Genomic DNA, 103,488 nt, shown 5'->3' with positions numbered 1-103,488 from the left:
AACAAAACCCCTGCCCTCAGAGAGCTGACACTCTAGTGGACATGGCTACACGTATACTGAATCACACACACCCTGCTGGGCCTACACGTTACACAGGGAGAATCAGACACACAAGTGCGGACGTGTCCTCACGAATGCATGCAGACAGGTGAACACATAGCCACACCCAGGGACCCCACCAGAGGCACATGCGTGGAGCAGACATGTACATATATGGGGTGTACACACACCATGGTCACGTGTGTGCACACAGACACACATGCGGCGGGAGGTCAGGAGTCCTGAGATCTAGCCACGTTTTAGTCTCTGCTGTCCTGGAAGATCTCGGGCCAGTGGCTGCCTTCTGCCCAGACACAGCGCATGCCAGACACATAGACATATACCTAAGGCCTTTTCCAGCTAGGGAAGCCTTGTGGCAGAGAGGACTATGGGCAGACAGGTGCTGGGTTCTGGTCCTTCTTCAGAGCTTTCCCAGTCTCTCCATAAGGAAGCACTGTTCAGTTCTAAGCACCTGCCCACCCTCTGGGTCAGAGTGTCCAGACAGGCCCCTACCCTGCTTCTATCCTGTTGGGGGATGGAATATTGCTCTACCTTCTTCCCTCATGTGGAGGAAGAAGGCCCATACCCTTCTTACAGAGGCAGGAGATACATCTGTTTACTCATTCACTCATGTATACGTTCAATCAGCAGATATCGATGGAGCCTCTACTGTGTGCTGGTACCAGGGCGAATCGTAAGATGGGCCGCACCCCCACCTCACAGGGGGCACAGCCCAGAGTTCACAACAACAAACATGTGAACTGATAAAAAACAAAATTTCCTGAAGCGACAAAGTGCTAAGAAGAAGCCAAAATAGGTTGATGTGATTAGCTTGGGGAGTGGGGGGGTGGGGGTGGGTGGGGTTGAGGAGATTTAGATAAGGAGCCTGAGGCCCAGAGAGGGACAGCTACTTACCTGGAGTCACACAGCAAGGCCAGAACAGATCCTAGACTCCTGCCCCCCAACTTGGGACCAGATCTGGGTTGTCCCCTCAGAACTGTGAACTGAAAGAAGGAGGAAGTTGAAGGAAAGATGGGCTTTGGGGTGGGGGATCCTAAATTGGGTCTCTGAGGCCAGGAGCTGCCAGGGCTGCCAGAAGGGGCCTGTGCTAGGCAGACAGTGATGTCAGGGGATTAGCCTAGGCCCTTTGAGTGGGTGCACTGAGGCGTAGGCCAGGCCAGGTAATGAAGGGGGAGGTGGCAGAGGAGGAGGGCAGGAGGGGAGGAGGGGAAGAGGGAGGCAGATACTCGATCTGGTGCTATTCACAGGTGGACAGTGGACGTGGGGCTGGGCCTCACTCGAGAAGGCAGGCTCACCCTCACCCGACCTTATCACGTCCTGCTTCTCTTGGGGGTTTCTCTCTCTGGACCCCTAGTTTCCCTTTGCAGCTGGAGGAACTGGCCCCCAGCCCAGGCCTGGCTTTGTCCCAAGGCGTCTGTCTTGGCAAAGGTCATCAGCTCTGCCACCCTGTCCGGCCCCACCTCACAGGCCATCTGTCTCCATCTCTGTTTTGGTCTCACCAAAATCTGCTGCCCGGGGATCCCCCCCAACTTAGGAGCCAGCAGACGTGGATGCGAGTCCTGCCTTTGTCCATTGCTAGTTGGGGCCAAACCCCCAACCTCTCTGAGCCTCAGTTTGTTTCCTCATCTGCAAACGGGGTAATAATTCCCACCACCTGGGCTCTCACTGACCCCACCCACCAAGTGCCTTGACCCCTGCTCCTCCCAGGCCTCCAAGGGTTACCCCAATGGCACATAAAGCCTCCAACCAATGGCAAAAGCCTTGATGCTTCACAACCCCATGTTTGGAGGCCAGTCCCCACAGGCCATACATATGCTCCCAAGAGATCTGTCCTGTCCTTTTCCCAGGACACTGAAGCATGACCCTAGTGTCACCCAGCAGGTCACATAATGAGACCTATTCAGAACTTCAAACCAGATCATCACCCTGACCCCAGTATTAAGCCCAACCCCATTTGTACCCCTACCTCTCCAGGCAAAGAGAACAGTAAGTACAAAGGCCCTCATGTGGGAGCAGGCATGACCGTTTTCAGGAACAATCAAGGCCAGCAGAGAGAGCAAAGAGACTGGTGGTTGGTGAGGTATGACAGGTTGGGGAGGAGCAAGAGTCACCTTGCCCTCTCCTGCCATCTCCACATCTCCCTTGACTCCTCAGTGCCCTCAGGACACAGTCCAAACTCTGCAGCCTGCCCTTTGAGGCCTGCAATCCCCTAGTCCCTGCTCAGCCTTGCAACTCACTTCTTGCTTTTTCCTACCTTCTCCCTCAGCTCTGCAACCTACTTATAGGCCTGCTCAACACCAGGCCTGCCTCATGTAATTCTCCCTATATAGAGAGCTCTCCTGCTCCCTCTTCACCAATACAATCTCATATTTTAAACTTTGACTTGGGTTTTACCTCCTCTGGGAAGCTTTCCCTGTCTCCTCTGCTCCCTCTGGGTTTCCACAGTCCCCGAGTTTCCCCTGTCCATTTACTGATCACCATATGTTGTGATTCTCAGTCTCCCAGTATCTCTCCCCAATGTAACAGGAGGCAGGGACTTGTCATCTCTGCAGCCCCAGCACCAGGCCATGTACAAAGGAGACACTTCAGTGAGTGTCAGGTGAAGGAAGACAAACATAATGGTTCCAGTTCCAAGGAGGCTGGTCTACTGAGAGGAGCACCTGATCTCTCGGAGCCCCCATGTCAGTGCCTCATCCTAATGGAGTGGCAGGATGGAGGGGTGTTGAGGGCTCTTGGAAGAGAGGCCCCCAGCACAGGGATCATCAGGGTGAAGAGCACAGCCCGTTCCATTCAAACCCCATGGTCCTCTGCTGTACTGTTCCAGAGCCCCAGCTGGTTAGCCATTGAGGCTGGGCACCTGTCCTCCCGGAGCAGCTCAGCCCGGCAGCTCAGCCTCATCGCCTCCAACATTTCTCCAGTGCTTCCTAGGGGTCTGGTGTTGTTTGAAGCCCTTGTATACACTACCTCATGCTTCCTTTATAGAACTGTCTTCCTCTTTCACAAATGAGGAGATTGAGGCACTGCCAGGTTAAGTGATCACCCCAGGGTCACATGGCTAGCAGTGAGCAGTGCTAGGATTTGAACCCAGGCTCCCGAGCCAGGGCTCTTTATTGTTATCATCACCTATAATCTCTGGGGCTTGACACTTTCCAGTTCATGAGCCTTTCCCACAGCCTCTGTTGCCCTGGGTTCCCTTCAGGGTTATCTGACAAGGGCTGGCATCCCCATTTTGCAGATGAGATCCAGGAAGGAATGACACAAGAAGGTGAGAAAGAAAAGAATCCCTTTTTTTTTTTTTTTTACCAGTCACTCTATACCTAGACATTATCTCATTTAATCTTGTAACAACCCTGGGAAATAGGTTTTATGGTTACTAATGAGGTTTAGAGAGGTTCAGTGACTTGCCAGGATCAGACAGAGAATGAACTGTAGAGACCTTGAACTCAGGTCAAGGTCTGACCCTGAACTCAGGTCAAGGACTGGCTCCAGTGTCTGGGCTAGTCCCTGCCATCCCCAGATGAATCTCCTTTGCTCTCTGCACCATATCTGCACCACCAACCGTCCCCATGCTGGTGGGACACCATGATGGCCAAGTGAGAGACACTGATCCATCAGTGACCTAACTGTATGTCCTAACCCAGTCCCACCCCAGTCGTTGGCAACATCTGCAATCCAGCCAAACTTTGCCTTTGCTTCCTGGACAGCCCTATGCTTGAGGAGGAGGGCCAGAGGAAGAGGTGTAACATGCGGTGTCTTAGCAAAGTCTGACTGGGGATTAGGATTAGGGTGTTGATTTAAAAACTGGGAGAGGGGCGCCTGGGTGGCGCAGTCGGTTAAGCGTCCGACTTCAGCCAGGTCACGATCTCGCGGTCCGTGAGTTCGAGCCCCACGTCGGGCTCTGGGCTGATGGCTCAGAGCCTGGAGCCTGCTTCGGATTCTGTGTCTCCCTCTCTCTCTGCCCCTCCCCCGTTCATGCTCTGTCTCTCTCTGTCCCCCCCAAAAAAAATAAATAAATGTTGAAAAAAAAATTAAAAAAAAAAAAAAAACTGGGAGAAAGTGGAGAGCCAAAAGGGCTGTCCTGTGTTCAGCAGTTGCATATTGAATCCTCTCTGTGTGAACTGAATTTCCCAAAGTGACACATAAACAGGGTCTGGTCAAATGAGCAGACTCTCCCAAATAAGAAAAACTTCCCCAAACTCTATTATATTAAACACTATGTGACAGAGATGTGGAACTGGACAAGTAGGTCAATGGAACAGAATAGAAAGACCAGGAATAGACCCATGTATACCTAGGAATACAGGCTATGATAAAAAATAAGGGAGGGGGCATCTGGGTGGCTCAGTCGGTTGAGGGTCCAACTTCAGCTCAGGTCATGATCTCACGATGCATGAGTTCGAGCTCGGCGTCAGGCTCACTGCTGTCAGCACAGAGCCCTCTTCGGATCCTCTGCCCTCTTCTCTCTCCGCCCGGCCCCCATTCGCACGCGCTCTCTCTCTCAAATAAATAACACATTAAAAACAAACAAACAAGTAAATAAATAAACTAATTAATTGAGGGAGGATAAGAATAAGCTATTAAAAGGCATTAGGATAGCTGGAGGAATGCAAACTGGTACAGTCGCTCTGGAAAACAGTGTGGAGGTTCCTCAAAAAATTAAAAATAGACCTACCCTATGACCCAGCAGTAGCACTGCTAGGAATTTACCCAAGGGATACAGGAGTACTGATGCATAGGGGCACTTGTACCCCAATGTTTATAGCAGCACTCTCAACAATAGCCAAATTGTGGAAAGAGCCTAAATGTCCATTAACTGACGAATGGATAAAGACATTGTGGTTTATATACACAATGGAGTACTACATGGCAATGAGAAAGAATGAAATATGGCCCTTTGTAGCAACGTGGATGGAACTGGAGAGTGTGATGCTAAGTGAAATAAGCCATACAGAGAAAGACAGATACCATATGTCTTCACTCTTATGTGGATCCTGAGAAACTTAACAGAAACCCATGGGGGAGGGGAAAGAAAAAAAAAAAAAAAGAGGCTCTTGAAAACTGAGAACAAACTGAGGGTTGATGGGGGGTGGGAGGGAGAGGAGGGTAGGTGATGGGCATTGAAGAGGGCATCTTTTGGGATGAGCACTGGGTATTGTATGGAAACCAATTTGACAATAAATTTCATATATTAAAAAAAAAAGGACAGGTGGAAAATTATACATGAACGTTTGGATGAGATCCTATAATGCATGCAGCTGGTGCATCCCTTTTACTAGCAGTGCACCTATCTCGTGGCTGATGTGACTCCTTGCTCCTAGTGACTCACAGCTGCTTCCTGCTCCACCTGATCCAGGGACCCATTTACAGCAAAGGAAGTGCTGTGGTGGACACACTGCCATTTGCCGTACCATCAAGAAGCTGCTGGCCTGTTAAGGTAATGGAACGGTCTCCGGAAGGTGCAGCTGAGATGCTGGCGTGGAGACCATACAGTATTATTATGTTTTAGAATGCAACATATGCCTTAAACCAATGGCTGTTTTATGGTGCTGTGCCCAAGAACATAGGTATATGAGTCTGGAAACCTAGGATTAGAAGCAGGAGTGGTCCTGTTTACCATTAGTCCCAGTAACCTCCTTGGGGAATTTGTGCTTCCAGCCCCCTAACTTTAGGTCCTATGGGTCTAGAGATCCCAATTCCCAGAGTGCGGAGGGACATTTCTGCAAGGGGACATGGCAAGAGTCCCGGTGAATTTTGAGCGACACCTGCCACCTGGTCACTTCTGTCTCCTTGTGCCAACAGACCAAGAGGCAAAGAAAGGACTTGCCAAAGGTCATCACCAGAAGGTAGGACAGCTGCTATGGAATAGGGGCAGGAGGAACATGTTTAGCACGCAGGCAATCAATCCATTGGGACATCACCAGATACCTGTCCTGAGTTTTATTTGTAAATGGGCAAGTACAATAGCCATGGCCTGACAGGGTATGATAACTAGGGACTCAACCCTTCTGGGATGATGGCCAAGGTCAACTTACCAGCAAGCTATTGAGACTAGCAGAAAGACTAGTCGAAGCCCAGGGTAGAAGGGAAGGGGAGAGCTAGGATAAGTGCGTGGCAGAGGAAGGAGATGATGACTATCAGGGGAGGAACTAATTCTCCTCTTCTAAGTTTACCCAGAAATTGTGACCAATCAGAATGCTAGAGAAGCTGTACCTGGATGGAGTGAACTTCAGGGGAAAAGCAAGTAGATCTGAGCAGTGCAAAGGTGAAGTGTCGTGCGTGCTGCTGCTGCCCCACCAGATCCCTTTATCAATAGTACACCCATCGCCCAGCTGCCCCCATCTCTGGAGAACTGCCCAGCACTCCTCCTCCTTAGCCAATGGCAGACTGGCACAGATGTGTGAAAGGCCTTACCTCCAGGTGGCACTAACCTATTAGTACAATGTGGGCTCCAGAGCTTTTTCTAGCATCAAACCAAAGCTAGTCAACAGCCAAGACCACATTCTTGCTCAGTTTTCCTCACTGCCCTAATCCTGATGACCTAATTTTTCTTCTGAGAACGTTGCCTATGTCACTTGGTCAAGAATCCCCATCTCAGGCTGTTTCTGGGGACCCTACAGCATTTCCCCTTCTAACACCATTAAGAATAAATAAATGATAAAGACTTATATGTGAAAGAGATCTCTGAAATTATGAAGCAAAAATATAGAATATTTTTAAGTCTTCAGTTTGAGCATTATATTTACAAGAGCCAAGACAAGGCAACAACCTAAGTATCCACGACAGATGAATGGAGAAAGAAAATATGGTTTGAGGGGAGCTGGGTGGCTCAGTTGGTTGAGCCTCCAACTCTTGATTTCAGCTCAGGTCCTGATCTCATGGTTCCCCTGTGTCGGGCTCTGTGCTGACAGTCTGACAGTGTGGAGCCTGCTTGGGATTCTCTCTCTCTGCCCCTCCCCCCCCCCACTCTCCTCTCTCAAAATAAATATATAAACTTAAAAAAAAAGAAAGTGTGGTGTGTGTGTACAACGGAATACTATTTAGCCATAAACAGGAAGGAAATCCTGATATTTCAGGATGGACTTTAAGGGCATTATGCTAAGTGAAATAAGTCAGGCCAAGAAAGATAAACACTGTATGATCTAATTTATTTGTGAAATCTCAAAAAACCAAACTCATAGAAAAAGAGATCAGATTTGTGTTGTGAGGTGGGGGTTGAGGGTGGAGAATTACGTGAAGATGGTCAAAAGGTATAAACTTCCAGTTATAAAATAAATAAGTACTGAAGATGTAATGTACAACATGATGACTATAGTTTACAGTGCTGTGTGATATATCTGAAAGTTGCTAAGAAAGTAAATTCTAAAAGTTCTCATCACGGTGGCGGGGGGAACATTTTTGTGTTACTGCATGAGGTGATGGATGTTAACTAAACTTATTGTGGTAATCATTTAAAAATATGTAGATAGGGGCGCCTGGGTGGCGCAGTCGGTTAAGCGTCCGACTTCAGCCAGGTCACGATCTCGCGGTCCGTGAGTTCGAGCCCCGCGTCAGGCTCTGGGCTGATGACTCAGAGCCTGGAGCCTGTTTCCGATTCTGTGTCTCTCTCTCTCTCTCTGCCCCTCCCCCGTTCATGCTCTGTCTCTCTCTGTCCCAAAAAAAAAAATAAATAAACGTTGAAAAAAAAATAAAAAAATAAAAATATGTAGATATATGACATATATATGTCAAGTCATTATGCTATACACTTTATTTTTTTTTATTATATGAAATTTATTGTCAAATTGGTTTCCATACAACACCCAGTGCTCATCCCAAAAGGTGCCCTCCTCAATACCCATCACCCACCCTCTCCTCCCTCCCACCCCCCATCAACCCTCAGTTTGTTCTCAGTTTTTATATGCTGTACACTTTAAACTTGTACAGTGTTCTATGTCAATTACATATTAAAACTGGAAGGGAAAAATAAAAGAAAACCTTGGGCTAAGAGAAAGCTTTCTTTTTAAAAGTATTTTTTAGGTTTATTTATTTATTTTGAGAGGGAAAGAGAGCACAAGTGGAGTAGGGACACACAGAGAGGGAGAGAGAATTCTAAGCAGGCTCCACACTATCAGACTGTAAGACTGTTAATTTCTTAAATCTTCAACACTTCATATGCAATTGAGCTGGTTTTCCCATACATAGTTTTTTTTTTTCAGTTTTTAATTTGAGAGAGAGAGAGAGAGAGAGAGAGAGAGAGAGAGAGGGAGAGAGAGAGAATCCTAAGCAGGCTCCAGGCTCAGTGTGGAGCCTGATGTGGGGCTCAATCCCATGACCCTGAGATCATGACCTGAGCCAAAATCAAGAGTCGAGCACTCAACTGACTGAGCCACCCAGGTGCCCCTTTCCTGCAAATAGTTCAAGTTGCCTTAGCATGCAGAAGGGACTTTTGTATGGCAAACTGAAAAACCAAGTTGGTTCTCCTGTGCAAGGATTTGAGTGTGTATGTGCTTATCAGTAACATTGAGTGTGTGAAAATATCCCAAGGCCCATTTCCCCCATTCTACCTACAACCTAATCCCTTTCTCGTGAAATAGGGCAAATCCATGAATCAAGAGAGTAGGAAAGGAAACATCTAGGTACAGCATTTTACAGAGTAAATACTGTAAGGATCATATCCTGCAGATGAGAAAACTCAGAGAGGTGAGGGCACACAATGCTCCACAGATAGTGTTAAAACCAAGCCTCTAAACCAACTCTATCTGATTCCAGACTTCAGTAGACAAATGAATCCCCTGGGATGCTCTTAGAAGTACATATTTTTGGTCCCCACTCAGAGATTCAGTAGGTTCCAAGGAGCCCAGGCATCTGCATTTTTAGTATGGGAGCTATTGCCACCCCATCTCCTGGGGGATTCTGGGTCCCACTTTGAGGGATACTGAATATTACATACAACTCTGTCTTCCAAACAGGACCAGGCCTGGCAAGGAAAAAACCACAAGAGGTAGGTGAACTGTTGTAGATTAAAGAGATTCAGGAGACATAACAACAGGATTAGTTATCTTTTGCCGCGTAACAAGTTTCCCCGGAAACTTGTAGTTTAAAATAACATTCATTATTTCCATTTCCATTTCTGTGGGCCAGAGGCTGAGACTCTCAGCAGCCTGCAAACATTGTCAGGGTGCAGTCATCTCGAGGGGCACAGGTATCTGCTTCCAAGTCCACTTATGCGGTGTTGGCAGGATTCAGTTCCTCAAGGGTTGTTGGTCTGAAGGCTTCAGTCCTTCCCCCGCTTGTAGCGGGAGGTTGTTCTCAGTTCTTGCCATGTGGACCTCTCCTTGCGGCAGTTCACAAGACATCTTGTTTTATCAGAGAAGCAGAGAAGAGTGCCAAGATGGAAATCACAGTCTTTTGTAGCCTTATCTCGAAAGTATGGTCCCATCACTTTTGCTGATTCTATTCATTGTACAGGCAAGTCACTAGGTCCAGCCTTTGTTAAGGGGAGGGGAAGGCCAGAAGGCAAGGATCATTTGCAGCCATGTCAGAAGCTCCCTATTTCAACAACCAAATGTATGAAGTTGGTTTGGGTTCTGATTTCACTAAGCCAACTGTACAGACACATTTATGAGATAATCCAGGAAATCTGAACATGGACTATGTATTAGATGATATTAATTAAGGAATTACCATTATTTATTTAGAAGTGACAAATGTCTGTGGTCATGCTAAAAAAAATTCCTTAGGTCTTAGAGACATACCCTGAAGAATATCATAAATGAAATGTTATGATGTCTGGGATTTGCTTTAAAATAATACAACAGGGGTTGGAGGAGGGGAGGAGTGGGGTTATAGTTGAAACTGGATTAGTTATATGTGGATAATGGTTACACGGATATGGGGGGGTTATTATACTGCTCCTACTCTTACATGTGTTTGAAATTTTCCACAATAGAGAGTTAAAAATCAAACTGAATGGGGAAGCTGGGCCCATTTCAGAAAGGGCATAGAAGCAGGAGGCCCAGTATCAGCTGGTGGGGAGGTATTACATTGGGGTTCAAAGTTCTCCACAGTTCATTACAAGGATGCAGTACTGTGCAGGAGGCCACAGTCTTGTCTTACAGATCCCAGAGGGTGGGGAGAACAAATCCCAAACCCTCATCTCTAGACATTCTGGATTAGGCCAGGAAATTTGCATCAAAGCTGCCTAGCATGGGGCTTGGCATACAAGAAGTATTTACTACCCATTTATTCAATCTAGTGGCAGTGGTAGTGATCTTCAACCAATGAGATGTGTACTTCAGAATTTTCTAGAAAATGTCATTTGATTCTTTACAATTGTGGTTCTTTACAAAGGTAATGTAGTCATTTGGGGACAGATAACTCATTTGGTTCAACACGCAAAAGGGCCGAAAAGGCATCTGTTCAGTGCAAAGGTTTTCTCCTACCTGTGCTCCCCAGCCACCCAGTTCCCCTCCCTGGAGGCAACCAAGGATACTTGTTTCTTCTGAATATTTTCAAGGACATTTTATGTATCTGTAATCAAATTTGTATGTTTGGATTTTGCCTTTGTAAAACAAACAGTAGCAAACCACACACGTTATTCTGCTCCTTGCTTTTTTCACTCAATATTTCTCAACTATTTGCAGTTGACATGGATAGAGCTGGAGAGTATAATGCTAACGGAAATAAGTCAGAGAAAGACAAATACTATATTATTTCACTGATATGTGGAATTTGAGAAACAAGACAAAGGGGAAAAAATAAGAGAGAGAGAGAGAGAGAGGCAAACCAAGAAACAGACTCTTAACTATAGAGAACAAACTGATGGTTACCAGAGGGGAGGTGCAGGAGGGAATGGGTGAAATAGGTGATGGAGATTAAGGAGGGCACCTGTCCTGATGAGCATTGGGTGATGTATGGAAGTGTTGAATCACTATATTGTATATCGGAAACTTATATAACACTGTATATTAACTGACTGGAATTAAAAAACTTAAAACTAAAAAACAATGTTGCTCAAAAATCATCTCATACTAGTTCTTTCTTTTAAACCACAATTTTATTTGTTTGTTCTACTTTTACAAGAAAGTGGAAGAAACTGAAATATGTCTGAAAAGGTTCCAAGTAATATTCTGAGTTCATTGCATAATTTAAACCCCTAACTTCTATATCCATTCTAAGCTAGAAGACTTGTCACAATTGTGTTCTTCTTCCCCCCCTCCCCCATTATAGTATAGTGGTTTGTTGTTGTTTATTGTGGTCAAATACATATATATGTATATATTTATTTATTATATATATTTATTATACACATATGTATAATACATATATACATAAATACATATATGTACTTATATATGTATTTATTATATGTGTATATATATAATACAATTTATCATTTTAAAAACTTTATTTATTTTGAGAGAGAGACATAGGAGGGGCAGAGAGAGACAGAGAGAGAGAGAGAGAGAGAGAAAATCCCAAGCAGTCTCCACACTGTCAGTGCAGAGTCCAATGTGGGGCTTGAACTCGTGAACCATGAAATCATGACCTAAGCTAAAACCAAAAGTCAGCCACTTAACCGACTGAGACACCCAAGTCCTCCACCATTTTATTCATTTTTAAGTGTACAGTTCAGTGGCATTAATTATATCCACATTCTTGTGGACCATCACCACCATCTATCTCCAGAACTTTTTAATATTCTGACTGAAACTCTGTACCCAGTAAACACTAACTTTCCATTCCATTTCCCCCAGGCCCTGGGTAACCACCATTCCACTTTGTCTCTATGAATTTGATCACTCCAGGTACCTCATATCAGTGGAATGATACTGTATTTGTTCTTTTTTTCTGGATTGTTTCACTTAGCATCCTGTTTTCAAGGTTCATCCATGTTTTAGTGTGTCAGAATTTTATTCCTTTTTAAGGTTGAAAAGTATCTCATTGTATATATATATATATACATATCATTGTGTATATATATACACACACACATATACACACACACATATGTATATGTATATGTATGTGTATATGTATATGTATATGTATATGTATTGCTGCAGGAACCCACTTAGTGCATAGATCCTGGCTCCTGAACGGAAGTGGACATCTGCAAAAAGAAATGTCATATATCTACATGATAAATTTGAAGAGGTTCAGGGAGAAATTTCTACTGGTAGTCCATGCTACCAGTAGAAACTCAGCTTACTATGGACATCAGATTCTCTGGGAACACTAGCAAGAGCTCTACTGAAGGTTTCTGTGGCCACGTGAAGCCACACCCATTGCCGAGCATTTCACTTCTGGGATCTTCACTAATCGGATCCAGACAGCCTTGGGGGAGCCTTGCTTTTTGTGATGATTGATCCCAGGGCTGACTATCATCCTCTCACAGAGGCATTTTCTTTTCACTTGTCCACTATAGTTCAGTATATATCAGACTCCTTCCTACTTCATATGGACGATGCCAAGCCATAAGACAATAAGAGTTTACTCAGCAGGTGTCTTGTGCTGGGTGCTTGCCCAGAAAATCCCCTATATGGTGACACTAACTTTCCCTAGGACCCTTAAGAAGCTGTATTTGTCATTAAGGTTGCTCACAAGTATGCCAGTTCTTCTCTTAGGCATGTGAAGAGATCTCTTCTCTGCCCCCTTTGAAGTTAGGTAAAGTTATGGACTGGTCAATACAACGTGAGCAGAAGTGTCACATGGAGTCACATACACATATCAAGATGGAGCTTGTTTCCTGAGTGACTAGAATGAGCAGACCCCACTAGACATGCAGAATGAGCAAGAAACAGACCATTTTTGTTATAAGCCACCAAACTTGGGTGTTACTTGTTACTACAACATAACCTAGCCTATCCTGGCCGATACAGAAGCTATGAATGTCTACAGAGATCCAGAAGAGATCCAGAAGGAAGACCAGCCGCTGCTAAAAAGGAACTTCGGGATAAATGGGCTGCTCCAGCTCCTGAATTCAGTGCGCTCATTCCAAGGTTGCAGATAGTTCTGAAGGCAGACGGGTGCCCTCCATTCCTTTTTAGCAGTTCCTCACTAGAGACTGAGTGGTCCGACCTGTTTCCAAAAGCGGTCTGTAGTCCTATAGCCTAGGACCTCGGAATGAAAAACACCACCACTGAGTGGTCTTAAGTCATCCTTGCAAAGTGTCTTATAGAAAATGCAAAAATAAGGTTGACAGAAAACAGCCATCATTTTTGTACAAATGAAAAGGGGCTCATGAGTGCCGTATTCCTTGAGTTTACGGATTTTTGAGGTCTGTCATCTTTTTTTTAAATTCTTTTAAAACATTTATTCATTTTTGAGAGTGAGAGAGATAGAGTATGAGTGGGGGAGAGGCAGAGAGAGAGGGAGACACAGAGTCAGAAGCAGGATCCAGACTCTGAGCTGTCAGTACAGAGCCCGATGCAGGGCTCAAACCCCCGGACCGCGAGACCATGACCTGAGTGACGCTAACCGACTGAGCCACCCAGGCACCCCTTGAGGTCTGTCATCTTTATATTTTAATGTCAACATGGTCGAATTGTAGTCTTTTCAACTCCTGTAAATGTTAACAATATCTGCTCATGGTAAAAATGTCAAACTGCAGAGTAGGGTGTAAAGTGAAAAGTAAAAGTCCTCCTATATGCAATCTCACTCTGCCACCCCCCCACCCCCACCCACCCAGCTGGGGGCACAGGCACAGAGCCTGGCACTGGGGTGTTATACATATAGTGTAAGAAATGGTCTTGACCCTCGATAGGCTCATTCTGGTTGTCTCAGTTAATGGAATGGGGCCAAGAATGCTTACATTCGAACTGAAGCAAGCTGGGAGGGGACTGTGTTGCACTGGTGAGTACATGTCTTATCCAAAGCGACAGCCTTTTGCTCAGGTCCAGTTGTTTCTTGTTCAAGGAACAGAGACTCAGTGTTACTAGATTTCAGGATTTCAAGTGAAAATGGAAATCCATTTTTGCAGGAGATACTTGTTGCTATGCCAAACTAAGCCCACATGTTTGGCTGGATTTGATCAGTTTGCAGATGTTGCAGTAGTCCTCAGGATGGGCTCTGGAGTCTGGGTTTGAATCCTGGTTCTACAACTCATCTATCTGGGCCCTAGTTTCCTCATCTATAAAAGGGGATTCTACTTCATTGGATTCTTCTGAGAATCAAGTAAGATGCTGAAAGCACTTAATAACACGTGAGGTGGACACCTCATAAAGCTTACAAAGTAGGGAAAGAGTCAATAAATGAACTTCATGTGGAAATTGCAGGAAGACTTCATTGGGACAGTGGCATTTAAACAGAAACCTGAAGAATGAATAGTTAATTGGGTAGAAAAGTGGGAAAGAAGGGGAAGGAAATAACAGGCAGTGGGAAAAACCCGTGAGAAAGCCCTGAACAATCATGTAAGCCAACGCTAAAGCAGTGAGGACATAGAGGAAACAGCCGTCTGGAAGCCAAGGATTTCCTGACAAAGTGGTAACTGGAAGGAGCTTCAGTTCAGCCTGAGGGAGTCCCTGCAAACTTAAGACTTCATACTACTCTGGCCACTGTTAACTTCCCGGACAGAAAAACCACACACACCAGGTCTTCTGCAGAGCCCTCTAACCCTCTTCTCTCAAACGGAGAAGAGGGCGGGCGGGGGTAGGGTTTGGCCTTGGGGTCAGAAGTGAGTAGTTTTCCGGCAGAGAAGGGAGATCAAGAGGGTAGGTAGGAAGGCACAAAGGTGGGAAGCAACCCTATTTGCTCTGGCGGCTGAGATGTTTAGAGGGATGCTTCCAAGGCTGGCTGGGCGGGATGCAGAACCTAGTTTCAGGCTGAGCAATCTGGCCGGCTGCAGGACCTCAGTCAAATGGAGAATGGGCGCCCCCTGGGAGCAGTGTTCGGTAGTGGACGCTGGAGAACCAAGATGAAGTGGGCGGGGAGAGGAGGGGGTGCGGCTCAAGATAGGGGGAGACTGCCTGCCACAGTTTTCTTCTCACAGGAACTGACCCCTTTCGGCATGATGGATTCCTGGGATCCCAGAAAAGCTGGGCAGGAAGGGACCTCGAAAAAGGAACTACCAACACGTGCCCCGTGTCAGGCCCTGAGCTGGGCACTTTCGTGAACATTGTCCTAGTATACCTGACTCTACTTGGAGATAGGTCTCCTTATCCCCATTTTTCAGATAAGAAAACCGAGGTTTGGTGATTTCCCAAGGAAGGGCGGGGATTTTGTATGACTCCAGAGCCTTTTCCCTGGAGTCCTCAAGACTTGGAAGATACCTATACCAGGATTTTTGGGAGAACAAGCATCGGGTGTGAGGCACCCAAGCTCTCCAAGAGACAACAGCATGATGGTACTTTCGGCGAGAACCACGCCTCCCTTGTCGCGACAATACTGATTACTGTTGCTTTCCTTTACAAGCCTTTACCATCAAATATGAAGTCCTTGCCATACGCGAGGACTGACATTATATATTACTTAGATCGCCCGACGTGTTTCTCCCTCACCTACATTGATCCCCACTGGTGACATAAATTCTCCCCCTCCACTAGCAAGACAAGGCGTGGGACTACATTTCCCGGCAGGTCGTTCAGAAAGAGGTGGTGGGGGAAGGAAGACGGAGACTCTCGCTTTCCGTAGGCTCGCAATTTGGCGTGTCCGCCGTGATGCACATTTCAACAGCCCACGTCCTTTCTCTGGAGAGCTAAGGAAGGGACTACGTCCCCCAGCAGGCACTGCCGCAGAGAGCGAGTGATAGGCAGCCATCATTACTGTAGTCAATTTTTCCCGTTTCCACAGGGAGCAGCCTTAGTGCGCGGACTACAAAACCCAGGTCGCCGTCTCCCCTTCCCCCCGGCCCGCATCTTTCTCGATTGTCCCCGCCCCTTTCCCCTTCCATTGTCTCGACCAAAGATAATGGAGCGGAGCTGGGAAGACTGCAACTCCCGTCAGGCTCTGCGCCACAGGGAGGGGGGATTTCGATATTACAGGCAGGCGAGGAGCCCAAGGTGGCAGAATGAGGCGACGGGGAGAGGCCAGGTAGCCTGCCATCTTTATGGTAGTCTCCTTATTCTCGCGGTTCCGCCATTCTTAAGGCACACTACAGGACTAAAAAACTACTACTCCCATCGCACCTCATAAGACCGACTGCTAGTCAGGTGTACGCCCCTCTTCCGCCATCTTGTTTGTAGTCCTCATTCCTTTTCACCTTTCCATTGTTCCTGACGAGTAGAAATGGCAGCGGGAAGGCAGCAGATGGACTGCGACTCCCGTCAGGTACCACACACGCGGAGGGTTGTGGACCGGAGGGCGTGTGAGTGCCTGGGAAGGAGGTCGGGTCGGGGGAGAAGGCCATCTTGTTTGTAGTCATCGTTCCCGCTCCTTCTCTATCCTCTGCAACGGGGAGCCTCGGGGCAACCGGACTATAACTCCCGGCATCCTCGGCTCCCGGCTTGGCACGCCCTCCGCCATCTTGTTTGTAGTCCCCGCTGGCCCCAGCGTCCCATTGTTCCCACGGTATCACCGGCGTCCACAGGACTACGATTTCCGTCGTGCCCTGCGCGTGTTCGCCCTGGAAAGTGGAGGTGGTGGGGAAAGGAGGGGGCAGGGGGCGGGGTTCCTCTGGGAGAAGGAGGGAGTAAAGAGGAGGAGGAGGAGGAGGGAAGGAGGAGGGAGGGGTGGGGGAAGAGAGGAGGAAGGAGGAAGGAGCTCTGGAGGGATGAGAGAGGCGGCCAGGGCCCCGGGCCGAAGCAGCGCGGGGCTGGGGGACCAGGGGGGCTGAGGCACCCCAATTGCCCCCTCCCCCTTTCCCTGCCCCCTTCCATCCTTTCCTTCCACCTTCCAGCTTAAGGAAGGGGATTTATTCAAATTTTATTTAAACCCCTATCTCCGGAGGGTCGCGCGCTGGGGGGAGGGGGCGAGGGCGGGGGCGCGCGCAGGCTGGGGGGGGGCGGGGCCGAAGCAGCTTCCTTCACCCCCCTCCGCTCGCCCCGTAGCCCTAGGGCAGGGGGCCGCAGTCTAGGGGCGGGCCCAGGGGAGGGGGGCAGGTTACAGGGACCCCCCCCTCCCCGGGAACCGGCGGTGGGCGGGGCTTGAACCCCGGAAACGGTGGGGGGGCCCAGGCCTGGTCCTGGACCCCTGGGCAGTGGGAGCCGGGAAGGGGCCAGTTAAAGGGCCGGGGGCACTGTGGAGAGGTGGGGTGGGGGGAGGGGAGCTGTGACTCAGACCCCGGACTGAGTGGGGCCCGGGCAGAAGCTGAGCACCCTGCGCCCGAGGAGCCCCCGTTGGCCTGGGGGGGCTGAGGGACTGAGCCCCCCAGAGCAGGACCTCCCCCTGGAAGGGCCGCGCCGCAGCCCGTGGGAGGGCCTCGCCCCTGGCGCCCCCCATCTGCACTCGCCGCCGTCCCGGCCTCCGCCGGAGGGAGGGGCCGAGCGCCCTCGGGGGGCCGTGGACCCCGGCGTTCTGAGCGTTCCGCGCCCCGCGCCGCCCGGCCCCCCCGCCGCCGATGGCCGCCGACCCGCCGGGAGCTGCCGAGAAGGGAGAGATGGCTCCCGGGACACGTGTGAGGTGGGTTCATGCGGCTCCTCCTCACCCCCAGACCTGGGCAGCTCCCACTCCCATTCATCCTCAGCCCGGCCTCTCTCTGCCTTCCCCGCCCCCAGCCTCGCCCTCTATTTGCTCCAAACTCCTCATCTCCAGCCCTCCTTCCTGTTACCTCTCAACCCTGGGGAACTGGCCTTCCTTCCTAGACCCTGCTTCCCCTTGCAGACCCCCATCCCTGCCTGCAGTCGCCGCCCTCCAGGCCCCTCCCCTGGAGCACTGGAGGGCCCCTTCCCCCCATGGATGGGTCTGGAAGTCCCTGGAAAGGGGGAAGCTGGGGTAAGACTCTGGCCACGAAGAGACCCTTCAGGCCTGCTGAGTCTGTATGGGATCTTGGAGGATCTGGTTTCCATGGGAAGGGGAGCCCAAGGGATTCTAGACAATTAGGAATGGAAAGCAGCCTGGGAAGCTTGGGGGTTGGGGGGGAAGACATGTAGGACTGAGCCCATCCTGAGTTCTGTGGAGATGTCAGGGTGGATTCTAGAATGCCAGGGAATCTGGGAAATTGCCCAGATTGACATGAGAGATCCAAGAGGAGGGTGTCTTGGGGCAGAGGGAGCTCTGTGGGGAGCAGAGGAGTTGAGATGTTGGACTGAGGAAGAGCTCTGAAGCAGCATTGGGGGGAGGGGTGTCTCAGGCCCTGGGCAGCAGAGTGAATCTTTAGGGATGGGGGAGGGAAGCATCCCATTGGATGTGTTGACAATGTATAGGTTTTGGAGGAAGAGAGATTGGGTGGTAGTTGTGTGTGTGAGACAGAGAAAGGAGGGAGGAAGAAAGGTCTGGAGCTTCTACCCAGGAATCTGTGGGTATTTTGGAGGTAAGTCTGGGAAATTTTAGGTTGGAGAATGCATGGGGTGTATTACATTTGGGTAAAAGAGGAAGAGTTGGGGCCTCTCTAAGGTAACTCCACAGAAAAGGAGCCCCTGGCTTTCCAGGGAGCTTTGGTGTGGGGATGTCAGTGCAGAGGCCCTAGTCCCTTCCTCATCTCTGGGCTAGGCAAGAGGACACTGAGGAAGTGTTAGAGGAAAGAGGAGTGAGGTCAGGAAGCCAGTTCTCAGACTCCCAGAGGAGCCAGGTGAGCGGCTTTGGAGAGAGAGGCCTTGAGTGGAGGGAGTGTTGTTCCCCCCCCACCCCCCACCCACCTCCCCTGCAGGAGGGATGACCTCCTTGTCTCTCCCTGGGTAAGAGGGCAAGCTCTGGTTGCCTAGGAAAGAGGGGATCTGCGGGAGTTTCTCAGGCCAGGGCCTCAGTGGGCTCACCTGACCTGCCACCATTTACCCATAGCCCTCGGCGTTGCTGACGCCCCCAATGTCGTCGAGCAGCCGGGGGCCGGGGGCCGGAGCGCGCCGACGCCGAACCCGCTGCCGCCGCTGCCGGGCCTGTGTGCGAACTGAGTGCGGGGACTGCCACTTCTGCCGAGACATGAAGAAGTTCGGGGGGCCCGGGCGCATGAAGCAGTCGTGCCTGCTCCGGCAGTGCACTGCCGTGAGTTCTGACCCCACCTCATCAAACACCCTTGGGGCTTTGGGTACCCTTCCCCAGCTGGCCCAAGGGCCTTTCTGGGGGTGGCTTCCTGGCGTGTACTGTAGAGTTGCTGTTTCTTCATGAATTTTTTCACTATTTTGTTTAAATGTCCACCAGGCCCATTTTCGCTCCAAGCTGGGGGCAATGTTAGGGAACCTAGGAGAATCTAACCTAGTGCCTGCTTTCATGCTTTTCCCAGCTTCAGAAGCACAGACCCATAGAGAGCTCACCCTGTCTTGGTCTTGTACCCCTCCCTAGAGGGATTTGTGTACAGAGGCCCACTTCCAGAGCCAGCCCCGGTGAACAGGTCTTAGCCTTCTTTGGCCTCTTCCTCACCTGCCAGAGTGGTCTTGAAATTGAGGCAGGCTTACCCTTTGCTTGACCTTGAACAAACACTTTGAACCTCAAGGTGTCTTTTCTGTGAAACGTTTTCTTTGCCGAGTGTAAAGATTAAACAGTGGCATGGATGTGAGTGTTCCTGCTACTGGGCCCAGCACACAGTAGGTATCTGGAGAATGTGAGTTTCTTCCTTTAAGGTTCCTGGGGCTCCAGAATGTGGCCCTTCTCCAGCAGCCTTAAGGAGCCAGCTGCATCCTGCGCCCCCTCCTGGAGGACCACCACCTCCTTTTCCTTCCAGCCACTTTTTGCTGCTTCTTTACCCCACAGCACTCCCTTCTCTCCCTTTGTACCCAAACCCTTGCCTCGCTTTCCTGTTTCTCCTTTCCCGACCTACTTTTTCCTTGGGCCTGTCTCCCGACCTTCAGCGTCCCTCAGATGACTACGTGTTACCACTGCCCTTCCCAAAGTCAAGTTGTCTCAGGGCTGCTCTTTTTCTCATGGGACTTTTTAGTGTTCCCAGGAGTCTTGCCAAAACCTGGTTCATTGTAGGCTCCAGAGCAACCCTTGGGCTGCCCATTGAGCAAACTCAGAATCATCCCAAGCTGTTGCCACGTCCTCTGCAGCTCTCTCTCGGTAGTATTGTCATATTTCCCATGGTTTCTCTTCTTCGGCAAAGCCAGCTACAATTTTCAGGGTCACACACACAGACCCTGACTCCAGCTGCAACATTTCCAACAGCGATAACAACTATGTATCCGGTGCCTCTCATGCATTATCTCATTCTTCCAATAGTCCCACAGAAGAAAAATGCTTAGCACCATTTTACAGATGGAGAAACAAAGAGATAGGGAGGTTAAGTCACTTGTTCAAGGTTACACTGCCAAAAAGGAACAAATTCAGGATTTGATCTCTTGGCCCGTGGGTTCTGAATTTCATCCAGCATTGGCCAGGCTCCCCAGACGGAAGGGTTTCTCCCCTGTTGCTTGCTTTCAGGGTCCCTAACACCCTCTCTTCCCCAACAGCCCGTGCTCCCACACACAGCTGTGTGCCTCTTATGTGGGGAGGCTGGGAAGGAGGACACAGTGGAGGGAGAGGAAGAGAAATTTGGTTTGAGCCTCATGGAGTGTACAATCTGCAATGAGATCGTCCACCCTGGCTGCCTGAAGGTGATGGCCCTGGGGGCCCTGGAGTCTGAAGGTGATGGCCCTGGGGAATGCTGCCTCTGGGTTTACTGGCACCCTACATCCACTCCCTGCCCTCTGCCTACAGATGGGGAAGGCTGAGGGTGTCATCAATGCGGAGATCCCTAACTGCTGGGAGTGCCCTCGATGCACCCAGGAAGGCCGGACCAGCAAGGTAAGGATAGGGGCTGGGCTAGGTGCTGGACTCTGGGTAGGCAGTAGGTCGGAGAGCTGGATAGAACCTCACCCTCAGCTTCCATCTCCCCAGGATTCAGGTGAGGGACCAGGCCGCCGCAGGGCTGACAACGGCGAGGAGGGCGCCAGCCTGGGGAGTGGATGGAAGCTGACGGAGGAGCCGCCGCTTCCACCACCCCCACCCAGGCGCAAGGGCCCCCTACCTGCTGGGCCCCCCCCAGAGGACGTGCCTGGGCCCCCCAAAAGAAAGGAGAGGGAGGCAGGGAATGAGCCCCCCACCCCAAGGAAAAAGGTGAGCCAGGGAGCATGCTCACTAGGTCTAGCACAAAGGATTCTGGGAGCAGTAGTCTTGTTCCTTGTTGGGGAGGGTGGGCCTGGGACCCTGTGCTCTGTGGGTTCCCCAAGGGGTTTTTGGGAGATGTAGTTCAGGAGGTATTGGGAGGAGGATGGAGCATGCTCAGTGGGGAGGAGAGGTACAGGTGAGGTGCAACTGGTACTGGGCAGGGAAGCTTTGGGAGCTCAGGGTGCTTCAGGTAGGAGGGAGAGAGCCTGCTCAACTTAGCTGCTACAGAGGAAGAAGGAGGGGCTGGGAAGGGCCTGAGGGGGAAGAAAGAGAAGATGAGAGCATGCTCAGTGAGCCAAGACACTGTTGGGGAGGTGAGCATGCTCAGAGTTCTTCCTGAGATGGGGGCTTCTGGGATTTGTAGTTTAAGAAGAGAGCATGGATCTTAGCTTTGTGGACAATGAGGGGCTAATGGGGTCTTTCCCTTTCCCCATATTTCCCTCTTACTCTGGTAGGTGAAAGGAGGCCGAGAGAGGCACCTGAAGAAGGTGGGTGGAGATGCCTGCCTCCTCCGAGGATCGGACCCAGGCGGCCCCGGCCTTCTGCCCCCCAGGGTTCTGAATCCAAGCCAGGCTTTCTCGTCCTGCCACCCTGGGCTCCCTCCCGAGAACTGGGAGGTGTGCCGGGGACCTCCTCCCTCCCCCTCCCACCTTTCCTTGCCCCACCCTCCACCCTGGAGACAGAGATCTGTCCCTTCCTGCTCACCTTGTCTGCCCCTGCCCCATTTGGCCACAATGGGCATCTGGACCCCTGGGAAGAGTGGAGGGGGTGAGGTGGGTTGGGGCCAGGCTTCAGAACTTTCCAAGAACCCTTGGGGTGTCATCTGATCCATTTGCATCATCTTTCCACATCTTAAAGGGAAAAAGAACTGAGTTCAGATCCCTGCCCACTGACTCCCTGTGTGGTCTTGGCAACTTGTCAGCTGTTCTGAACCTTGGTTTCCTCATGTGTGAAGGAGATGATACTGCCTACCCTACCCACCTATCTCACAGAACTGTTTACATCTAATGAAAGTAAATGAGTTTTGTGAACTGTGAAATGTATCTAGGGTTGTGGAAAAGGAGGCCCAGAAAGGTTAAAAGACTTGCCCAGGGTCACACAGCAAGGCTGAACTTCAGGTGTCACTTTGCCCTCACACACAAATGCAAGGGTCTGCCTGATTGTGTTCAAATCCTGCTTTTGCCATTTGTCATTTTGTAATCTGGGCTAGTCACTTAGTCTCTCAGAGCGTCCGTCTCCTCATGTCTAAGAAGAGTGGCCCAGGTTGCCATTCCATGCAAGCACTGTGAGAGTATGTTGAGTTAGCATGAGATGCTGTCACTCTCACATCCTTGAACAGATACTTGGAATCGTCTAGTCCAGCATTCTGTGTTGCAGGTGATGAGCCAGGGGTTTCCAAAGGCCACAGAGAGTTCGATAGCCAGGCCGATACACAAAACTACATCTCTAATTGTTCTCCATATTTCACTGCCTTTGGAAACTCATAAGCTGTTGAAACCCATAGGGCTTTTAATTCTTTGAATCAGTGCCTTCATGTGACAGATAAGGAGACCAAGGTCCAGAGGGACATGGCGTGGCTGAGGCTTCACATCGTTCGGGGGCATAGCCACGACTGGAACTCGGGACTGTCTCTTGGGCTGCTCATCCCCTGCTGACTCCTCAGGGGCAGGGAGGTGGGACAGTGCACCCCAGGCCCTAGAACAGCCTCCCCCTATCTCCTTGCAGAAACCAAAGCCACCTTTGGCCTCTGCTGAGGGCCCAGCAGTGCCGTCCCCATCGCCACAGAGGGAGAAGCTAGAACGTTTCAAGCGCATGTGCCAGCTGCTGGAGCGGGTGCCTGACACCTCCTCGTCCTCCTCAGACTCGGATTCTGACTCCGACTCTTCAGGCACATCGCTGAGTGAGGATGAGGCCCCTGGCGAGGCCCGGAATGGGCGACGGCCAGCCCGGGGCAGCTCGGGCGAGAAGGAGAACCGCGGGGGGCGGCGGGCTGTGCGCCCTGGCAGTGGGGGGCCCCTCCTCAGCTGGCCCCTGGGCCCTGCCCCACCGCCCCGGCCCCCACAGCTGGAGAGGCACGTGGTACGGCCCCCACCTCGAAGCCCTGAGCCCGACACGCTGCCTTTGGCTGCTGGATCCGACCACCCCCTGCCCCGTGCCGCCTGGCTTCGTGTCTTCCAGCACCTCGGGCCCCGAGAGCTGTGCATTTGCATGCGAGTCTGCCGGACTTGGAGCCGCTGGTGAGTGACCTGGACAGGCCTGGGTTCTCACTTGCTGTGTGACCTGCAACAGCAGGTTGTGATCTCTTTGGCTCCTGGTCTGTAATCTGTGCACATTTTAGTCTGATACTTTTGTATTTGCTGTATGCAGGCTGCTTTCCATTTGTGAGCTCGTTGAACTCTCATAACAACTTTGTGAGGTGGGTACTATTATTCCCTTTTATAGATGAAGCTGAGGTCAAGGTCATGGAGGGGACGTAGTAGAGCTAGGAATTTGAACCCAGGCCCTGTGGCTCCAGAATCTTTTCTTTTAATAACTGTCATTTACGAATGTTCAGTATGTGCCAAGCATAGTGCTGACTGCTGGACATGCGTCACCTGACTTGTTTTTCATGCAGTCTTTTTTCTGAGGACAGTCTCATTATAGGTCCTATTTACAAAGAAGAAAGGTCTTTGCTGAGGTGGCCCCTGCCCTCTCAGAGGCAGCCATTCTTGAGGCCCCTGGCTCCCTTGGTAATTTCTTTCTGCCCCGTAGCCACCACCAGCTCCCTTTGCCTATCCTCCCCTCATCTCCCCACTGCTTTCTCAGCCTTGTTTGTTCAGAAATGTCGGTCATCCTCCCAAGCCCCTGGTCTTCCTCTTTGATCCTGCCCCTGACAAAATCCTCCCCCAACCCCATCAAACTCCCACCGTACTCTGTTCCCTCTACAGAGCACATAGAGGTCTTTTGTCTGCTGATCAGTTTTCACTCAATGATTCATTTTCATGTTCATGTCCCTTGTTGGCATGGTACTTTGTCTGTTTTATCTGTATGTCCCCACCATGGGGCAAGGGCAGTGTAGGTGCCCGAGAAATAATTCATTAAATGAGAACATTCAGGCTCTTTCCCAGGCACTTACTGTAGACCAGGCACTGTTTTGGGCACTTGGCAAATTGTTGGCTGACTTGTTCCTCGTAATAGCAGCCCTGTGAAGGAATGAGGGACACCTGAAGTCACAGCGCAAGTTCGTGGCTGAACTCAAACTTCAGTCCTTTTCCTTTAGACTCTGGGGCATTAGTTCATGCCTCTGGTCCCTGTGGAGGCTGTAGAGCTAAGAAGATGGGAGTACAGGCTCTGGAAGCAAATTGCCTATGGTTGCATCGTATTCTTTCTCTGATAAGCTGATGCTGCTGGGCTTAATTTAGAAGTTAAGTTTCTTAACTTCTCTGTGCCACAGTTTTTTCTTCCATCTGTGAAGCCAGGAGAACCACAGCATTTACTTCATAGTGTCTTTGTAAGCTAATATACTTAAAGAATTGAGGATGCTACCTAGGAAATAGAAACTACTCCATGCCTTAACTGTAATCGTTATTATTCACTCAGTTGCGAATATTGACTGGAAGCACAGACTTTATATCCTCAGAACACAGGTCTGTGCCCTTGAAGAGTTCCCAGTCAACCCGCAACATAGAAGCAAATAGAGCAATTACTGGGGATCATCACCCCAGCTTGTGTAGTGATTGAGGAAATGTTTGCTGAGGCCTCCTCAAAGCCAACTCTGTGCTGGGCACGTGGGATCCAGAATTGAAGAGGACTTGATTTCTGCCTCAAGGAGAGACTTGCGACCGGAAATGGACGAAGCAGGGAGGCTGGACTGCACAGTGATTTCTAGCTGGGGTCCTGGAGTCTGGCCTTCGTGGGTGTCATCCACTGGGACTTCCGCACCTCCTGGATGTATGGCCAGGGGTGGATAGCGATACCTTTCATGGCCTGTTTTCTCATCTTTAGTCCAGGGTTCATACTCTTACCTTGTGGGGATTAAATGAAGTGGTCCTTGCAAAGCACTTAGCACACTACCTGAAAGGCACTAAACACTATATAAAATGGTGGCTTTTGATAAGGTCGAAGGCAGGGCAGAGCAGAGGTACAGTGGGACCAGTCAGGAGGCTCGGTCAGGCCCGGGCACAGAAGTAGGGGCAGGAGGGGTAGAGAGGAGGGACTTAGAAGACGGCTGTGCTCACCACTATACCACCAATGCTGGCAAGAGAGGAGGCACTTGGGCTGAGAACTTTTTAAGAAGCAGAATGGCTTGCACTCAGTGACTAAATGGCTATGAGAGCAGCAGGGTGACTCTTAGCTGAGTTTCTGGCCCACAAGTTTCTGGGTGGGCAACAGTGCCGTTCCCTAAGCTCAGGAATACCAGAGGAGGAGCAGGTTCCAGGGAAAGCAAAGTGCTCAGCTCTGACATATTTGGCCCAAAACTTCTGTGGTCCAGTCAGGAGCTAGCAAGACAGCAGATGGATGTACAGGTCTGATGTTTGAGAGAAAGATCCAAGTTTGGAAGTTTTCGTCCTATAGGTGGCAGCTTCCAGAAAGAGGACAGAAGACGGAATGTTAGTATTTGTGAATTAGACAAAGAGCAGCCAGAGACATGGAGGAGATGGTGGTGGTATCCTGAAGAAGAGAGATTGAGGAAGGAGTAAATGATAAAGTGTAGGATGTTGGTGAGAGGTGGTAAGAGACCAAGCACCAGAAATGGCAATTGGATTTGCTATGAGAGGCCTTGGTATCCTTGGCTGTGCTACAAAGAGTTAGGGGGACCAAAGCCAGGTCGCATGGAATCAAAGATGTCAGCTCCAAGGGAAGGACTTCATCTGTTTGCTTCTGTGTCCCTAGTTTCTAAGATGGTATCTGGCATACAGTAGGTTCTAAGACAGTACTTGTTTTTTTGTTAATGTTTATTTTTGAGAGAGACGTGAGTGGGAGAGGGACAGAGAGAGAGGGAGACACAGAATCCAAAGCAGGCTCCAGGCTCTGAGCTGAGAGCCCGATGCAGGGCTCAAACCCGTGAACTGCAAGATCATGACCTGAGCTGAAATCAAGAGTAGCATGCTTAAACGACTCAGCTACCCAGGCGCCCCTAAGATAGTACTTGTTGAATGGGCGAATGAATGAATGGAAGTGAGGAAATCAGGATGGTGTGTGGAAAGAGGTAGTGAGGGTGGAGCTAGAGAGGAATTTGTAGGTGGGAGAGCAGGAAGTTGTAGGCTTTCCTGTCTGGTGGCTTTTATCTTTTGGCACTGGGAGGCGAAGTCAATGTACCAAGAGCGAGGGGAGGGGGCAGCCAGAGGAAGTATGGTGGAGTTGTTGAGTCACAGGGGAGAGGGTTGGAACTTTGGAGGACATGGGCAGAGAGGGTGGCAAGGAAGGGACTAGAACACAGGGTCAGGACCAGTTGGGGGCTGGGAATAAAGGCCTGGAGATGGGTGGGTAGGAGGACAGTGGTGGCATCAGGGAGTCCAGATTGCTGAGAGGGAAGAACCAATTTGGGCTGGTAAATCTGCATCCCCAAAGGGCCTCTGCAAGACAGAGGTTTAGAACTAGAATTTCAGATTTGGGAGGTGGGCTTAATGGGGTGCTGACTCAGTCGGGGTGGCTGGGGTCTAGGAAGAAGTGAACGGGTTAGGGAACTCACACATCAAGCCCTGACGCCCCTAGATGAGTGCATGTGGTGCCTCTTAAGAGTTCTTCTTGCCTCTCACCTTAGGCGTCCTTCCCCAGCTTAGACAGAACATATCCATGGCTCCCTGCTGCCCTCACAACAGACTCCCACAATTCTGTTGGACGTTTGGACATGTACAGTACCTCACCGACGGCACGAAGTATTTCCCACACTTCCCCCGTACGGTCTGCCTTCATCTTTGCAGCAAACCTTTGAAGTACCACCTTTACTCTCTTATGGTTTGGAGAATGGAGGCCCAGAGAGGGTGACTCAAAGCATGGAGCTGGCAGAGCTGGGATTCAAATTCCTATCGAGCTCACACACTTTACCTCTAGGCTCTCGTGGGCATGACAGTCCAGCCTGGCATTCCAGCCTGCCTTGACACGGTGGGCCTCCCCTGGGCCTCCTCTGAGGTCTTCCCCCGGCCTCTAAACCAGTCACAGCTCAGGCTCTCAATCCAGACCAGCTTGGTTTAAAGCCTGGCTTTGCTGCCACTTGGTAACTCTGGGATCTTGAACAAGTTTCTTAATCTCTTTGCCTTAACTCTTAAAAAGGAGATGATAATAACAATATTTACCTCCTAGGGCTGTTGTTGTGAGGTTAAATGCCTTATCTATAGACAAGTACCTGGCACATAGTAAACTCTCAGTAAACACTAGTTGTTAGTACCATAGGCATCATCCTCACCTTCCTCATTATGGTGAGCTGATGAATTGCCCTTTGTTCCTGCTGCCTGAGTTTCTCAGAGTGCTCTGTTTTCTCTCTGTGTCCTAGGCCTGGACACTGGTTCTTCCCCCTCTGGAACATAACACCCACTTTCCTCCCCTCACTAGAATAACTGCTGTCTTCTTAAAGTCTCAAATCAGGCTGTCTCCCTGGGAGGCTCCTTGTCCAGTCCTCTCATTGACCCTTATTATATCCTTTGCTGCTTCAGTTACCATGGACTGGCCGTGTTTCCCCCATTTTCTGATAGCCCAGTGGAGGCTGGGCGCTTAGGATCAGTAGGGCAATCGGTGATTGTTGGCTGCCATTCTTAGGTTTAAACCCAGTGTCCTGGTCATTCAAGAGTAAAGGGACCAATTAGTTCAATCCCAGAAAAGTCCTGGGAGACTTCCTGGGAGAGGAGGCACTGGAGCTGTGTGTTGAAAGCTCTGGGTTGGTTGGCATTTCTGGCAGAAGCACAACATGTACCAATCTATGTTGGCTCCAGGCAGCCTTGTATGTCAATAGGCAGGCAGGTCGTTTGGCCTGGCTATCGCGAAGTGGGATACAGAAACAACTGGGGGGCCCATGTGTGCCTCCAGGGAGAAGGGTTCCCTTCTAGCTGTAGAAGATCCAGGAGAGCTTCAAGATGATAGTGGCAGTTGAGCTGAGATTCAAGACTGGGTTGGAGTGGGCAGGATTTCACTGAGTAGAAAAAGAAAAAGGGCAGGACCTAGGGGCAGAAGCTGCGTTGAGGATAGGTTGGGTTTTTTCCTTTTCTGTTTTATAATCGGAGAGATTTGCAAATGTTTATTGGTTGAGTGGAAGGAACCAGGAGAAGTAGAGGCTAGAATGCCAGAAGAGGGGGGGAAGTGGTAGGAAGCAGCAGGCGGGAGTGGAGTTGTTTGGATTGAAGCCTTCAGTGTCTGTGCCCCCAGTATTCCCTAAAATGTCATACAGGGCGCTGGCAGTTTCAAGTGGCACAAAAGCATGGCTTAATCCTTCTGTTAGTTTTGAAAAGGAAGTCTCTCCATTGGGTGCTATTGTGTCTTTAACACTTCTCAATACTTATCTCCCTGTTTAACAAAAATAGTCTTCAGGTGGTAGCCTAAAGCCACAGCAACACCTGCCTAGAACTTAATAGCCCTGGTCTGTTTTTATTGTACATGTTTCTAAGGTTAACATATGTATATGAAATAATACTGCCTTTAAGTGCGAAGTGGGGATCAATTTAAAGATAAATCCATGTTCTGCACAGAAGGGGATAGCAAATAACCGGACTTGGGAACCACTGCCCCAGCTCAGGGCTTCTTGCAGGGAAAGCCCTTCAGTATGAGGGGTGGGAGGCAGGGAAGACACAGCCTCCTGGGCCCTTCCCACGCCTGCTGCTTCTGACACAGTCCATCTAGCCCAGCGAGAATTTCCTGACATGCCTCTGAAAACTGGAAGAGAGTTTTCTAACTAAGTCTCAAGGAACTTTAGTGTGCCACAAAGTGTTTATAGGTGACCTGGGGAGAACACCGGAAGGGTTCCTGGTAAAATAAGTTTGGGAAGCCCTTCTCTGGTTTTGCTGCATGTTGGACTAGTCAAGGCTCTCAGAAATGCTGGGATCAGGAATTCAAATTCAGATCAGGATTTGAAACTGAATCCTGGGCCCTACCAGGCCTTCCATAAACACTGATTAAGTGAATAAATGAAAAGCTGAGATGAAATGTGTTGTGGGGGAGGGCCCAGTGGAAGCTTCAGGGAATTCACACTGGCTTTGCACCATTCCTTCATTCAACAAATGTGCAACAGATCACCTGGGTGCACCTGGCACAGTGCTGGGTACTGGCCCTACCAAAGGAGAAAAGCCAGACCTGCCCTCGTAGAGCCTCCATTCTAGTTGAAGAGACACAATGATCAAAGAGAACAGGGTTGTAGGTCAAGCCTCAGGCAGTTGGCCATCGGAATGGGGCAGATGTGGCTCAAAGGCAGAGATTAATAAAGGATATGGGAAATTCCCATGAGTCATCATAACTTAGCCAGGGAGAACTCCAGAAGTCCAAGGTGGGGTGGGGGTGGGGGTGGGTAGGGGCTGCTGACAGATCCCTATGGTGTTACATTAAATACACCATGTAGGGTGTTTGTGTCTTTGCTAAAATGCTTTATAAGCTGTAATGCCTAAAAACATACAGAAGCCCTGTGGGGCTGACTGAGTCTGGATCATTATCCTCATTTTATAAAGGGAGCATCTGAGGCTCAGGGAGAGGAATGGACTTGCTTGGGGTCTCACATCCAGTAGGTGATGAAATAGAACCCCAAACCCAGTGCTCTTGTCCTGAGGAGGGGAGCTTCCTGCCACCCCCTGCTGTCTTTGTGGGCCAGCCAGGACAGAGCTGTCTGTGGTGGACCCTTAAGTAGGGAGTTTTGTGGGCTCCCTGAGAGCTGAGAGCTCTGTCTCCCTCTTGTGGCTGACAGGTGCTATGACAAGCGTCTGTGGCCTCGAATGGACCTGAGCCGGCGAAAGTCACTGACCCCGCCCATGCTCAGTGGTGTGGTTCGTCGCCAGCCCCGAGCCCTGGACCTCAGCTGGACAGGTGTCTCCAAGAAGCAGCTCATGTGGCTTCTGAACCGACTGCAAGGTAGGGTTGGATGGCAAGGTAGGACAGTGAAGAGGGAGACGGTCCTGGGATGGAGCATCAGCTTCCTGACCTTCCCTCCAACCCCCCAGGCCTGCAGGAGCTGGTGCTCTCTGGCTGCTCCTGGCTCTCCGTCTCTGCCCTGGGCTCAGCCCCACTGCCGGCCCTGCGGCTCCTGGACCTTCGCTGGATTGAGGATGTTAAAGACTCCCAGCTGCGTGAGCTGCTGCTGCCTCCACCAGACACCAAACCAGGTGTGGCCCCTGTTGGCTCATTTGCAGAATGGGTTGGGCAAGGGGAGGGAGTGGGTATGAGGCCTTCAAGGTCTCTTCCAACTCATGCTGGATATTAAAAGATTTGAAGAAAGGACAAGCACAAGTTTGATTAGAAGGCCTTACTTGGCCATTGTTCATCTGCTGTGCGTTCCACCGTGTGATAGGAGCTGTAAGGGAACAGGGATGAAGAGGAAGTAGCCCCTGCCCTCTAGAGGGGAGATGGTTATGTGATGAAACACGGTATAAAACAGGAGGATGATGTAAGAATTCTGGAAGAAGCCAGGGGCATGGCTGATGGCAGATATGAGTGAAGTCACTGGGTGTGGTGGGCACTATTGGAGAGCCTCCAAAGGGAGCAGCGGCAATTGCCAGGGAAGAATGCAGGCCCAAAGAGCCAGAAATGGATTTTTCTATGAGATAGCCATGATTTTATTTTATTTTTTAAATGTCTGTTTATTTGGGGGGGAGGACAGAGAGAGAGGGAGAATCCCAAGCAGGCTGTTAGCAGGGAGCCTGACTTGGGGCTTGAACCCACAAACCGTGATATCATGACCTGATATCATGATGATATCATGATGACCTGAACTGAAATCAAGAGTTGGGCACTTAACTGATTGAGCCATCCAGGTGCCCTGATATATCCTTGATTTTAAACGATGGCAGTTAATTTAACATTCTTTTGCTTATTTTATATATTTTTAAATGTTTATTTTTGAGAGAGAGTGTGTGTGTGAGCAGGGGAGGGGCAGAGGGGAACAGAGGATCTGAAGCGGGTTGTGTGCTGACAGCCGTCGGCCCAATGCAGGGCTCAAACTCACAAACTCTGAGATCATGAGCTGAGGTGAAGTCTGATGCTCAGTCAACTGAGCCACCTAAAAGAATGTCCCTAACATTCTTTTAAAATTCATGTGTGGACCAGTAAATATATGGCTGAGCAGTAGATTTGGCCCTTATGCCCCCTTGCCCTGTAATAAAAGGATAAGGGTTTTCCTGAGAGGATGGAGCAGAAAGAGGGAGCCAAATGACTTGGAAGGTTGCATAGGGCTGGTGGTATCATCTCCTGAGTCAGGCCAGGTACTCTGGCGCTGGCCCTGTGTAGGGCCCTGGAGATCTCAAACTGAGTTGGTCCCATTCCCTACGCTGGTGGAACCCTAGTAATGCAGAAGAGAGAGAATCAGAAATGGAAAGTTATGGTGTGATAATGGTAGTGGCTATGGTCAGGGCAGGGGTGGGGAGCAGTGAGAGAATTCCTCCCTGAGTTGGTGCTATTTGAACTGGGTCCTGAAAGGGACAGGGTTGTCCCAGGGAGTGTGAAGCAGGAATAAACAGTTTCTTAGGGCACGAGGCCCATACTGACAGAGGGGGGTGCTGGGAGCTGAGGCTAGTCAGATGAACAGAGGCTGGTCACAACAGAGGTGTGGGTTAGGAGCACTGAGGCCCGGAGCTTCCTTGTCTAGCCAGGGGATGTGATGCTAACAACAGCTTCTCTGGCCCCCGCTAGTCTGTTCTCCACACTGATGCCAGGGGAACCATCCAGAAGGGCAAATCTGTCCATGTCTGCCCTGTGCTCTAAATTATTTCTCATAGCCCCTTGGTGCTCTCTGGATAAAGACTAATACTTTGTCGCTAAGGCATGGCATGGTCTGGCTCCCACTGACACAATACTATCCCTGCATTTCAGCCCCTCCAGCCCCAGGACCTTTGCCCAGTCTTCTTTGTCTAGAATGCTGTATCCTCCTTTGTCTAATTAACACCTAGTCATCCTTCAGGCTTCAGCATAAGTGCCACTTCCTCCTGGAAGCCCTCCAAGATCTGCGCCACCCCCCACCCCGCCCCGCACTGTGCACTAAGATCAGAGTTCCTTTAGAGCTTTGAGAGCAGGGGGGCCCTGGGTGGCTCAGTTGGTTGGGCATCCGACTTTGGCTCAGGTCATGTTTTCATGGCTTGTGAGTTTGAGCCCCGCATCAGGCTCTTGCTGACAACTCAGAGCCTGAGCCTGCTTTGGATTCTGTGTCTCCCTCCCTTCCCCCACGCGCTCTCTCTCTCTCTCTCTCTCTCAAAAATAAATAAACATTAAAAAAAAAAAAGTTTAGAGCTTTGAGAGCATCCACTCCCAGCTATCACTACATAGTTGTGAAGTGATTTGATGAAAACCCATTTCTTCTCTTAAGCTCCAGGAGGGCAGGGGCTGTGCTCACTCTAGCCCTTTGCTTTCACAGCTCACTTTTCAGCACCTTTCTCCCCACCCCCTTCCCCTTCACAGCAGTCTTGGAAGGGGGTAGACAAACATCTAGAAGTCTCTTACTATCTGGACAAGCCACCAGAGGCCCAGAGGGACTGAGTGACTACTGCAAGGCACACAGGCAGAGCTAGCCCAGAGAACTTCCCTGTTGCCCACTCTTACCAGCATTAGACTGAATCAGGAAAGTGGGGGTGAGGGTGGGCATTGGGAACTGTTTAGTCCATGAAGTGAGAAAGTGCTGTTTGGCTGGCACACTGACCCCAGCTCCTCCTGCCTGAACTACCTGAGGAGCTTCCAAGGATGAACCTTCCAGGTCCTTAAGACCTGTTACACCCACCTTTCTTTCTTTCTTTCTTTTTTTTTTTTTTTTTTTATAAATTTTTTCTTTTTGACGTTTATTTATTATTGAGAGACAGAGAGACACAGAGCATGAGCAGGGAAGGGGCAGAGAGAGGGGGAGACACAGAATCCAAAGCAGGCTCCAGGCTCTGAGCTGTCAGCACAGAGCCCGACGCAGGGCTCGAACTCACAAACTGCGAGATCATGACCTGAGCTGAAGTCGGACGCTTAACCGTCTAAGCCACCCAGGCGCCTCTACACCCACCTTTCTTATCTTGGCTCCCTGGCTCTGTGCAGCATTCCTGAAGCAAAATTTCAAGTTCTTCTATTTCCTTGCTTTCGTCCCGCTGTTCTCTGCCTGGCGTGTTCTTCTCTCACTTCTCTGCATGTTTAAATCCTTGGAAGCCCAGCTGAAATGCTGCCACCTCAGTGAAATCCTTGTAGATGCCTACTTCCCCTGCCCAAGCCAGGAGTGACCTCTCTTTCCTCTGCTTCCTCCTGATGGCTTTTAGCTGTGGCCCGAGATTGAAGGCATCTGTAGGTGTATCCCCTTTCTAGGCTCTCTACTCCTTAAAGGAAAAAACGAGGTAGAATCCAGTTTGCCAAGTCAAGTGTCCACAAAGGTGGCCTGGCAGATAACAGAAGGGTTGGGCTTGGTGAATGACTTTAGGGAATAGCATCTTGCAACCCAGCTCCCAGCTAATCATTTTCAGGTGAAAAAATAGCCCAGTGGTGCCAGATCTTATAATTTTTGAAGGAAAAGCTCCATCTAAATTTCTTTATGGAAATGTCCTTTTTGTAGCATTAGTCATTAATTTAAGAAAATTTTTAGCACTGGGGCACCTGGGTGGCTCAGTCGTTTAAGCATCCTACTCTTGATTTCAGCTTAGGTCATGATCTCGCAGTTTGTGGGTTCAAACCCTGCATGGGGCTCTGTGCTGACCATGCAGAGCCTGCTTGGGATTCGCTCTCCCCCTCTCTTTGCCCCTCCCCTGCTCTTGCTCTCTTAAAATAAATAAACTTAAAAGAAAAAGAAAGAAGAAAATTTTTAGCACTGTGCAGACTCCATAAAACACTTGTGAAGGCTAGTTTCATAAGCTTGCGACATCTGATTTAGTTTATCTGTGGGCTAGGCCGGTGCCTGGGAGGCAGATAGTGTTGTGGTATGTGGTCTGTTGTCCTACTCTGTTACTTCAGAGTCATGTGACTTCCGACAGATTGCTTAATGATTTTAACCTCAGAGTTCTCATCTGTAAGCAGGAGTGATAGTCACAGTCTCCCACAGCCGTGGTTCTTACAGTGCAGTCCAGACCAGCAGCATCAACACTACTAGAAAACTTGTTAGAAAAATAAACTCTAGGGGTGCCTGGGTGGCTCAGTCGGTTAAGTGTCTGACTTCGGCTCAGGCGGTGATCTCACTGTTCATGAGTTTCAGCCCCGCATCGGGCTCTCTGCTGTCAGCACAGAGCCCGCTTCAGATCCTCTGTCCCCTTCTCTCCCTGCCCCTCCTCCACTCACACTCTCTCTCTCTCAAAAATAAAAACATTTAATAATAATAATAAAATAGAAACTCTTGAGGCCCTACTATCTAAATTCTGGTGGCAGGGCCAGCAACCATTCTAGGCAGCCCTCCAGGGGACGCAGAAGAGTCACTGGCCTTGGGGCAGGCTGCCACTTAGCCCACCTTAGCTGGTGCCTGGCCCACACTGAGTGCTCAATTAATGCTGGCTAGTGTACCCTAGGCACTTAGTTTAAAAAGCAAAAAAAAAGTAATGCAGGAATGTGGTAGATACAATAAAAGAAAAGCAGGCCACATGCTTTGGGTGTAGAGATGAGGGGCATGAGTTCTTCTACCCTGGAGATGAAGAAGAGGCCTCTAAGCTCAGACCTAAAACCCTGGGACACCAGCCAGGCATAGGATTGAACTTCGGTGTCCACAGGCAGAGTCTCAGAGCAGGGTCACCTATGGAATTTGGCCCAGGTGTTTGGGAGCACAGGCGTGGAGTTAGGAACTGAGACAGGGATGAGACCTAATAGGAACTGGAATGTTGTAACCAAGGAGGTGCCTTCAGGGTTTTTGGTAGAGGAGCCTGTATTTGAGAACAGCTCTCTTTGGATGTGAGGAAGGAGAGGAGAGACTGGACTGGGTGAGGAGGCTGTGGCAGGAGTTCAGGCAGGAGTGGTGTTACCCCAGAGGGGTGTCTGGGGAATGGAGAAAAAGGGATTCAGCTGATGATGTTACTAATGGAAGGAGAGGGAAGTAGGAGGGGAGCCTGGGATGGCAGTTCCATCGGGGATGGCATTTGTTGGATGAGTGAATATATATTAAGCACCTATGTCCCAATTGTTAGGGATAGAGCAAGAACAAGACACAAACTCTTGCTTTGGTGGAACTTACATTCTAGTGGGAGGAGAGAAAAAAAGATGTCACATGTTAGAAAAGGGGAAAAAATAATGCAGGGAAAGGGGAGGAGTATGTGGAATGTTACCGAGTCAAATGGAGTAATCATGGAGGGTCTCACTAGGGAGGTGATGTGAGCAGTGAACAGATTAGATGAGGTCAGGTTGTGTGGGTGTTTGGGAGAAGAGCAGGTGGTGCAGGTGGAGGCTCTCTTATCTCGGAAGCAGTTTACGGATCGGTGAGGAATAGGTGTGGAGACACAGGTAGGCTAGATGCCTAGGTTTGGGCACAGGAGCGGCCAGGAGTGCTGATCTCTCACCTGCCTGCCCAGGGCAAACAGAGAGCCGTGGGCGGCTGCAGGGGGTAGCAGAGCTGCGCCTGGCGGGCCTGGAGCTGACAGATGCCTCCCTGCGGCTCCTCCTGCGCCACGCACCCCAGCTGAGCGCCCTGGACCTGAGCCACTGCGCCCACGTCGGAGATCCCAGTGTCCACCTACTCACAGCCCCCACTTCCCCACTCCGGGAGACCCTGGTGCACCTCAATCTTGCTGGTAAGCAATCTGTCTGTCCATCCTGCTAGTGTGTTTGTCCCCGAGACCGGTGGCCACCCTCTACTCACCTTCCTAGTCTCAGTTACCTCTACCCCACCCCTAGGTTGCCACCGCCTCACGGACCACTGCCTCCCGCTGTTCCGCCGCTGCCCGCGCCTCCGCCGCCTAGACCTGCGCTCCTGCCGCCAGCTCTCACCTGAAGCTTGTGCCCGGCTGGCAGCCGCTGGGCCCCCTGGCCCCTTCCGCTGCCCAGAGGAGAAGCTACTTCTCAAGGACAGCTAGTTGGGTGCCCCCCCACCCTCCCCCAGGACTCATCAGGAGCCTGGACCTCGGGCCTTCATTTTATCCCTGCCAGGAGGCCAGGTTACCCACCTCATGACTTGGGATTCCTGCCCAGGGACTCGAGCCAGCCTCCCCCCCCCCTTTCTGCCCCCTGCACTGATATCTCTGGGGGTCTCTCCTTCCCATCCCCTCTCCCTTCCACCTGCTTCATTGTCCATCCCCTGGGGGGAGTGGGTCAGAGGTACTGGGGGTTGCTGAGCCAAAGGGATGGTGGGAGGGGGGTAAGGTGCAAGTTTGAGGGAGGGAAATCGGGGAAAGGGTATCTGCACACAGGATACTGGGAGCCAGGGGGCTGGGGGAGGTGGAGGATGGGCTGGGGGAGGGGGGACAGAAAGCAGACCACCAAGGGTTCAGGGAACAAAGACCAGATACTTGGAGTTGGGGGGTGGGGGGGCCAAAAAGGGAAACCAGAGGAGTAATTGGGGATCCACATGTCAGAGGTGGGGGGGAATCGGGGAAACAGGGGAAAGCCAGGGCTGAGCGAGGGGTGGGGGCAAAGAGCAGGTGTGGGGGCAGTAGTACCCCCTCAGGGGGTCACACCCCTCTCCTAACTCCCTCCCCAGATTTCAGTTCCTTCCCCCACAAGCCCTGACTCCTTGAACGTCACTGACAATGGCAGCTATTGCGAGGAGTGGGGGCCCGCGGGGTTCAGCGCGGCCCAGGGGAGTGGTGAGGGGTACCCCAGCCCCCTGCCTGCCTCCCCACACAATACTTGAACATTCATCTGTACTGAAGTGTTACTTGAACCGGGGGAACCTCGGACCTGGGGGAGCCAGAGTGAGGGGACTGATCCGCTTGGACTGAGACTGAGACTGGACCAGTGGGCACCCTGCTTGGACTGCGCCACCCCCAGGCTCTCTCATGCTTTACTGTATTGAGCAGCTCCACCCTCCTGACCGGGGGTGGGGGAGGGGGTGGGGTGCCAGCCCAATAATGGGAAAGATGGGACTCCTCCAGCCTGGCTCTTCCCTCTCTTTCATCGTCATGGAAACTTGTATCCCATTTGCCCAGGGAACTGCCACTCCTGGTTGCCATGGAAATAGCAGCCAATGGACACCTCCCAAAGCCAGTGCTAAGGCTGGAAACGGCCCCTCTTAGTTGCCATGGGAACTTAGTAACAGACTCTTGGCCCTCCCCTGCCCCCCTCCAGGATGGGGGCGGGGTTTGAGGAGGCAGGGGGAGGAGTTGGGGCCAGGTCCCGCCCCTCAGCCCCGGCCTCCCGGGGCAGCCGGGTTGTACCATGTAGGGGAGGGGGGATCTATCCACATACCTCAGGTAACAGGGAGGTGCGAGGGTGGGGGGAGGGACTGGGCGGACCAAAGGCCGGAGGGGAGGGGGTTCTGGGTATGGCGAAAGGCTTGATAATGGGACCGCTTGGGGAGGGGGAGGAGGCAGCCCGGCGGGGGCAAATGGGGGTCCCAGCCGGGCTGGGCCCCTGGGCCCCGGGTCTGTACAATACGGTTTGCTATAAAACTCAAAATCTTCCAGCCAGTGCTGCCGCGTTCGTGTGTGTCTCTTCGGCGTTGGGGGGGGGGGGGGGTAGAGCTGGCCTGACTGGAATGCTCATGCTTTGGGCCTCCCGAAGGGGGCTGTTTGGATGGATCTGGGAGTTCTTCGCGTCCCCTAAGCTTCCCGGAACTGAGGATGCCGGACGTCCTGTGATCCCTAAAGGTGGATAGGTTTACCTTTCGCCAGCTCATCATTTAGGGGGGAGGGGATTGGAGGTCTGGACATCTAGGGGGTGTCCAGGTGTGCCTCAATGGTCCAGGGCTCGGGGACCCCCAAGTCACACGCTGGGGCTAGGCGTTTGCCTCGTCGGGGTTCCGGCACCTGGGCGATAGTGAAGTGGCCTTGGGTCGCGGGGTCCCTCGGGATCTCGGCCCACAGTCCCCCGGCTCCACCCCATCATGTGGCCGCTCCGACTCCGCCTCCGTCCTAGTTCCGGTTTCGGCCTCTCCTGTCCCGCTTCGGCCCCTAGGTCTCCCTGCAGACGCCTGCTCTTTCGGCTTCGCCTGGGCGCCTCTTCGTGGGAGCCCGCCGCCCGCATCCCCGCTAGCCCCGCCGTGGGATGGGGCCTTCTGCCAGCCGGGGCCTGCCCTCCTGGGGCCCCCAGGGCGACTCGGGGCCCCCGTGACCGCCCAGCCCGCCCAGTGCTGCAGCCCCCAGGATGAAGGGCGGCGAGGGGGACGCGGGCGAACAGGCCCCGCTGAACCCGGAGGCCGAGAGCCCCGCGGGCTCGGCCACGTACCGAGAGTTCGTGCACCGGGGCTACTTGGACCTCATGGGGGCCAGTCAGCACTCGCTGCGGGCGCTCAGCTGGCGCCGCCTCTACCTCAGCCGGGCCAAGCTCAAAGCCTCCAGCCGCACGTCTGCCCTGCTCTCGGGCTTCGCCATGGTGAGGGGAGGGAAGGGGCGCACAGGGTGGGGGTGAGGCACATGGGGGCATGGGGTCGTGGACGAAGTAAACGGGTACCCACGGGAGACGGGACAGAGGAAGGGGTTTTTAAGAGGTAAAGGAGTACAAACAAGGTCCCAAGGGACTACTCCAGTCCCTTTTTCTGAGTGTGTGTGTGTGTGTGTGTGTGTAAGTGTGTAAGAAGACCCCTAGCATAAACCGGGCCAGGAAGAGGATAAACAAGACCGAAAGGTGTCCTGAGGGGAGACAAATCACCAACGGGGATATATATGCAAGGATGGGGCAAAGAGGTCCCAAAGGAGCACGTCCCAGGCAGAAGTCTTTACTAGGTTACCATGAGAGATTCGAAGGCAAATCAGAGTTTGGTGGGAGCTATAAAAACAGGGCTGGGAGAGTCAAAGACAAAAAAATGAATAAACGTAGTCACCCAGCTGAAGGTGGCCCCATCCCAAAGAGGGTGGCCAGTTCCTAGCAATCATAAAGAGTGCTTGGTGTAACGCAGGACAGCTCTGAGCAGAGAGGATGCCTGTGAGGAAGCTGCTGGGGAAAGAAGCTGATTAGGAAGCTGATATGTGATTTCGGAACTGATAAACTGCAGGTGTGGGAGGATGATATCAGCCAACAGGCCCAGCGGAGGAAATGGGACTGAGGGAATCTCAGGGTCAGGAGGAGTCAGCAGACACAAACCCTGGCTCCTCCCAGCCTGTGGCCAGCTGTGTGACCCTGGACAGGCATCCTCCCCCTCGCAGTCCAGTGGGAAACTGAGATCATGGAGGGTGCGCTCTCTGTAGCTTGCAAGTACCCGCCCCAGGATGAGCTGATTCTTGTCATCAAACTCTAGATCCCAGCATGTCAGAACAAGACACGCATCAGAGATGGCTCAGCCTGTCTGTTAATTGGAGAGGCATGGAAGCCAAGGCCCAGAATGGGGCAGTGCCTCTGCCAAGAGCACTCAGCAGATGAAGGATACAGAATGAACTAGGGCCCAGGTTCACTGGACTCAGTTAGTCCAGAGTTTCCCCACCAACACGACAGGAAAAAGCAAGCAAGCTGGTGGGGAGTCTTCATAGGAACATACGGACATGGGGATAGAGGAGTCACAACACTAGGTGATTTGGGTTAGTCTCTGCTTCTTTCTCTTTACCATAGCCTATGTATTTGAATGATGAGAGGAAAAGTCTACCCTTAAGGGTCATCCGAGTTCTATCATTTTCTGTATAGGGACCCAGTGTCCATAGGCCAGTCCAGTTTTCCTGATGTGGGGTCAGCTAGAGACAGTGAAGTGGCTCTTTTTCTCCTGTACAGACTGTAGAGGGAAGGAAGCAACTTCCTGGACCTAGCTGAGAGAGGTCCCCCACCCCCATCCATCCCATGGTCCAGCCTGTTCCCAAGGGGACAATCTGGCCTGCTGCTGGACTTGCATGTTGCTGAGGTGACAGCTTAAGCACCAGGACCTTCTCTGCAGGATCAAAAGACCAGATGAGTAGGTTCTGGGGGCAGACTGGCCCCACTCTGGCCAGGGGAGAGCAAGACTGGGTCAGGCTCTGGGAGAAACCAGGACTAGGCCTGGCCCAGATCACTGTCAGTGGAAAACACCTGCTAACACTCACCATGGCCCAATTTCCCAAAATACTTAGCCTTGTCTTCCTACCACCACCTTCCAGGTTCTGTACCTTCTTTCTCTCAGCCCCAGAGCAATATAATGGATCCTGTAAGAACTAGGCATGGGGAAAGATCCAGATTCTGGTATCTGGGTAGCCTGGGTTAGAATAACAGACAAATTGTATTACACTGTCATGCAGTACCAGGCAATGTGCTTAGAGCTTTTACGTGTATCACGTTTATTATTCTATGAAGTAGGTACCACTACTATGGCCATTTTACAGATGCGAAAACAGGATCAGAGATGTTAAGACACCTGCCCAGGATCCCACAGCAAGTAAGTGGCAGAATTTGAACTTAGGTAGTCTGGCTCTAGAATCCAAATTTACACAAGCCTAGAACGGGATCACCAGCGCAAATGTTTGCAAAGGACAGGCAGTTTAATATGGACTCCAAGTTGGCTGGGTGGGGACTGTGGCTATCAGGAGACCCCATGACCTGTCCAAAGGGAGCAGGGGAGCAGTCATGACTCAATTCTAGCTGGTAGTTGCCATGCAGGAATGTGGGCCTAGTGTAACCAGATCTTCCAAATTTTCAAGAGGATCCAGAAATAGAGATATTTATATGAAATCTCTAGAGTTAAAAAAAAAAATTTTTTTTTAATGTTTATTTATTTTTGAGAGGCAGCATGATCAGGGGAGGGGCAGAGAGAGAGGGAGACACAGAATCTGAAGCAGGCTCCAGGCTCTGAGCTGTCAGCACAGAGCACAATGCAGGGCTCAAACTCAAGCCGTGAGGTCATGACCTGAGCCAAAGCTGGACGCCTAACTGACTGATCCATCCAGGTGCCCTGAAATCTCTAGAGTTTTAAAAGTTCAACCTAATTCCTTAAAAAACACAGTGTATGAGCCAAGCAAAACATGTGCAAAGCTGGCTTGGATTCATGGTATACCAATTTGCAGGCACTAGCCTTAGACTTTGGTGTTTTTTTGTTTTGTTTTTAATTTTTTTAATGTTTATTTTTTGAGAGGAAGAGAGAGAGTGCAAGTGGGGGAGATGCAGAGAGAGAGGGAGACACAGAATCTGAAGCAGGCTCCAGGCTCTGAGCTGTCAGCACAGACCCCGACACGAAGCTCGAATCCATGAGCCATGGGATCATGACCCAGTTAACCAACTGAGCCACCCAGGCACCCCAGACTTCAGTGTTAATAACACTATTGACAGTGTTAAGAACACTAGTGTTAATAACAGTTAATAATTAATAACAACACAATTAACTAGCACTTACTCTGTGCCTTATACCATTCTTATTACTTGGTGTACATTATCTCATTTAATTTTCACAACAACCCTGTAAGGCAGGTAGATATTATTATCAATCCCCACTTTCCAGATAAGGAAATTAAGGCGTAGAGCCATATGTCACTTGTCAGCTTGTAGAGCTGAGAGTGAACCCAGGTGGCCCAGCTCCAGAATCTGTTTTTTAACCCTTAGGTGATAACAAGGTAAGATTTCCAGAAATGTGTCACCCAGCTCTCTCAATAGCCAGGTGCAGAAACCAAAGCCAGTACAGGACAGAGCCTTACCGAGGCTACCAATTCATTCACTCAACAGAGACTAAGCACCTTCTTCCTGCCAGGCACTGTTCTAGGTCCTAGGGATACCTTGGTAATGTATACCAACAGGTAAAACAACCCTCTACTGCCAAAGAGGTTATAGGCACTCAATCCATCTCTGTCCCCACAGGTGGCCATGGTGGAGGTACAGCTGGAGAGCAACCACGAATACCCGCCAGGCCTGCTGGTGGCCTTTAGTGCCTGCACCACCGTGCTAGTGGCTGTGCACCTCTTTGCACTCATGGTCTCCACCTGTCTGCTGCCCCACATAGAAGCCGTTAGCAACATCCACAACCTCAACTCTGTCCACCAGTCTCCACACCAGCGACTCCACCGCTATGTGGAGCTGGCCTGGGGCTTCTCCACTGCCTTGGGCACCTTCCTTTTCCTCGCTGAAGTTGTTCTGGTTGGCTGGGTCAAGTTTGTGCCCATTGGGGCACCCTCGGGCACACCAGCCCCTTTGGTACCTGCCTCCCAGGTGCCTGGGACTCTGTCACCAGTGACCACCTCCCTTAGTCCAGCTTCCAAGCCATCCTTTACTTCTGTAGCCCCATCACAGGCTGAGCCATCTGAGGCCTGCCCACCCCGGCAAGCATGTGTTGGTGGAGGAGCCCATGGACCAGGCTGGCAAGCAGCTATGGCCTCCACAGCAATCATGGTACCTGTGGGGCTTGTATTCGTGGCCTTTGCCCTGCATTTCTATCGCTCCTTGGTGGCACATAAGACAGACCGCCATAAGCAAGAGTTAGAGGAGCTGAGTCGCTTGCAGGGGGAGCTGCAGGCTGTGTGAGGCTGATGTTAACCACTACTGTAAACACTGCCTCCCTCCGGTCTACAGGAGGACCCAGGTCCACAGACCCCATTCCTTGCCCCTGTCTGGAGCCACTCCTGTGGCCACTCCCAGGTAGAGACCAGACTCCTGCTTTCTGAGTCCTTTGGGGTGGGCCCCGGGGGCAGCTTTTACATTCCCAGGGATTCTCCTCGCTGTCAGTCTATCCCAGTCTGTCTATATCTGGGCTGGGAGGAACAGAGGAGGAAGTAGAAGGTCTTCAGTCCAAGTCTCATGTAGCTAGAGGGGAGGCAGGGAGACCCTGGTCAGACCTTTGGTGCTGACCCTTAACACCTTAACCCTGTACAGGATGTGGAAGTCAGAGGTTACACACCCACCCAGCTGCCTCAGAAGGTAGCTAACCCTTGCTTTATTTTTGTAGAATCTACTTTATGGTTGGCATTTTGGGAAAGCTTTTCCCCATCTCCAGATTTTGATGGGTTCCACATTTTTGCTTTAGTTGCTGAAGAGAAGGATTTGGGTGTTTCTAACCCAGACATAGGTCCACTCTTTCCTAGGAGGAGCCTCGCTATTTATGGAGGTTCAAGTGCCTGCCCCACTGCCCTAGACCCACACTTAAGCTTCTGCGTCTGGTTCTCACTCTCCTGGGCCAGGGCTGGAGATCTTTGGAGACTGAGGGCCTGTGTGCCCAACCTGACTCTCTAGTAAGGGTTTGGGGTGGGGAGGTTTTAAGGGAGAGGATCCAGTCACTAGCCCTTGGAATACAGAGCTATTCTCACACTGAATTTTTGATGCACCTTGTTTTGTATAATAAAATGTGTTTCACAGATGTCCCTGTAGCTGTGAATGGGGTGAAGAGGGGGCCTCCTTGGGATCAGGTGACTTACTCCTAAGAGCTAGGTGGAAGCAGGTGTACCTGGGCGGGGGGGGGGGGGGCGCGGAAGAATGGTTCCAGATATGATCCCCTTCTGGTGCTGGCAGGGACCAGTATCTTCGGATTTGGAGACTGAGTTATTCCAAGGCTAAAATTTTTGCACTCTTGTTCTTGGGTCTCCATCTCTTCCATTGATGATTTAGAGTTTCTAAAGTGTAAGTTTCTTTCTTGAGTGACTACTACATACTAGGAGCAAGGATATCTTATTTAACCCTCACAACGACCTCAAGAGACAAGTCTTCACCATTTCCATTTCAGAGATAAGGAAACAGGCCCGACAAAGTGGAGGATCTTGCCCAAAGCAATGAAAACTTGGACTACCTTTACCATAACATGGGAGATCTCCTTCTGTCTGATATAAGAAGCCAATCAATACCTTTCAACTGGGACAAGAGAAAGGAATCTGCTCTTATCACCAGTGCTTTCATATAAAAATTAGGCTTTCATTGGGGCGCCTGGGTGGCGCAGTCGGTTAAGCGTCCGACTTCAGCCAGGTCACGATCTCGCGGTCCGTGAGTTCGAGCCCCGCGTCGGGCTCTGGGCTGATGGCTCAGAGCCTGGAGCCTGTTTCCGATTCTGTGTCTCCCTCTCTCTCTGCCCCTCCCCCGTTCATGCTCTGTCTCTCTCTGTCCCAAAAAAAATAAATAAACGTTGAAAAAAAAAAAAAAATTTAAAAAAAAAAAAAAAAAAATTAGGCTTTCATGTAAGTCTAATTTTCCTCAAAAATGTAAGGGGCTCTAATCCTCGCTCCTCTATTCTTAGCATGAGACCTTGGTCCAGTCCCTCTTTTCTCTTTTCCTGTAACTTAAAATTGTGAATTTGTATGAACCAGGCCTCAGGGTCCTTTCCCGCACTGTTTTTGTTTTTGTTTTTTTTTCTTTTTTAATGTTTATTTATTTTTGAGAGATAGCTTGAGCAGGGAAGCGGCAGAGAGGGAGAGGGACAGAGGACCGAAAGGGGGCTCCACGCTGACAGCAGAAAGCCCTATGCAGGACTCGAACTCATGAAACGCAAGATCATGACCCGAGCGGAAGTCAGAAGCTTAACTGACTGAGCCACCCAGGCACCCCTCCTTTACTGTTCTGACTGCTATAACATTCCTGTGAGACAGGAATGAACATCCATTTTTCAGAGGAAGAATCTTAAATTTTGAGAGGTCAATGGCTTGCCCAAGGTCACACAGGGAGGAACGAATGTAGGCAGAGATGTCTGAAACCTAGAGCATCCTCAGCTCAAGCAGGGGGTCCTTCTGAGAGTGCGGTTACCCAGAAACCAGGATGTCCTGCGTCCAAGCGAAATAAAAGGGTACCCAGCCTCGGCGACGTTAGCGCCTGGGCTGGTGCTGCCCTCCAGCGGTGGGACCACGTAAGCATAGCCCCCCGCCCCGGCTCCAAGCTGAGGGCACTGGGAGCATGGTGCTCGGAGAATCGACCAGCCCAGCCTAGCTCCAGTAGGTACTAGTTTATTTTTCACCAGACCTGTTCTAAGACCTTTATGCCCCCCAAGACTTTTCACAGAACTTTGAGGCAGCCTCGAATTTAATTACGAATGGCGGCTCTATTATAGGTAAAATGCGGCACCTTCTGCAGGCCTCAGTCTCCCAATCTGTCAAATGGGCATCTGAAACAGCTGGGGCCCAAGGGGACAGCGAAAGGAAAACGTTCCCGGCATTGTGTGCGACACCAGGCAAACGGCCTGAGTCACCGCTGTTGGTTGTATTTTTCCATCTCCTAGGCGCCCCTCCCAGCCCGCACGGTTTCGGTGGGTCCTACAGGAAGCGCCCCCGCGACGCCGGGCTTTACACGCCCTGGCCACGCCCTCTGCGCGCCGCGCGTTGGCTCCGCCCACAGGAGGACCCGCAGATTCGCTAGGCCAGCTCTTCAGAATTACTTGGGCCTCTCTATACCAGGCTGGAAATTCTCATCGGCCTCCGAGACCAGCTTTGGGCTGTAGCCATTTCTCCGGGGTCGAAATTGGGCATTCCCCAAGCTCTGCTAGTAAGAAAGATCCGGGAAAAGTGGCCAACTCTGCCAACGGGGCTTGGCTAACCAGGCATTATTTTCTTGACTCCACCAAGGCGGGTGAAGGGAGGCGACAGCTGAGGCCAGGACCACAGGACCTGTGGCGAATCTGCAGCCTTTCAGGCCTTTGGCCGCACAAGGAAGGGGCAGGAAAGAAGAGCAAAGGAGCGCTCATCCCATCCACCGATTCGCCCCGCCCGCCTGACGAATCTGCGCCTGTTCAACGCGCCACTCAAATCTCCCCAGCTCTGGCTGGCCTCCTCCCCTCCGCCCCGCCCCCTTTTCCTCAGGGATTAGTCGCTGCTTTCGTCGCCGCCGATTCGTCAAGGACCCCAGGCCAGAGCAGCTGGGTAGTCGTGGTGAAGCCCACTCTCCGGGGAATGCGGCCAATCTCCAGGCTCCCTGGGCCGCAACTCTGGAGCCTTAAAGGGCGCCGGCCGAGGCGAAGCCGCTTTCCTCGGCCCCGTGGGTCTCCCGGCGGCACCCGTGGCGAAAGTGCGAATGTAGACGCTGTGCCCGCTGGGCCTCGCGCAGGTGGCGGTGGTGTTTGGTGCGCGCGCCGGGGAGGTGGTGGTGGGGGGGCGCCGCCGCCGCCACCGCTGCGGGGCCGGGTCTCGCGCTGCCGCCGCCGCCGCCGCCGCCGCCTCGCGCCGCTGAGGTGCCGCGCGGGGTGGGGGGAGGGGGAGCCGCTCGCCACGAGCGGGTGAGTGAGGCCTCGCCGCGCGTGCGCGGAGATGGGGGGGCAGAACGCGCCGGGGCGGGAGGAGAGGGCAGCGGCGCGCGTTCCCCCCCCCCCCCACCCCCCCGCCCGGATTCGGGGCCGAAGCCGGGTCTCGAGCTCGGTCTCGCGGTGTTTCCAACGCCCCGAAGAGGTGCCACCTCTTGGCCAGAGGATCGGGGCGCGGGGACGCAAGCGGGTGTGTGGGAGCGAGAGCCGGGCTTGGCCCGGGCCGCTGGCCGGTGAGGAGGCGGGAGGGGGCGGGGCCTGCCAGGGGGCGGGGGAGGGGTCTTGCTCTGAGGCCAAGTGGGGCGCGCGCTGAGCAGAGCGGGAAGGTAAGGGGGCGCGAGATGGGCCTGGGGGCCTGAGGGGAGAGTTGGGAGGTGGAGAGAGAATGGGGTGTTGTGAGAGAGGGTACTTGGGGGAGAATCTGGGGGAGCCACGGGTCATGGTGAGGTGTGGAAACTGGGGTGATGAGCGGACCTGAAGTCTGGGCTGGTCGGTGAGGGGCAGCAAGGGGGTCAGGCCTAAGCCCTGAACCCCCTTACCTATTCCTCTTTCCTGACAGTGTAAATGAGCAAAGATGGATCAGGAAGGTGGGGGAGATGGGCAGAAAGCCCCGAGCTTCCAGTGGCGGAACTACAAGCTCATCGTGGATCCTGCCTTGGACCCTGCCTTGCGCAGGCCTTCTCAAAAGGTGTACCGCTATGATGGAGTCCACTTCAGTGTCAACGTGAGTGCCCCAGGCCTTGTCATCTAGGGAACTCCAGGCCCCATTCTCCTCTGTTACCTCTGTTCAGCATCCTGAACTCCCATACCCATAGACTGCCTTTCTTAAAAGTGTGCAACCAGAACTCAGCTCTTTTGCATGTGAGTCTCCAAATGGGCTTCCTAGAACTCAACAGTTTCACCTTGAGCTGTCTTTCTGTTCCTGCTTTCATTCCTAGGACTCAAAATACATACCAGTCGAAGACCTCCAAGACCCCCGATGCCACGTCAGGTCCAAAAACAGAGACTTTTCCCTCCCAGTCCCTAAGTTTAAGGTATGTATCTGCTAGACCCTGGTGTGGTGGCCTTTGGGAGGTGTGGAGGATCCATCCTGGCAGTTTTTGTCTCAACATAACCTGATAAAAGTGGTTTTCCTATGAAAGGATCACAACCAAGTCTTAAAAGCTCGGAGGCTGTGAGACTGAGTTGTTCTGGAGAGGAGTTGTGTTTATCTTCTAGAAAGTTATAGGTTAGGTGTCTCAAGCAGGAGTGCTGACTTCTTGAAGGATGAAGTAAAGGCACATTTCTTTGCTGTACCTATCACTGTGTAGTCCGTGTCACAGCATGACAGTGCCCTGGTGTGATATGCCAGTTTCTCAACAATTAAGGGTAGCGACAAGGCCAGGAACGCCATCCTTGGAGTTCTCTGCTCTTCACCCCTCGTTTGGTGCCTTGATCCATCTTGTTTCCTCAAAGTATTTCTCTTTCCCTGTGTAGGCAGGATACTCATCAGGCCTTGGACTGGCTCTTGAAAACTGATGGGTCTTGGTTTTCTTCACTAATTCTTTATTCTTCTTTATTAAATAAATATTTGTAAGGTTGCCACTCCATTTTTTTCACTTTGTGTATTCTCCCTGGACAGTCTCTTTCACATACACGATTTGGATTGTTACTGAGACATGGTGATTTCTAAATTTCTGTTTCCAGCCAAGATCAGTCTCTTGAACTCCAGACTTTTATGCCTGGTAGAGGGACAGCTCCACCTGGAGGCCCCACAGACATCTCAAACTCAAGAGGTTGAAAAGAAGTTCTCTTTACTCCTTGATCCTGATTTCCTTTCCATTTCCCTTTTACTGATGAATGGTAATACCATGTACTTAGCTGCACAAACTAGGAACCTGGGAGTCATCCTATGATTGTCCTCTTTTTTATTACATAATCTATCACCAAGTCTTGCTGATTCTTTTCTAAACACATTTCCTTTTTATTTTAATTCTTTTGTTTCCATTGCTGATTTTCTAACACAATTTCTGTATTCATTTTATGGGGTTTCTTGCCTCCATTCTCTTTTCCCATTTCATGCTCCACCACAGATGGCTCCTGCCATTTGTATTTTTTATTTGGCTTTTACATTATTTTTGTTGTCCATATTTTTGTGCGTTGGCACATATGATTATAGATTTGGCTAAGCCTCATCTCCTGCCTTGATGCTGTATATCTGTGTTCTACTCTACTATACGTTTTGCAGTTTCTAGAAAATGCCAAGTTACTTTATAGTTTCATGTCTTAAGTCCTTGTCACCTCTTGAACTCTTGTTACCCAAAAAGTCAAATAGGAGTGACACCATCTTTGTGAATTCTTCCTTGCCGCCACTCGGAACAACACTTTTCTTCTCTGGGTTCCTAAACACCCTGTCTACGCTTTTGCGGACATTTGTGTCACAACAGTGACTACGTATATATGTCTTGTCTGCTTTCCTGAACAGGAATCTTTTTTTTTTTTCATCTTTGTATTTCTGTTGCCCAGTCCATGGTAAAAGCTGAACTACTAAATTATTTTCTACAATTAATTTCTTTGACGTATACTTATTTGTCAGTTGTACGTTTCTTTTCCTGATTTCTTGTATTATTCTGTGATGAGAAGAACTCAGAGCAGAGAGAGGTCAGACTGACCTATCTATCACCTGTTGGAGCCCCTGTTCCCCATTCCTTTGCCCGGGTTTCCCAGTCGTCTCTCTCTGAACCAAGTTCCCAAAAGGCAAAGGAACAGTAGTCAGTATTGAGACCCCAGACTCAAGACTCCTGTCTTCTCCACAGCTGGATGAGTTCTATATCGGACAGATCCCTCTGAAGGAAGTGACTTTCGCGAGGCTGAATGACAATGTGCGGGAGACCTTCTTAAAGGATATGTGCCGAAAGTATGGCGAGGTGGAAGAGGTAGAGATCCTTCTTCACCCCCGTACTCGCAAGCACCTGGGCCTGGCCCGCGTGCTCTTCACTAGCACTCGGGGAGCCAAGGAAACAGTCAAAAACCTCCACCTTACCTCCGTCATGGGCAACATCATCCACGCCCAGCTCGACATCAAAGGTGAGGGCTCTCTTGCCTACTGCCTAAGGTTGGGTTCCAGCAGAGACTTTATATGCAAATGCCTGTTGGGGCCAGGTGAATGATCAGGTTCATGATTCCTCATCTGCAATTCTTGGAGCCAGATGTGTTTGTGAAATCAGAATTTTACAGAGGGATTGTGGTTTTTATGCGTTTCGTGTGTGTGTGGGGGGGTCCTTGGCAAGGTTGGGTAGCATCTTACAGTCTAGCATGTAACATGTTTGTAAGAAAACATATGAAGGGTTATACTAGGTAGCATCAATAAAACCTAGTAAATAGCCTCAGTTCAGATCAAGTTTTGAGACCAAATTCAAAAAAATGTTTGGTTTTAAGTTTTGGGGGGTTTTGAAATTTTGGATCGAGAATAGGGACCTGTCCAGATAAGTGAAGCAGTCTGGGTTTCTGTGTTGAGAAACAGTAGGGAGGAGTCGGGGACTGTAGAGTACACTGTCATCTGAAGGAGACGGCTATTAGTTGGTATTAGCCAGTTTGCACTTGGGAATGAAAACTACTGTTGCCAAATAATGTTTTTATATTAAGCCAGGAATCTAGGTTTTTGTGTGAAATCTCATTGTTTTTAAGTGCTGAAAATCCCTCCCCCCCCCCCCCCCCCCCGCCAAATTTTTAAGTGATTGTGTAGGGCAAATAAAACACAACTGTGGCCTGGATTTAGCCCTCAGGCTGCCATTTTGCAACCTTTAGTTTGTAGGATGAAGAGCATGGTGGGATCTAGCATCAGACGACCTGGGTTTGAATTCCAGTCTGCCACTGACCAACTTTGTGACTTTGTGCAGGTCAATTTTCTTTGAGCCTATAAAATAGGGGTACTGATGCCTTTCTCTCCTGGTGATTATCCAACTTAGATTACTAATTTATGAGTGAAGATGTTTGATTATAGATTGTAAAGTGCCGTTCAGTATGTTGTTGTATCATTAGGTAGAGATGAAGTAGGAGGTCCCAAAGGTAGAGACAAGGTAGAAGACCTGAAATCCCTGAACTCAGGACTCCAAGAAGTTATAGGAAACTTGAGGCCTGAGAAAGAAATGGGAAAGCCAAAGAAGGAAGCAGTTGTTTCTTCCATCTGACTCTTGATGGCTCCCATTTTCCTCCCTCCAGGACAACAACGAATGAAATACTATGAACTGATAGTCAATGGCTCCTACACCCCTCAGACGGTGCCCACTGGGGGCAAGGCGCTGAGCGAGAAGTTCCAGGGCTCTGGTGCAGCCACTGAGACGGTAAGAAGCTTGTTGCCACGGCCCTAGCCACGTGGGCACAGTACTTGGGTGCCAGGAACAGTATTTGGGAGGTTCTGGACTTCCATTAAGGATGGCAAGAGCCAAGAAAAGATGCAGAGATGCTTTCAAAAGACAGGGAACTGAGGTTCTTGGTTTGGGGAGGGGCAAGTTGTTGTATGGTACTTGATGTCTTCTTTTCTCCGTGCTCTACTTTTGCCCTCTAGACTGAATCCCGCCGTCGCTCCTCCTCTGACACGGCTGCTTACCCGGCGGGCTCTGCTGGGGTGGGCACTCCTGGCAATGGCACCCCCTGCTCCCAGGACACAAGCTTCTCCAGCAGCCGACAAGACACCCCATCTTCCTTTGGCCAATTCACCCCTCAGTCCTCCCAAGGAACCCCTTACACATCTCGGGGCAGCACCCCCTACTCTCAGGACTCTGCCTACTCCAGCAGGTGCAGAGTAAACACCCTCTGGGACCCCCAGATTCTGGGAGTTGACACTAGAAAGAAGAAACCTGGAGTCTCCCTAAAAGGGAGTTGGGAGTAATTTGTCCTGGTTTCTCTTATGGGTTCAGCCAACGGAATCCCTGTCCACAGGGAACCCCCTGTCTAGCTAGAAACCCAACAGATCTTCCTTTGGGGGCAGTGTCAAGGGCGCCTGGGTACTGAGAACCAGGACACTAGGGTTTGGTCCTACAGAACTGAACCTAGCTAACTCCTGCACTCTTTCTCCAGCACCACTTCAACCTCCTTCAAGCCTCGGCGGTCAGAGAACAGCTACCAAGATTCTTTTTCCCGCCGCCATTTCTCTGCATCTTCAGCCCCCACAACCACCTCTACAGCTGCCTCCGCCACTACTGCAGCCACTGCCTCGTCCTCCTCCTCATCTTCCTCCTCCTCTTCGTTGTCCTCGTCCTCTTCATCCTCCTCTTCGTCCTCATCCTCTCATTTTCGTGGTACTGACTCAAACTACCCAGCGTACTATGAAAGCTGGAATCGCTACCAACGCCATGCTTCCTACCCTCCCCGCCGCGCAACTCGGGAGGAGCCCCCTGGGGCATCTTTTGCTGAAAATGCAGCTGAGCGCTTCCCACCTTCCTACACCTCCTACTTGCCCCCTGAGCCCAGCCGGCCTGCTGACCAGGACTACCGGCCTCCTGCCTCAGAAGCTCCACCCCCGGAGCCTCCAGAACCTGGTGGAGGCGGGGGTGGGGGAGGGCCCAGCCCTGAGAGAGAAGAAGCTCGGACCTCCCCCCGCCCAGCCTCACCTGCCCGCTCCGGCTCCCCAGCCCCAGAGACCACCAATGAGAGTGTGCCCTTCGCTCAGCATAGCAGCTTGGATTCCCGCATTGAGATGTTGCTGAAGGAGCAGCGCTCCAAGTTTTCGTTCCTGGCCTCTGACACAGAGGAAGAGGAAGAGAACAGCACCACAGGCCCTGGGTCTAGAGACATAGGGAGTGAGGTGCCTTCTGGGTCAGGTCATGGGCCCTGCACGCCCCCTCCAGCCCCAGCTAATTTTGAGGATGTGGCACCTACAGGGAGTGGGGAACCAGGGGTTACCCGGGAGTCTCCCAAGGCCAACGGACAGAACCAGGTGAGGTTGGGGTTAGCCAGCAGAGATGACTGGGATCTGGGAGGCAGGGTTGGGTCTGGTGGGGTGGGGGAGGGAATTAGATAAGAAAACAGGGATTTGAGGAAAAGCCCATGGAAAAGGCAGAAGTTTCATGTGACCCTCCTCTGCACTCCTACAGGCTTCTCCGTGCTCTTCGGGAGAGGATATGGAGATCTCTGATGATGACAGGGGCGGTTCACCCCCTCCGGCCCCAACACCCCCCCAGCAGCCTCCACCCCCTCCTCCACCACCCCCTCCTCCTCCTCCCTACCTGGCTTCCCTACCCCTTGGTTATCCTCCCCACCAGCCTGCCTACCTCCTCCCACCACGCCCTGATGGGCCACCACCCCCTGAGTACCCCCCACCTCCTCCGCCACCCCCCCACATTTATGACTTTGTGAATTCCCTAGAGCTCATGGATCGACTTGGGGCTCAGTGGGGAGGGATGCCCATGTCCTTCCAGATGCAGACCCAGATGTTAACTCGGCTCCATCAGCTGCGGCAGGGCAAGGGATTGACTGCTGCCTCAGCTGGCCCCCCTGGTGGGGCCTTTGGGGAGGCCTTCCTCCCATTCCCACCCCCCCAAGAGGCAGCCTACGGCTTACCCTACGCTCTGTACACACAAGGGCAAGAAGGCCGAGGGGCATACTCCCGGGAGGCATACCACCTGCCTTTGCCCATGGCAGCTGAGCCCCTGCCCTCCTCCTCGGTCTCTGGAGAAGAGGCCCGGCTACCTCCCAGGGAGGAAGCAGAGCTGGCAGAGGGCAAGGCCCTACCGTCAGCAGGCACCGTGGGGCGTGTGCTGGCCACCCTAGTCCAAGAGATGAAGAGCATCATGCAGCGAGACCTCAACCGCAAGATGGTGGAGAATGTGGCCTTTGGAGCCTTTGACCAGTGGTGGGAGAGCAAGGAAGAGAAGGCCAAGGTGAGGGCCAGTGCTTGGGACTAGGGAAAACCTGGGGCTCCATTGGAGGAAGTAGACTTCTGGCTTTTCCAGGCTACACAGCTCAAAGTAAAAAATAGAGACGATCAAGGCAAGTGGAGAGAGAGACTGTATAACCACTTGATGGGGCACAGTGGTTGAGCAGGAGAACTGGGGCAAATGGAACAGTAGGAAAGCATAAGTTTGAGGGGCCTCTGGGTGGTTCAGTCGGTTAAGTGTCCAACTCTTGATTTTGGCTCAGGTCATGAGCTCAGGGTTGTGAGATGGAGCCCCACATTGGGCTCTACACTGGGCGTGGAGCCTGCTTAAGATATTCTCTTTCTCTCTTTCGCTCGCTTGCTTGCAGAAAAGCAAAACAAAACAAACATAAGCTTTAGAGTCAGAGGAGCTTTGTTCTAGCTCTACTGTTTGCATGCTTCTGGCAGACGAGGCCCTTAAGTCTCTCTGGGCTTCAGTCTTCAATGTGCCCATCTGTAGACTAGGAATAATAAAGGGGGATGGACTCAATGAACAGACTTTGAAGAAATGTCTGTACGGGGGCTGGTGCAAGGGGGGTGTGGCATAGATCTGTGTCAAATAGAGGAGTGAGTAGATGCATTTCTGTATTCCTGGGACCTGGGAGTAGTTCTCAGGCAGGAGGCAGGAGGGAACGCCTGGGTTCTGGGGCTCAGTCCCCCTACTGCCCGCAGCCATTCCAGAACGCAGCCAAACAGCAAGCCAAGGAGGAGGATAAAGAGAAGACAAAACTCAAAGAGCCAGGCCTGCTGTCCCTCGTAGACTGGGCCAAGAGTGGGGGTACCACGGGCATCGAGGCCTTCGCTTTTGGGTCAGGGCTGCGAGGGGCCCTGCGGCTGCCTTCTTTCAAGGTACCCAGAACTGGTCTTGCCTAGTAGGGAGGAGACAGCAGGGTGGGAGTTCCCTTCCTTGGGGTAGGGGTGGTTGGGAACCATGAGAGTTTGAGTTCTAAACAGGCTCTGTCTCTTTCGGCGCCCCAGGTAAAGCGAAAAGAGCCTTCGGAAATTTCAGAGGCCAGTGAGGAAAAGAGGCCCCGGCCCTCCACTCCAGCTGAGGAGGATGAAGATGGTGAGTGGGAAGTCAGATGGAAGGAGAAAAGGGAAAGGGTGCTAGCTTCTGATAGGAAAGTAATAAGCAGAGGTAAAGGGTGAAGATGTCAGAGGGCAAGTAGCCAAGTAGAGGTTTTGGTGCAAGGTTAAATGAAAGCAGTTCTGAGATGTGTGAGAAGCTTAAGATGGGGTCATTCCTGGGTTCTAGTTGTGGTTCTTACTCTGGCGTGCTGATTGAAGTTTTCTGTATTTCAGTTTTCCCCTGTAAAATGGAAATACTTTCAACATTTAGAGTCGTAGGATTTCAGGGTTTAACAGGTCATCGGCCCAAGTTCCCCATCTAAAGCTCTTCTGCAACCTCCCTCCCAGTTTCCCTAAGTCTGAGCTATTGGTTGACAGCTTACGTGGCTAGGAAACTTCCTTATTGAGTCCGATTTGCTTCCCTGGAGACCCATTTACCTTAGTACTGTTTTCTTGGTCAGGCATAACAAGTCCTCTCCCTCTTCCACCCAACCCAGAAAAGGATGAAAGGTAAAACGGGTGCAGTATGTTTAAACTCTATAAAATGTTATAGGTAGCTCTGGGGTTTTGGGTTTTTCTCTGTTGAGCTTCAGCTTCTTGTCTGTAAAATGAGGTCTGTCTTGTCGGACTGTCAGGAAGATCAGCAGTGGTGTGTGCAAAAGCTCCTTTGGGTCAGGGGAACGGGGACTGTTAACTGCTGATGGTAAATTGCTCTAACGGCCACTCACATGCACCTAGACCCTGAGCGAGAGAAGGAGGCTGGAGAGCCGGGACGTCCGGGAACCAAGCCCCCAAAACGAGATGAAGAGCGAAGCAAGACCCAGGGCAAGCACCGCAAATCCTTTGCTCTGGACAGTGAGGGGGAGGAAGCATCCCAGGAGTCCTCCTCAGAGAAGGTGAGGGGCACCCGGTTCTTGCCAAAAGCCTACTTGCTGAGTTCCTGTCACCACAGCCACCTTCTCTCTGGGCTGGAGCCCAGGTAGCTGTGCCTCCGGGAGGACAGTTGTTCTTCTCCTGTTAGTCCCTGTTTGTCCTTTTCTTTAAGGATGAGGAGGAGGATGAGGAAGATGAAGACGATGAAGAACGTGAGGAAGCCATGGATACTACAAAGAAGGAGACAGAGGCATCAGATGGTAGGTACAGACAGAACACAGTAGAATTCTGGCTCAGGGAAGAAGGAATTCAGCTGCCTGTCTATCGCTTCCCTGAGTCCACAGAAATTTCATGCTAGATTTATTGGCCACCTTTGCCTTTCTCAAAAGCAGCTGTCCTTTAGCCCTATCCTTTGGAATGCTTGGCCCATTGTAAACAGTAAGTCCAATACGCAGAACACTCCCTTCTGCTTACCTCCTATACTGAAACTTTGCTCCTTTCTGAAGACAGCCTAGCAGAATGTACTTAATTTGCCCAACCCCTCAAGATAAGTGGTCCATGTTCTCCTGCCAGCCCTTGATAACTACCAGACCATGCCTTTCTGCCTTTGAGCACTGCTCTTCCTTTAAGGTCCAGCCACCGAACCATGCTTCCCCTTCCTCCCCTCTCCCCTTAGCTGCCATCACCAGACACTGCTCTGCTCTTCAGTTGAACACCTCCTCCCTCCACATCCATTGAGTCTTGGATATACGGTTTAGTCTTTCTTCTCATTCATTTGTTCAGAAATCGCTGTTGAGCCTCTACTGTGTACCAGGCGCTGTTCTGGGTATTGGGGACACATCTTTCATGCAACTTGTGATCAGTTGGAGGGGAGGAGGAGACTTGACGAGTGAACAGATAATAGCACCTCAGAGATACATACGTTGCAGAAGAGAAACTAGGTTACTGGGGTAGAGAGTAACGGGTGGGGGAGCTGGGGAAAGATGGGCTGTTCTAGATCTCTTGGAGAAGGAGTGCCTCTGAGAGGTGCCATTTCAGCAGAGGCCAGATGGGAGAATGATGATCTGAGAGCCTATCTTTTCAGGAAAGAAGAGGGCAGGGTCACCTCCTCTAAGGGGGCAGACTGTTGTACATCCATTTTGTCACTGCTTTCTGTCAGTTTCACCACCTCAGTGTTTCTTGGATTTGTTGCCTTCATTGTTCCTGCTGTTCTGTCTTTTCTCAGTTAGAGTCTTCTGCAGCAGTTTTGATTGATTACCTCGTCTTTGTTTCCATCCTTCTTTCTTCATTCCAATCCATTTTCCAGTCTGCCAATGGCATTTTCTTTTCTTCAGCGAACACCTGACCCTGTGACTTCCTCCGTAAAGTCGATTCCTAGCGCCCTATTTTCTATAAGATGACTCCTCCTCTTGATACGTTAGGCCATTTACAACCTAGCTCCCATTTATCTGTTCAGCTCTATCTTGCCATTCTCCAGACCCATCCTTGGCCACCAGCACTGTCTGTTCTAATTTACCCAGTTGTGTTCCTCAGACACTTCAAATTTCTTAACTTCTTACAGAATTCTTCCAGTGTATTGCCCTTTCCCAGAGGCATAAAACATATATTTTTAAAGCTTCTTTTATCCTACAGTCCTTTTTATGAGTCTGTCATCTAGGCAGCATTTATAAGACCCACTTTGGGAAAAGCTTAAAGCAGACCGCTTACTGGTCTCCAGGTGTCTCACCTTCCCTCACCTTTGACATCCCTGTTCAGCCCTCGTGTCTGCTTAGTGTACTTTTTTTTTTTTAATGTTTATTCATTTTTCAAAGAGAGACTGAATGCGAGTGGGGGAGGGGCAGAGAGAGAGAGGGAGACACAGAATCTAAAGCAGGCTCCAGGCTCTGAGTTGTCAGCACAGAGACCCAACACAGGGCTCAAACTCATGAACTGTAAGATTATGACCTGAGCTGAAGTCGGACACTTAACCGACTGAGCCACCCGGGCGCCCCTGCTTAATGTATTTCTACTTGTCCTTCTTGACTTCAGCATCTCCCTCCCAGGGATCCCTTCCCTGGCCGGATCTTCCAGGTAGAATCCAGGACTTCCCTTTGCCATGGTCCCCTAGCCTTTCATGTTGAGGTTTATCTCACCGTGAACAAATAGTGTGCTTATTCAACTCCTTGAGGGTTGGACTTCCCAGCACCTAGCACAGTGCCTAACCCGTCCATGGTAGGGAGTCAGTGAATGAACCCATGGCTTGACCAAGGGAGGGGTGTTCCCACCTCGCCTGATTGCCCCTTCTGGATTTCCAGGCGAGGACGGGGAAAGCGATTCGTCCTCCAAATGTTCTCTGTATGCCGACTCAGATGGTGAAAATGATAGCACGTCAGACTCCGAGAGCAGCAGCTCATCCAGCTCGTCATCGTCCTCATCTTCCTCCTCCTCATCCTCCTCATCCTCCTCATCATCTGAGTCCTCCTCTGAAGAAGAAGAGGAAGAGGAGCAGCCAGCAACCATACCCTCAACGTCCCCTCCCCCCAGAGATGTCCCTGCGCCCCTGCCAGCGCCTGTGGAAGAGCCCGAGCCAGAGCGGGTTGCAGGCTCCCCAGTCACACCTCTCCCTGAACAGGAGAAGTCTCCGGCAAGACCTGTAGGTAGGTGATGCTGAGCTGTTCATTTGGTCTCTGTTTATGTGTCTGTCTGTCTTTGTGAGAACAGTGACAGGGTTAGCAGTTTTTAATTATGTACAAATATGTGACTTTGAAAACGAAAGTCACCATCTCCTGTCAGTCCTTCCTTGGAGACATTTATGGCCACATTCAAACTGCTGTCATGAGCGGTTTACAGAGCCAGGGCAGGGTGTTTGGCTAACAAGGAAAACAGAATGGTCTCCAATAATTAAGGAAAATCCCAATTTAACAAATTCCTCCTATTTTTCTTGAGTCTGTGCCTTAAATGTGTAGTGGATACTTGCAGGTGATTAAATGGACAAATAGGTGGAAAGCAACTAGTAACAGCATTGGCTTGGAACTTAATTTTATGTTTGCTTTCTTTTGTGGATTTGTACATTCAGTTATTTTATAGCACATACACATAATTTGTCCTTCTGAGTGAACCGTTCATTCAGGCAGTAGGTATTTATTTACTGAGTACAGTTGACCCTTGAACAATGCAGGGGTTAAGGGCACCAACCCCCCTGCACAGTCGAAAATCTATCCATAACTTTTAACTCCCTTCAAACTTAGCTGTTAGTAGCATACAATTAACTGGAAGTCTTACTGATAGTGTAAGTAGTAAGTTATCACGTATTTTGCATATTGTATGTACTGTGTGCTGTATTTTTACAAGAAATAAGCAAGGTAGAGAAAAAAACGTCATTGAAATCTTAAGGAAGAGAAAATACATTTATGATACCTTACTGTATTTATCAAAAGAAGTGTGTATGTAAGTGGCCCCGTACAGTTCAAACCCATGTTGTTGAAGAGTCATCGGTACTTTACAGTAGGTGCAAGGGATACAGTGGTAGGCACAATAAGTCCTGTTCTCACTATCCTGAAGCTTATGGTCTATAGGGAGAGACAGTTTAGTTGAGTAATAAATACCTAAGAAAATCTGTGGTTACAAACTGATAAACACCACAATAGAGGACTCTGAGAACCTGACTACATCTGTGGAGACATCTTTGCTGTCTTCTGTGCTGAAGCATCATTGAGCTGAAATCAAGGTAAAGCAGGCAGCCGGCATTAATGACTAGCATGTGCAAAGGCCCTGAGGGCAGAGCAAACAGCATGTTGGAAGACATAAAAGAAACCTTCTGGATGGTGGAGAGTGAGGAGAAGCTGGGGTGACTTCTGGAGAGGTGAGCAAGGGCTGGGTCGTACAAAATGGGTAGATCATACCAGGAATTTGGTCTTTATCTTGAGGGCAGTGGAATGCCATCAGAGCAATGACATGATCATATTTGTGTTCTGAAAAGAAGCAGTGCCTAGAAAATTTGGAGAGGGGCCAGAGTTTGTGGAGGAAGAATAAGAGGCTATTGCAGTTAGTAAGTAAGGGAACCAATGGTGGTAACTTGGAGTAGGGTGTTCTTAGCATGGAATTTATAAGTCAGTTTTCAAGATAGGCTTCGTAAATGCATGTGGCCTTCCAGACATCTCTCAGATATTACTGAGAATCTGGTCTGAGATGGACAGTGACCACATGAAGAGCTCCCAGCACTGGTGCACTCTGTTCTGGTGCAGACCTCACGAGTCAAAGCTCTCATTAATCCTAAAACACCTCTCCCAGCCTCTCCTGAGTCTGTCGGTAGCAGAAGAGCTGGTGGTGGTCAGAGGGCATCAATCTCAGTAGGGTGGGATGTGGTCAGTTTTGCATTTTGCCAGAAAGATCATTCTGGCAGGAAAGGGAAGGATTCGGAGAGGTGAGGAAGGAGGTAGGGTGACCTGTGTAAGAGTTTGAAGGGATGCGGGTAAGTGAAGGGCGTGAACCAAAGCAAAGGTGGTTATGAGTGAGGTGTAGGGAGTAGAAGTGGGGATGAGGATTTGAGAAATTTAGGAGATAGAACCACTTGGTCGAACTACTTTTTGGGCAGGGGAAGTCAAGGAGAACCAGAATTAGGAAGAAAGCTGATGTGATACTTTAAGATTGACTTTGACATGCCTCTGGGACCTCCAGGTAAGAAACATCCAACAGGCAGTTGGATCAGTAGATCTGGGGCACCTGGGTGGCTCAGTCAGTTGAGCGTCTGACTTCAGCTCAGGTCATGATCTCATGGTTTGTGGATTTGAGCCCCATGCTGGGCTCTGTGCCGACAGCTCAGAGCCTGGAGCCTGCTTCGGATTCTGTGTCTCCCTCTCTCTCTGCCCCTTCCCTGCTCATGCTCTGTCTTTCTCTCTCTCTCAAAACTAAAAAATTAGAAAAAAAACATAAAGAATTAAAAAAAAAAAGTAGATCTGAAGCTGTGTGATGAACCAGTGGGCTGGAAATGTAAATACTTGGGAACAGGGCAAGTGTGGGTGTGAACATGCTCGTTGTATACCCTAGAATGATGTGATAAACCCTAGAACAAGAGAAGGGCTCGTGCCTTACCATTGTGTAAGAGACAGGTGGGCAAAGGGGAGCCAGAGGAGGCCAAATAGGAGCTATCAGCAAGATAGGAAGGAAACCAGGACGCTCAGTTTTCAAAGGGAAGGAGTGGTGTGTACCAACAGGCTGAAAGAAAGGTTGTAAGGTAGGAAAAGCTTCTGCTGGATTTGGCAGTTAGGGGGTCACTAGTGACCTTATCAATTTCAATAGAGCAGATCAGACTGGAGCCAAGTTATGGGGTGTTCAGGAGTAAAGGCAGGTGACAGAGATAACCAGCCTCTTGGAAGGGTAGACTACTCTTGTGAAAAGAGAGTTGATAGGCTGTAATGAGTAATACTAACATTTCTTGAGTGCTTCCTGTGTGCCAGGCTATAGGCCTAGGACATTGCAGATTTGTCTTCTTATTTAGTCCTCATTCCATCCCTGTTGCTCCCACTTTACAGATGAGGAATCTGAAGCTTAGTGAGATGCTCAAAGGCACCCAGCTGGGATTGGAGAGACAGCAAGAGAATACAGGGTTGATGGAGGCTTCGTTTTCCAAAATAAGTGAGACTGAAGCATGTAGATATAGGGCAGAGAGGAGGAGGCAGATAGATAGGCCAGGAGAGAGGGAGCAGTATCTGGGGGTAGAGGGGTGGACTCTAGGTCTGATGCACATCCGTAATTGGGGAGGCAGGGAGATGTGGGATTTCATGCCTGAGGGCCTTCTGTGCATCAGACCTAGAGGGCATTTTCTGAGCTCCATGGAATGGCTGGAGGAGGAGCCTTGGGGAAGGAAGTAGAGAAGGGAGTAAGGTTGAAAAGGGACCTGGGCTTGGTTCAGATGCCCCGCTGAGACTGGGGCTCAGGGGTGAAAGAGGAGGGAGCACAAGTGGTTGGGCAGAGTCAGGGTTGGAGGTCTCCATACAGGGTGGCTGTGGCAGCTGAAGGATGTGGAAAGTGCCGTGAAAGGAGAAGACAGAGTGAGGGCCCTGCAGGCAGGCACAAGAAGGAAGGCAGCTCATTTAGGAGGACAGGCTAGAGGGAGCTAGAAGGTGGGGAATTGAATAGGTGTGGTGCCATGTGGTGAACTGAAGAGACCTGGGGAAATGTGATCAGAGGGCAGGGCGTCAGAGTGTAGGGGTCTGAGGTGGCACCATTCCAGGGATAACAAGGTCAGGTATGGGACTGGTGGAGGCTGGCTGAGGATGAATGAAGGCAGGCACTGGAGAGCGGAGAATGGGGTGAATGGGTGAGATATCAGAGTCTCTTAGGTAGGGTGCCTGGGAGGCTGAGTCAGTTAGGCATCTGAGTCTTGATTTTGGTTCAGGTCATGATCTCACAGTTTGTGGACTCGAGCCCCGTGTCAGGCTCTGTGCTGGCAGTGTGGAGCCTGCTTAGGATTCTCTCACTCTCCCTGCACCTCCCCTGCTCTCACGCTCTCAAAAAAAGAAAAAAAAAGCCCCTTAGGTAGATGGCAGAAATGGGAGAGGAGAGGAAGGTTAAGGCAGGTCTCTTGGCTTTTACCGAATGATAGGGATATTTGAGTTCCCAGGATGCACCTTGATAGAGGATATGTGGCCTGATGGCAAGAGAGGGCTTGTTTAGTGGAACCCAAAGATGGGACCTGGACACCCTTTAGGATTTGCCTCTCCCCCTCCCCCGCCTCCGCCTCCTCCTCCTCTTTTTCTTCTTTTTTTAAAAAATGTTTGTTTATTTTTGAGAGAGAGAGGACAAGTGTGGGAGGAACAGAGAGAGAGAGAGAAGGAGACACAGAATCTGAAGCAGGCTCCAGGTTCTGAGCTGTCAGCACAGAGCCCGACGCGGGGCTCGAACCCATGAACTGTGAAATCATCACCCGAGCTGAAGTCAGATACTTAACTGAGACACTGAGGCACCCCGATTTGCCTTTATTCTATCTTCTGGTGTGGTTCATTCCTTTCTCCTGCAAATGGGCTTCCCCTGCTTCTTTATTCCAGCAGATGTCCACACTGCAGAGAAACCCATTCCTATCTGAGATCCTTATTCTCAGGGAAGTTCTGGTTGGGCTGCCTTGGGTCAGGTAGTCATCGGTTAATGATGGATGGGCGCAGGGAGTGGGGCAGGTCATGTAGCAGAAACATTGGCTTCTGGGAATTGTAGACCAGAAAGGTACCCCAAAAGTTGTCTCCCTAAATGAAAGGTATGGCCAGGTTTCTTTCAGGATAGGAAGCAAAAGAAAGATCTATGTGAAGAAGCTGAGCCAGGAGGGGAATTTTTTCCCTCAAGAGCCAGATTTCCAGAGGGCACAGTGAGCTAGGTTGGAATGATGGGTCAGAGGCAGGGCTGCCCCAAAACAGCAGAGAGGAGAAGAGGCGAGAAGACTGGAGGACCTGGGACGAACACCCAGGACCACCCTGTGGCTCACTGCTGGCTGAGACACCAGATGCTGTCCAGAGTCTCAAGAGATAGCAGGCTGAGGACGTTGCTGGGGGTGCCTGGTTGGGGAACGTCTGTTAAGGCAGTGGACACATGTTGATCACTGCCTGCTTGGGTCAGGCCTGGAGCTGGCTGCCCTTTAGTTCTGGGAGTGTTAGAGCAAGACGTGAAACCACAGAGCCCCACTACAGGATGTCCAGAGCAGCATGGGGAGGTGGATAAGAGCACAGAATTCAACCCAGGCTGCCTGGGGTGAGCTGTGTGACCTTGGGCCAGTTATTAACCTCTCTCTGCCTCAGTTTCCTTATCTGTAAACTGGGTTTTATTAATAGTACCCATTTCAAGGGCTAGTTGTCAGGAATGAAATGAGTAGTCAACATATGTTAAAGTCTTATATTGGTACTTGGCACAAAATATTAGCTAATAATCTGCCAGACTAAAAAGACTGGCACTTAGGAAGCACTGGCCTTCTGGTTCTGAGAGGAAGTCACTACCAGTGTCTGAAGAAGCTGGGGAAGCCTTCACAAAGATGGCGTTGAGCTGGGGCTGAAAGTTGCATGTGAGCTTTCCCAACGTGCAAGAGGAGAGAGGCATTCCAAACAAAGGGAGCCACGTAAATGAAGGGCCAGGGGTCTGAAAGGCCATGCCTGTTCTGGTGGCTGAAACCTAGGAAGAGAGAGGGTCAGTCTGCAAGACAGGGTCTGCCTCAGGGAAATGTGTCTGGCTTGAGCTGTATTCAGACCCTCTGTTGGGACGCCCAACAGAGGGAAGCTGTGTCTCTGGGGGACTGGGGAGAGAACACCGCCTGCCCAAGACAATGTGTCCCCTCCCCAGGCCACCCCCCCATCCTTAGGATCTCAGCTTCACTCTCACCTTCTTTAGGGGAGTCTTGACCCCTATGCACTTTGGCAAATCTCTAGTACTGTTTGGCACGTGGTGGGGAGGAAACAAATTTTATGCAGTGTTTTAATACAAAGATTCGGCTTTTTACATTGTATCTTTCTCACCTCACTAAACAGAGAAAGAACATTGTTTGTAGTTGAAATAACAGATACTTTAATTCAGAGCCTGGTTAATTGCATCCTCATTATACACTGCCTGGCAGAACTCGTCTTGGCCCGTGTGCCTAGTCCTTGGACGTAGTTCAGTCAGTCACCACCAGTCTTGGTAAACAGGCTACAGTCTAAGTATTTGTTTCCTTGGAGCTCCTATCCCGACTCTTCACAGTTTGGGCTGTGCCTTTGTTTCCCGTCATTGTCCCCATTGGATTATAAGCTCTGTGAGGGTTTTGAAAGTGTCTGCTTGACGTGTTTTTCCCACGCCTGCCAGAGTTGGTGCTCAGTGGCTGTTTGTCGAATCTCCTCCCGCCGCGGGAGCCCACAGTGCTGAGGACATTGCAGCCGGGAGGCAGCAGTGTGTTTGCTGAGTGAGCCCAAGTGTCTGCTGGCAGTGGGGGCGAGCGTGCAGCCTGTCAAAAGGCAGCCTGGACATGGCCTCCTCAGCGAGGCGGCCGGTGCCCTGCCCACGAGGAACCTCTTGTCTGATGACGTTGGCCCAGGTTGCTGACCCTCTCCTTTTCCCTGTGTTCTTCCTTCCCCAGGTTCCACCGAGGAACCACCTCCCAGTGTGCCCCAGCCTCCCCCTGAGCCGCCAGCAGGTCCCCCAGCCCCCGCCCACCGCCCTGACGAGCGCCCCTCCTCTCCTATCCCTCTCCTGCCCCCACCCAAGAAACGCCGGAAAACCGTCTCCTTCTCTGCTGTGGAGGAGGTGCCGGCACCAGAGCCTCCCCCAGCTGCCCCACCACAGATCAAGTCTCCTGGACCCGTCTCCCGCAAAGTTCCCCGGGCCGTGGAGCGGACCATTCGAAACCTGCCCCTGGACCATGCGTCCCTGGTCAAGAGTTGGCCCGAGGAGGTGTCCCGAGGAGGTCGGAGCAGGGCTGGAGGCCGAGGCCGCTCTACTGAGGAGGAAGAAGCTGAGCCAGGGACAGAAGTGGACCTGGCAGTGCTAGCCGACCTGGCCCTGACTCCAGCCCGTCGTGGGCCAGCCACCCTGCCTCCTGGCGATGACTCGGAGGCCACAGAGACATCAGATGAGGCGGACCGCCCGGGCCCCCTCCTCAGCCACATCCTCCTGGAGCACAACTACGCCTTGGCCGTCAAGCCGCCGCCCTCCACGCCGGCCCCTCGGCCCGTGGAGCCAGTTCCTGCCCCTGCAGCCCTCTTCAGCTCCCCAGCAGATGAGGTCCTAGAGGCCCCTGAGGTGGTGGTGGCTGAGGCAGAGGAGCCAAAGCAGCAGCAGCAGCAGCAGCAGCAAGAGGAAGGCGAGGAGGAGGAGGAGGAGGAAGAGGAGTCAGAGTCATCCGAGAGCAGCAGCAGCAGCAGCAGTGACGGGGAGGGTGCCGTTCGGCGTCGCAGCCTCCGCTCCCATGCTCGGCGCAGGCGGCCTCCCCCCCCCCCCCCACCCCCTCCACCCCCCTCCTTCGAGCCCCGCAGTGAGTTTGAGCAGATGACCATCCTGTATGACATTTGGAACTCAGGCCTGGACTTGGAGGACATGGGCTACCTGCGGCTCACATACGAGCGGCTACTGCAGCAGACAAGCGGGGCTGACTGGCTTAACGACACCCACTGGGTCCATCACACCAATATCCTGGGCCCTAAGGCCGGCCTGCTCTGGACAGGAAGGCAGGCCCCAGGGGTGGGGGCAGGCTTCCCTGGGGTTGCACGGCTGGGTAACGTCCCCCTCAGATTGCACCTAGCACCTTTATCTCCCTCCCTATCCTGTTCTGTCTGCCGCATTCAGCTTGGGTATTTCTCCTCTAGCTTCCGGGCCACCCTTTCCTCTCTGTCTCCTGCCCCTTCTCTGGCTCCCCAAGTTTTTCTGGCAGAAAATGTGGGATCTGAGACTTCCTTCTCTCTCTTTTTCTATCCTCACTAAATATGCTGAGGACATCCAGCTAAGTTCAGTCACCCTTTCCTTGGGCTGGGACTAGGGAGACAGGGGTGGGGCCCCAGGGGTCTGGCCAGTCAGGAACCCATTTTCTTCCTTAACATCCTGCACTCACCAACCTGAGCACTCCAAAACGCAAGCGGCGGCCCCAGGATGGGCCCCGTGAGCACCAGACAGGCTCAGCCCGAAGTGAAGGCTATTACCCCATCAGCAAGAAGGAAAAAGACAGGTACCTGGATGTGTGTCCTGTTTCTGCCCGGCAGCTAGAAGGAGCGGACACTCAGGTAAGGCTCTGCCCTCGTATCCGGCCCACTGGGATCTCTTCCCATGGTTTCTCCTGTCGCTTACCTCACCTCTGTCCTGTTTCTCCCAGGGGACTAACCGTGTGCTTTCGGAGCGCCGGTCTGAGCAGCGGCGGCTGCTGAGTGCCATTGGCACCTCTGCCATCATGGACAGTGATCTGCTAAAGCTAAACCAGCTCAAGGTGAAGAGCAGGGACTTGGGGGAAGAGAGGCTTGGTGGGAGGGCAGCATCATGAAGTCCCCTAGGGGTGGGCATGGAGGGAGGTGAGTGGCCAAAGAACCCTCCTGCCCTAGAGGTCTGCAGGAAAGGCAAGGAGTTAGGTTGAGGGAGGCACCCAGCAGCACGGTCTGCCTTCTGCCCTCTAGTTCCGGAAGAAGAAGCTCCGATTCGGCCGCAGCCGGATCCATGAGTGGGGACTGTTTGCCATGGAACCCATCGCAGCTGACGAGATGGTCATCGAATACGTGGGTCAGAACATCCGCCAGGTGAGGCCCCGAACCCAGCCCCAGTCAGAGGGGATGCTGGCATGAATGCCATCCATTCTCTGCATAAAGCCCCACATAACCTCCCAGCTCCAGGACATAGTCGGTGAAGCCTGCCTCTTTCTGTTTTTCCTTCCTTCAACAGTTAGTAACGGATACTAGTAAACTAGATGGTGATGATCCAGCAAGAAACAAGACCAGTATTCGCTCTCCCTTTAAGCACCTCGCACAGTTTAGTGGAGGAAGACAGGCACGGCACAAACAACTGCAGGAAAGGATGGCCTTCGGTTGATCAGAAAGGGGCTCAGGGAGGCAGCAGCGATGGGTGCATGGTGATGTGTAAGGCAGGAGCTGAAGGATGATGAGAAAATACCAGACTCAGATGAGGGGAAGGATGCTCCCAGTTGCCCAGCAGCACATGAAAAGGCAGGGTAGTCTAAGGAGGGCAAGGAGGTCACCGTGACATAACCCTAGAGAGGCAGGCGGAGCCAGTCTCCACGGAGCTTGGGAGCCATGTTGGTGAGCTGGGGCCAGGGGTAAGGGGAGGGAAGCTGCCGTGAAGCACCAGGCACTGGCTGCGGTGGGACAAAGGGGACAGCTAGAGACGAAGACCAGTGGGGCGCTGTTGCGGAGATCCCAGTAGGCCCTGGTGGCCTCAGGTAGTGGCAACTGGGGTAACAGAGGAGCCTGTGGGTCCAAGGTAGCTGGCGGGACCAGACGACAAGTTAGCTCTGGAGAGTCAGGGCAAGGGCGAGGTGAGGCCACCTCTCAGTGCTGCTCTGAGCAGCTAGGGTAGGTCGCCTGCCAGTGAGGTGGGGAGTGAGGAGGAGGAGCGGCTCTGTGGTTGAGATGAGTTCCAATTGGCACATGTGGAGTTGCAGGGCCCCGGGGACATCTAGAGGATGACGCCCAGCAGCTCCACGGAGGTGGATTTTGGCTAAAGATGGAAGTTTGGGAGGAGTCCCCACCACTTTTCTGGCAGTTGAAGCCCTGGAAGAGAGTGAGATCACCCAAGAAGAGAATACAGGGGGCCTTACTGTGCATTTCCTGGGAAGTAGTTACTCCTCCTTGCACAGAATGTGGGCACTAATGGTGACAGGTGGCAGCCAATGGGTGCTTGTTTTGGAGAGAGAGGGTCCTGGGAGAAGAGATGAACAGGAGTCAGTCCATGAAATGGCCACTGTCATCTCGGGAAGTGGCCCAGCCCCACCATACACTGGGGGCTCCACTAGGGGCCAGGCAGAGGCTCTAGGCGGAGCCAGTGGCCACTGCTCCTGCCCAGTGACCACCGCAGTGGCAGCCAAAGGTGTCAGGGTTGGAGAGGCCCTATGAGGGAGGGCTCCTGGAAGCAGTGAGAGTATCATCGCCTTAGGTTGACAGCCAGAGAAGAGCTACATAGGTCCAGGACAGGTCGATGTGGCCCCCAGGGTGGTAGGTGGGAGTCTGTCCCGATCCCCTTCACGGGGGCTGGTGGGGTCAGGCCTGGTCTGGCAGGGAGCTGAGGGACAGCACCCTGACTGTGGCGGCACCCCATCCTACCAGATGGTGGCCGACATGCGGGAGAAGCGCTACGTGCAGGAAGGCATCGGCAGCAGCTACCTGTTCCGGGTGGACCATGACACCATCATCGATGCCACCAAGTGCGGCAACCTGGCGAGGTTCATCAACCACTGCTGCACGGTGCGCGGGGGGCCAGGCCAGGGTGGGATGGGCATGGGGGTGGAGGGCGGCCACGGCTCACACTGCCCTCCCCTCCTGTAGCCCAACTGCTATGCCAAGGTGATCACCATCGAGTCCCAGAAGAAGATTGTGATTTACTCCAAGCAGCCCATCGGTGTGGATGAGGAGATCACCTATGACTACAAGTTCCCACTGGAGGACAACAAGATCCCGTGTCTGTGTGGCACCGAGAGCTGCCGTGGCTCCCTCAACTGAGGTGGGGCAGGACTGGTGCCCACACCCCTATTTATTCCCCTTGGTGCCCTGAGCTCCCAGCCCCCCAGCCTTAGTGGGCTCAGCAGGGCCCACATGCCCCCATCTCCAGATACGGGGTTGGGAGGCCCTGAGCCCAGCAAGGGAGCCTCAGTCCCTTGAGGCAACTTCTGCCTCCCCTGTCGCCCCTGCCCACCCACCCCCTAACTTTTTTTTCTTTGCGGAGAAGAAGCTGTAAATGTTTTGTAGCTGCCAGCAGCTGTTTCCTGTGGAAACCTGGGGTGCCGGCCTGTACAGATCCTGTTCTTGGGGGGCTGCATAGCCCCCTTGCTTTGTGTTAATGGGGACTTCCCCTTTGTGCCCTGCGTGCACCCCTCCCCAGTTTAGGGGGTCTCTAGGGGCAGTGGCCATGTTCTCCCCCTGGGGGGGGGCTCTGTGCCCCCAGTCCTAGGGACTCCGTGCCTGGAACCCTGCCTCATCTTCTGTTCCTGCCAGACCCTGTGGGTCACCCTCCCACCCTGGTGTCTGGAAGCTCCTGCTCTGCCAGGCCAGGATGGTGGGGGGGGCGGGCCCTTCCTGTTGGGCTGGATTGTACATATGTTAATAGCGCAAACCCAACGCCACATTTTTATAATTGTGATTAAACTTTATTGTACAAAAGTGCTTGGTGAATGAATATCTTTGGGAAAGAGGGTGGGGGGATGGGGGTTGAGGACAAAGGATGGGGCAAGTGAAGAGAGGGGGAAGTGGATGGCCTGAAGTGTGGGGTGGGTAGACCTACAGACTCAACCACCATTGTTCTGGGTCACCTAATAGGCTGGAATAGTCATCCAGAAATCCCCCACCAAGGTCAGCCAGAGCTGGGCCAAGGTCAGGCCTCTCTTCCCTTCCCAGAACCACAGTTACTGCTGGGCTTCTGGCATCCTGGGAAATCCAGCAAAAGGGAAGGACTGACATCATGCAGTGGGAATAAGGTCACCCCACCTGCTCCATCCTCAGTAGCCACCCGGCTGGTTCTGGCTTCCCTAGCCCCTTCCCCAAGTTCTTTGCTGGAACCAGATGGCAGTGGAGTGCAGAGTGGCCACCAGGGGGCGCCCTATGGCAAGAGTGTGGGGGACAGAGGGGTGGAGGCTGGGCTGGTGTCTGTTCCTGGAATGGGCCAGGAGGGAGGAGCAAGCGGAAGGGGACGGTGTGTTGGCCGGCTGGCCCAGGCGCCGAGAGAAGAGGGTCCCTCCTCCGGTGGCCAGTTTGGGCACCCTGGGACTGTGGCTGCAGGTAGGCAGAGGTGATGCCAGGGCCCACGGGTCCCTTTCCCTAGTTACAGTCTTCCCCATCTCCCTCTCCCTTCCTTCCCAGCCCCTTAACTCCTACCCTCTATTTTTGTCCCAGAACCTCCCCCTCCAGCTCAAACCCTGAGCCCTTCCCAAATGCCAAGCCCTCCCCCTTCTTATCTCAGTAGCTGCAGTCAGAGGGTGGGTTAGCCTGGCTGCTGCAGCCTCTAGGAGCAGCTCCGGCCCCTGGATCGCTGATCCAGTCCACTGGGCCAGAGGCCCTGTCTAGGAGTAACAGGTGAGCTGCTGGCACTGGGGTAGGTGATGGCCGGCAACTCCAGTTCTCCTCCCCAGCCAGGCATGGCAGACTCTGCAGAGGCCCGGAAGCTGGTGTACCTGGTCACAGGTGGCTGCGGCTTCCTAGGGGAGCATGTGGTGCGGATGCTACTGCAGCGGGAACCCCGGCTCTATGAGCTGCGGGTCTTTGACCTGCACCTGGGTCCCTGGCTGGAGGAGCTGAAGACAGGTGATCGTGGAGCAGAGGGAACGGGGGTGGTGGGTGGACTCCCTTTGCCGTGGTGGAAAAGATGATGCCTGTTTATGTCTTCCGGTGCACATGGATGGGATGAATGAGTCACGCTGGGAACATGTGGCTCCCGAGGGTGTAGGCTGAATCCAGCAGCTGGCCGGTGGCCCCAGCTCTGACACTGCCTCTGCCTGCTCCTATCCCTACCAGGGCCCGTGCAGGTGACTGCCATCCAGGGGGATGTGACCCAGGCCCATGAGGTGGCAGCGGCTGTAGCTGGAGCCCACGTGGTCATCCACACAGCTGGGCTGGTGGATGTGTTTGGGAGGGCCAGTCCTGAGACCATCTATGAGGTCAACGTCCAGGGTGAGGTGGCTGTTTGTTCCCCACCCCCTCTTTGACCTTGACTTCTGTGATCCTCCTGTGGAAACCTGTCCTCTGGGTACTCCTGCCCCTGTAATAGCAGGTCAGCAGCCCTCACTGACCCGCTGTGGGACCTGGGGAAGGAAGCCACGGGCCCTCACCCAAATTGGGGATGGGGGTGGGTGGGAAAGATGCAGAGAGGGAGGAAGTTTTAGCTCGGGTACACCCTCTCCCCACCACCTCTCCCAGGCACAAAGAACGTGATTGAGGCTTGTGTGCAGACTGGAACACGGTTCCTGGTCTACACGAGCAGCATGGAAGTTGTGGGGCCCAATATCAAAGGCCACCCCTTCTACAGGTAAGCTGAGGTTCCCCTCGATACTGTAAGAGCCCCATCTCCCCTCTGCATTAAGACCATTCCTTCTCCCCAGGGCACCTGGGTGGCTCAGTCGGCTGAGGGTCCCACTCTTGATCTGGGCTTAGGTCGTGATTTCACGAACCCTGAGGTCGAGCACCACATCGGGCTCCGCGCTGGCAGCATGGAGCTTGCTTGGGATTCTCTTTCTCTCTCTCTGCCCCTCCCTGATCTCTCTCTCTCTCTCTCTCAAAATAAGTAAAACATTAAAAAAAAAAGAATTCTCCCTCTCCCCCAACTAGGGGCAATGAGGACACCCCATATGAAGCAATACACAGACACCCTTACCCTTGCAGCAAGGCCCAAGCTGAACGGCTGGTCCTGGAAGCCAATGGAAGGAAGGTGAGACAGGAGAAGAGACACAAAGTGGGGGTGTGGAGGGCTCCTGGTCAGAGGCAGAGCCAGGGCCAGCGGGACTTTTTTGTATCCAATCTCCAGGTTGAGGAGGCCAGTTCAGGCCTCTGGGTCCTAGGTCTCAGCCCTGCCCGCCTTTTGCCCCCAGGTCCATGGGGGACTGTCCTTGGTGACATGTGCCCTGCGTCCCACTGGCATCTACGGCGAAGGCCACCAGATCATGAGGGACTTCTACCACCAGGGCCTTCGTCTGGGGGGTCGGCTCTTCCGGGCCATCCCAGCCTCTGTGGAGCACAGCCGGGTCTATGTAGGTAAGGCCCAGCCTACACAGCAGGCAGGCTAAGAACAGGGCAGGACCCATGTGGTCCCGGGTGGGCAGTGTGTGCCCTGGCTAGAAAAGGGTGAGCCATATGTGGACCAGAGTAGACGGAGATGCAGGAGTTGTCTGCGCAGGCCGCAGAGGAAACTGCAGTTGTGTGAGTCGGGAAGGCTAACGTAGAAGACATGCCACAGGCTGAGGACAGGACTGCAATTACGGGAGCGGCCTCTCCCCAGGAGAGGACAGGGGCAGCATCTACACAGGGCCAACAGAAGAAGTAGCATCCACGCAGGCCGGCCCGGGAGGGCAAGTGGCTACAGGGCAGAGGAGAAAGCACCCTTCACCAGCGCTGTGGTTATGTGGGCGTGCCTACGTGAGCCCACGGAGGGGGTGTGGCTTGGACACGGGCCTGCCCAGGGGAGAGCAGCGTCTGCGTCGTCTCCAGGGCACTCAGGGGCACATTCGCCTCCCCTCCTCCACTGGCAGGCAATGTGGCCTGGATGCACGTGCTGGTAGCCCAAGAGCTGGAGCAGCGAGCTGCGCTGATGGGCGGCCAGGTGTACTTCTGCTATGACGAATCACCCTATAAGAGCTACGAGGACTTCAACATGGAGTTCCTGGGCCCCTGTGGGCTGCGGCTGGTGGACACCCGCCTGCTGGTGCCCTACTGGCTGCTGATGCTCCTGGCTACTCTCAATGCCCTGCTGCAGTGGCTGCTGCGGCCACTGTTGCTCTACGCCCCCCTGCTCAACCCCTACACGCTGGCCGTGGCCAACACCACCTTCACCGTGAGCACCAACAAAGCCCAGCGCCATTTCGGCTACAAGCCCCTATTCTCGTGGGAGGACAGCCGGACCCGCACCATCCGCTGGGTACAGGCCGTGGAGGGTTCAGCCCCTTAACAGTGGAGCTGGGGCCCTGGAGCCCAGCATGGCACATCCATCCAGGTCCAGAGCCCTCAAACCCTGGGTGGGGAGGGAAGGCTGCATTCTAGAGCTGGAAGAGGGGTCTGGTGCCACACTGGTTATCCTACAGCTCTCCACAGTTTTAATCCCATGAGCCTTCAGATGCGTCTAAGTTCTAGGGCAGGGTTTTGGGGCAGGCATGTCTTCACTCTCACCCCAGGCCTGATGGCTGGTTGGCGGATGTCTGATTCCCCTGATGTTCTCAACTGCCCATCCCATTTCTGGCTTTTCGAGCGGGAAGTGAGTAGGAGTTCCATGGGCTTCATGCTGGCTTTCTTGTGTCCAGGTGTGACCCTCAGGCCTGGATTCAGAGTGAAGATACTTTCTGGCTCCTGTCACCACCTTTGGCCCTCCCTCAGGGATCACAGTCCCATTATTTTCAAACATTGATCACCTTTGGACAGCTCTTTTCAATGAAGCCTACGCAAATCTGTGTATTTTTCCTTCTTCCCACCCCTCCACCCAAATTAGTTCCTGCAGTAATGTTCGATCTCTGCCTGAGGATGCCCTGGTAATGCTGTACCTGGCCAAGCCCTAGATTAAAGTTCCTTATCCAAGCCTGTGCCCATCTGCCTGTCCAGCTCTCCCTCCCGCCTCCCACCATGTCTCCCCCTTCCCCACGGCGCCCGTCCCGTGTGGGGACAGAAGGAAGTGAGCACACAGCACGCCCGCTGTTGGATTGGTTGCTATTTCTCCCGTCCCACGGGGCCGACCCGGCCCGGGGTGGGGGTGGGGGTGGGGGGCTCTGGGGACAGGACATGCAGGGCAGGGGGCGGGGCAGAATTTTCCTGTGTTTTATCCATTTGCAACTTGGTCACCAATAGAGAGAAATGGGACTCTGAGGGCTAACAGGAGAGGGTGGCCTGGCTCTGGGCCCCAGCCAGGCCCCAGGAGTCCTGTCCCCTCTGGGGAGGAAAGGGAAAGAGCTCTAGAAACCGACGGAGAAACAGGAGGGGCAAGGGCTCATGTCAGCAAACACGGCTACATCACGTGACACGCCAGCGACACGGAAACACACGCCAACGCACACGGCTGCACAGCGGGAAGGGGGCGGTGGGGGGAAGAAGGGAGCCGGGCGCCACCCATCTTGTCCTCTGCGGGGCAGGCTGGGGGGACAGGGTGAATGCATAGAACACATCATGTACACACGCTCAAGGCGTGGCAAGAGCGTGCATCGACCCACAGGCACATGGGATGGACACGCAGTGTGCTTCATGAGAGGCGGGGCAGGGAGAAAGGGGACGGGGAAGCAGCGAGCCCTGGCCAGGCCCAGGACCACCCACAGGGCACACATGGGCTTGGGGGTTGTAGGTGCACGGAGGGTGAGCAGCACACTCGTCCAAGAACATGCAAAAGCCACCAGCCCCCAGACAACATTCCAGGACACGTACAGACATGGCAGCCAACAAGCAAACACATCATATGACCTGTGGGACTTGCAGAAGGTGGGGCACAGCAGACCCTCGGGGATCCTCTGGTCCAATGGAGACCCAGGAATGGACAGCTATGGGCCTAATACCACTCAAGGAGGCAACAGCATCATTCCAGCCGTGGCTCCACCCTTGTTCTTGTGGCCCCAAGGCTGTAGGAATTCCGGAAACACCGGGGCCACAAGGGTGTCCTGGCTAGGCAGCAGGAAGGAAAAAGGGTGGGGATGCTGGGGCCTGCTCTGATGTCCCCAAAGAAGCCTGAGATGGGAGCAGGAGGGCTGTAATCAGACACTGGGGCAAACTGCCTGTCCTGAAGAAGGACATTCTTGGAAGGGACAGACAGGCTCCCCTCCTCAACAGAGCCCACCTTGGGGGTTACATATATTGGCGTCACACAGGCAGGGCTCACACAGCACAAGTAGGGTCAAGCTACTTGAGCTGGGTGAGGGTGGGAGGGGTATTGTGTTCCAGAAGGTCACATCCGCATTGTCTCCCTGTGTCTTTGTCTCCCTGTCTCTCTCTCTCTCTCTCTCTCTCTCACACACACACACACACACACACACACACACACCACTTCACATGAAGTGGGACCCCGGGAGACAATCTGCACACACACACCCAACCCTGGGGCAGGGCGTACTTCTTGTGTGTTCAATCCTGTATATGTGGGTCCTTTGCTCATGCATCTCCTGCAGCCCCGCCACCGACCTTACCCCCCAACCCTCCACGCATAGTGCATGTGCTGTCTACACAGTGAGGGAGGAGTGGGCCCTTTCTTCACCCTCAGAAGCTCGGGCCTGTGCCCTCACCTTCAATCTCAACCCAGGGGACGGGCAGGGGGGTGGGGGACAGCTATTGCCAACATTTCGGCAGGGGATGGGTCCTGGGACTCGGCTCACCCTGAGTGGCTGCTGCCAACCGGCCATTCCAGTATTCCTGAAATAACAGTTCCAGTCCCTGAGGCAGAGTCCAGAGTGTCAGATGTGGTGGTGAGGACAAGCCCTGGCCAGTTCGGAGGTAAATGTGTGGAAGGCAGGAATGCCCTAATTTTCGATCTGTCTGGGGTGGCCCTTGACATTCGCCTCGTCAGTAACATTTCCCACAAATAGCCCTTTTGGGTGGCATCTACATGCAAGTGGGTGCAGCCTGAAAGGGCACCACGCCCGTGGGAGCGTGCATGTTCCTGTGTGTATGTGCCTCAGTGCGCCCCCCGCACGAGGCCCCTCAGCCCGGGCATGCGTGAGCCCACCGAGGTGCACCCGCTCTCAACGAAGGTCTACCCTCTGGCAGAGACACAGAGAAACACAGGCGTGTGGGCACGTGTGCACAGGGGCTCTGAAACCTGGCAGGGCAGGAAGCTGCAGTTGCACAATGTTGATGGGACGGTGTGTGACCACACCAGATGTTGGTCAGCAGCTCTGGGGAGAGAGGGAGAGGGCAGATACGTCCAGATAAACAAACCTGGACGGGCACGTGTCTTTAAAGACAAACGTGTGTGCATATAACACACAGGCGGGCAGAAACACACCATGTAGAAAGCCTCTAGACACACACGTGGGCGCACGCGCACACACTCTCACACAGATGTATTCCACATGGCCCAGAAATGTGTATTTTTGGGCCTACCCAAAATGGGTGTCCAGCGCACAACATGGAGAGCTCTGTCCGAGGAGAAGACCCATCAAATTTCAGGCATGTCCTTGAGACACACGCGCGCACACACACACACACACACGTATTCCTCACATTACCTGCTGGGGGAAATGCACACGTATACACAGGCCGAGCTAGCTATTTACACGCTTCCACTCACCTTGGCTAAACTCCACAGGCTCACAATGCACACACATGCACACACACGCTCCCTGGGACACATGCCAGCCCCTGGGGTGCCTAAGCCAGGAAAGTTTGCTTAACATCACACTGGGGTGTCTGCCATGGCCTATGTGTGTCTGGGCCCACCTGGATCCTCTGGGAATGTGAGTGTGAGCGTCTGTACACTCACGACCGGCCCTACCTATAGCAGACATGGAGGAGGTGGGGATCCGTGGAAGAAGTGCTGTTGTGTTGGATTCAAACACTCAAACACAAAATTCCATGTACGCGAATTGTGTGTCTGTGGATCTGTGGCCACACACACACACACACACACACATCTATTCACAGAAGACAGAGCGGGGCTTGGTGGGCTGCTGTGTTATACCCGGCCACAGTCTACACACAACAACCCAAGTGAAAGGGGGAAGCTCAGAAGACACACAGACCTGAGGCGGGGGCGGGGGGGGGGGTGCAAAAGGGTGATTTGGTGCTTCTACACACATCTACACACGTACACACACACACTGGGGTGTCCACACGTCTCGAGCATGTGCTGGCGGCATGCATGTTGGTGTGCATGTGTAATCACGCCTGCTGCTATCTACGTGCGGGGGCAGGGGTGGTCCATGGCAGGGTGAGGTCCAGGGACTCCAGGGTCTGACGGGGGGTGGGAAGGGGGGGCTGCCTGGGCCTGTCTTGGGGGTGAGCCTGGAGCAGGGGATGGAAGGGGATGGTGGGGGTATTGCTCCCAATGTGGTGGGGGAAGGGTCTGGGAGAGATGGGGGGGCCTACAAGCCCAGCGTCCCCCCAATGGATGACGCCAAGACCACCCCCAGCACCACACAGCAAATGATGATCATGATTTTCTTCTGCAGGCAGAAAGGGTGACAGGGAAGAAGGAGGAGAGAGACAGAGAGATAAAGGGAGACAGACAGATGCAGGGAAAGATGGGGAAGCAGGTGTAAGGAAAAAGAGGAGGGGAGAGAAAACAGAAAAAGGAAGAGGTCAGAGCCAGAGATAAGGCCTCCCTCTGGATTTCATCACTCACCTCAGCCCTGGCCTGAGCCCTGCCCCGACCGCTCAGCCCAGCCCACCTGTCCCACAGGCCCACCCGCCCCAGCTCACCCTCCGGGCCTTGCTCTGATATTTCACAGCTTTCTTGGTGTCAGACACAGCTCGCTCCACATAGTCCACGGAATGTTCCACGTTGTACTCAATGCGGTCAATCATCTCACCCTGCAGAGGAGATGTGCACAGGACAGGGTAGGGGTTGGGCTAAAGGAAAGAACCCCAGGGACGTAGGGCAGACTCCTAGAATGTGCGGGAAAGGCAGTACCTGGCTTTCCACGAGCATGGCCATGTCCACAAACATGTCATGCAGCTCTCGGATGCTGGTTTCCAGTTTGATGATCTCGTTGTGCCTCGTCTCGATCTCATTCAGTGCCTGCTTTGTCATCTGCGAGTCCATTTTGATCTAGGGCAATGGGGGTGGGGGGCAGGGGGGAGGAGCTGCAGACCACCCTTCACTCCCATGAGTTTGGATTCTGCAGCTAGAGCATCTGGGTTCGAATCCAACTGTCATTTACCAGCTCTAACTGTGGGCAAACCGTTTAACCTTTCTAGGCCTCGGTTTCCACACCTAGAAAAGGTGGATAATAGCAGTGCCCACCTCCCACCGTTGTTGTGCACATTAAGTGAGTTAATATGTATACGCTGATTACAACAGTCCCTGGCACACAGTAAGGCACTAAAAGAGGCCTGCTAAGATACAAGAAATAAAAACCAACCTGAGCCCACCACCTCACCCAGGGCTTCCTCTAGAAAGCCCAGGGAGGAGAGAGATAGGGGTGCAGAGCCACCACTAGCATCGGGGGCGCCCATCTGGTCAAAGGCAGACAGGGTAAAGAAAGAGGACACAACAGAGAAAGCAAGTAGGAGAGAAGGACCAGAGGAGAAGGCAGAGTGCCCACTCTGGAGCCCCTGTGACATTAGATGGGGGAGAACTAATAAAGAAATGCACTGGAGCACCTGGGTGGCTCAGTCGGTTGAGCGTCCGACTTTGGCTCAGGTCATGATCTCGTGGTCCATGAGTTCGAGCCCCGCATCAGGCTCTGTGCTGACAGCCCAGGGCCTAGAGCCTGGAGCCTGCCTCGGATTCTGGGTCTCCCTCTCTGTCTGCCTCTCTCCTGATCATTCTCTCTCTCTCTCTCTCTCTCTCTCTCTCAAGAATAAATAAACATTACAAAAGAAAAAAAGAAACGCACTGTAGCCCTCAAGAGTCAGGGGGAGAGAGAGATTCCAACCCACAATCAGATATACCTCCTCCCCGCAGACAACCTGGCCTGAGCCAGGCCACTCTCTTCCCAAACTCCTCACTGTTCAGGCTCCATGAGGAGCCACTCCTCTGCTCTAAAACCCTCCAGGGCTCTCCTCTATTCCTCCCCACTCCCCACCACCACAGGTTACACACCTTTACTCTAGCCAGGGTTCAGTCTCCCTTTCTGCCCTCATCTCCTACATATCCTCTATGAGCCCAAATCATTCAATGGCTGTTTGGCAAGTGGTTCCCTCTCCCTGTCTTTGTTCAATCTGTGCCCTTTGTCTAGTGGGCCCTTTGCCCATCTCACCATGTCCAAATGTTCCTTGTTTCTTAAAGCACAGCTCAATGCTACTCCCCCCAGGAATCTTTCCCTGACTCCAATAGTTAACCACTACCTTAGGGCCTGTCTGCAGGCAGGGCATCCCTCAGGCAAGATCCCAACCACCCTGCATTGTAATGATGCGTTTCCATTGCAGTGATGGTGGCTTTGCTGGCGGGGATCAGTTCTGTCCTCTTGGAACCCACCAAGCTCCTCTCCATTCTCAGACAGAGAGACTGGGCAGAGCTGTTTGGGAGGGCTCCAGGTTAACGGGCCCTAATCAATTGCTCAAAGCTGATTTAACAAAGATCAGTTCTCTAAATAACAATTTACTGAAAACTGCTAGATAGTCACTGAACACACTTGAATTCTGGTCTAGAAATCTAAACCAGAGCCATTCTGCCAGCAGAAGCAGAGAGACAGAACTGGGCAGGCCAAGGCAAAATCTACAAAGAGAAAGAACTACACTGGGGAAGCCCATCCAGTCACACTGAAGATGACAAGGGCAGGGTGCAAAATGTCAGCAAAAGTCAAACTGGTACTTTAAAAAATTTTTTTTCAACATGTAGGCAAATTAGTCATTTGGTGAAATGACCCGCTTCAGGAGGGAGTAGTGTATCTCAGCACTGAAGAGCCCCAGCCCTGACAGGAGACCGCAGGTCCGGATCCTGGCTCTGGGGCCTTGGACGAGGTATTTAACCCCATCGCTGAAATCTGGCTGCCTCGGAGGGTGGTGGTGAGGGCTGAATGAGGTCGCAGGTAACTGTCAATATGTAAAGGGCTTAGAACATTATCTGGTTACTCAAAAGGTTGGCCTTTTTTTATGGGGGTGCCTTCCTGCTCTGCTCCCATGGAATTCCCCGGTTCCAGGTCCTGGCTTCCCACTCTTTGTTATTCCACGGTGGACTTTGGACCTTAGCTGGGCCTCGGCTTGGGGAGGGAAGAGAGTACATGTTTTCCAAAACCAGACCCACCCCCACCCGGGGCTCACATCATCGGTGAAGATGGCCAACTTCCCGCTCTCCAGCATGTCTTCCAGTTCTTCGTTCGTCGTGGTCCTTCCAGCTGTGGAGAGAAAGCCCTCCCTGCTCAGGGACTGGGCCAGTCTGGGGGCCTGAAGTAGTGGGATGGGGCAGAGGCCCAGGAGCCCACCCTCCCCCCACCCGGCCTTAAGGTCTCCAGGGAGAGGAAGGGCCTGGAAGAGGGCTGGGGCAAGCCTGGGGATTTTGAAAGGGGGCACACGCACTGATCTCCAGCTGCCGCTGGATCCGGTCCTTGCAGCGGTCCCGGTACTTGGACTGGGTCGCATTATATTCGGTCATTACTTCCACGAACTTCCGGGAGAGTGTGGAGTGCTAGGGTAGGGGTACAGACACATCAGGAGGGGTCAAGGAGGCAGTGGAGGGGGGAGGAGCCGAGATGGCCTATGGCCCTTCTTTAACTCGCGCTGCGATCCCAACCCTAGACAATTGCTCAGTCCCTGGACGCCCCCGCGCCAGGTCCCCCGTTCAACTCGCTAACCAGCGGGGTCCCAACCAGAGCTGGGAGACAGGGCCCAGCCCCTCCTTCCCGCCATAACCCCGCCCAGGCTCCTCACTGGCCACGCCCAGCGCTTTGCTCGGCTCTGGCCCGCCCACTATCTTTTCGCCAGGCTCCCGCCAGGAGTCCTCCCCCGTGGGATCCGGCTCCCCCCCCCCCCCAACCCCGCCAGGCTGCCACCTCCTACCTGGGTCTTGCGGATGCGCAGGTCCGCGGAGGAACGGTTCAGCCCCTCCTCTTGTTCAATGCTTTGCTCGATCGCTACGGGAGAGAGGGTGCAGTGACCGGCGGGAGACCCGGGGCATGTGGGGCAGGGGTCCGGGACGTAGGAAAGGTCGACACCCCGAGGCAGGCCCCAGGCCTGTGAAGAGATGTCACACCCATGGCGAGGGCAGACAGTAGAGGATCCAAGGGGCAGGGGCAGGAGGCGGGTGAATAGAGGGACAGACGTTTCAGGGCGTCTGGAAGGCAGGTAGGAGGGGAGGTTGAGGGTTCGCGGGTCACCAGACAGAAAGGGGCTACTTGTTCAGGAGGAAGTGCTGGGTCTTGCAAAGTCCCACAGCTGTAACTCGTGCTTAACCCCACTGAGCGGGTGTGGGCCCAGTCCACTGGAGGGTCTCCAGTATGTGGAGAACACTCCATTTCCTAAGGCCTCTGGAAAGAGGGCAGGAACCCATCCTGAGGTTTTTCTGGCAGAAGGCAGGCACTTCCAGGTGGGTCAGGTTCTAGTGGCCGCCCTTTTCTTCCAAAATCCTAGGGTGAGGGAGGGATGTTCCAATAGAAAATAGCTCTCCCCCAGCCCTGCAAGGTGACCCCTAATTTGGGAATTCCCACTTCTACAAGATGTTCTGGAAAAGCTGCACGATGAACTGGGATTCCTGCTTCTGGATCATGCACTCCTAACATCTATCATTCAGATTTTCTAAAAAAGAGCTTGTGTGTGATAAGATCTACACTGCTCTGAAAATGCAGCAGGGATGAATCAACCAGGCCCTCCAGACCTGGAAGGGCCTCCAGGCCATTCTTGAGAACATCACTTCTCTGTTCTGCTGGCAGCAGGGGAGATATGGGGCTGAATAGCACCCCCAGTGCTCCCCTACCTGCAATGGTGGGCACAGTAACTGAGTGACACCTCTGGCCCACCCGCTGCTGGAAAAGCACAGGAACACACACCCAGGGAAGTCAGAGCCTCCGGCCCATACTGGGACCCTATTGTCAGGCTTGGGACTGGAGCCAAGCCATGGAGTGAGGGGGCCTTTACAGGACCTCACTGACTTCTTACAACAATCCTAGGAATTCAGTCCATGTTTTATACTAGAAGCTGAGGTTCAAATGGGTAAAACAACTGACCCAAGGTCACACACAAAGCCCAAGCTCATGCCACCAAAATAGCTGGAGAAAGATGGAGAAGAAAATTTCCTCTCTTTTTCTGGAGGCCTGGAAGGTCAGCTTCTCTACATCACTCCTACTTTCTCTGGGTTCTTTCTTGGTCTGTTCCTGGACTCATGATCCATGGAGCCACCTCTTGGTCTTATAGAGAGTGTTAAGGTCAGAGCTCAATGGGCCCAAAGAAATCTTTGAGCCCAGGAATTTTTAAATGGTGTTCCATGGAACCCTGCTTCTGAGAAAGAACTTCAAGGACTGTTGCCAGGAGTAAAGGGGAGGCGAGGCGGGTAGGGCCCTGGGTCTCCCAACCCCAGTACAGCCAGAATAGCATGACTTTTACGTGTTGTATATACTGGAGTTCTCTGTAAGATTTCATTTAGGGGAAAAAAAAAATTGCTACAAAAAAAACCACACACAGAAAACGAAAAACCTGCTTTGAAATTGCTTCTGTTTTTCTTACTGTACCAATGAGAAAGTTGAGGTGAGGAATGTGTTGATGATGGAAGCTGTCCAGAACTGAGTTGATGATGGAAGTTGAACTCCGTCTGTCTGGATTTGTACTTAATGCGCTCCCAGTTTGGGCCATTTTCCTTTCCAGCACACAAGTGTAAAGGGCTTATTTTTACAGATCAGCACTGGAGGCTCACACATGACCTCCCACTGACTCGGGGAAGGCGGAGTCCCTGTTCTCCTCTCTCTGGGCAAAGGTTAGTATGCTCAAGGCCAGGCATCTGACACGACACCTCTTCCCCAAAGCCCAGCAGTGTGCCTCAGACAAAGTAGGTGCCTGGCAAATGTTTTCTGATACTGAATTACCACCTCACGGTAACACTGCTATTCCCCTGGCACCAGCAGACAAGGAGGTTCCCAACCCACAATGCTTTGAGGGAAGGTGGTTATTACCAGCACCCAAGTCCTTAAATTAGAGCAAATACATAAGCATTTGGCAGGTCCCTCCTGAAAGCTTGCCAGCTCCTGATGTCAGCCACACAGTCCAATCTGTCCTGAGCCGACGATACCAATTCAGAAGCATTTGCTGAGCCCACCTACTGGGTGCTTAGCGCTAGGCCCGGCACCTGTTCTGGAGAAATAAGGATTTAATGAAACTAAAGCCACTCGGTAGACTGTATTTTCTGGTGGACCTTCATGCTGATGGATCCAGCAGAGTGCAGATGCAACTTGGACAAACCCACCCCCCCCCTCACTTCCTTGTCGTGTATCTTTCTCCAAAGAATCTGGAGCAAGGAGGGGAATCTGGGGGTTTTGCGCTTTCTCACTGTTTAGGAATCTGGGTCCTGGAAATTTGTAGACGTTCCTTATAGAAAGGCATGTTTGGTCCAACGAGGGCACAGTTGTTCTCCTCCTTAGTCTGGGGATTGCATTCCTCACCTTTCAACTTGGACCGAACCTTGTTGGCAGTCTTCTTGATGTCTGCGGTGAGGTCCTCCAGCTCCTGTTTGGTCTCTGGGGACAGAGCCAGAGAGGATGACACGTATGGACAGGAGCCCAGACCCCCTACCCGACTCCCCTGCTTGTCTAACCCCATCCCCCTTACAGCCACCCAGAAGCAGCACTCACTCTCATCTGGGTTGGGGGCGGCCAGGATGGCACTGTGCTGTTTTTTCACTTGCTCCACATCCTCTGACAGCTTCTCAATGCAGCCCCGGATCTCTTCCACCTGGAGCAGCAAATCAGCTATACCCAGCCAAGTCGCTGAGCCAGGCAAGGGACCCCGGGGGCTCAGTCAGGGTTCAGGTAAATGGGCAAGATCTAAGGGCCAAGGGGGTGTAGAAGTGGAGAGCAGGGGAGGGAACAGGGCAAAGGAAGTTGTTGGCTGGGGGCCAGCTTCTGGGTCTGAGAGCATCGGAAGCTCAGTTACCTGTTCAAAGAACTCATCCATGAAGTGGTCCCGATCCACATGGACCACCTCCTCTTCATCATCACTGTCTTTCGCCTGGGAGGCAAGAGAGGCAGAATCCATGAACAGTCCCTACCCTGAGTCTGACGCTCCCAGCTCTAGGCTCAGAGCAGAGGTCTTGGGAGAGGTCATATGCGGGGGGGGGGGGGGGGGGGGGGCAGGTCATATGCAGGTCATACGCAAGGGCACCAAGCAGTCAGAATGAACACTGGCTCTCTTGTGGAACGGGGTCCCGGAAGCCAGGTGGCCAACAGCCCAAAGGACAGAGTGGAGGGAATCAGAAAAAGGCACCCTCTCAAGGGTGGAATTGGCCCAGTCACCCTGGAGGTGGGTGACACTCAGGACAGCTGCTGTGAACCGGTATCATATGAACTGGCTAAACGTCAGCCTTGCAACATCTGGGGTCTGGAATGGAGGCCCAGGATCCTGACCCTGTCCACCATCCCTCCCGGCCACTCCTGCCCAGGCCTTACTTTGCTCCCCTCCAGCTTCCACCCGGCCAGCCACGTCCCCTGTGCAAGGTCACTTCACTGCCAGCTGCGGGCGCCAAGTTGAGCAAGCAGTCAAGTCCAGGGAGGGCTGGAGGAGAGCCACAGGCAGCACCCCCACCTCCCCGGCTCCCTGCGTCTTCCTCCCGCTGCCTGTGCTCACCCCCTCAGTTGCTCTGCCCCTCGTATTCACTTCTTTCATCCAGCCTCTCCCAACTTTACACCCACCTACTCTCACTTGCTTGGATTTCCCAGTTGCAACCTGCAGCTGCTCAGCCCTCCACCCCCAGGGCTCAGAGACACAAAGGGATTTACCCACCCACACCGCCACCGCCACCGTCAGACAGACCAGTGACACGGACAGAAGGGCTGACACACAAGACACACAGAAATAGGCCCACTGACACCCACACGGAGAGAGACGCTGACATGCTGACGTTCACCCACACACGGCAAAGCTGCCCTCTGACACGTGTAGCAACCCCAGGGACATTCGGGAGGGCCCTCTGTGCCTCTCTGACCCTCAGGTCGGCACACTCATTCAGAGCTGGGAAAGAAGAGAGGGGACAGGGTGGGCTCCCCAGTGCTACACACTCTGGGCTTGAGACTCTTCTCTGCTTGGGACAGAAGTCTGAGGACAAAAGCTGAGCCTGTCAAGCTTAATTACATGAGGAGCTCTAATCGGCCCCAGTAGAAATTGAAACAGAGTTCACCCGGACCTCCAGAAAGAACCTAGCCAAAAGAATCTGACTACCAAAGCCTGAATGAAATCCAGACAGGATCCAAAAGTGTCCACTTGGGGTAGAGCCTGTTGGGATCTAAAGACAAGCACTCACATGGAACCTCAACAGGGTCCGAGCAGATCACAGACAGGATCTGACAGAAACCAGACAGGCTTCGACCGAACTAGACTCGGGGCAGACAGATCCCAGACAAGCTCAGATCGAACCTAGACAGAGCCAGATGGGACCTAGATGCAATCTAGGCAGCCAAGTGAACTCGGAATCAGCAGAGCCCCAGCAGCACCGGGAGGAGCCCTCCAGCTGCACACTCTCAATGCCACCCCAGCTTCCTGCCCAAATGGAACTCAAGGGATTCTCCCCACAGACGCTGGGCCCCACCCCATGTCAGAAAATGTGTTCAGCACTTACATTTAATTTCCAGACCATCCCAAACATCCCCTGGGAAAGGGAGGCTCCTCCGTCTGCCCACAGCTGCCCTCAGAAGGAGAGGTAATACCAGGCCGGGCTCGGGGACTCTGATAGGACGTCAGGCTTCTCAAGTCTCCACCAGACCACGGCTATCCCGATAAACTTTGGCCCGGAGGGGCTCTGGGATGCTCATCTCATCTCTGAGGACCCACTGGCTTCCCCTGATACTGTGTCCTCAAGCCAGCTGCCCCACAAGGTCTCCCTCCCCTACAGCCAAAGCCATTCCTCTTCCACTTCTCGGACTTCAGCCCTCTGCCCAGCTGCCCACCGGTCATGAGGCGTGTCTCTGGCTCAGGTGCCTGGGAACTTTCCTGTTCTGTCCCTTTCCCACACTGACTTTTGATTTTCTAAAGTCTAATTTCCCTCTCTACTGTTGTTCCCAGAGCCAGTTCCCTTAGGTTTTGCCCTGGGACATCCCTGGCTGCCTGTTTACTTGTCCTTGAGAGAGGAAGAAAGGTAGAGGCCCGAGAGCTAATAATCCTCTACAGGGTACAAACACTTTTCCATCTATAATCCCTTTTGATCCTCACCACACAGCCCTGAGAGAGAGGCTGAGCAAATATCAGTGTCCCCATTTCACAGATGAGGGAACAGGAAGTCAGAGGGGGAGAAGGGAAGTGACTTGTCCAAGGGCACCTGGGCTGAATGGGCTGGAAATCATAGGCATCTAAGACAGACCTCCCCCACAGCCCCTTCTAAGGCTTGAGACCAGGCCACCTCCTTCCACCAACTCTGCCACCACATGTTTTCTCGCTCAGGTCAGCTCCTGCTAAGGCCCAATCTGGGTGAGGCTCTGTGCCCCGAAATCCTAGGAAAATATTATTTTATAATAACACCTTCCACGTAGGTCTTATATTCTTGTTATCTCATTTAATCTTTATGTAAAGTCTATAAAGATAACTGGCTAGCATAATTATAATTATGGCAAACATTTACAAAGCGTGTTAGAACAAGCTGGGCACCATTCTATGCCCTGTGTGTACATTTGTCCCTTTAATTCTTACAATAGCCTCCTGAGGTAGATATTATTATAGCCCCCTTTTATAGATGGGGAAACTGAGGCACAGAGAGGCTGAAGAACTTGCCCAGGTTAGCAGCTGCAAAGCCACATGATTTCTGCCTTCTGAGCTTCAGCCTCTGCATTCACTGAATGGAGATAACGTCTACTCCAAATGCTGGGCAGGTGGAGGCAATGAAACCAGGCAGGAAAAATGCCTAATGCTGCCAGAGAGAAGCAGTGTTTAGTGAGGGTTGGCTATTACCTGCTGCCCCTCCCATGTTATAGATGAAGAAACAGGCTCAGAGAGGTTGCCTGACCTGCCTAAGGCTTCACAGCAAATAAGGCCAGAGGTGAGACTTGACCCGCCTGGTGCTAATCCCAGGATCTGTCCCCGAAGTCCTGCTCTGCTGTGTCCCCAGTACTGCTGAACTCCTGTGGCCAGGGGAGATAACCAGTAAGGGGCCAGGCTGCAGGAAGAGCCCAGACAGGAAGCTAGGAGTTCTACCTTCCCTTGCCCTATTCTGTGATCCTAGGCAAATCTCAGCCCTTCTCTGAGCCCCAGTTCATTTGCAAAAAGGGCAGCCTGGTGCACCAAGGGCCCTCCCTGCTCTGCAGTGTGCGTGTTCGCTAATGAGAATGGCCTCCATTTCTGGAAGAAGTTGGCCAGCCTAAAAGAATGCAGGCTATGGGCAGATGAGATTACCCAGAAAAAGATGATTGTATGCGCTCGATCTGCTTTGCGGACAACTCAAGCTTCAGTTTCCTCATATGCAAAATGAAGAAGATAAGAAATCTAACACACGTTTACAGATTGCAGTGAGCTGGGCCCTGTCCAAAGTGCCTTGAGTGTCTCTTATAACCACTCCGTGAAGTAGATACGATTCTTATACCCATTTGACAGATGAGGAAACTGAGGCACGGAGAGACTAAGTGACTTGCTCAAGATTATCCGGTGGGTGCTGTATGGGGTGCTGACAGGGCGGCACCTGGGTTTAAACTCACAGTCGCTGCTCTTCCTACTCACCAATTCCTCAAGTGCTTGAAAGGATGAAGTGAGAGAGTGCAGAGGTCCTGGGCACCTTCTGGAACCGCCTTGGGAATAGGGGGCATCAGATCCAAGTCTCTAGCTTCAGTCTTTCCCCATCAGAGATACAAGGGCCCTCGTGTACGTTGGTGTGGGGAGACCACATAGACAGATGCGTGGATGGAAGGAGGGGGACAGAGTGAGCTAGCAGGTCAGAGATCAGAGATCAGAGACAGATGGTAAGAAGGTGACTAATCCAGAGGCAGAAAGAGCCTGGTGTTGGGTGACAGAAAAGTCAGAGTGCGCGTGTGTGTATGTAAACACACGTGTGCCAACACGCACCGCACACACATGCTCACAGGTGCTCCTCAGGGGTGCAAACATCATTTGATCTAGAGGCAGCAGCCTCTCTCCACCGCACCCCCACTCCTGTCCATCTGTCTCCCTGACTGGGCCTCTCTGCCCTCCCAGCACCCAGCATCGCCCTCCCTCCCCCAACCTTGCGGCTCTGCCCTCCCTCCTTACCCACCTACTCCCTTCCTCATCCTCCCTGTGCCCCACTGAATCATTCATTCACCTGGCAGCTATGTATGAGCAGAGCCAAGTTCTCTAGCTGCTGCTGAGAACACAGAGATGGACAAGACAGGAAGAAGGTCCTAGCTCCAAGGAGCTGACGTTCTGTTGGAGGGAGACGAAGAATGAACAAGACGATTTCAGACTATGCTAACTGGCAAGGAGGGAGATGAACCCAGTGAGAGGGAGAAACGGCTATCAGGGGTGGCCCAGGATGGTCAGGGAGGGCCTTTCTGGGGGTGGGTGACATTTGATGACACAGAATTCAAGTCAGAGGGAATAGTGGTCCAGGCAGAGGGAAGAGCGTTCAAAACGGGGGGACTAACAGAAGGAACAGCAAGTGCAAAAGCCCTGAGGCAGGGGTGAACTTGCTGTGCTTGCACAGCAGAAATGCGCCCTGTGCAGCTGGGGGGCAGTGGTCCATCACCAGGGTTCTCCTGATCCCTGCCCTCTCACACTGGGCTGCTCTTCCACTATTTCAGGTCTACCACTGAAAGTCCTCACTGTGCCTATCCCATACCTAACTACTACATAGATGACTCAGTTCCTGTCCTTAGAGTGTGTGACTTGTCCTTTAACGGCCCCCATTCCCGCCCGGCCTCAAATTTGAGCCTCCTTCCCTACAGGCCTCATCTTCCCCACCCCCCAGGCCTCCTGCCTTCCCACTCCACAGTCCACCATGCAACCCCACAGGCTTCTCTCCCTCCCCAACCTTCCTCTCCAACTCACTTGCTCCCGTTCTCTCCTCTTGAGCCCTGGCCCTGACCCTGGCCCTGCTCCTTGGACCCTGGGACAACGATCCAGCGGATTAACTCCCCATCATAGCCTCCACTCCAGTCCAGCACCTCCCAACTCATGCCCAAAAGTGCTTGGTGAACTGGAAAACAGAAAACCCTGGTTCAACACTAGCTCTGCCATTAACAGCTGTTTGACCTTGGTCCGGTTGCCTCTCTGGCCCCCTCAATCTACTCCAAAATAAATTAGGGGTCACATCCTGCCCATCCCAGGGGGCTGATATGAGGTTCAAGGGAAACAAGCAAGTCAAATGTGGAATAATAAACACTCACAGGGCCCTGCTGTGCCCAGGCCCCTTCTTGGTACTTTTTGATATTACCTAATTTCAATCCTTGGGACAATCCTGCAAATGGGTACTATTATTACTCCCAATTCAAACATGAAGAAACTGAGGACCAGAGAGGTTAAGAAACTTAACCCAAGGTGACACAGGAAGTAGCAAAGCTAGGATTTGAACCCAGACAGTCTGACTTCCAAATCTGCGCCCTCACAGGGTATTTGATAAACAGATCTGAGTTCCCAGGGGAACTCAAAAGTATTGTTGGGAAGATGATCAGGTCCCCTGAGCTGACATCCCCTCCCACTACTGCCCCCCACTACTCTCAGCATCTCAGAGACCTCTTAACGAGGCCTCCCACATCCTGCCCGGTCTCTCCTGCTTCCCAGTCTCCTCGCTCTCAACTCTGATGGGGAGACCCTTGCACTCCTTACATCTGGCAGCTTCTCCCCACCCCACCCACCCCCTCCCAAATCTCTAGTCTCTCTGAGCTGTGACTAACACCAGAGCCACCAGCACTTACCCAACTCCTTTTACCCCTCCATGCCACCCCTCCCCCAACACTGCCTACCCCCTGCAGCCCCAGCAGACAGGCCTCCTTGCCTCCCTCACCTATGTGGAAGAGGACTCCATGCCCTGCCTCCCCTTCCATCCTTGTCTTGGAGCTCCCCCCCCCCCCCAATTATACCATGATTTCACCACTACCTCACCTCAACTGCTTTCCATTTCTCTGGGTTTTAGAGTGATAGAATTGTCCTGGCAGCAGGGGATCTGGGTTCAAATTCACATTCCTCACTTGATGGCTGTGTGACCTTGGGCAAGTTATTTACCCACTCTGGGCATCAGTTTCCTCAGCTTTAAAATGAGGTAGTGTCTTAGTCCACATACCTTACCAGGAGGTCAGTGAGGGTCCAATGAGATTACAAACAGCAACCTGCTTTGAAAAGTGTATGGCGAGAGAAAGGGAGTTTAGAGCACCAGTGATGGAGCCAGCTGCTTGCCTGCCTTTTACTAGCTATGTGACTCTGATCCAGAACGCTGATCCCTGATACTTAATGTCTCTGGGCTTCAATTTCCTTATCTGTAAAATGGAATCAGACTAGTACCAGGGTTGAGGTGAGGATCAAAATGAGTAAATATGAATAAAACACTCAAAACAATATCTGGCACTAGGGGGTTAGTTGTTTTTATTACTGCCATTTTCTAGATGCCTGACCCTTACATTCAGTGGAAGTTTAATAAAGAAAACTTCAAAATTCCCTATTCAACCACCAGTTTCTTCTTCCTTCTCATTTGCCAACCCGACTTTCCCCAGAGATGACAGTCACTTATCTTCAAGCCCCTTCCTCTTGTTTTCTGTAATCTGGTTTCCCACCCCATATCCAGGGGCTCTCCAAAGACAGAGCTTTTTACCCCCAGTGTTCAGACTTCTGTTTCAAAGACCAAAAAAAGCAGAGACACATGTCAACTCGCCAGACTGGAAACCCAGATTCCAGTCTGATCCTCCCACCCACTTGCTTGGTGACCTTGGACAAGTTCCTGCTACCTCCAAACCTCAGTCTCCTCATCTGTCAAATGGGGTAACAACCCTGGGAGCAGGGAACCACCAACAGGCTCCTCCTGAGAAAGACCCAGTGCATCAGGATACATCATGGCCGGGCTAGTACTTTAGTAACATCACACCACAGGCCGGGAGCACAGAGCAAGCTGTCAGCTTTGCCTTCTGGGCCCCCAGGTCATTTCTACAAATCCCCCAGCATTCTCCCTACCCTAGAAACCATTCTCATCAAGCCCTCACTCCCCAGCCCCTCCAAATAGCAGCCTTCACTGCGGACATCAGTGCCGCCCTCCTCCCCCTGTCACCCAAACACACACTGCCTGGCCAGACTCCTGGAGCTAGGCCTCTTCAGGCCTCCAGACCAGGGGTCCACATCAACCTGCCCCTGACTGTTCAGAATGCCCCAATTCCCCCCAGCAAAGCAGTCCATGTCACAAAACCCAGTTCCGTGGCCCTGTGCATGGAACCTCCTCCCCCTCTCCTCTGCAGCCCCAACTCCCACCTCTGGGGTCACCCAATCTCAGGCCTTGGCTCTCTGACTGTCTCCTGAGGCCACCACTTCCCTCCCTGCCTCTGAGAGGTGCCCCCTCCCCACAGGGAGCAACACACGCGTGCACACACAAACATCCACTTCATTCACTGCCAGGTGTTGGCATCTCTGGCCCAACCTGTGTCCTTCCCCAGAGCACCCCCCAAATCTGGGTCCCGCTAGACTCAGCCTGGCCCAGTAACCGCCCCCATCTTTCTCATTCCGCAAATCTGCCCAGGGGATGACAGACAGTACCCTCCAATTCTCTCCTGATGTTCACTCTCTCCCATCCCCAGATTTGACCCCAGGGCTCTCCTGGGAACGTGGGTATCCAAGGCCCCTGAAATCTCTCCTGCCCCCTTGAGTCTTAATGGCCTCCAACCTCTTCCAGCCGCTGTCCCCAAAATGCAGGTTCATTGGAGACATCAGGTGCCTCCAGATACTGGGGTGCCCCTACTACCAACCTCCAGTCCCATCATTTGCCCCCATGTCCCAGCACCTCCCCCACTCCACCCCCACGCGCTCCCCCAATATTGGGGTCCCGCCCCCCCATTTCCCCACCCCCAAGCTCACACTCCGCAGCTCCTGAGTCCGATCCTTCATCCTGCGACGGCTCCTCCTCCTCCTCCTCCTCGTCCTCCTGCCTCTGCTGCTGCTCCCTGCCTCCTGCCTCGGTGCTGGAGGCCGGAGTCTGGGGGCGCCGGGGGGCACCGGAGCCGCTGAGGGGGGGCCCGCGGACGGGGGCGGGGCCGGGGGTGGCGAGCCGAGGGCCGGGCAGGGGCAGGGGCCTGGGCCGGGCTCGGCTCTGCCGGGGCTGCGGTGGCGATGCGGCTGCGGCACAGGCTCGGATGGAGGGATGCGGGAGCCGAAGCGCGGGGGAGGGGGGCGGAGGGAGGTAAGGAGGAAGGGAGGGAGGGGGGAACCGGGAGGGGGCGGGGAGCAGGGGGCATGCGCAGCGCCCGGGGCTGGGGGCGCCTGGGGGTTGTAGTCCGGGGGAGGGGGACCCAGGGAGAGGGGGAGTGGAGAGGCCTAGAGTGGGGTGGGGAAGGGCAGAACCAGAGAAGCAGGGAGAGATTCGGAGAGAGGCAGAGGAGATGCGGCGGGAGGCAGCGAGCTGCTGGGTTGGGGGGGGGTGGGGGGCGGTGGTGATGGCAGAAAGGGGGTAAAGGAATGAATTAAGGGAATAACCCAGGGAAGGGTTGCTGTGCATCCCTTTACACCAGGAGATATAGCTAGATTTTATGTTTGGTATCTGTGAGTATCTGTGCGAGCGTGTGCACGACCACCTCTGTGTATGTGTCCCTGCAGGAGGTTCTTTGGACACTAGAAATAGCAAAACCGACCCTCTAGGTGGCTTTTGTGATGCAAGGAATCAGCCAAGCCTGGAAGGACAGGGACTTGTTTGTTTTGGGATTTATTTTGCACAGCCTTGCCTGCTCTGTGACAGCGATGGGTCTCAGAGCTCTGCTTGTCTACCTCCAAGGACAGGGGGCTCACTACCTTACCAGAACTCTTGGCCTATCTTTACATGGCTCTGAATGTTGAAAACGAAATTTGTCCTCATTGGGAGGCGAATGAAGATACACCTGAAGGTCCAAGTACCCTGTGTCCTTCTCCTTGATGCCCACCTCTCCTCTCCCCTTCTCCGTATTTTAACATCACACCAATTGCTCCACCCCTGCAGTGGAGCTTTGGCCCCTGACAGGCCTTAAACCTGCTTTTGCCAAGTTACTCGATCACCTCCTTGATGCCAAATCCATCGACCACTAGTCAGGGGCCTTACCCTTCATGATCTTTCAGTGACATAGGACCCTTATGACCTCTCTCTCTCTTTTTTAAACTTAAATCCAAGTTAGTTAACAGGAGTAGAATTTGTTGATTCATCACTTACACATAACAGCCAGTGCTCATCCCAACAGACGCCCTCCTTAATGCCCATCACCCTTTTGGCCCATCCCCCCACCCACCTCCCCTCCAGCAACCCTTAGTTTGTTCTCTGTTTTTAAGAGTCTCTTATGGTTTCCCTCCCTCTCTGGTTTTATCTTATTTTTCCTTCCCTTCCCCTGTGTTCATCTGTTTTGTTTCTTAAATTCCACGTGTGAGTGAAATCATATGATATTTATGTTTCTCTGACTGACTTATTTCGCTTAGCATAATACATTTGAGTTCCATCCACATTGTTGCAAATGGCAAGATTTCATTCTTTTTGATCACCGAGTAATAGCCCATCGTATATACATACCACATCTTCTCTATCCATTCATCAGTCAATGGACATTTGGGCTCTTTCCATAATTTGCCTAGACCTCTCTCTTCCTGAAACCCTCTCCTCCCTGGCTCCCAGCCTGCCTCCTGCCTCTCATGCCCAGTCCCCCCACCCCCCAACTCTGAATATTGTTTCCCAGCCTCCTTCCAGATCCTTCCTTTCTCCCACAACCCCTCTACATCAGGGTTTCCTGGGCCCTGCTCTGGGTTCTCTTCTCTTCTTTACTCTCTTACTTCCCAGGGTCAGCGGCACCTACTTGCCTACAGTACCCACATCTATACCTGCAAGCCAGGTCCTCCTCCTCAAAGGCGGCACCTACTACAAGCCTGAGCACTGAGCTGGGCACCAAGAACACAGAGGTGAAAGATGTCATCAGAAACATGAGTAGATCCATAACTATAGTGAGTGAGGCCAGGGCTTTGATGGAACTTCCAACGCTGTGGTGGCCTTGCCTTCTCCCCCCAAAGTGCCCCTTCCTGTGTTCTCCATCAGAGATGGCATCTCCATCAGCCAGTTACTCAAAGCAGACTAAAAGCTGACCTTGGTTCCCTCCCCTGTCCTTATAATGCTGCTGTGTTCTGAGCATGCACTATGTCCTAGGTGCCACACTTAGTAGCTCCTAGAATCTTCCCAACCAGGTAGCTGCTACTGCCATTATTCCAAGTGTACAGATCAGGAAACTGAGGCTCAGATGTTAAATAATGGATCTAAGTTCACAAGGTTTGTAAAGGACAGAGCTGGGGCTCTTGCATGCTGGGGCTTTGGATTACAAAGCCTATTCTTGTAAAACCACAATGTTACAGCTCCTCCCTCAACTGCCAAACCCAGAGCTGTCTCCTGGGTCCTTTCCCTCCTCACTCCTTCCACCTCCTCAGGTCAGTCTAGGCCCTCATTGGCTTTCACCTGGACCATCCTAACACCCCCTCTCTGGTCTTCCCACCTGTAGCCCCTTCCCTGCATATCCAATTTTCTCCCCAGGTGTTAGTGCGATTGTCCCCTAAACAAATGTGATAATATCAGTCTCCTGCACCAACAACTCCACCACCCATCATGGCCTCCCGGATTTCACTTAGTAGCTACCCTGGCATTTGAATCCCACCACCATCACCTCATCTCTCCTACCACTTCCCTCCCTGGGCCACAGACCCCAAGCCTTAATCACACAAAGGGATCAGGGACCCCAGGCACCCTGGAGTCTTTCACTGTGCCACTTCCTCTGCCCAGTACTCTGTTTTGTCCCTTCCTGAATAGTCAGACTTCCCATCCTTCCAAGCCTCTCCCAGAAGTCTAGGCAAACAACCTCATGAGGTGTGGGCTGAGTCAGCTTCCCCACTAGACCACACTGGGCCTGACTCATGTCTACTTCTCCCCGGCAACCAAGGTCAGGCACAAAGCAGATGTTCACTAAAAATTTGAATGAATGAATGAATGAATGAATAAATGAATGGTATATGCCTTCACTCCCTTACCTGGGCGTAAAGACAAAGAAAGTAAGTTCCATGAAGGCAGGGACTTTTGTTTGTTTTGTTCATTGCTGGTTCTCCAGTGGCACCATGGCACCCAGCACATAAAAAGGTGCCCAAATATTTAAGTAAATGAAGGCGTGAAAGGTGTTCATCTCAAATCTGGCTGTGGCACTAAAGATGGGCACAGGAATATGTGATGTGATAACAGTTGTAGTTCTTCTTATTGTTCAGTGATTCTTAAAGTCATCCCAATATCCCAGGTGAGGTGGGTCACGTGCACCATGCCCCAGCCTCCTATGCAGTCTCCCTGCCTGACTGGCCTTTCTAAAGTATCAGTATAAGCCGGCCATCCCCTGCTTCCCCACTGTTGGTGAGATAAAGCTCAGACTTCCTCACCTGACTTCCCACTTCAGCACATACCATCATGGCTCATGTACCTGATTCCAGTCCCAAGCCATCCCCTGCATTTTTCCCACCTCGTGCTTTTCCTCATGTTCCTCCTAACCTCTGGAACACCCTTCCCTTTCATATGCCCAAGCCCCACTCCTATCCTTCCTTGGACTTTAGCTGCTCAGTCTTTCTTGACCCTTCTGAAGATGAAGGGAAAGCCTGTTAAATACGCAGATTACCAGGATGCGTCCCTGGAAATTCTGATTCAGTAGATCTGTGTGGCGGCCCAGGAATCTGGGTTTTTAGCCACTACCTCTAGAAATGCTTATTTTTAGTCAAGTTTGGGAACAATAATATATCTAGGCAATGCCAAGGCTAGGTTAGGCTATGTAACAAACCTCCCCCAAATCTCAGTGATTTAATACAACAAAGGCTTATTTTTGCAGTGGGCTTGGGTTACTTCCTGTCCTTCAAAGCTCAGTACTTCAGGTGGAGAAATTTATTCATAGCTTATCAACCCACTGGACTCTGAGTGCATGTTTAAAGACCCCATCTGATTAATCTCTGCCTCCCCATGGTACCTGGCACAGGGCCTATCTATCACACCTGCTGTGCTTAGCATCAAAAGAATGAATATCCATTTGACTTATTCATCTATTAACCAGTAGGTATTTATTGAGGCCCTACTCTGTGCCAGGACTATGCTGTGGTGCTAGATGTACCGTGGCAAGCAAAATAAACATCAACCTGCCCATTCCCCTGGAGGTAATTTCTCTAAGCCCTAGGTCCAAAAATCTGTAAAATGGACTGTAATACTCACCCCCCCCCCCCCCCCCCCCCCGCCAGGCACAGTGAGGATTTACTGAGAAAACAAGCATAGGAGCCATTTGTAACTAAAAAATCTCAATTCCAGGGGCACCTGACTGGCTCAGCCGGTTAAGTGTCTGACTTCAGCTCAGGTCATGATCTAGTGGTTCGTGAGCTTGAGCCCGGCATCAGACTCTCTACTGTCAGCACAGAGCTTGCTTTGGATCTCTGTCCCTCTCTCTCTCTGCCCCTCCCCCCTTGCACTCTCGGTCTCTTTCACAATTATAAGCTTAAAAAAAAAAAAAAAAGAAAATCTCAGTTCAGGCAGATGTGAAAGAGCATTGTTATCCTGTTCTTCCATCCCTCACATCCAACTTTCAGGTCTTATGCATTAGGCCCCTGGAATTTAGTTGCACATCCCTCTCCCTCACTATATCCACTGCCCATTCAAACCATCATGAGCCTGTAAAGTGAATATAATGTTAATAACCTTGATAATAGTAGTGATAGTAATAGCTAATTCTTACATAGTGCTTATCACGTGTCAAGCTCTGTTTTAAGTGTTTTATTTGTATTATTCAATCTTCACAACAACCATCTGAGGCTACTGCTATTATCTCTATTTACAGACAAGGAAACACAAGCACAAAGAGTTTAAGTAATTTATTCAAGGCAAGAGCTGGGATCCAATCCAGGAAGAAATTTTTGACTATCGAAACATTCTCTTAGCCAATTGGTATCTGGCTCCCCACTGAGTCATGCCAGCCCTTCTGTCCTTCAAAACCAGAGTCAACGTCATGCAGCAGAGACACTGGATCATGGTGCTGACTTTGTAGATATATTTTGGAAAAACTGATGTCATTACAGTATTGAGTCTTCCTATTCATTTACATGGTATATCTATCCATCGGTTTTGGATTTCTTTAAAATCTGATAAAATTTTAAATGTTCTGTCACAAAAGATATTAACATATTTTAAAAAGGTTTACTTAGGCACTATATATTTCTATAAATGGTACTTTTACATTTTCTAATAGTCTATTGCTGTGATTTATAAAGGTAATTTATTTGAAATACTTTCTCTTATTCCAGAAAACTTGTCTCCACATACAGCAAGAGCCAGATATCCAAAAGTGATCTAGGACCCTCCTACTCCCTCACCAATTTTCCCAATCTGCAACCATGTCTGATAGACTCTGTTAACGGAGGTTCCATCCCCACTTCCAGGCCTCATTATTTTTGGCCTGAGGTGATTCCTGATTTCCCAATCAACCTATTGCCAACCCTTACTGCACCTGTGTGCAAATAGAAACAGGTTTGCCTTCCTCATGACACTCTACTTCCATCTGTCAGACAACTGTAATAAACATTGATATCTACGATGTGGTTGGTGCCTCTCTCATGTGTTAGCTCCCATAGTGCCCACAGGCACAGCCATCTGTGGTGGCCACCAGCGGGACCCTTGTAAAATGAAAGTTTGATCAGAGTATTCTGTTATGGGCTGAATGTCTGCATTCGCCCCCCCCCCCCCCCCCCCCCGCGTTCATTTGTTGAAGCCATAACCTCCACTGTAATGGTATCAGGAGGTGGGGCCTTTGGGAGGTAATTAGGTTCAGATAAGGTCACAAGGGTAGAGACCCTGATCGGATTAGCTCCCTTTTAAGAAAAGGAAGAGACACCAGAGCTTCTTCTTTCTTCCATGCTGAAGATGCAGAGAGGCAGGAAGAGACCCCTCACCAAGAACCAAATCTGCTGGCACCTTGATCTTGCACTTCCAGCCTCCAGAAATGTGAGAAATAAATGTCTATTGTTTAAGCTGGCCAGTCTATGGTGTTTTGTTAGATCAGCCCAAGCTGACTAAGACAGATATATTCCTTCATTTGAAATTATTCAAAGGTACCTTCTTTCTTTGATACAATTATTTAAAATAGGTAATACTTCCATATGGTTCAAAAAATCTAAATAATATAAAAGGTTTACAGTGAAAATTCTTACTCTTGACATTGGTGCTTACCACCTTGTTCTCAAGAAATATCCGTAGGGAACAACTTTTATTAGTTTCTTATGTAACTTTCCAGGATTTCTCTGAGGATATAAGTATACACACACATACATGCACACACACATTTTTTTCTTATACCACGTTAGCATGATATCCTCATTCTACACCTTGATATCTGACTAACATAATGAGCATCCTCATCCTTTTTGACAGCTGCTTACCCACTGATGGACAAACCTGCAAACAATATCCAATGAATAACACTGACGTATATGTCATTTCATACATGGTAGATATAGTGAAATAAAATTCCATTTCTCCCCCCTTTGCAGCTGGCATGGACTTGTGACTTGCTTGGACTAACTGGATATGCCACAATGTTGCACAACTTCTGAACTGGGCCTCAAGAGACTCTGAAGCTTCTATTTCCACCCTTTTGGAACCATGAGGACACTATGCTATGAAGAAGCTCAAGATGGGGGCACCTGGTTGGCTCAGTCAGTAGAACATGCAACTCTTGATCTCGGGGTTGTGAGTTTAGGCTGTATGTTGGGTATAGAACTTACTTAGAACACACACACACACACACACACACACACACACACACACACTCACAGTGAAGTACCACAAGGAGAGAGTGGCTCAGCCATCCCAGCTGACCGAGCCATCAGAGCTAAGGTCTCAGACTAGTGTGATAGCCATCACAGGCCATCCAGCCCCAGCTGCGGTGTCAGCTGACTGCCACCACTTGAGTAATCTAAGGTAAGATCAGCAGAAAAACCACCTGACCATCCTTAGAATCTGGAGAAACAATAAATCGTTGTTGTTTGATGCCAGTAAATATTAAGGTGATTTCTTCAGAAGCAATAGCTAACTGATACAGGTAGATTTTCAGATAGATTTTCAAAAGTGAGAATGCTGGTTCAAAGTGTATGTACATTTAGAATTTTGATAAATATTGTCTGGGTTGTATCATTTTTCATTCCTACCAACAATGGGTGAAAGTCCCTGTTTCCTCACGGTCTTGCCAAAAGAGTGTTTTTGTTTGTTTTTGTGGGTTTTTTGGGTTTTTTTTTGGTTTTTTTGGTCAGACGTATGGGTTATTGCTAATGCAATAAAAGAACAAAATGGTTTTTCATTGTCTTTTCATTTCCCTCATTACGTGTGAAGTTGAACATCTGCATGTGTTTAAGGCTTTATGTATTTTCTTTTTTGTGATCTGTCATGTTCTTCGACCATTTTTTTATTGAACTGTTGGGCTTTCTTTTTCTTTTTTTTTTAATTTTTTTTTTAACATTTATTTATTTTTGAGACAGAGAGAGACAGAGCATGAACAGGGGAGGGTCAGAGAGAGGGAGACACAGAATCTGAAACAGGCTCCAGGCTCTGAGCTGTCAGCACAGAGCCCGACGCGGGGCTCGAACTCACAGCCCTCATGGACCGCGAGATCATGACCTGAGCTGAAGTCGGCCGCTTAACCGACTGAGCCACCCAGGCGCCCCTGAACTGTTGGGCTTTCTTATCAACATGTGGAAGCTCTTTAAACAGTAGAGAGAAAAAATATGTTACCTGTTGTATATGATAAGAATTACAAATACTTTTCCTAGTTTATTGTCTTTTGATTTTGCTTTGATGTGTTATTTTTTTGTTTTTTTGCCATGCAGAATTTTTTCCATGTAAACAAATGTATTAATCTTTTATAGCTTCTAAATTTTGAGTTGGAGTTGGAAAGGCCTTCCTCACTCCTAGAGTTATCAAGGATTTTTGCCCGTATTTTCTTCTAGTATTTTTAGGGAGCTTATCCTGACAAATTGTGTGATCCATCACTTTTAGAATGAAGTTCAAGACGAGGGTTATGGCACACGTGACCACGTGTAACCCACAAGGAGAGGAAACAGGAGGAACAGAAGCTAGTTTAGGAGATTTCCAAGGGGAGACAATGCATCCTGTTTGGAACACGTTGAATTTAAGGTATGTATGTTCCTTAAATCCAGGAGGGGATGTTCTGGAGGGGACCTCTAGAAGTGGATTCAGAGATCTGGCACTCAGGAGAAAATTTGGGGCTGGAGACATGGATCTGGGAGCCAGCATATCCATGCCAGTTAAAGCCACAAGAGTGTGTGTAGCATCTGAAGAGAGGTTCTCAGATGGAACTCTAGGGAGTGGTCAAGGTCAGACCACAAACACACTCATGAAGAGAGAGCTGTGGGGGCTTCATCTCTGGGGGCCTTGGCACAAAAACAGCCTCAGAGACATTGGTAGGATAAACAGAAGCCCTTTATGTGAAACAGGCTTGGATATCTTTGGCTCCTGGGGACACAGCAAACAGGGAGATGGAAGAGGACAAACAACCTCCCCAGCAGTCAGCCCCACCCAGCAGGTGTGGAAGAGAGACCCTGTGACAGAGGAGTGGAGAAGGCTCAGTCTTGCAGGCAAAGTCAGCCCCCTTCTCCCTACAGATGATCTAAAACAGGGCATCTGTAGGTGGCAGCAAGTTCCCAAAGGTAGATGGAACCCAAGGAGCCTCCCCTGGCCCGCATCTTCCTTGGATCATAGTGGAGTGGATAAGGGCACAGAACCTAGACCTCCACTCTCTGGCTTCAAATCTTGACTCTCTCATGCACTAGTGCGCAACCCTGGGCACCTAATACCTCTTTGTCTCAGTTTCCTCCTCTGTAAAATGAGGACAATAACAGTTACCTATCTCATAGAACTGCTATGAAGATTGAGTTAATATTTACAAAGTGCTTATATTGGTGCCTGGCACATAGTAAATGCTATATAAATATTACATTAAAAATAATAATTTCATTCATTCATGAATATTCCTTGACCAGCTACCACATGCCAGGCACTGTTGTAGGTGCTGGGGACACAGCAGTGAATACAGCAGGTGAAAATCCTTGCCCTCATGGAGCTTACATTCTGGTAGATGGAGAGGAGGGGTGAAGACAGACAATATATAGAATAAATGGAAACAATGTAAATAATATCAAATGAAATATATGGTATGTCAGAGCCAAGTGGAGACATGAGAGATGTGCAGAAGCTGGTAAGGCTGCTGGCCTAGTACCTGATGCAGAGTGGGCGCAGGAGATGGAAAGCAGGAGGATACCCTGGAAGAGCAGCAGAGTGGAATCCCCGGCAGAGACACTGGGGCTGCTGACCCCCTCAGGGTAACAATCATCATCATCACTGTCATATAATAGCAGCAAGCATTTATATAGCACTTATTCCATACCAGGCCCTGTTCTATTCACTTTTCCTATATCATCTCATTTAATCCTTTTGGCAGTCCTATGAGGTTGGTACTGTTATCGTTTCCATTTTTCAAGTGAGGGAACTGAGGCATAGCAGGGTTATATAACTTGGCTTAGAGCGTTGTACAATAGGTGAATGAGCTGGGATTCCAGCCCAGGTCATCTGGTTTCAGTGTAGGTAGGATGTTGGTAGGACGGACCTGCAGGTGGAGGGGACAGGACAGTCTGCCACGCCTCAGGACCGGGCAGGGACTGACCTTCACACAGACTGGAAGGAACACACACATCCCTAATACCTACACAGCCAACACCCCATATACTTAACACACACTTCAAGACTGTTCAGGGGCCCCTGGGTGGTTCAGTCGGTTAAGCATCTGACTTCAGCTCAGGTCATGATCTCGTGGTCCGTGAGTTCGAGCCCCATGTCGGGCTCTGTGCTGACAGCTCAGAGCCTGGAGCCTGCGTCAGATTCTGTGTCTCCCTCTTTCTCTGCCCCTCATCTGCTCATGCTCTCTCTTTTGTCTCTCAAAAATAAATAAACAAAACAAAAAAGACTGTTCAGAGGGCCCAGAAGGAATAACCCAAAAACCATGAAATAGAGATAAAGGCTCAGCTTTAGAGAGTTCCAACCCCAGAGCTATTTTCCCTATATGGCCCCTGCTCCCCACCCCCTCCACATTCCACTCCATGAGGCTCTGAGCCCAGCCTCCTGTGACCTTAAGTCACCATTCCAAAGCCCTGTGATCCCACCCAGAGACCACAAACAAAATAATGAGTATCACAATCCTGGGAAGTTTAACAAAGGCACCAACAACTACAGATCACAGCAGGAACCAAGAAGGCAAACCATCAAGAGGCTAACAAACAGACAGGTGGGACCGGTGGTCCTAGAAAGAGCTGGAACCTGTGGTCATAAAAGCCCACAGAGTGGGGGCACCTGGGTGGCTCAGTTGGTTAAGCGTCTGGTTCTTTTTTTTTTTCAATTTTTTAGTGTTTATTTATTATTGAGAGAGAGAGAGAGAGAGAGAGAGAGAGAGAGAGAGCATGAGTGGGGAGAGGCAGAGAGAGAGGGAGACACAGAATCTGAAACAGGCTCCAGGCTGTCAGCACAGAACCCGACGCGGGGCTTGAACTCACGGACAGTGAGATCATGACCTGCGCCGAAGTCGGATGCTTAACCGACTGAGCCACCCAGGCAGCCTAAGTGTCTGATTCTTGATTTCAGCTCAGGTCATGATCTCACAGTTCATGAGTTTGAGCCCTACATCAGGCTCCATGCTGACAGTGTGGAACCTGCTTGGGATTCTTTCTCTCTCTGCTCATCCCCTGCTCTATGTCTCTCAAAATACATAAATAAACTTAAAAAAATAAAACCCCACAAAGGGGCAACTCTCAACAGTTCACAAGACCCCTCCATAGTCTTTCTAACCAAACAGTCTTTCTAACTGTTCAATTCTTACCTTAGGCAAGACAAAAATTACCAGACCAATTTGTCAAATGGAGAAATTAAGTCCCAGAGAGGAGCAATGAGTTATCCCAGATCACATGCAGGACTAGGAGTCAGGTGTCCAAAAGCCCTTCCACTGTCGCACTGAGAGAGACAGAGAGAGAGAGAGAGAGAGAGAGAGAGAGAGAGAGAGAGGAGGGAAGGGAAGGGAGGCAGAGGATGACACAGAAGACCTAAGAGTGGAGAAATCCTTCCTCATGATCTCCAGGGGACCCCATGGGACAAGGCTTGGCCTCCTGAAAAATTCTCCAATGCTTCACTCCTCCTGTCAGTTGATTAGTGCAGCACCATTTTCACTCCTTCATTCCCAGCCCCAGGTGAGCTGGGTTCTGAAGGGAAGAGAAGGATCAAAGCCCTTCCAGTAGAATCAGACCGTATTTTACAGTTTCCAACCTCATAATCAATGAACTTTTAGAGCAGGGAATACCCATAGACATTATCTCCCCATCCCTCTATGCCACCCATTGTACAGATGGGAGACTGAAGCCCGGAGACAAGAAGTGACTTTCCAGAACTCCGCACAACTCGGTCACAGGACTCTAGATTTCCTTACCAGGGCATACTAGAGAGAGGTCATTCTTCCTTTGCTTGAGCCTTCATATCAATTGCCTGTAAAGAGGGGCACCTGGGTGGCTCAGTCGGTTGAGGGTCTGACTTCAGCTCAGGTCATGATCTCACGGTTCACGAGTTCGAGCCCCGTGTCGGGCTCTGTGCTGACAGCTCAGAGCCTGGAGCCTGCTTCCGATCCTGTGCTTCCCTCTCTCTCTGTCCCTCTCCCCCTCACACTCTCTCTCAAAAATAAACGTTAAAAAGATTAAATTCCTGGAATCCAGGAGACCTGACTTTTATGCTGGCTATGCTGAGACTCACTGAATAGCCCTGGGGACGACTCCTACATAATGTAAGGTCCACAAGTGAAAGGATTTTTGTCTGT

The 103,488-nt window shown here is 51.8% G+C and overlaps 5 protein-coding genes across 22 annotated transcripts; 4 read left to right on the top strand and 1 right to left on the bottom strand.

Annotated features, from left to right (window-relative positions):
* Nucleotides 1-16,684: 16,684 nt before the first annotated feature.
* On the top strand, nucleotides 16,685-37,871 carry FBXL19 (F-box and leucine rich repeat protein 19). 4 transcript variants are annotated; one of them, XM_045462072.1, is made up of 11 exons: nucleotides 16,685-17,595; nucleotides 18,913-19,113; nucleotides 20,514-20,657; nucleotides 20,761-20,847; nucleotides 20,941-21,159; nucleotides 21,666-21,698; nucleotides 22,936-23,447; nucleotides 30,071-30,234; nucleotides 30,324-30,485; nucleotides 35,820-36,038; nucleotides 36,142-37,871. In XM_045462072.1, exons 2-11 carry the CDS (start codon nucleotides 18,937-18,939, stop codon nucleotides 36,318-36,320), a joined length of 1,896 nt encoding a protein of 631 aa, XP_045318028.1. In that variant the 5' UTR covers nucleotides 16,685-17,595; nucleotides 18,913-18,936; the 3' UTR covers nucleotides 36,321-37,871. The 4 variants fall into 4 exon arrangements, with proteins under 4 accessions (XP_045318028.1, XP_045318027.1, XP_045318030.1 ...); XM_045462071.1 differs by having other exon boundaries at nucleotides 16,691-17,595; nucleotides 21,666-21,827; XM_045462074.1 differs by lacking the exons at nucleotides 16,685-17,595; nucleotides 18,913-19,113 and having other exon boundaries at nucleotides 20,542-20,657; nucleotides 20,941-20,947.
* A 434-nt stretch (nucleotides 37,872-38,305) lies between these two features.
* On the top strand, nucleotides 38,306-43,633 carry ORAI3 (ORAI calcium release-activated calcium modulator 3). The gene is made up of 2 exons (XM_045462075.1): nucleotides 38,306-38,775; nucleotides 42,145-43,633. Exons 1-2 carry the CDS (start codon nucleotides 38,548-38,550, stop codon nucleotides 42,802-42,804), a joined length of 888 nt encoding a protein of 295 aa, XP_045318031.1. The 5' UTR covers nucleotides 38,306-38,547; the 3' UTR covers nucleotides 42,805-43,633.
* Nucleotides 43,634-46,140: 2,507 nt separating this feature from the next.
* On the top strand, nucleotides 46,141-69,118 carry SETD1A (SET domain containing 1A, histone lysine methyltransferase). Of its 9 annotated transcripts, none has more exons than XM_045462089.1 (19): nucleotides 46,141-46,254; nucleotides 47,046-47,210; nucleotides 47,425-47,520; nucleotides 49,282-49,552; nucleotides 50,687-50,808; nucleotides 51,033-51,262; nucleotides 51,545-52,403; nucleotides 52,561-53,346; nucleotides 54,036-54,230; nucleotides 54,360-54,447; nucleotides 55,170-55,345; nucleotides 55,495-55,582; nucleotides 57,617-57,958; nucleotides 64,387-65,433; nucleotides 65,850-66,022; nucleotides 66,112-66,222; nucleotides 66,407-66,526; nucleotides 68,066-68,203; nucleotides 68,285-69,118. In XM_045462089.1, exons 2-19 carry the CDS (start codon nucleotides 47,061-47,063, stop codon nucleotides 68,456-68,458), a joined length of 5,166 nt encoding a protein of 1,721 aa, XP_045318045.1. In that variant the 5' UTR covers nucleotides 46,141-46,254; nucleotides 47,046-47,060; the 3' UTR covers nucleotides 68,459-69,118. The 9 variants fall into 9 exon arrangements, with proteins under 9 accessions (XP_045318045.1, XP_045318051.1, XP_045318049.1 ...); XM_045462095.1 differs by having other exon boundaries at nucleotides 46,180-46,293; nucleotides 54,054-54,230; nucleotides 55,188-55,345; nucleotides 57,671-57,958; XM_045462093.1 differs by having other exon boundaries at nucleotides 46,180-46,293; nucleotides 54,054-54,230; nucleotides 55,188-55,345.
* A 499-nt stretch (nucleotides 69,119-69,617) lies between these two features.
* Nucleotides 69,618-73,225, top strand: HSD3B7 (hydroxy-delta-5-steroid dehydrogenase, 3 beta- and steroid delta-isomerase 7). Of its 7 annotated transcripts, none has more exons than XM_045462100.1 (8): nucleotides 69,623-69,730; nucleotides 70,085-70,252; nucleotides 70,463-70,618; nucleotides 70,865-70,973; nucleotides 71,273-71,372; nucleotides 71,533-71,695; nucleotides 72,190-72,491; nucleotides 72,955-73,225. In XM_045462100.1, exons 2-8 carry the CDS (start codon nucleotides 70,087-70,089, stop codon nucleotides 72,958-72,960), a joined length of 1,002 nt encoding a protein of 333 aa, XP_045318056.1. In that variant the 5' UTR covers nucleotides 69,623-69,730; nucleotides 70,085-70,086; the 3' UTR covers nucleotides 72,961-73,225. The 7 variants fall into 7 exon arrangements, with proteins under 7 accessions (XP_045318059.1, XP_045318056.1, XP_045318055.1 ...); XM_045462099.1 differs by having other exon boundaries at nucleotides 70,081-70,252; nucleotides 72,190-72,575; XM_045462098.1 differs by having other exon boundaries at nucleotides 70,081-70,252; nucleotides 72,190-72,650.
* A 112-nt stretch (nucleotides 73,226-73,337) lies between these two features.
* On the bottom strand, nucleotides 73,338-91,731 carry STX1B (syntaxin 1B). Its single transcript, XM_045462104.1, has 10 exons — nucleotides 91,427-91,731; nucleotides 83,360-83,434; nucleotides 83,059-83,158; nucleotides 82,870-82,944; nucleotides 80,282-80,355; nucleotides 79,802-79,910; nucleotides 79,547-79,620; nucleotides 77,253-77,390; nucleotides 77,042-77,152; nucleotides 73,338-76,785 (listed from the first exon to the last, which is right to left on the bottom strand). Exons 1-10 carry the CDS (start codon nucleotides 91,454-91,456, stop codon nucleotides 76,705-76,707), a joined length of 867 nt encoding a protein of 288 aa, XP_045318060.1. The 5' UTR covers nucleotides 91,457-91,731; the 3' UTR covers nucleotides 73,338-76,704.
* Between the last annotated feature and the right edge of the window lie 11,757 nt (nucleotides 91,732-103,488).

Source organism: Leopardus geoffroyi, chromosome E3, assembly GCF_018350155.1.
Source record: "Leopardus geoffroyi isolate Oge1 chromosome E3, O.geoffroyi_Oge1_pat1.0, whole genome shotgun sequence".
In the NCBI taxonomy this organism is placed as follows: Eukaryota; Metazoa; Chordata; class Mammalia; order Carnivora; family Felidae; genus Leopardus; species Leopardus geoffroyi.
Note: the sequence above shows the minus strand (reverse complement) of the source record. Positions and strands in the feature narration are given on the sequence as shown.

Bases quoted from the DNA above. Each gene is read 5' to 3' on its own strand.
- ORAI3 (XM_045462075.1), top strand. From the start codon at position 38,548: ATGAAGGGCGGCGAGGGGGACGCGGGCGAACAGGCCCCGCTGAACCCG. The intron at 38,776-42,144 runs GTGAGGGGAGGG...CTGTCCCCACAG, and splicing joins TGCTCTCGGGCTTCGCCATG to GTGGCCATGGTGGAGGTACA.
- HSD3B7 (XM_045462096.1), top strand. From the start codon at position 70,087: ATGGCAGACTCTGCAGAGGCCCGGAAGCTGGTGTACCTGGTCACAGGT. The intron at 70,619-70,864 runs GTGAGGTGGCTG...CACCTCTCCCAG, and splicing joins CTATGAGGTCAACGTCCAGG to GCACAAAGAACGTGATTGAG. The intron at 70,974-71,272 runs GTAAGCTGAGGT...TCCCCCAACTAG, and splicing joins AAAGGCCACCCCTTCTACAG to GGGCAATGAGGACACCCCAT.
- STX1B (XM_045462104.1), bottom strand. From the start codon at position 91,456: ATGAAGGATCGGACTCAGGAGCTGCGGAGT. The intron at 83,159-83,359 runs GTAACTGAGCTT...TTGCTGCTCCAG, and splicing joins TGGATGAGTTCTTTGAACAG to GTGGAAGAGATCCGGGGCTG. The intron at 80,356-82,869 runs GTGAGGAATGCA...TCTCTCCCGTAG, and splicing joins GGTTCGGTCCAAGTTGAAAG to CGATCGAGCAAAGCATTGAA.
- FBXL19 (XM_045462071.1), top strand. From the start codon at position 18,937: ATGTCGTCGAGCAGCCGGGGGCCGGGGGCCGGAGCGCGCCGACGCCGA. The intron at 21,828-22,935 runs GTGTGCCGGGGA...ATCTCCTTGCAG, and splicing joins TCCCTCCCGAGAACTGGGAG to AAACCAAAGCCACCTTTGGC. The intron at 36,039-36,141 runs GTAAGCAATCTG...CCCCACCCCTAG, and splicing joins GGTGCACCTCAATCTTGCTG to GTTGCCACCGCCTCACGGAC.
- SETD1A (XM_045462089.1), top strand. From the start codon at position 47,061: ATGGATCAGGAAGGTGGGGGAGATGGGCAGAAAGCCCCGAGCTTCCAG. The intron at 54,448-55,169 runs GTGAGTGGGAAG...TTGCTCTAACGG, and splicing joins AGCTGAGGAGGATGAAGATG to CCACTCACATGCACCTAGAC. The intron at 57,959-64,386 runs GTAGGTGATGCT...TTCCTTCCCCAG, and splicing joins GTCTCCGGCAAGACCTGTAG to GTTCCACCGAGGAACCACCT.